The sequence below is a fragment of the Dasypus novemcinctus genome, chromosome 16, assembly GCF_030445035.2.
Source record: "Dasypus novemcinctus isolate mDasNov1 chromosome 16, mDasNov1.1.hap2, whole genome shotgun sequence".
NCBI classification, from domain to species: Eukaryota; Metazoa; Chordata; class Mammalia; order Cingulata; family Dasypodidae; genus Dasypus; species Dasypus novemcinctus.
This window is the reverse complement of record NC_080688.1, coordinates 32,044,904-32,189,082: the sequence shown is the minus strand read 5'-3', so window position 1 is coordinate 32,189,082 and position 144,179 is coordinate 32,044,904. Positions and strand designations below refer to the sequence as shown.

Genomic DNA, 144,179 nt, shown 5'->3' with positions numbered 1-144,179 from the left:
TCTCTTAAATCAATTCAAAGAATTGAAGGAAAATATGACTGAAGAGATAAAGGATATTAAGAAGACACTGTGTGAGCATAAAAATAATTTGAAATCCTGCAAAGGAAGGTAATAGAGCTTACAAGAATGAAAAGCACAATGGATGAGATTAAAAAATATATTAGAGGCACATAAGAACAGATTTTAATGGATCAAAGACAGAATTAGTGATTTGAAGATAGACTATCCAAAGTGGAAAAGACAGGAATACAAAAAGAGAAAAGAATAGAAAAGAATGGAAAATAATGGAAGAGGGTTTCAGAGATTTGAATGACAATGTGAGCTACACAAAGATACATGTTATTGGGGACCCAGAAGGAGAAGAGAATGGAAAAGGGGCAGAAAGAATATTTGAGGAAATAATGATCAAAAACATCCCAACTCTTATGAAAGATATAAATATCAATATTCAAGAAGGACACTGCACCCCAAACAGAATAAATCTAAATAGAACTACTCCGAGATACCTACTATTCAGAATGACAAATAGCAGAGATAAAGAGAGGACTCTGAAAGCAGCAAGAGAAAAACAAAGCATCAGCATCACATACAAGGTAAACTTGCTAAGATTAAGGATTGACCTTTCATTAAACCATGGAGGCAACAAGAAAGTGGTATGATGTATTTAAGGTACTGAAAAAGAAAAATTGCCAGCCAAAAATTCTTTATCCAGCAAAACAGACCTTCAAAAATGAGGGTGAGTTTAAAGTTTCCACAGATAAATAAAAACTGAGAGAGTAGGTTACTAAAAGACCAGAATTACAAGAGATACTAAAGAGAATGCTGCAGTCTGAGAGGAAAAAAACAAGGGTAAGAGACTTAGAGAAGAGTGTAGAAATGAAGATTATTAGGAAGGGTAAATTAAAAGGTAAAAAGACAGATAATATTAATAGTAAGATATGAAAATGGAAAGCCAAAGGACAAAATGGTTGAAAAGTAATGCCTTTACTGTAATAACAATGAATATTTTTTTACCTTTTTTTAAAGATTTATTTTTGTTTATTTCTCTCCCCTCCCCTCCCCCACCCCACTTGTCTGTTCTCTGTGTCCATTCGCTATGTATTCTTCTGTGTCCACTTCTATTCTTGTCAGTGGCACCGGGAATCTGTGTCTCTTTTTGTTGCGTCATCTTGCTGCATCAGCTCTCCATGTGTGCAGTGCCATTCTTGGGCAGGCTGAACTTTCTTTCACACTGGGCTGCTCTCCTTACGGGGCACAACGGGGCGCACTCCTTGCATGTGGGGCTCCCCTACGCGGGGGACAGCCCTGTGTGGCACGGCACTCCTTGCACACATCAGCACTGCGCGTGGCCCAGCTCCACATGTGTTAAGGAGGCCCTGGGTTTGAACCATGGGCCTACCAAGTGGTAGACAGATGCTGTAACCATTGAGCCAGTCTGCTTCCCATAACAATGAATGTTAATGGCTTAAACTCCCCAATTGAAAGACATAGACTGATAGGATGGTTATAAAAAATACGAGTCATCTTTATACTGTCTATCAGAGGCTTACCTCAGAAATAAGGAAACAACCAGGTTGAAAGTGAAAGATTGGAAAAAGATGTTCCATGCAAATAAATAGTAACCAAAAGAGCTGGAGTAGCAAAATTAATCTTGGGCAAAATAGATTTTAAATGCAAAACTGGGGAAATGGATGTGGCTCAACCAATTGGGCTTCCATCTACCATACAGGAGGTCCAGGGTTTGATGCCCAGGGCCTCCTGGTGAGGGCAAGCTGGCTCACATGGCAGGTTGGCCCAGGCAGAGTGCTGGCCCATGCAAGAATGCAGCCCCATGCAGGAGAGCCACCCTGCATGGGAACGCCGGCCAGCACAGGAAAGTTGCCCCACACAGGAGTACTGGCTGACGCAGAAAATTGGCACAGCAAGATGATGCAACAAGAGACACAGAGGAGAGAAAATAAGAAGACATAGCAGAACAGAGGAGCTGAGGTGGCACAAGAAAGTAATCGCCTCTTTCCTACTCTGGAAGTTCCCAGGATCGGTTCCCAGAGCCGCCTAATGAGAATACAAGCAGACACAGAAGAACACACAGCAAATGGACACAGAGAGTAGACAACAGGGGAACAAATAAATAAATATAAATTAATGCAAAATGGTTATAAGGGATGAAAAAGGTCATTATATATTAATAAAAGGGAAAACTCACCCAGAAGAAATAACTATAATAAATATCTATGCACCCAATCTGGGTGCCCCAAGATACATGAGGCACACACTGGCAAAATTAAAGGGAGAAATAGATATGTCTACAATAATAGTTGGAGACTTCAATACACCACTCTCAGTATTGGATAGAACATCTGGACAGAGGATAAACAGTGAGCTTGAATAATATGATAAATGAACTAGACCTAACATACATTTATACAGCACTGCACCCCAAACAGTGGTTATACATTTTTTTCAAGCCCTCATGGATCCTTCTTCAAGATAGACCATATGTTGATTCACAAGACAGATCTCAATAAATTTAAAAAGATTAATTTTATACAAAACACTATCTCTGATCTTAATGGAATGAAGCTGCAAATCAATAAGGATGGAAAAAGGGAAAACTCATAAACATATGGAGATGAAGCAACATATTCTTAAATAATCAGTAGGTCAAAGAAGAAATTGCAAGAGAATTCAGTAAATATCTTGAAATGAATGAAAATGAGAGCACAACATATCAAAACATATTGGACACCACAAAGGCAGTTCTGAGATGAAAACTTATAGCCTTCAATGCTTACATTAAAAAAGAAGAAAAAGTTAAAATTGAAGATCTAAAGCACACACAGAGGAACTAGAGAAAAAATAGCAAATTAATCCCAAACCAAGCTGAAGGAAAGAAATAACAAAGATCAGAGCAGAAATAAATGAAACCGAGAACAAAAAACAAACAAACAATAGAATCAACAAAACCAAAAGTTGGTTCTTTGAGAAGATCAACAAAATCAACAAACCCTTAGCTAGACTGACAAAGAAAAAAAGCAGCAGCAAATAATTAAAATCAGAAATGAGAGGGAGAACATTACTACTGACCCCACAGAATTAAGAAATATCATAGAGGATACTAAGAACAACTGTATGCCAAAAAAACTAGACAATGTAGATGAGATGGACAAATTCCTAGAAACACATGAACAATCTACACTGACACTAGAAGAAATAGAAGACCTCAATAAACCAATGACAAGTGAAGAGATTGAAACAGTTATCAAAAACCTCCCAAAGATGAGTAGCCCAGGACCGGATAGCTTCACAGGTGAATTCTACCAATCATTCAAAGATGATCTAATACCAATCTTGCTCAAGATCTTCCAAAAAAATTGAACAGGAAAGAACACTACCAAAGTCATTCTATGAAGTCAACATGACCCTGGTACCAAAACCAGATAAAGATACTATGAAAAAAGCCAGTAGAACTCATAGATAAGTTTAGCAGTGGCAAGATACAAGATTAATAAGGAAAAATCAATAGCATTTCTATACACTACTGATGAGCAATCTGAGGAAGAAATCAGAAAAAAAATTTCCTTTATAATAGCAACTAAAATAATCAAATATTTAGGAATAAACTTAACAAGTACACAAAGGACCTATATTCAGAAAACTACAAAACATTGCTAAAAGACACTGAAGATGACTTAAATAAATGGAAGGACATTCTGTGTTCATGACTGGAAACTAAATATTGTTAAGATATCAATTCTACCCAATCTGATTTACAGATTGAATGCAATCCCAATAAAAATCCCAACAGCCTTTTTTGCAGAAATTGAAAAGCCAATTATCAAATTAATTTGGAAAGGTAAAGAACCCTAAATAGCCAACAATGTCTTAAAAAAGAAGAACCAAGTTGGAGGACTCTCACTTCCTGACTTTAAAGCATATTATTTAGGGAAGCATATGTGGCTCAAGCATATGTAGATCACTGAGTGATCCTTGGGAGGTCCAAGGTTCAATTCCCAGGACCTGCTGCTGAAGGAGAGATAGCCCAAGCGGAGAGCTAGTCCAAGCAGAGAGCTGGCCCATGTGATGAGCTGGCTGGCACAGGAGTGCTGGCCTGCACAGGAGTGCTGGTGCAGCAAGATGACGCAACAAAAAGAGACACAGAGGAGAGGTAATAAGAGATGCAGCTAAGTATGGAAAAATAAAAGTTAAAAAAAATTTAAAAAAAGAGATGCAGCAGACCAGGGAACTGAGGTGGCAAAAGAGATTGCGCACCTCTGTCCCACTCCAGAAGGTCCTAGGTTCCCGGTGCCACCTAAAGAGAAGACGAGCAGACACAGAAGAATGCACAGCAAATGAACAAAAAAATCAGACAATGGGGACAGGGGGAAAATAAATAAATCTTTTTTTAAAAAGACATATAACTGGCATAAAGACAGACAGCTTGAACAATAGAACTGAATTGAGAACTCAAAAATAGACCTTCACATTTACAGTCAAGTGATTCTTTTTTTTTTTTCGGTAGGTACCAGAGATTGAACTTGGGACCTCACACATGGGAGGCAAGCACTTGACCACCAAGCTCCTCTCAAGTGATTTTTGACAAGACTGTCAAGCCCTCCCAGGTGGGCAGAAACAGTCTATTCAACAAATGATACTGGGAGAAATGGATTGCCATTTCCAAAAGAAAAGACAAGACCCCTATCTCACCCCTTATAAAAAAATTAACTCAAAATGGATCAAGGACCTAAATATGAAAGTGATAACCATAAAAGTCCTAGAAGAAAATGTTGGGAAACATCTTCATGATCTTTTGGTAGTTTCCTAAACCTTACACCCAAAGGATGAGCAACAAAAGAAAAATAGATAAATGGGGCCTCCTCAAAATGAAATACTTTTGCACCTCAAAGGACTTTGTCAAAAGGCTAAAAAGGCAGCTGACTCAATGGGAGAAAATATTGGGAAATTACATATCTGAAAAGGGTTTAATATCCATGCTATATAAAGAGATACAACGCAACAATAAAAAGACAAATGAGGGAACAGATGTAGGTCAAGCAATTGGGCACCCATCTTCCACATGCGAGGTCCTGAGTTTGGTTCTAATGCCTCCTGAGGAAACAAAAACAAACAACAAGCAAGACAAATGATAAAACTAAAACTCAGAGAAGTGATGTGGCCTGGTGGTTGAGCACCAGCTTCCCACATATGAGGTCCTAGGTTCAATCCCTGGCCCCAGGGACCTTAAAAAAAAAAAAAAAAAGACAACCCAATTAAAAAATGGGCAAAAGACAGTTGTCCAAAGAAGAAATACAAATGGCAAAAGAACACATGAAAAAATGTTCAACATCACTAGCGATTAGGGAAATGTAAATCAAAGTTTCAAGGTATCATTTTATACTTACTGGAATGGCCAATATTAAAAAGACAGAAAACTACAAGTTAAGGAGAGGGTGTGGAGAGATAGAAATGCTAATTCCCTGTTGGTGGGAATGTAGACTGTTACAGGCACTGGGGAGGACTGTTTGGCAGTTCCTAAGGAAGTTGAATATAGACTTGCCATGTAACCCAGCAATACCATTACTAGGTATATACCCAGAAAGACTGAGAACAGTGACTTGAACAGATATCTCCACACCAATGTTCACAATGCCATTATTCACAATTGCCAAAAGCCGGAAACAACCAGGTGTCTATCAATGGTGAATGGATAAACGAACTCTGGTATATATACATGATGGAATTTTATGTAGCTAGAAGAAGAAATGAAGTCATGGAGCATATGACACTGTAGCAGTTTGATAGGGTTATGAATTCCAAAAATAGATACTGGATTATGTTTGTAATCTGGTATGTACCTGGGCATGATTGAGTTATGATTAGGGCTTTAATTGGGCCATGTCATTAGGACACTGAGTCCCCGTCCCATGGTGGATGGGGACTCACAGATAAAAGGCATGGCAAAGGACAGAGTTGGGGGTTCTTAAAGTTGGAGTTTTGATGTTGGAGTTTGATGCTGAAGCCTTAAGTTGGAGCCCTGGGAAGTAAGCTCATAGTAGAAACAGAAGTAAGCCCCAGGAAGAGAGGAACCCAGGAAGCCTGAACCCTTGCAGACATCGGCAGACATCTTGCTCCAGCACGTGAAAATAGACTTTGGTGAGGGTAGTAACTTATGCTTTATGGCCTGGTGTCTGTAAGCTCCTACCCAAATAAATATCCTTTATAAAAACCAACCCATTTCTGATATTTTGCATTAGCATCCCTTTAGCGACTAATACAGACACCATGGATGAACCTGGAGGACATTATGTTGAGTGAAGCAAGTCGGACACAAAAGGATAAATACTATATGATTGCGCTATGATGAACTAAACATATTGTATAAACTCATAGAGTTAATAAACTAGAATACAGGTCACCAGAAAATAGAAAAAGGGTAGAGAATGGAAAGCTGGGGGTTACTCTGTAAATCTTTGGAAATGAATAGAAATGGTGAAAGCACATCATAGTGTTTGTGACTAACAGAGCTATTATATGAGTATGGCTGTGGTAGAAAAAGGAAAGGCTAACGTCATGCATGTTACTAGAAGGAAAGTAAAAAATGTAACATAGGACTGTATAACATAATGAAACCTCGTGTGAAATACGAATATGGGTGATATTGAATATATAAGACAGCTTTTACAAAATATATATACAAATAAACTGGAAAGATGAAAACAGAAGAGCAGTTATGTACAGTAGGGGAAGCATAGAGGGCTTGAGAAAGGATGAGTTTTTTGGTCTGTTTTTTGTTTATTATTATTATTGGAATAATGAAAATGCTGTAAGAATTACTGAAGTGATGAATGCACAAGTATGATTATTCCAAATACCATTGATTTTATACTTTGGATGGATTTACATTTTATTAATATGTATCAATAAGGTTGATTTGTTAAATTTTAAAAACCCAGGTCTGCTCTATATGAAGCCCACCTTTTCACATATCATACTATGCTGCCCCTCAACTATTTTGTGTACATGTATATAAACAAATAGATGAAAGAAATAGTTCCATTTGCCAATAATGTCCATTGGAAGGAAATATTGTTACTGACGAAGAGTTTTGTTTTTATTTCCTATGTAACAGACAACTGTTTATTAGGTCAAGATCCTATATTGGCTACAAGTGTCAAAATATTAAAATATTTATTGAACTCTGATCCCTGTTAAGAATGCAAAATAAGAAAAGTACAAACACACTTGTGGAAAAAGTAAAATATTTGACACCAAGGATACCTGTTTAAGCCAAAGAGTTAATTCCAAACAAAAACACAGTAAGATTTGACAAAAGGAGAAAGTAGACCCAGACTCACCTAAGTGATCTTTCTGCTGTAGCATCATCTAGATTCAGCCTTTTCAAATAGCATAGTTATCCAAACTATAACTCTCTAGAGTAATAGACTGTATACAGTAGAGTTCTGCATAACAAAACTAAAATCAAAGAAGAAAAATTTAGTTGGGTTCATACAAATTAATTACTGTGATTTAAGCATGATTCCTTTATAAATGTGCAATTATTCTGAAACCTTAATAGAATGCCAATCAACTAATAATTTCAAATTTCCTGGAAAACTATCTAGTGCAAAATACTTTTAAAGATGTATGTAGCAGTTTGATAATTTTTATGAATTCCAAAAGAGAAAGATCATGTTTGTAAACTGGTCTGTTCCTCTGGGTGTGACCCCCTTTGATCGTATTATATTCATCTGAAATGTCTTTGATTAAATTATGTTAAAATTAAGACTTTGATGGGGAAACAATAAATTGGAGAACTCATATAAATCCAAAAGAGTAATGGGGACTTACTGGAAGCATTTGCTTTAGAATCAGAAATAAGAATCTCTTTCTTAAACCACACACTCAGTATTTACACCGAGGCACTAATTAAGACAATTAGACAAGAAAAATTTTAAAAGATATCTTTTCTGTTGTAAAAAATAATTTAGGATTTGAAAAACTAAAACCAAGATAATTATCTCCCTGTTAAGTTAGTAAAATTTCAAAATCACATTGGTACATTCATCATCCTTTCTGATACACTACGGTTTTTGTGAAACAGCATACACAGGACACTAACACAGGTGGATACAGTGACTTATAAAGGATTAGAAGAGCGAGTGCAGTGTCCATGGGGCTCACATTCTTTCTCCTGGACAAAGGTGGTCATACGATCTTCTTGGGAGTGTAGATTGCATGATAGTTCCCAAATTTTGTACACTTTATGTTGTCACAATTCCTTACATGCCTTTATATGAAGCTACTTTCACTCTTTAAAAAGGATAAATTCATGTATTAAATGAAATATTCATTGAAAATTTAACTTAATTTTCAGCAATGCTAGTATTTTTATACGGTTTATAATTTATTTTGGTTTTGTTCTAGTTAGCAGTTGCATAGTTTCCTCATAATCTCTGTAAATTTTATGTACTTGATTTTGTTAAATCAAGTTTCGTGGTGTTATAGCAAAAAAAACCCTGTAATTCGTTCTACTTAAAGTACAAAGATTTTATCTCTTCTACGTATTGCTAAAGAAGGTGAATATGTAAACAAGAACTCAAAGTTGCATTGACTAATTGGTCAGGTTGAAATGAACACACGAAAAAAATTTAAATTTCACCATGCTGTTGTCAAATTATTTTATTACAGAGCTTATTTTTACCAACTTAAATGCAAATCTGTATGTTTTTAAAGATATTAAGGTTTTTGAAATATATTTTAGAATGGGACCTCATATTTTTTGAATGTAATATTTTTTTAAAAAATAAAATAAAATAAAAAATAAAAAAAAGAAATATATTTTAGGTAATTATGTTGCCAAAAATGAGGTTACACAGAAGAAAGAGAAGTCCATAATTTGTATTTTTAATCACTTAAGATAAGTTGTTGCTTACTTGAACCTTTCATCCCTGGACCCACAGCCTTTTGTTCTCCAACCTTCTAGTAGTTTTACTGTAATTTCTGGTATTTGAAATATGTCTGGTACATTTCTTATCCTCTACAGTGATCAAAAAGATAAATGATTCTGATTTAATTTAAATAGTTCGGGGATTATTTCTTCCTCAAAATTTAAGAAATTTACTTATAAAACAGTTTCATTCCAGAGCCTATTTTGGGATTAATTCTTTTTTTTTTTTTTTTTTAAGATTTATGTATTTATTTTATTTCTTTCTTTCCCCTTCCCCCTCCCCCAGTTGTCTGCTCTCTGTGTCCATTCACTGTGTGTTCTTCTGTGACTGCTTCTATCCTTATCAGCAGCACCGGGAATCTGTATTTCTTTTTGGTGGGTCATCTTGCTGTGTCAGCTCTCCGTCTGTGTGGTGCCATTCCTGGGCAGGCTGCACTTTCTTTCGCTCTGGGCAGCTCTCTCTTTGGGGCGCACTCCTTGCACGTGGGACTCCCCTATGCAGGGGACACCCCTGTGTGGCACAGCACTCCTTGCACACATCAGCACTGCACATGCGCTAGTTCCACACAGGTGAAGGAGGCCGGGGGCTTGAACCGCAGACCTCCCATGTGGTAGGCGGACGCCCTGGCATTAATTCTTTAACAACATCATGTATAGCAATATATAAATTGAAATTTTGATATCCTCAAATGCCCCAATTCAAGTTTAAATCTTGAGTATCAAAGACCAATATCTTTGTATATTATCAAATAAACAGAAAGCTGCATTAAAATTAACATTATATATGACCCCAAAGGTCTGTTAGAAATAACAAGATAGCACCTAGCTAAATTTCTGTTAAGAAACATAGTAATTATACAATAATTTGGGGAAGACTTAAAGATTCCAAACAATATTTACTGCCTTAAACTATGTGCTATTTAATTATTTTTTTGTAAAGATTTTCTTTACAATGTCAGACCATTTCTTGCAAATAGATCAGAGACTTTTAAAGATGCAGTTCTTGCTGTGTATGCCAAGATTCTAGGTTTTAGAAAAATTTTGTATACTTTAACTTGAACAAATAAAAGGTGGGTGATTGGGAGATATTGGGCAAAATGACAAGAAAATGAAGCTGAATAATGTGACAAGTACCCGGTCATTAGGACCCTGTAAGCCATTCTGAAGATTTAGATTCTGAAATAAAGGTTGTTGAATATCATTGAAATATTTTAATTAAATGATTCAATGTTGCATTAAAAAGCAATACCCTGCTTAGAATTAAAAATGAATTTGAGAAGATAGACTGGACTGAGGTGGACCAATTTTCAGGCTATTTTAGCAGCTGTGGCAGTGATGATCATGTCTTTGAAATAAAGGAGAGAATATTGAGAATGGAAAAGTGATGAAAAATTCCAGAGGTAATTAGAAAGTAGATGAGTAAGTTTTGAATATTTTGTAGTAAAAAGGTGGAAGAACAAATACTAGGATTCTACCTTGTGTAAGTGGATGAAAGTTGTTTCATTTTCTAAGAGAGGAAACAGTGGAGCGGGGGGAGTAAGTTTGGGAAGAGAGTAGAGTTACTAAATTCAATATTGGAGATATTGACTATCGTATATCCTCTGACACATCTTTCTAGACATGTTTAGTAGATATTCAGCCACATTGTGCTGGAACTCAGTTTGGGGGCCTGAAATGGAAATATATGATTGAGAGAATGTAGGCATAAAATTTGGATTGAAATCATGGGTGTCCATGATACTAATAAGAAGAGAGACTAAGAGAAGAAGAAAAGGGACTAGGACAAAATGCTGCAGAGTTCAAAATATGAATTTCACCATTATGCACGGTGTATATTAACATCTTTTCATTTTTACATGGAGGAAACTGGACATCTTTAGGCTAAAATGTATGGAAAGCACACCATTACATATTTGAAGGCTTTAAAAAAACAATTTTACTTTGTTAAATGTATATACAGTCAGAAGTTTTCTTTTACTTTTCCTTGGTGGACAAATAAATTAGTAAATCACTGAAGTATGGTATGAAATTAATGAGGCTGAGCTTAGTAATGCCAAAAGTAACGGGATCTTTCTAAATGTCAACAAATAATTTTGAAAATTTGTACTGTAGTAAATAGTTCAATATAAAGAACGCATAGGGTATGACCTACTGATATTACATTTCATCTAGTATCTTCAAGAAGGAGAAAATGTTTCAACAATTGATTGACTATTATTGGATTTTCATTATTTTATTTTAAGGGAAAGTAATAATACTTTTTTAACTCAGAAGAAACTGAATAGGAGTAAAGGGAAAGAAAATAAGAAATGAAATAAAAAATATTGACAGAAAATTTAAGGATACATTTACTTCTCCATTTTTGATGTTGCTGTTGACAAGAAGTACAGTGAAAAGGAGACTTGAGTGAGAATGGGCATGTCAGAATCATTGCTCTGCCAGTAGGATATAGCGTTGTTTTAGACAGATTTCTTAAGTTCTCTGAGGTCTAATTTTTTCATCTTTGAAATGGGTCTACTAATAACTTTTCTGGCTCTTTGTGAAAATAAAATCCCTGAAGCACAGTTGTTCACTGAGTGTTTGGTATGTGGTAAGTCATCTCAGGAAATGGTAATTCTCTGTGGATGGGAATCCTCTATAAAATAAGTACATTGATGCTGAGACCTGCTCAGCAATAGGTTGGCTTGAATGGAAGGCGAGGCAGAACATAAGAAATAAAGAGACAGGAAGACACAAGAGAGAAAATAAAGATGCAACCAGGGGACTCACAACTTCTGGAACTGAGAGCCTTGACCCTAGTTTCCACATCGTGTTTATTAGAAATTGCAAAGCAGTAGCTATCTATGTTTCCTTTCAAGGCTGTTTGTCATTAGAACTACAACATCTACAAATAATAGGGTACAGGCCTTACAAAGTTCAAATGCCTCTTCATGCAAACAATTTTCATGCTGACAAGACTGTTCCATCTAGTCAAGACCCAGTGTTCCTAAACACACACTTCCTATCTGCGTTATGGAAATATTTCAACTCCAAGCCAGGTTCCCACATTCAAATTCAAGATATTTTCCCACACATTGATATCCAAATGTCATTGGACGCTAAAGTTCTGGGGTTCAGTGGAAATAGGGAGTAAAATCTTTGGTCTAGGCAATCAGTATGAAATTATTATCATTATAATATGTTTTATTGCCTACTCATCCAGGATATTTTATAGGAATTATATAAAAGGAACAAGAAAGACACTGAGCCAATCTCTGTTTAGTATCCTCCAGAGCAAAGCAGACGAGACCAGGCGGAGTCTCACAGAGCATCCATACAAGAGGAGGTGAACTATGTGAAGATGATGGGAACAGTTAAATGCCATGATATGTTAGACACTTGCGTGATAACTGAATTACAGATAAGCTTATTTGGGGAGTGGAGAAAAATGTCTAATAAGATGAGGCTAGCAAAGAGTAGCCCTAATAATTCCAGGCTTGTATATAATGGAGTGAGAGCTAATCTTTTTTCTTTTTTTTTCTGTTCAGTCTGCAAAGACATGAGAAAATAAAATTTTAATAGTTTTTTTAATGATTTGATGAAAATGTATTTGGTTCTTTTTTTAAGCAAATTTTAAAAATTGTCTTTCTGTTTAAAGAAACATAGATCACTAAAAATGTTACATTAAAAAATACAAGAGGTTCCCATATACCCTACACCCCACTGACCCCATTCCTCTCACATCAACAACCTCCATCATCATTGTGGCACATTCATTGCATTTGGTGAATACATTTCGTAGCACTGCTACGCCACACAGATTATAGTTTACATTGTGGTTGACACTCTCCCTCAGGACATTCAATGGGTTATGGCAGGATAAATAATGTCCTGCATCTGTCCCTGCATTATTATTCAGGACAACTCCAAGTCCCCAAAATGGCACCATATCACACCTCTTTTCCCCTCTTCCTGCCCTCAGCAACTCCCGTGGCCACTGTCTCCACATCAGTGATATAATTTCTTCCATTGCTAGAGTCACTGTAGTTCTATAGTAGAATACCAGTAAGTCCACTCCTCTACTCCATAATTTATTCCTCCATCCTGTGGACCCTGAGATGGTGATGTCCACTCCACCTCTAAATCGAGACGGGACTTAAATCACACATGACTGATAGATGCGATTCTCCTGCTTGCAGCTGTAGATCTTCTCGCTTCCCTGGTGTGGTGGTTGAGCATCCTCACCTCTCTGTTAGCTGACCTGGTTAGTAGCTCTGTTTCAATATCTGTACATCATCTGTAGCAAATATAACATCTGCATGTAAAATCATTGCTGAGGAAGGGGGGAAACTGTTTAATGTTGATTCTTTTTTAATCATAGGAGAGGGTGAGATGCATCATTCATGGGAAAATTATGGTCAAAGTGTTTTGTTATCTGTAGGTAGTATTTTTTCTTTTATTGTAGGAAGCTGTTTATATTGAGTCATTCTGTTAAACATTGAATGGGTTAGTTTTGAATACTCTTTACAAGATAGTAAATGATATTCATATGCATTTTGATAAATATTTTAGGCTAGCAAATTAATCCTAAGAGATCAAGAAAATATTTATAGAAATTAATTTTAGGATTAAAGTGAATCTCAGAATCTAATTTTCTTACACTTCAAAAAGTATACTTGATTATTATTTTATTACATCCATTATGAAAGCTTTGTATATTAAATTGTATTACTGTTTTTTGAACACCAAATACCTTTTATTTTATAAAAATCTTTAGTCTTGGAAAAGATCAAAAAGATACACATTGGATATCAAGAATATTAGAAAATAAGCCTTCTGATCTATTGCAGTGGGAGTATAAATTGCTAAAACCTCTATGAAAAGAATAGGGTAATCAAAAATTTAAAGGCACAAGCATTTGAACCCATCAATTTTACTTGTAAATATCCCATGGTTATATTTATTCATGTAACTGTGTGTAAGAACATTCATGGCAACATTTTTCTTAATAGGTGGACACTAGAAACAATGAAAAGGTATCCAAATAGGGACTGGTTAAAAAAATGATTGCACAGCCATACAATGTACGGTTGACATATTGTTTGTATATAACTGTCATACAATGACAGTTAACTGTCAACTCTGTGACAGTTCAAAGTAGTAAGGTGCCTCTTCATGTAGTTATATGGAAGATCTCCAAGACATAAACGAAAAATTCAGGGCACATAATGTTTGATTGAACACTATATTTTAAGAAAAGTATGTATGAGGGGGTAAATATATACACACACACAGATCATATACATACTTATTTACACGTACATCTGTATGGGCACAGACCATCTCTGGAAAGAAACATGGGGAAACTGATAAATTGCTTCTTTTTTACTTTTCAAATCAAATAATTTAAATCCACTTGGTGCTTATAAGAGAATTTTTACATTCAATTTTGACTCCTGCATCATTTTGCTTATAGCAGAAATTTTACTTAAAACAATCATGCCAACTTAATACTGAGCAAATAAATTTTTAACATTTTTTCTGCACTCCAAAGTAAATCTATCTCTTACCTATTTATTTACTAGGTAGTAAGTATATGAAAGTAGCAACTCCCCTGAGAAGTTAATATAATTTATAAGCCCGTAAGTGATTTCTGAGTGAATTAATTTCTTGGCAATTGAAATGTTCTTTTGTTTCATGCTCCTATCTCTGTTGCTTGCTTGTTTAGCTCTCTTTTAACTTTTAAAAAGTTCTTAATCGATCAGTTGAAGTAAACATTATGCAGAAAGAACAGAGTTCCCATATACCAACTTCTTACACACACAGGTTTCCCTATTAATATTTTTCATTAGTGTGGTACCTTTGTTACTATTCATCAAACCATTTTACTATAATTTTTGCTATTATCTTTAGCTGTTTCCATTATGTTGTACAGTTCTATAGGTTTATGTGTGTAGTAATTATATAACATAAAGTGTCCATTTTTTCACTTTCAAATATATAATTCAAGGGTGTTAATTACACACACAGAGGTAGGCCTCCATCCTCATCACCAAAACTTTTTATCATAATTTTGCTTTTAATTATCAATTTTCCATTTTAAACATGATAGGAGTATCAAGAAAGCTTGTGGAAAACCCCAATGGTGTGACTGAAGTTTTATCACAAGCCCTTGTTTCCATGTTTTTCCCTGAATTGAACAGTATTTGAATACCTTGGGAGTCTATGGCATAGCTCTGTGGATGATGGGTACAGTTCTCTGAATATATTCTTCTTTAGTCTGGTGATCTGATGGATTTCATTACCTGTTTTTCAATGTTGTACCAGCCTTGCATACCTGGAAGAAATCTTATTTGGTTGTATGTATAATTCTATTTATCCATATTTGGCTTTGATATGCTTATATCTTTTGAGAATTTTTGCACATTTTTGTTCATGTGAGGTATTGATCTGCAATTTTTATTTTTCCAGTTGGATTAATATCTGCTATATATGACTGTTTTCTATTCATTTGCCATGTTCCTTGTTTCTTTTTTTTTTTTTTTTGTCTTGTTTTTTTCTGCCTTCTCTGGTTTTAAATTGAACATTTTATAAAATTCCATTTTCTCTCCTGTTTCAGCATATCAATTATATTTATTATTAACATTTTTTTAGGTGTTGCCGTGAGTTTGCAATATACATTTGCAGCTAATGTAAGTCACATTCAAATATCACTATATCACTTCACAGTAGGGCCGGTGCCTTATAAGAGAGGGTTCCCAGCTCCTCCCTCCTGCCACTTTTAACATTGCTGACTTTTACTTATTTAAAAGAAACAACAATATTTCTAAAATACAGATATCTTGGCATATACTGCAAAAAATGCATCTTAAATGTCTCTGACCTATTTGCAAAGAATATTGTTCTACATGGAGTCTACTATACACATTTTCTTTAAAACATTTCACCATCTCTGAAATCAGGATACATTGTAAAACTGATGCATTGGATGGTGCATCATTGTTTAATTGGGAGTATTTTTCTTTCTTAAGTAGATCATAAACTGATGAGTGCTATAAGTTGGTGGTGTCTTAGATTTAATGAAATATGGTATACCAGGGTTGCCTTGAAGAATAGATAGAATTGATTTTGATGATAAACATGAGGGAAATGTGATAATCAAAAATGTGACTTTGAAAGAGATAATGTATTTTCCCTTCTGTCTTTCCTTTTAATCTGACAGGGTAATGACACAAACTAAAGCTCTAGTTCAATTAGCCACCATTATCTGTCACATTCCTAAAATGAGTATGAAGATAAGAATATGCCCTGAGTTTCTGAAAGGCAGAAATAGCATTCTACCTAGATAATTTTACCAAAGTTTAACTAACATGTAAGCTCGTAGAGGGCAAGGACAGGGTATAACTCATGTTTACAGTTCCTGCCCACCCATCTTTTAAATATAATTTCTTAACATAGTACTTCATAAATGCCTGTAGAATAGAACCCAAGGCATACAGAGTGAGGATTAAGAATGAGTCTTCTGTCACTCAGTTCAAATCTGTATGTGAGATAAATGGCTGTCAGAAAACTTTGGTAGGTTTCTGATTATGATGTTATTTTGTCTGTAAACTCAATAGATTAAATTTTGTATTCCGTTACTTGTAAGGTATTATTTCATATAAAACTTTCATGTCACTTCCTCATCAGATTAAAAGTGAAATAAATAATTTGGCATATTCTTTCATCAAGTAAAATTATGAATTTCTAACCATTCTGCTTAGCATTAATTATATGTTATCCTTAAAAAATACTTTTAAGGTTATAAGCTCCCTTCATAACTGTGCAGCTGGGACCAGTTTCATTTTTAAGAGGAGTGAAATGAGGAGCATTTATTTAATAGATTAGAATGGAATGAAAGATTCAGTAGTAAACTACAGTGGTATTATTGCTCATCATGATAAAGGTTTTATTGTATGTTTCTGTAATGGCTAATGGTGTTTAACTTCTTTTTGTATATTTATCCCTAGCCTTTTAAATAGAAATGAATTTGCCTTTCTATTTACTCTCCTTTCATGTTACCTTGATCACCATATCTAAACTAGATCAGCCATCCAATTCCTAAATTTGGCTCCTGGGAGGCTGTGTAAGTGTCTCTCTGTTTCTTCTGCTTTCCATCTTAAGAGGCTGAGGCTCAGGTCCTCTCTACTCTTGGTCTCATAGCTTTCAGGCTTGCAGTTGCCAAAGCAGAGTTAACTCCTAGGGAGAGAGAAAATATTTTTCCTGACTCCAAACCTGTACTGAATACTGCAATTATGCCTTGAATAAACACTGTTTGTACACATGTATCTCACTCATGTGTCTCCTCATTAAAACAAACTCTTCATTTACTGCTCATAACCGCATCAACAAGAATATCAGAATAAGTAATCAGCCTGTGCATTAGTACATTGCATGAAAAAGTTATTATTTGAAGGTATTTTAGTTGCCTTGGCTGCTGAAGCAATTGCTATGCAATGAACTGGTTTAAACAATGGGAATTCATTGCTCATGGTTTTGAGGTAGGAATGAAGTCCAAATGAAGGTGTCATCCAAGTGTTGCTTTCTTCCAGAAGACTGGCATTATTCCAGGGCTGCCTGCTGGTGCTCCTGATTCCTTGGCTTCTCTGTCACAAGGCCATGTGCATGCCAGCCTCTCCTGGCCTCTCAGCTGTCTCACAGATTCCACTGAATTTCAGCTTCCCACTTCCTGTGGTGTTCTCTATTTGCCTGAATTTCATTCTGCTTATAAAAGACTCCAGTAATACAATTAAGTCCCGTCCCGATTGAGGTAGGCCACACCTTAATTAAAGCAACCTCATCAAAAGGCCTTCTTCAAATGGGTTCATGCTCACAACAATGGGTGAAGTTTAAGAATATGTTTTTATTGGAAACATACAGCTCTAAATCAGCACTTAAAGCAAATATAATGTATAAAGAGGCATTTCTGCCTTCAATTAAATAACCCTTTACATTTCCCCTAGTGCCATTTTAGTTTTTTAAAGCATGGATTGTATAATGCCTCTTAATTGGATTCTGGATTCTTTGGTGACTCTCAACACACCAAAATACCACCAAAAAAATGGGGATTGAGGTAAGCTAAGATTATTAGGCTTAAAGCATTAAGGAAGAACGCTTTTGACAAAGTCTTAATAGAGTCTCAAAAAAGGGAAGTCAGATTTTTATAGTGTTTTCTGGCCTGGGGTAGATGCTTTTTAGGTGGGATTTGCCAAGCAGGGAACTTGGTTGTAATTGACAGACTTTTCTCACATGATTGTCATGGTGTTGGTTGGGAAAGAATGGGATCCTGCAACTTGGAATGGGGAACTAGGATCTGACCCACATGAAACTGATTGCCTTGAATCCTTAGGTCACTCTGAATTTCCTTTGTCAGTGAAAGTATCTGGCCCTCTTGTGTGGGAGGAGACTACCCTATCTTTGCTTGAAAGTTTTGTGATAACCTTCCCTGGGGCAAATGCTTTGAAAGTTGTTGCTCATATTCCTTGAGATCCACTGTACCAATCATGGTTACCTCTAGATAAAGCTAGGGTGAAGAATCTCATCACACTCCAAGGGGCAGGAACACACTCTTCTTAGGAGTAAATATCTTCCATTAAAAATGTGCACGACTTTCCTATCACATATATGCTTAACTCTGGGGGACATTTCCAAGAGTGAAACTGAGTGTCTTATGCCAAAAAGACAGACTGTAGTGTTAAATTAGTCTGAATTCACTTAATACGAGTGCACTGAATTGAGATTCCAGATTTGATATGATAGCTTGTGCAACTTGAGATAGATCCAGCAGCTTACTTAGTTGGTTTTTGAAAATTGTACTCAGTTGTGGCCAATCTCTGATGAATTTGAGACGCCAAAGCTTTCCTGGCATGAATTGAAGGTGGGGGATAGGGAAGTTGGAGTAGCTTATCATGTGATAGCTATACATCTCTCCCCTACCTTGTTCCTTGATATGGCCCAAAAGACAGTTTTTTACAAATAAAATTTTATTGAAGTTTATCATTCATACATCAACATACATAACCAATAAGTGTATACTAAAATGTATGAATTTACCAAAACAAAAAAGCATATCATCTTACAAATAGAGAAAGATTGTTTGTAAACTTATCTATTTCTCAGGTGAGATATTCTTTGAATTAAATTCAGTTGAGATGCCTTAGATTAGATTACCTGCTAAAATTAATGTAGAGCTGATAGAGGAAGCCCTAAGAGACAAGACCTGTGCCAGCTTGGTGGCAAAATCAGAATGAAAGCAGAGCACATGATCCTGATAGTGGAAGCACAGAGATGAAGGAAAGACCAGGCAGAGATTGACCACTAACTTATGTCAACATATGGCAGTCAACGTTGGTGAGAAAACACCTCCTGAACTGCCTTGAATTGAACTTTTCACAGCCTTGGAACCATAATCATTTACCCTAAATATACCCCCTTTATAAAAGCCAAAACATTTCTGGTACTCTGTGTCAGCAGCCCTTTGATAAACTGACACACCCCTTTATACCCCTCATTTTCATCCCTTAGTATTGAAATAATACTTTCTTGCCATTGCTGCAAAATAGTACAATATTATTATCATCCACAAATTGTATTAGTTACAATTTTCCCGTGTGTCTCCATATATTTAACACTTTGTAAAAGAAGAGTGTTCTTGTATTTCTACTTTGACAACAATTTTCACCCACCACTGAAACACTGTTATATATTCCCTGAAATATTCCCTAGTTTCCTTTCAATGACACTTGTCTACAGTCTAGCCCTTTCGCCACAATCACATTTATAAGTCAGCAGCGTTAATTATACTCATTATAATATGTAACTCTCAACTCTTATTTCCGAACTTGTACTATTGACCTTATTAATAATGCTACGTACTTTAATCATTGGCCCTCATTCCCAACCAACATTCCATTTTTTAGTCACCTATACTCCAGAATTTACCTCTGTGAGTTTACTCAATGTGTTTATTCATGTCAGTTAGACAATAGAGAATTTTCCTTCTGTGTTTGACTTATTTCTCTCAACATAATATCCACTAGGCTCATCTGTGTTGTCTTATGCATCACATTTCATTTCTTCTTATATTTGAATAGTATTCCTTTGTGTGTATGTATCACATTTTGTTAACCATGCACTGCATGATGGACACTTTGCTGGTTCCATATTTTAGCAATTTGTTGCTAATGCTGCTAAGAACACTGATGTTCCAATGTTAGTTCACTTCCTTATTTTCTGTTCTTCTGAATACTTTCTTAGTAACAGGATAAATGGCTCAGAGGACAGTTCTGTATTCGGTTTCTTGAGGTATTGCCAATGTCTCCCAAAAGACACTCTTGTCAATAAGATATTAGTGAGAATTTTACTGCCTCCTTCAAAAGTCCTGTTTTTAATTCTTTGTCCTCCAGTTCATGAGGAATACCATGTTAGTGATAGAATCCTGATTTCAGTGGTGATTTTGGGAATCCCACAGCAGTCAAGGCCAATTAACAAAACTTTACTACAAAAGACTAAGTAGGCACATTTATTATAAAAGGAAGCAGAGACATACCACTATTCATATTAAACATAGTGTCCATTAGAACAAATAGGTAAACCACTACCTGGACTATTAATTGGTCTATACAAAAAATTGTCAGTTCAGAAGCCCAGGGCACTTTGATTATAGAATAGGCTGTGTCCCTTGAGGAAGTACCCTGCAACATTGCTTCATGCATATACCTTACTTCCTTTTCCAAGTCTTCCAGAAAGGAATATATGGCTATTTACTGGATGGACTGGGCACTGTGGATAAGAAAATACCCAGAAATTTTGAGAATTGCTAGATACTATCTCTGAACTGTCACTAATTTCTAGGAGCAAAAGTCTGTGGACCAGCAATCAAAGTAGCGGTTTCTAGTGATCAGGCGATAGAAGGAGCTTTAAGAGCAAGTCTGACTCACAGCAGATACATTCGATCCATAGATGCACATTATGATAAATTCCCAGTGCCTGCATATTTAATTTGAATACAAATGCTAGCAGAATCACCCAGTGGCACTTGCACTTTGACCCATGTGATAAGGTACATTATGACGTGAATGGCTAAACAGAAGCCCCTGAACTTTTCCTTTCTACCATGATAAAAAATCTGAAGCAAAACTATATTTTGGGGGGAATGGAAGAATTAATGCTACCATCAAAACCTTAAAAGAAATAGAAGTGTTGTTCTGGTTAGGTTAATGTGTGAACTTGTAGATTACATAAGGAAGTGACCTTAATGACCCTGGTCACCGCTCCTGCCACGTTACCATTTCTTTCTGAGCCCTCAGCTATTGCCTCTTGGGGAGTTCCTTATGTTGAGTTGAGTAAGAGAAAACTTGGGTCTGGTTTAAAGATGGTTCTGCACAACATGCAAGTACCACCCAAAAGTGGACAACTGCAGCACTGCAGCCTCATTCTGGGGTGTCCCTGAAGGACAGTGGTGAAGGCAAAGCCTCCCATGGGCAGAAGTTTGAGAAGTACCCTTGGCTGTTTATATTGCTCAGCAGGAGAAATAGCTAGCAACGTGACTGTACACTGATTCATGGACTGTTGCCAATGATTGGTCTGGGTTGTCAGGGAGTTGGAGGGAACATAATTAGAAAATTGGTGACAAAGAGGTATGGGGAAGAGGTATGTGGATAGACCTTGCTGAGTGGGTAGAAAACCATGAAAATATTTGTGTTCTACATGACTGCTCACCAGAGAGTGATTTCAACAGAGGGATATTTTAATAATCAAGTGGATGAGATGACCCACTCTTTGGTTAGCAGTCAGCCTCTTACTCCAGCCACTCCTGTTGTGATGTCATGATGTCCATGCCTAATGGGATTATGGACAAAATGGCCATGGTAGTAAGTGTGGAGGTTATAGGCTCAGCATCATGGACTTCCCCACATCAAGACAGGCTTGGCTAAAACAGCAACTGCTGGAAGCCCAATCTGCCAGCGGCAGAGACCCACATTCAGCAACCAATATGACCATTCCACAATGGGTTCAGCCTGCTACTTGGAGGCAGGATGATTACATTGGACCACTTCCATCATGGACGGGACAGTAGTTGTTCTATCTGGAAATGACACATTATCTGGCTATTGGGTCCCGGCCATCTTGCTGGAGTCTTTATAAATGGGAGAAACATAAAGACAGACAAAAAAAAGTCTGTAGAAACAGAGAAACCCAGAGAGGCTGAGCAAAAGTCCCCAGAGGAGAGAGAAGTGATGAGCCATGTGCTTTATCTCTCACAGCTGAGTTTGGGAAGAAAGTAAGCCTGGAAGAAAAGGTAGAGACCTTGGCAGAGCCCCCATTTGCCTTCCTATGTGGCAGGAGTCCATGACCACCAGCAGGTCACGTTTGGTAAGACAGCATGTCTGATGATGCCTTGATGTGGAGTAAGCTTTTAACCCAATAAATTCACGTTATAAAAGCCAACCAATTTTGTGTACATTGCTCCTATCAGCCTTTAGCAAACTAAAACAGAAACTCATACCAGGAAATTGAAGTGCTGCTAATGTGCAAATATCAAAAATGTTGGGATGGTTTTATAAATGGGTAAGGGGTTTTTGGAAGGATTGAGATATGCTGGATAGAAAAGTCCTAGATTGATTTGATGATACTCTGGGTAAAAATATGGATTCTAAAGATACTTCTGGGAAGTGGATTTGGCCCAACAGATAGGGCATCCGCCTACCACATGGGAAGTCTGTGGTTCAAACCCTGGGCCTTCTGACCCGTGTGGAGCTGGGCCATGCTCAGTGCTGACTCGTGTAAGGAGTGTTGTGCCACGCAGGGGTGTCCCCCAAGTAGGGGAGCCCCACGCACAAGAAGGGAGCCCAGTAACAGAGCCGCTCTGCATGAAAAAAAGTGCAGCCTGCCCAGGGTGGTGCCCCACACAGAGAGAGTTGATGCTGCAAGATGATGCAACGAAAAGAGACACAGATTGCCAGTGCCACTGACAAGAATACAAGCAAACACAGAAAGAACACACAGAGAGCAGACAACTGGGGGAGGGGGTTAGGGGAGAGAAATAAAATTTAAAAAAATAATAAATAAATGTATTTTGATGAGGCCTTTGATAAAAATCATGAAAATGACATTGAAATAGGAAAGAAGGTGATCCTTGCTCTCAAGTGGAAGAGGAACTGGCAAAATTTACTCCAGATGTTAGATGGGAGGCAGAAATTGATAGAGACAAGCTTTGCAAACTAAATGTTGAGAGTGCAGTCTGGCTCTGCCTTGCAGCTTATAGCAAAATGGAGAAGCTGAGAACTGAACTCCTGGGCACAAAGAAACCGGAAATTGATGATTTGTGAAATAAGCTTTTGGAAAACGTGTCCCCAGACATTCAAGTCTCAGGTGAGGATATGAATGTTTGACAGAACATGGAACCATGGCAGTCTTCTCAGTATGAGGACTGGAAATGCAGTTATCCAAGAAAGGTTTGTGGAAAACCTTCCTGTCTAATGTTTGGATCCCTGTGAGCTAAACCACCAACTATTTTTTGAGATCTGTAAGAAGCAAACTACTGTCAGTCTGAACTAAAAGAAGTAAAGGGAGCGGTTAAAGGAAAAATACTTCAAGGTCAAAGCAGTGGAAGCAGAAGTCTGGACTTAAAACATCTTCTTGAGCCAAGAGAGGGGCCCCATCCCTGTTTCAGGAAATGGTCAGTTTGACCTGGCATTTGAGTAGCGTGGGGCTTCACCTCCATTGGTCAGGGAGAGTGCTGCTGCCTCAGGCCTTAGAGAGGGTGGAGCACATTCCCTGGGCAGTGCACCTGTGCCCCTGAGATTAGGATTTTGGGAAGAGTGCGGCCATCACACCAGTGGCTATCTTGTGCCTGATAAGGGTGGAACCAAGAAGATGGTCACTGGCAAGACCGATGGAGGGGTAGGGACCCTAGCACTGTGGCCCTGAGGAGAATGAACCATCTCTCTCTATCTGACTGTCAGACCTTGAAATAGGAGTATGTCCTGCTGCAGGTTTTCAGGACTGTTTCTGACCTGTGATCCCTGTTTCATTCCAGTTTATCCTTATAGTAATGCAAATGTGTAGACCAAACGGTCCCGCTTTTGTATGCAGGAATCAGATAACTTATTTTCCAAGTTTCACAGGCTACAGCAGAAGGGGAATGTTGCCCCAAGACAGACTTCATGACTACAACTGATTTTGATGAGATTTTGTGCTTAGCATTGCTACTAAAATGACTTCAAGCTTTTTGAGTTAGTGAAGTGGAATGAATGTATTTTGTATTTGGAAAGAACATGTGTTTTTGGCATCCAGAGGGTGGAGTGTGACAGTTCGATGCCATTTGTGACTCCAAGAAAAGATCACATTTTTAAACCTAATCCATTCCATTGAGTGTGGGACCCTTGGATTGGACTGCATTCAGGTGATAGGGCCTTTGAGTGGATTACTTCAGAGAGGCATGACCCAGGGTGGGTCTTGGTCATCTTGCTAGTGTCCTTTATAAACAGGCTAAACATAGAGACATGTAGGAAAAAGCTGCAGAGATGGAGAAACCCCAGGAGGCTGAGAGAGGGGTCCCAGAACCTGGAGGCTGGGATAATCAGAGCTTTGAGGCATGAAAGAGGCCCTGATACACTGAGAGCAAGTCCTGGAAGAGAGGAGAGACAGTCCATATGCCTGATCACTCGCAGCTGTGCTGGGAGAGAAAGTCAGCCTGGAGGGGAAGGTAGAGACCTGGAAAGAGCCTCCCTTGTGCCTTACCCTGTGTCAGGAGTCCAGGATCGCCAGCAGCCGACCTTTGGTGAGACAGCATGGCTGATGATGCCTTGATTTGGACATTTTCACAACCACATAACTGTAAGCTTTTAAACTAACAGTCCCATTATAAAATCCAACCCACTTCTTCTATATTGCTCCCAAGAGCTTTGAGCCATCTAAAATAGCAAGTATTTTTGTTGCTCAAGAAACAAGGATGAATAAGACAGTGTCGTTCCATGAGATCATGAGGCCTAAGTGGTCTAAAACATGTTGTCTGTATATGAGCATGTTAATGTGCTTGATGTATGACTTCTGGAGTCCTTTTTAAGAAATGCAGACATATAGAAACATAATAAATAAGAAAGAAAACCACATGATCAATTACTGATAGAAAACATAGGCTACTCTAAGGAGTAAAGATGGATTAAGTTGTAAATTATTGATAAACATATCCCATGTTCTGACATTTAATTAAAACAGCACACAGAAGCAATGTGAAGAAAATTTTAATTATGAAAATTTTATGTGAAATTACATTAATGATATAACAGGAGGGTATCGACACCTTGATAAATAGAAATAAACCTTCTCTTGTGAAACTTTATTAGAGTTGAAGTTACAGATGACATGCTACATGTAACCTATAAATATCATTAAAATTAAATAGAAGAAATACACAGATTAGACCACTAAATGGAATAAATAAATAGGATAAATTAACTTATAAGACTTTTATAAACTAGAGGTATGAAATATCATTAAAATTAAACACAAAAAATAAACAGAGTAGAGAACAAATGGAATAAATAAATAGGATAAATTAACTTATAAGACTTTTATTTTATAAACTAGAGGTATGAAATATCATTAAAATTAAATACAAGAAATAAACAGATTAGAGAACAAACGGAATAAATAAATAGGATAAATTAACTTATAAGACTTTTATTTTATAAACTAGAGGTATGAAATATCATTAAAATTAAATACAAGAAATAGATTAGAGAACAAATGGAATAAAGAAATAGGATAAATTAATTTATAAGACTTTTATTTTATAAACTAGAGTATGAAATATCATTAAAATTAAATACTAGAAATAAACAGATTAGAGAACTAAATGGAATAAATAAATGGGGTAAATTAACTTATAAAACTCATTCTATAAACTAGAGGTATGAAATACACTAAGAGTTGTAATTTATCAAATATCTAATTGTGCTTTTTTATAATCTCTTAATACTATAAGACTAAAAGAGAATAAATAAAATATATCAGTTGAGACTAAAAGACTTGGCTGTTGTTTGGGATCTTCAAAGTAGACTCACTGCAAGGAGGAGCCACACAGCAGGTGCTGCATTTGTTTCCAGGTAATAAACAGAAGCTGGAGTCAAGAGTTTGGTGTTGGTACATTCTTGTTACCAGTGGAGATTACTGCAGGGCCACAGAAGTCTCTTAGCAAAGGGACTCTTGGGGAGCTTCCTCCTCACTTTCCAGAATAGGGGGAAGCATAGGATGGCCTGTTCTCAGGACATTCCTCCTGGGACTCCTTCTTAACATCTGCTTTTTAACGGGAGGGCAATGTGCAGGACCAGCCCCTGGGCTGGCTGCTCCTCTATCAGGTGAGAGGGTGGACTGAGAAGAGGCTATTGAGGTGCTTCTGCTCATGCAAGGACCTCCAAGACCAGCTCTGTGTTGATCTGGGGTCCCTGCTGACTCTGGATGGGGTTGGCTCGACTGGATGGACCCTAGGTTGTGGCAACTGGTTGCTTCAGGGCATGGCTTTACCATTTCAGCCTGATTCTCCTCTGCCTTCCTTGGGGACCAGCTAGCCTGAAGGGTTCCTGGTGGTGTGTTCAGGACTCCACTGAATGCTCCATTTGGAAGATGAGGAATGGCATGATAAGTTCCAAAAACGTTCTGTTCTTCCTCAGTTAGTTTTTGTGCCATGTGTATGTTTTCTTTTCTCAATTCAAATAGGTTTCTTTCAGCTATCTGAGCTCTTATCTCCATGTCTTGAGCTTTATGCCTCTGGGAAATAAGAAGGCCCTCATAATACTCAGTGATTCTTTCAACTTTTCCTGAGAGAATTTCTGCTTGAATTTTATAAGTTTTCAGCTTTTCACATCCATTGCTGCTGTCTTTATTTGCTTTGGAAAAATCCTCCTCCATCATTAAAGGGTAAATTCTCTCTAAATGGACCATTGGATGAAAACTTGTTTTTTTTGCTGGGTGAAGTTTGGCCCAGACTTGATGTTTCTGCTGGAGCTTTTTCCTCTCCCTTTCCAGTTGGCTGATTTCTAACTGGAGAAAATCATTTTCAGTTTGGAATCTATGCACCTGATTTTCAAGTTCATTGATTATTTTAGTTTCTTCTTCTAATTTTGTGTACATTTCTTTTCTTTTTTCTTTGAGACTTTGTAAGTAAGCATTTAACTCCACCCCATCAATCAGCCCTTCTTTGGATTCTTCATCTACAAGCTTTACATTTTCTGATGTCTTCAGTATTTTCAATGCCATGTTCCCAAGATCTTTCTTGTGTTCCTCAGGAGCAGCAGCTGAATTATTGATCTTAAGCAAGGCCTCACCTGGAGGCTTGATCTGACCCACTTTATTGGGAAGAACTTGCTCCATAGGCAGTTTAGTGTTTTCTGAGATTTCTCTCACTTTAGTAAATTGACCCAGTTTTCCCTTCTGTTTTTGAGATTCCTCTGAAGGCAGGTTTATGCTTCTTTCAAGCCCGGGCATGACCTCCAAAGTCACTGTTATTGCTGGGTGAAGCTGTTCTGTCTTTTCCTGAGAGATGTTGAGAGATGATTTGGTTGGTGCTACTTGATGTTGCATTTGCCTTGTTGAGTCTTCTAAGGTTGGAGTATTGCTTTCAGTGTCAGCCATCAGGGGAACTTCTTGGAAACATTGACATCTCTCTCTTTTCCATGAATTTTTAGTCTCATCTCCTTTAAGTCCAGGAAAAGAGTCGTTGATTTCCAATTCTTTCTTCCTGGTCTTCACATTGACAATTTCTGAAACTTTGCCTTCGCGTTTGGCTTCAGTTAGAGTTGACTGAAGGTCTCCATATTCTTTTTCCATGTGGCATAACTTATCAGTGAGTTGTTGGGTTCCCTCAAGAAGAGCAGAAAGGCCAGTGGCCAATTGTTTGTGTATCCTTCCATCATAATAAGATTTAATAATAAAAATCCCCACTATAGCTATACAAGCCACCATTTTCCACAGCATTCCTTGGGGATCTGGGCTTGGTATAAAGTCCTCTGGCAAAGCTGCCAATACCTGGCTGAAGGTCACCACGATCAGGAATGCACAGAGCATCGTGGCTATCAGCAGACCCTGTGAGGCTCTCCAGGCCTCTGCTGAGTCACCTCAGGTTGCCAGGGGCCTGTTGCCACAACACAGAATAGAACCCAGGGGTGAGCATCCTGCCCGGAACCTCCCACCGCCTGGCCACCAAGGCAGGCCTCAGTGGGGGTGGGGGAGGGGTGGAGAAATACTGTGCCTCCATTCTTCCCACATCTTGCCCCAGAAACCAGTGATCACATCAAACGTCCAAGCATATATTGTCTGTGCTTTGTAGACCAGTAAGTCTGGCCTGTGGGTTTGGCCACACTAGGTATTTCCTGGCTGCCTTAGGGATGGAGTTAAATCTCTTTCCATATCTGTAACCATCTGGATCACTTGTTGGGAGGCTTCATAGTAGAGGATTTGCTGACCTCCAATGCCGGGCACTTATTCCCTTTCTTTTCAATAAATGTTTCATTCCTTGGCCTGGGAGGCTAAGGCAGCCCCTGGTGATCAGCAAAGAAAATAAGTTCCCGGCTTTCTGTCTGACAGAGCTTGAATGTGTTTTATGAGAATGATATGGGTTATGATGGGCCCTGCTTGGGGTTTCAACTCACTTCACTAATTTCACCTTTAAAAACTGAGGGAGAAACTTTGGAATTTTTACTCCTCAGATTTCAAGCATATGCAGTCTACCTTTGATCTCTGGATTCACATTTGTTTCGTTCTTCTGACAATTTACATAATGGCTGCATCGATCACCAGTTTTGCTGGCGTCCATGTTACACTTCAGCAACTGTATTATTTTGCGTTTTTACTTTGAAATAATTTAAAATCTCGTAGACAGTTGCAGAAATAATACAAACTCCAATCTGGGAATTATAATATAATACCACACCCCAGATACCCAGATCCACCACTTTCACCATTTTGCCATCTTTGTAATATCATTCTCTCCCTCCCTTTCTCCCTTTCTTCCTTCCATCCTTCCTTTCTCTTTCTTTCTTTCATTTATCTATCTTTCTCTCTTTCTTTCTCTCTTTCTCTTCTCTTTCTTTCATTTATCTATCTTTCACAGGTTGTATACATTATCCTTGAACACAATACTTCTATGTATATTTTCCACAAATGAGGATATTAAGTTATATAACAGCCTTAATTACTGTTATCAAATTCAAGAAATTTAACTTGGATGAAAACCTGACACCCCGTTTCATATTTTATTTATATATCACATAATGTCTGTATGAGCCTTTTCTTCCCCATTCTTAGTTCGCATTCAGTGTCATGCATTGGATTTAATTACCATTATCTCTTTAGTTCCTCTTTCTTTTTTTAAATTGTGAAAATGTATATGAGGGTGTATACATCTTCCTACCCCAAACATAGTATTCAGTGTAATTAATCACATTCACAATGTTGTAATACCTTTATCAACATGCATTCCCAGAACTTTTCCTTCACCCCAAACTGAAAATCTACACTCATTTTGCATTCTCTCTCATTGCACCTGCCTTATGTCCTGGGTATCCTGTACTCTATTTTCTGTCTCTATAACTTTGCACGTTCCCTGAAATTTTTGTGGTTACCGTGGAGCTTAAATTTAATATCCTTCATCTTAACAAATTTTTTTGTTCGGTATGAGTTTAACACCCTCTATAGTATACGTAAACTATGTTACTGCACTGCTCCATCTTGCCACTTTTAGGTAGTTTCTCTCACAAAGTATTTATATATTATGGGTCAAAAACCATTAATTTATCATTATCTTTTTTTTTATTTGCCTTTTCCATTCCTTTGGGAGTCAAAAATAGAAGTAGCGTTACAGAAATATAATAATAGTGGTATTTATATTTGTGCATGTCGTTATTACTATGGGAGGTTTTATAACTTCCTGTGGCTTCAGTCAGTTGTCCAGTGTCCTTTCTTTTCAGCCTTCACAATTCCCATTTGCACTTCTGGTTGGGGAAGTCTAGTGGTGTTAAAGACCCTCAGGTTTTGTTTATCTGGGAATATCTCTATTTTTATTTTATAATATTTATTTTTTTCTTTCTTTATTTTTTTAATGTCACATTAAAAAAATATGAGGTCCCCATATACCGCCCCCTCACTGCACTCCTCCCTCCATAGCAACAACCTCCTCCATCATCATGAGACATTCATTGCATTTGGTGACTACATCTCTGAGCACCACTGCACCTCATGGTCAATGGTCCACATCATAGCCCACACTCTCCCACAGTACACCCAGTGGGCCATGGGAGGACATAAAATGTCCAGTAACTGTCCCTGCAGCACCACCCAGGACAACTCCAACCCCCCAAAATGCCCCCACATCACATCTCTTCCTCCCACTCTCTACCCCCAGCAGCTACCATGGACACTTTCTCCACACCAATGCCACATTTTCTTTGATTACTAATCACAATAGTTCATAGTGAATCACATAGTGAATCACAATAGTTCAATAGTGGACAATAGTCCACTCTAATCCATACTCTATTCCTCCATCCTGTGGACCCTGGAATGGTTGTGTCCACTCCACATCTATATCAAGAGGGGGCTTAGATTCGACATGGATGCTGGATGCAATTCTCCTGCTTTCAGTTGTAGGCACTCTTGGTTCCCTGGTGTGGTGGTTGACCTTCTTCACCTCCCTGTTAGCTGAGTGGGGTAAGTTATCTGGGAATATCTTAATTCTTCCCTCATTTTGAAAGACAATTTTACCAGATACAAAATTCTTTAAAGTTTTTTTTTCTTTTTGCTTTCAGCCATTTCGTACAGTAATTTTGCAGTGAACAATTTTGCGAAGGCTTAAAGATTCTGAACAATATTAACCACCTTAAACCATGTGCTTTTAAATTATTTTTTTGTAAAGGTTTTCTTTACAATGTCAAGACCATTTCTTACAAATAGGTCAGAGGCTTTTAAAGATTCAGTTCATGCTGTATATGCCAAGATTCTCTGTTTTAGAAATATACTTACATAGTTTAACTTGAACAAATTAAATGTCAGTAGTTGTGAGCAATTGGGTAAAAAGACCAGAAAAATGAAGCTATATAATGTAGACAAGTACCCCATCAATAGTACCCTGCAAGTTATTCTGAAGATTTAGATTCTGAAATAAAGGTTATTGTGGCTGTGATGATTATGGCTTTGCAATTAGGAGGAGAATAGTGAGAATGGAAAGCAGATGAAAATTCCAGAGGTAATTTTGAATATTTTGTAGAGAAAAAGAAGGTAGAATAACAAGTACCATGATTCTACCTTGAGTAACTGGGTGAAAGTTATTTCATTCTCTAAGAGAGGAAACACTGGAGCAAGGAGTAACTTTAACAAGAGAGCAGGGTTATTAAATTCAGTGTTGGAGATACAGAGTGTGATACATCATCTGACACATCTAATTAGAGATGTTTACTAGAAATTCAGCCACATTGTTCTGGAACTCAGATTGGTGACCTGAAATGGAGATACTTCATTGAGAGAGTGTAGGCAGAAATTTTGCATTGAAAAATCCATGGTACTATGAAGAAGAGTCACTAAGATGAGAAGAAAAGGATCCTAGGGCAGAACCCTCAGGGAGTCCAAAATAGGAATAGCATCACTTGCGCAGTCTGATATTAATGTCTTTTTATTTTTACATGGAGGAAATTGGCCATCTTTAGGCTACAGTGGATGGAAACACAGCATTACATATTTGAAGGCTTTAAGAAACAATTTTAACTTGTTATATAGTATATACAGCCAGGAGTTTTCTGTTACTTTTACTTGGTGGACAAATAAATTAGTAAATCACTGAAGCATGGTATGAAATTAATGTTTAAAGGAAACGAAAATATTTCTGAAATACAGATACCTTGGCATATACCACAAAAAAAACCTGCCTCTTAAATGTCTCTGACCTATTTGCAAAGAATATTGTTTTTCATGGTGTCTACTGTGGACCTTTCTTTAAAACATTTTGCCATCTCTGAAATCAGGATACATTATAAAGCTGATGCATTGGATGGATCATCATTTAATTGGCAGCACTTTTCTTAAGTAAATCATAAAATGATGAACATAATAAGTTGATGGTGTCTTATCTTTAATGAAATATGGTATTCTTTGTGTGCCTTGAAGAATAGATATAATTGATTTTGACAATAAACATGAGGGAAATGTGATAATTTCAGTCTTTCTGGGGAAATGGCTTTGAAAGAGATAACTTTTTTCCCTTCTGCCTTTCCTTATCCATTTTTCAGCCTGTGTGTTTTGATTGGGAAGTTGAATCCATTAGCATTCAATATTATTACTTTAAAGTCATTACTTACTTGGACCATTTTATCTTTTGGCTTTCATGTGTTCTATCTTATTTCTGACTACATTTTTACCCATTTGGTTTCCCTTTCTGATATTCTTCATTTCTACACTCTCTTCCAAATATCTCTCTCTTCTCTTTTTTTTCTTCTGGCTGCTGAAGTCCCATGCCTGTTTCTTGCAGAGCTGGATTCTTGTGTATAAACTCTCTTAGGTTCTGTTTATCTGTGAATATTTTAAATTCTCCAACATATTTGAAGGATAGTTTTGCCAGATAAGGAATTAATGCCTGTCAGTTTTTTTTTTTTTTCTTTTGGTACCTTAATTATATCATACCACTGCCTTCTCACTTCCATGGTTTCTGAGGAGAAATCTGCACTAATTCTTATTGGAGTTCCCTTGTATGTGATGTTTCCACTTTCCCTTGCTGATTTCAGAATTTTCTATCCTTGGCATTTGGCATTCTGAATATTATTTCTCTTGGGTTAGGTCTATTTGGATGTATTTTACTTGGAGTATGCTCTGCCTCCTGGACACATATATTCCTGTTCTTCATCAGAGCTGGGAAATTTGGGGCCATTATTTCCTCACATACATTTTCTGTTCCTTTTCCCTTCTCTTCTCCTTCTGCAAATCCCATAGCATGTCTGTTTATAACTTCATGCCATCATTCCATTCCTTGTGCCCCTGCTCAATTTTGTTTTCATTCTTTTCTCTCTCTGTTTTCTCTTTTTAATTTCAGCTATTCTATCCTCTTTGTTGTTCATTTTGTCTTCCATGGTTTCTAATCTGCTGTTTTCCTGTGCCCCAGAGAAGCCTTCCTGACAGTCTCCAACTGTCCTCTAGCTATTCTGGGAGAGAAGTTTCATTATTTATTTATACTTTCAAGCCAGGCAGGACTCCTTTCCTTCACTTGTCTCTCTTCTGGGTGGGGTTTTGCCTTCGTCTGGTGTCCTCAGCCCCAGAGCAGCCCTCCATACAGTCTCTGCCTGTCCTCTAGCTATTTTTTTTTTTTTTCTGGGAGAGAAGGCTCATTCTTTATTTATGCTACTTTGAAATACTGTTTCATGTGCTTTCTTTTCTGTGTGTTGAATTCCCTTTAGCATTGCTTATAGTGCATGTCTAGTGGTGAAATCCCTTAGCCTTTTTCTTCGTAATGTGAGATTGTCTTAATGTCTCCCTCATGTTTGAAAGAAAGTCTCACCACATATAAAATTCTTGACTGATAATTGTCTTCTTTCAATGCTGCCTTCTTGCCTCCATCAATTCTAATGAAATAGCAGCACTTATTCTAATTGGGATTCACTTGTACATAATGTGTTGCTTTTCTCTGACAGCTATCAGAACTCTCTCCTTGTCCTGTGCATTCAATAGTTGGGTCAAAATATGACAGGATGTGTTTTAGTTCATGTTTATTCTGTTTGGGCTGGGCTTCTTGGATGCTATCCTGGGCTTATCCTGGGCTTCTTGGATGCTATGTCTTTTGCTAAATTAGGGAAGTTTTCTGACATTATTTCTTTGAATATTCCTTCTGCCACATTCTCTCTTGCTTCTTCTTCTGAGACTCCAAAGATGCATATATTTACATTCTTGAAGGTGTTGCATAGGGGTCTTAGGCTGTTTTCACTTTTTATAATTCTTTTCCCTTACTTCTCCTAAACCTGACTCATTTCAATTGTCATGTCTTCAGGTTTGCAGATTCTTTCTTATGCCAGCTCCAATCTGTTCTCGAATGCTCCCTCAGAGATTTTCATTTCAGTTATTGCTGTCTTTAACTCCAGTAGTTCTGCTTGGTTCCTTTTGGAAGTTTCTATCACTTTAATAATGTTCTCATATTTCTCATTCATTGTTTTCCTGATACCCTTTAGTTCTTTCTCTGTACTTTTCTTTATCTCTTTGACCATTTCTAAGATCATTTTTTCAAAGTATTATTTGGTATATTCACATTCTAAGCCTCTTCTTTGCTATTTTCTGGGTTTTGATCCTTGTTCCTTGGCCATCATTTCCTATTTCCTTGTTTGACTTATACTCTTGTTGTACATAGTACATTTTAATATTTTAAAGGATACCTCTGTAATTTATTCCTAGAGATGTCTGTTTCTTGATTTTGTAGCCAGCTACAAATTTTGTATAAAATTTTGTAGCCAGGACTGAGATTTTCTTGAGCTTCAGCCCTCCTATGAGGGAAGTCTGCATAAGGTAAATGGGTAAATGCAAGTATAAGGGTCCTTGCTACCATTTTTTTGGCCTGTGTCCTGTCCTGAGCTTGTGCTTGTTAGTTGTTTTTATAATTTGACTAATTACAGGAGTTGAGTATACCCTCTGTTCCCCAGGGGGCAGACCTCTCTCTCCTGGGTATTTAAAGCAGGCAGGACTTTGCTCCCAGCTCTCAGCCTTTATAGTTTCTTTCATTGTCTCAAACTGCCTTTGTCTGCATAGCAAATTATGGGAAGGGGGCTACAGGAGAGGATTTTCCAAGGCCTGTCTTTCTAGTCAAAACAGGGCCAGAGACCCACTGTGGGGCACAGCCTGGCTCCAAAGTGCCCTCGGTAGGGGATCAGGAGGGACACCAAGAGCATCTTCCATGGCTGCCCAAAACGGAGCTTTCTTGACCCTTGGGGGAGGTACCTGTTAGCATCCCTTCAACTAACTGTCCCCACAGTCCTGAGGATGAATACAACCTTCAGGTCTCCTCTATTGCCACCTTTGTCCAGGATAGGTTAGAATAAAGGGCATCCTTTGAGGTAGGCCCCAGCTATCCAAACTTGCTAATCAAAAATCCTGATCAGATCGGATGGGCCTTGTGAAGGGTCTGAATCTGCTGAAGGCCAAGGTGGCAGCCCCTCTGAACTATATTTTCTCTTCTCCTTTAGGTCCATCAGGTGCAATAAGCTCCAGCAGATGCTGGATCCCATCAGAACAGAATTAAATTTCCCAAACCTGCAGGACATTCTTTTTCACACAGACTCAGAAAGTTCTGAATTCCAAGGGAAAAAAGTTTACCTTATTTCAACAATTAGCAGCTGAGGTCTTGATAATAACAAGGATATTCTGATGTAGAGCCTTCCTTTGCCGGCTATTGTGCCATTTCCACATCCAGGCAGCAGCTCTGCATGGACCTCACGCTGGCCTTGCATTAGGGGTGTGTCTAGTCCCTTTTCCCTGACAGAGGCTGGCACGTGGCCAATGTGTGACACATAGCTGCAGAATTGATATCCTGCTCAGTGTGGGGAGATGCTGCAGCCTATCAGGTGTCTTAGAAACGAGGGGAAGATTACTGAGTCCACGGCCAGGCTGACGCTCTCACAGTGGCAATTCTCTAAGGAATGGATGAGGGAAAGGTGGACATGCTTTACAAGTCAGTTCCTAAGTTTCAGGCTGTGGCAGTTTGACATTTTTGTGGAACCCAGAAACGCATGCTCTTAGGGCTAATTCATTCCTGTGTGTATAAACCTATGGTACTGGGGATCTTTTGATTAAATTACTTCAGTTAAGGTCCTTTCATTGGATTATGTGACCCAAGGTGTCCTAAACCTCTTACTAGAGTCCTTTATAAACTGAGGAATAAAAAGTCTTGGACACAGAAAAAGTCTGCAGAGACAGAGGAACTGAGAAGCTGAGAGAAAAGGTCCTAGGAGCCAGAAGCAAAGAGGAAGCCAATTTAGCCAGAAGCTGAAATCAGTGAGGCGCTGAGGAGAGGGGAGACGAGTGGACGCCCTCCTGTGCTTGAATGCCCACTGCAGCCGGGGGAGAAAGCAGCTTCTGAGGACTTGATCTGGAGACTTTCACAGCCTCAGGACTGCAAGCCCATAAGTGTATAAATCCCTATTGTAAAAGCTAACTAATTTCTGGTATATTTTTTGTGGCAGCACTTAGCAACCTAAACAAAGGCCTTCATACCAAATGGAAGAGTTGGAGGTGGAGTTGGAGGTGCAGGTCGAAAAAGGGAAGGTGGAGCTGCAGGTGCAGGTGGTGGTGGAGCTGTAGGTCCAGGTGGAAATGGAGCTGCAGATCAAAAAAGTGAAGGTGGAGCTAAATGTTGAAAAAGAGAAGGTGGAGCTGCAGGTCTAGGTGGAGGTGGAATTGCAGGTGCAGGTAGAAATGTAGCTGCAGGTCGAAAAAGAAAGGTGTTGCTGCAGGTCTAGGTGGAGGTGGAGCTGCATGTGCGGTCGAAATGGAGCTGCAGGTCAAAAAAGGGAAAGTGGAGCTGTAGGTCCAGGTGGAGGTAGAGCTGCATATCCAGTTGGAAGCAGAGGCCTGAGAGGTCACAAGGGTGGAGTGGGTGGCCCATATCTCAGCATCGGTGGCTGATGGCCTCTCATGTGGCAACTCATGAAGGGCAGTCCTGGGAAAGGAGAGGGCCCTCTTGCAGCCATATTGACCTGTAGACAGAAGGAGTTATGTTGCATTATGACAGACCAAACCACAGCACCCCAAAGGTGAAACCCGAGAAAGCAGGCATCGATGCCTGGCACTTCCCATCCACCAGGTGTCAGAAGACAAGCACCAGTGACACATGTCACTGCCCATGTCTACAAGGTGAGGAAAGCCCAGGTGGGGGCTGTTCTCTGGGATGGACTGGGGATTCCAAAGAAGAAAGAGCCTATTCCAGAGAGCAAGGCATCCTTTTCCAGGACCCCCTCCCCACCCCCTTCACTCCACCACAGAAGGTCACTATTTGCATGTTAAGAACATTCAGAATGAGAGGGAATGAAAACTCCATGCTCTGCAGAGGCAGGGGTAGCTGCTTTTCAGAGCCTTCCACCAGCCTTTCCTGTCTCATCTCTGTTTCTCACCTCCTGGCACACTAATCTGACCATCTGTTCCCAGAGCAACTAGGTCAGGGGTTCTTCACCAGATTTCAGGGGGCCCAGGAGCTTCAATTAATTTTGAATAAACCTAAAATTTAATTTAAAAACATGCCAATGTGGAGTGTCATAAAACTATCTGCAACTACATTCTAAGAAGGGGTCTGTGGTTTTCACCTGCCTGGCAAAGGGGTCCATAGAACAAAAGGTTAAGAACCCCTGAATTAGATCATTTGCCCAGAGCCACACAGCTGTAAGAGGCAGGGCCAGGTTCAAAACCAGCTCTGCTTACCAAGTCCCCCCATAGCCCTCTGCTTCCCTGACAGAGAGGTCTTCTACTCTCTGGAAATGCTACCCAAGACCTCTGGAGAGATGGTGTTTCCAGAGTCCTGCAGGGGATCTTGAAAAGTATTTTCTGACAAACAATTAGGCTCACATACAATATTTTAAATCATAAGTGATACTGTTTTTTGAGTATACTATGAGATGCAGATTAATTTTGTCCTATGGAAAAATAAGTTAGGAATTCTAAATAGCAGAATTTAAATAAATGTATTTTTATTTCAAGGTAGAAAAGTGCAATGAGGTATGATCAGAGATCTTACCTGTTACAGTACCTGCAGTAGCATCAAGAGAACACATTGATGTGAGCATAATTCAAGCTAAGGCCTGGGCTAGGAATTAGCCCTGCAGGTAATGATGGACTTTCAGTCTTCAGTGTTTCACTCTAGTATAGCTTTTCTGTTACCAATACATACTTTCTGATAATTCAAAATATTTCTACCTATTGTACAAATGGAGGGATTCTTCAACAGCGTATTTCCGAACAGAGATGAAACAAGGTGAATTATACTATTTACAAGGAATCCACTCTGACTAGGCAAATTCACAGTTGAATGAGGCACAGAAGATAAAGTTGGATTGATTTCTCATGTTTTCAAGTTGCCTAGATTATACCTAACTCCAAACAGGAAAGGGGTAAAAATACCAGCAGCAGAAGCAGCAGCAAAAACCACCTCAGGAGCCCAGCAGCCTTCCCAGGTAAAGGAAATTGTTGGAATCAACTGTATCATGAAATTTACAGCAGCTGAGTTAAGCGTTGTCCTCGTGTTCTTCCCAGAAATACAGCAAAGCCCTTCAGCCCTCCCTAGCCTACAAGCACTTATGGCTCAAGAAGTCCCCAAAGGTGAGAAGCTCGGCCATGAGAAGCCATGCTTGTTGCTTTTGACAATTGATGAGACAGTTAAGATATCACAGAAGAGGCAGGTCCAGGACAGGGTATTACAGAATTGATAAAGGTTTCTTGAGACAGTTACTGTTCAAAATCCCACAGCAGTTGCCGTACCCTCCTCCATGGACTCTGTGGGGAGTGGTCTTCCTGAGCTGATGTTCCTCATGGGTGCTGTGCCAGGTTCTGGGTTGGAGAAAGCAGGAGACCTGGCTGAGGTTGGCCTCGACTTGCATATTCTGTGCAGTAGACTGATTGCCCTCCACCCCTTCCTCCACCATCTTAAACTCTTTAACACACTCAGGCCTCTCACCAGAAGCATGGGTTCCCAGTGGACCCCTGAGGACCAGGGGAGGCCTGCCCTTGACCCCTGAGGAAGGCATTGCAGAGCTCTGCTTGCAAAACCAGGTCTTTCCTAACAAGTCAACCAACCACCTGAAGACAGGTCAGGGTTCAACTCAATCTGAAACTCAACAATGAGACAGGGGTCTCCACACACTTAGGGGAAATGGCTCATAGTTTCGATGTGGGCTATGGGTGGGAGGCTCTTTGTCTCTCCAGAGATAACCTAAGTTGTCTGTGACTTTTGGGTGTGAGACGGTAAGAGGCTGCAATCCTGCCCTTGGTGACCATGGCAATGACTCCAGTCCCAGGAAAGAGTTTAACAATGTAAAGTCTATAAACTTTAAGTATTCAGGGGAAATGCAAACCAAATATGCTAAAAGCTTATCTGGAATGTCTGAAGTCCATGCTAAAAGCTTACCTAAGATGTGGAAGATATATATGCTAATTCAAGCCTATTGAGAACTGAAACAAAAGGACCATTTAACCTTTCCTCTCTGTATAAAAGAAACTTGAAAATCTTGTTCAGGGCTCGGGTTTGCAACAGGAAGCTCCCGAGTCCATCAGGCCATCAATAAACCATTTTTCCTTCTCAAAATCATTCCTGAATCCTGGCCTCTACATACGCAAATAATTGAACATCTCTCAAATTCTACAACATTTATGGGGCTCTCCCAGGATTGCAAATGAAGGTCAGAGACAGTAGCATTTTGCTGCCCCTTCCAATTCCCTGAGGAAGCTGGGAGGACTCGGGTTAACCCCAAACCTGGGTTCCCCTGGATTAAATTTAATCCAGAAAAGATGTGGGCTCCACCGGAATCTTTCTGATGAAAATCAAGGGCAATGGAAGGTCTGAAGAGAAAGATTCTGGGAACAAAAAAGAACTCTCAACATGGAAGATGGTAAGACTCCCTGGGTGAGCGCAGTCTGGAAAGCCCTAGCTCGAATTGCTAGGAAGGGGAGGCTGATCACCTCCTGAGAGAACCCAGTAGCCCCCAAAAAATTGGGGGGAAGCCATTTTCTCTAGGTCTGGAAAAAGGAGAAAAACTGTGAAAAAGCCTGGTGTGTTGGGTTTGTCTAACTGTATGTTAGAATCTGATACTGGTCTTATATCCACTGAGGGAGTGGAGGCTTGATTATAATAGGAAGGGCTATTTATGGGTTCGAGTCCTAACGTCCTGGAAATTGGTCCAGATTTTTTAAAAACTTGGTTACAGGAAAATCGATTGGCTTTTCTAGTGAAGCTTGGTCTGGGTGTAAAGTTAAACAGTGAAAAAGGTCTAGCTGGAATCTTTTCTTATGGTGCTGAATTGTGAATGAATTCGCTTTATACCAAATGTTAATGTTAAGTGTTCTCTCTAAGGTTTGTGATGGCTGCAGGGACAGCCATGCTGAAAATATATATCTAGAACTTGTGGGTCAGATTAGTGACCTTTGTGCTTCTGTCTGTGTCAGTTCAATGCTAATGTTGGAATTGTGTGGGTATGTAAAGTAGAATTTAGTTGAGCTGGAACCCTCCCTTGCCATTGGCAAGGGGGTGAAATGATTGTGGGGCAAAACTGAGGTGTCTGGATGTTTGCGGAGTCTAGATGTTTGTGCATGCTCTGCTGTCTTGTCTCTGGTCTGCCCCGTTGCTGGGGCTTGGAGGCCATCTGTGTCCACGCCATGCACTCAAGTTTGTTGGGGCTGCCCCAGTCAGGGTGGCTGGGTCCCCGGGAGGGATGCCAAATCGGAGTAGGGTCTGTCTGCCCATTTTGGCAGAAAGCTGGAAAGGGGGGATCGGCTTGCCTCTTTCCAGTGAGTCCACACCTTCTGTTCATAAACAGCATTCCTATTTGATTGTTGTGCACCTGACTGCTTGGAAGGGCAGAAGTGAAGGGGTTGAAAAACAGAATCAAAATAAATGCAGTAAAGTTCCCTCCCTAGGGTGTCAAGGCCAAAATCTCTCTCTCTGTAAGACTGTAGAAATATTTTGGAATGTTTTAAAACTGTAAAATCGTCTGAAGAAAGGAGGCTATCACTTGAAACAATAGACCTCTAATCACTTGATAGCTTTTTCAATGGTCTGGCTGGGAACTTCAGGGTTGTGAAACTACAGAGGGAAAAGAAAAAAAAGAATGAAACCCCACTTTAAAATCTATGTTTGGCTTTTGTCAGTGCTGGCTTTTGACAGTTGCTGGCACCTAAGAATTCATGGTAAAAAGGTAAAATGGTACTTTAAAATGAATATTTAAATGCCAAAATACTCTCTTGCTGGTGAATTAAATACATAACTTGCAGATGAGAATTTGTTCCATTACTAAGAAAAGGCAGAACTTCAAAGAATTGTTATTAATAAAATTCTTGTAGCTTAATTAATAAAGGTATCCAATTCACCTTAAGGTTAAAAAAAATTAATAAAAACTGTAACTGAGTTAAGATCATTTATAAATGCATTTATATTATAAAACAGCAGAAAGATAATAACTGAAATTATAGCTGGGTGAATTTAGCCTGAAACTATTATTTAAGTGTAAATTCTAAACTAACCTTACCTTCATTTACGGTTGCTTCAAGCCTAGCCTCACCCCTTGCCTTTGCCTATGGTTGTTTCATAACAGCTCCTGTCCTACCGGTATTAGTAACCCTGGTTTCTCTCATGAATCTAAGTGTGGGCTGGTTTGCTGCCTGGTGGAATTCTTAGCCCTTGGGTTAAAGGACCACTGGAGTTTATTATCTCCAAGGACTGGGGGGAATAAAGGGAGTCTCCTGCCTTGACTGTCAGTGTTCCTTGGAGTGGCAATTCATGAGAGAAACCAGTTTGTCTCCCTGAGACTTCCAATAGCCTCAGTGAATATACATAGAATTAGTCTTGTTGCTTATCAAAATTCTGCTAAATTCAAGGTAAAATATAAAGTTCTGAACCAAAAAAAATGGTGCTAAAGCATTGGGAACATTTTAGTTACAAGCCATTAGTTAAGAAACACAATTCTTGTGTAAAACTGCATGGTCATAGTGTAAAACTGCACAGTCATAGTAAGAAAAGTTTCAGGAGTCTTTGAAATGTTTTGCAGTCACATTTATTTTGTAAAAATGGAAGTTTTAAGTAACTAAAGTTATGTTTTTGTGTCAAACTATTCATGTCTGCCTATTTGCTCAAATTATTGAGGTTAAATATGCAGTTATATAAGTAATATATATTTCTGGACCCCAAATTAAGCTAAACAGTATATAAAATAATGCAAATTATAAGTAACATCAATAAGTTATGTTTCTGTGTCTAACTCTATTTGTGTCTACCGTTTGCTCGGTGTATGTCTTCACATATCAGGATGATAGTATCAAATTAACAAGTGAGAATTCTTTAAAAAAAAACTCTATTCAAATTGTTAAAAATTAAATATACAGTTATATATGTGAATAAATATTCTTGGAGCCCAAATTAGACTAAGCAGGATGAAAAAGTCATATAAAAATCTGATTATAAAAACTATTGGGAAAGGGCCTCCTCATTGCAAGAGCTTTGAAGGCAAACTAAGAGTGGCAGATTAAACCTGTCTAATAGGCTAAGGAATTAAGAATCAGGTTGCCCTGTAATTTCCCCATTCAAACCTTTTGTCAGCCATAAAATAAAAAAAAAAAGATTAGTTTAGTTTTCACATAAAAAAAGAAAATATTGATTAATGTAACCTGGCAGCCTACTGCCTCAGTCTCCCACTCCCGGGTTAAACAGCAACAAAGGAAACCAGCTTAAGCCAGTCCTATAGGCAATAAAAGATGCCCAAGAAAGAGCTATGTCAAAACCAATTCAGCACTAAATTCCATTCCTTATTTGACAAAGGGGAGCAGGTAAAAACTAACATGATTAGAATGTGATGGAGGAAGCAGTTAAATCACAAACTTTTGCGTGGGAAAGTTAGATCTTCTCAGATAAGCTGTAACTTCTGAAGTATCCAATCTATGGAGAAACAGAGGAAGAGCTTGCGTGCTAGGCTTAGGGGTATAAATTTGTTCGGGGCACCAACCATATTTTGTGGTTCTGTGCCCCTTCTTGCAAGATTGAGAATAAATTATTTTCTTCTCCTCAATCGGGTGAGCCTTATTTTCTTCCAGAAGAAAATTTCTTTCCAACAAAAATAAAGGTAATTAGTGACTCTGTTAACAAATTTCAGTAATTAAAAAAAAAAAAAAAAGTCCATAAAAACTTTGGAGAGATCTTTCCTGGACTATGATTAAATGAATTAAGTATTTGTATAATGTGTTTTGAAACCTGGTAGTCAGCATGCTTTTAAAAATTATTCATTTTCATAACTTAAACAAAAGAAAAGTTTTACCTTCCTGTAAAGATAAAAAGAGAACATTCCTTGCATAAACATATAATAGTTTCAATTTTATTTAGCTTGAGTGTAATCTCCCATAGTTAACTTATGAACTAAATTAGCCTTATGTACAAAATCTTTAGAGTAATGAATAAGTTCACGTTAATAAAATTAAGCTAAAAAAAGATTGTAGATATGCTCTCTTAAAGAAATAAAGTAAATTACTTTAGTTAGTAATTATAATTTACTAAGTTTATTTAAATATAAGGTAAATAGTCAATGTGGTTGTAGTCAATTATAAAAAGTTTGTAAAACATCTTCCAAACTGAAAATGTTTAAATAATTCTAGTTCTAAAAGTCATTGTTAACTAAAAACTTAGATTGGTATTAGTTGCAAAAAAATAACTTCGTGATAATAAAACCTGTCTGAAGGCTACTGCAAGGTGCATATTTAAGTAAATGGTAATAAAAAGTTATCTTAATTCTATTAGGAATCTTCTGTTTTCATTTTAACAATGGAAAATAGTTTTTTTCCCTCTATTACTAAAGTAAAGTACCTACTGTTATCTTCGTGGTAAAATTGTGTAAGTAACCAGTCATTTAATATATGATGTGTTGCATTAATTTGTTTAAAATATACATAAAAAGAAAGAACAAACTTTAACATTGTCAAACTCTTTTGTGCATTCAAACCAGGCCTTGAATACATTACAGGTTGCCTCTTCATGTGAGTTATTGGCTAGGCTGATCACTGACCCCTCAATTAAAAATATTTGCTATATCAGCCTCTGATTCTGCTCCTGAAGTCAATGGAAACTACATTGCAGTTTCAAGCTCCTGCAGATGCGAATGATAACTTGGTACAGCCAAGTGTACAATGGATATTGCCTCCAGACTGGCACTGTTCCATAGTGCCAGAGAGCACTATGCACCTGGCTAGTAGAATACTGGAAAATCTCTCTAAGATCAACGATGCTGTGACGTGCTCATTGCATGAAGAACATGCTAAGTGGAGCCATGATACCAGGATACTGTAAGTAAAACTTAAACACAATTGGCATATGGCCTGCTCTCATGGAAAGGTAACATGTAAAGTATTACAAACCTGAAACTTAAAACTAATAACTGCAACTCTGAATCCTTATGCATTAAGTAATACATTAGTTAATATTAAGTGCTGTACTTTTGTCCTGTACTAAATATATGCCTAATAATTATAATGTTATCTTTTTTATTTTGAATCAAGTGCAAAAGTATATTAAACATGTTAGATTCCTAGTAAATTCATTTTCTAAACAGTTAATAAACATGTCTATAGAATAAGGTGGCAGTCTCAGCCACGTTCAGTCAACTTACTATTCTACTGTACTCTACTGTGTAGCAAAAATGAGGCTTGCTTGCTAATAAGAAGTCACCTATTGAACAAGTCAAAATTACCAAAAATTGTACAATTAAAACCAAAATGTAAAAAAACCTTTGTTCTGTAGTTCTAATCACTCCCACAGCTAAAAACTAAAAAAATTTCCAACTTGGTGTGCAAATCCTGAACGAAACCAATTACCCAAAGGGTACCAGTTCACCAGGAGCATCTGACAGAGCACATGAGTGCCAATCATTAAACAGCTTGAAATGTGTCTTCAAACAAAGCTAAGTATCTATTGCTATTTCTCTCTAAAAATAAATAACTTAAAAAATATATATATATATATATACTGTTCCCACATGCTTTTAAAAAGGAGTGCCATTTTTATAAGCACCTAACCTTGTCTACCTCTGTAATCCAATGGCCTCTTTTAAAAACAAGTATTCCAAATTTTTTATTAAGTTTGTTTCTTACAGAGTGATTATCTTGTTAACCATATGAAAACTTCATCCAACTTCGTACAGAAGGCCAGATCCATCTTCCTCCAGTTAAAATAAAATAAGAGTTTTACACCTTGTTAGGCAATGACTACAGCCCATGGCCATCAGGAAGCAGTTACAGAAAAGAGATAATCTCCCTTCAGCATCCCTTTAAGATTAAAGGTGTAAACTCTTCAAGGGTAAAACAAAATTAATAGATGGATCTGGAACCTGACTGAAAATCCACATGGGTGCTGGTGGTCCCAGGATGACTGCAGGGGGGCCCCTGCCCCAGGATTCTGTTGTCCAGAATAAAAACTTCTAAACTTCTAAAATCAAAGTCCTGGATGCTACACTAAAGATTGATAAATAATCGATCAAAACAACAAACAGCCATCCGCCTCATAGCTCCAACAATAATTATGCCAAAGCTTAGCAAGTTAAACTTTGGCAAAGGGGGGAATTGATGTGGGCTATGAGTGTGAAGCTCTTTGTCTCTTCAGAGATAACCTAAGGTGTCTGTGACTTGTGAATGTGAAACGATAAGAGGCTGCGGTCCTGCCCTTGGTAACCATGGCAACAACGCCAGTTTAACAATGCAAAGCCTATAAACTTTAAGTATTCAGGAAAAATGCAAACCAAATATGCTAAGACCTTATCTAAAATGTCTGAAGTCCATGCTAAAAGCTTACCTAAAATGTAAAAAATATATATACTAATTCAAGCCTATTGAAAACTGAAACAAAAGAACCATTTAACCTTTCCTCTCTGTATAAAAAATCTCCAAAGTCTTGTTCAGGGCTCGGGTTTGAAACAGGAAGCTCCCGAGTCCAGCCAGCCATCAATAAACCATTTTTCCTTCTCAAAATCATTCCTCAGTCCTGGCCTCTCTGTACACAAATAATTAAACCTCTCTCAAATTCCATAACAGTTTATGTGCAGAAACAATTAGAATGCATGGACTCATAGGGTCAGATAACCAGGGGACTGGGTGGGGTAAGGAATGGAAAGTTAAGACATAACGTGTACATAACATGGACAGGGTTCCTATTTGGAATGAGGGATGGTGGTGATGGTAGCACAACACTGTGAATTACCTAATATACTCTGCCAAGATGTCTTTGTATGTTTATAACTCCTGCTGTCTCACCTCTGACATTATGTAATGTTTGTTCTATATTTGCCATCTACTAAGTCTGAAACACATGACACCTCCTAAAGCTAAAAAGATTCTTTACAGTGTTTTGAAGATTTTATTCTACTAGAAGCATCTCACATCAGTCACTTTGTTGTGGGAACAGAAAGGATTCAATGATTGTGTATTGAAGGCTAAGACTCAGGAATATTCTGAGAAGGAAGATTTATTACGACCTCCAGGCCCAGTGGACTCCTTCCAAAAAGCCGAGCCCTGAATAGGATTTCTGGGTCCCTTGTATACAAAGGATGTAGGAACAAGGATTCAAATGGTGCTTTTATGCAAAAAAGACTTTTCTTTGTTAGTTTCCTAGAGTTTTAAGTGTTTGTTTGAGTACCAGATAGATTTTGAATTAACATATTCCCACATTCCAGGTAAGCTTGAATTAACATATTGCCCAAGTTCAGTCTGGATGTAACTTTGAATACACATTCAGTCTACATCCTTTCTGAATATTTAAAGCCTATAGGGCCTATATTACTTAATTGGCTTTCTAGAACTAGGCACACTTGGATAAGTGTTCTTAATTTGAATTCATGCACAAGCTATATTACCTCAAGTTTGTTGAGAGCCAGTAGAGCAAGGGGAAGATAAATCCCAATTAGGTAATTGGATTAGTCAGCCAAAGGGGTGCTGATGCAACATACCAGAAATTGTTTGGTTTTTATAAAGGTTATTTATTTGGGGTAGGAGCTTACAGATTCCAGGCAGTAAAGCATGTGTGCTTCCCTCACCAAAGTCTATTTTCATGTGTTGGTGCAAGATGGCTGCCAATGTCTTTGAAGATTCAGGCTTCCTAGGTTCCTCTCTTCCAGGGTCTTGCTTCTGTCTGGGTTCAGGGTTCCTCACTTCCCAGGGCTCCAGCTTCAGCATCAAATGCCAACATCAAAACCCTAACCTTAAGAACCCTTAACTCTGTCCTTTACCATGCCTTTTATCTGTGAAACCCCGCTCTTCAGTGGGTGGGGACTCAATGCCCTACTGGGACAAGAGGTTTACAAAATTACTTAATCAAATAAACCTATGAATCCAATATAATCTAATATGCCCAGAGGAAAAGAGCAGTTTACAAACATAATCCAATATTTCTTTTTGGAATTCATCAATAATGTCAAACTGCTACAGTAACTTGGTCATAGAAAAAGCAAAGTGAATTAGTTTGGTGGAGCACAGAAACAGTATGCATTACCAAAACGACAGAGGTGGCTGAGCAGCAGAAATTCATGGGACCTGAATGTTCTTCCTCAAATAAATCATAGACAATAATCCATGAAAATAGTTAGTATGGAAAGAAAAGTATAAATTGTAGAATCAAAGGAGAAAGAAAGACAATTCCATAGCGTAAATATGGAAATGTATGGCATTACTTTTCCTCAAAAATGACACAGTTCTCTACCCTGGTCCACACGTTCATTCATACAGCACTGTTTGAAGGAGTGAACTCAGGAGTATTTTGCATTTGCATATCCATCTTTTTCTGTCATACATTTCCTAGAGCTCTTCTGTTTTCATCTCAGCATTTTGTTTTCCTGTCCAGCCCACCTTTCCCAGACTACAATGAAACACAGTCATCTTGCAGTTCTTTTATAGATTCTGTAAAGGATAGAACATTTGTGTGCTACATGTGTGGAAATGGACTTGGGAACTTGGTTGGGAGGGTGAGGAGAGGGGCCTGAATCCAGAAACCAGGAATCCACTATTTACTTTTCAATGTCAGAGCATTTTTATTAAGTGAGAATTTCTTCTCAAAAAGCAACCTAGGAAATTGGATGTAGCTTAAGTAATAGAGCTTCCACCTACCATATGGGAGGACTGGGTTTGATCCCTGGGGCCTACTGGTGAAAAAGAAGAAGATAAAGCATGCCCACTCAGCAAGCTAGTGTCTGTGCGAGGGCCTGCATGGTGAGCCAGTGCCCTGTGCAAGTGAGTCATGCAGCAAGATGATGATGCATCAAAACAGAGACAAGGGGAGAGTCAAGGTGAAGCCCAGCAGAAACCAGGAACTGATGTGGTGCAATTGACAGGGAACTTCTTTCCACATTAGAGGTCTCCAGGATCAAATCCTGGTGAATCTTAGAGGAGAGAAGACAACACAAGAAAAACTTTAAATCTTAAAAAAAAACAAAAAACAACCTACTTCCAGGTCATAATTATTGGGCATTGGGCTACTCAGTTCACATTGTAATGTTGATAATTCAGGATTCGCCTAAAAATTGAAAAAGAGAAATAATGTACCCAATGTACAAAAGAAGTCAAAAGCCAAATCATGGCAACAGTTAGAAACAAAACTTTTACCTAGTATTAATCCTTGCTATCCTGACTTTCCTCCAATTCCAGTGGAACTTATATACTTTGAATTGTATATATCAGGATTTTGTTCATTCTGCTGAGTGTTTTATTGTTATCCTACACAAAGCATATTGAGGTCAGTAATGATCAATCATTAGTTTTACTTCTATTTTTAAGATGTCATCCAGGATAGAGATGGCATTTTCCCTTAAACTTATTCACTTTATCTGAGAGAGTCTTATTTAGTTTGTTGACTTCTTCAACATGGTTCTTTACTTCATTGAGCTACACAAAAACGTTTTAAGGATTTTGGAGTTCAAAATATAAATTACAGTGTTATTCAAACCTAGATCCAAGTGGCTAAGCCCCAACAAAACTAAGGAACATATACACATATGATACTAGCTTCAGATTTAGACAGTTTATAGAAAATTGTGATCTAACATACTCTAATGAAAGAAATTATACAAGAATAATGGAATCAGAAGACACATGGAAAGAATTCAAGATGAAACCTGGAAAAATTAAAAATTATTCATACCTTCTCTTTATGCTCTGATACTTTTTAAAATGAGTATTTTGTTTTCCTCCATGCAATACCTAAAGTCACAGATATTTTGTCTTCTTGACATGGACTTGCCCATAAGAAAATTATGAGAAATGAATAAAATAGAACTACCCTAATAATTAGCAGGAAAGGCACATGATCTGGTATCTACAACAGTCCATAGGATTTCAGACTTCCCTGACTGGCACCGAATTCTCTCATCTGACCCTAATGTATAATGTATTGAAACCATGGATCTCAAGAGACACTATTACTTTTTTTTTTATTAATTTTTAAAAAAATATTACATTCAAAAAATATGAAGTCCTATTCAACCCCACCACCCCATCCCCCATGCCCCCCACATTTCTTAATTGCCCCACCTATGATGCATGTATGGAATTCATTTTCCCCATTTTACAACACACTTATTTCTACTCATTCTCCTCTGGAATTAATGGCTCCTTCCACTAAACCTTCACAACATCTGGCTTAAATGCCTATTAGGCACTTAATTTGCCCATCAATATTTGGAGTCTTCTCTAAGCCTTATTTTTCTGGATACACACCAACAATGCCCCATTTTCAGTTTCTCTGTAGAGCCAGGTTGTGCCAGTATCACTGACCCCAAACCTCAGAGTATCATCAATGCTCTCTAAAAATTTCTACACTTAATTGAACTCCCCTTCTCCCTAATCCCACTGTCTGTTCCTCCTCTCGGTCTCCTTTCTTAGTTGGTAGTATCAATATCTACTCCTTTATTCAGGCTGACCAGTCATTAATTCTAAAATTTTCCAAGTTATAAGGACACCAGGCATCAGAAATCACTGAATCTTCTGCTTCAGAATTAGAACACACATCAAGCACCAACACTGAGAAAACACTACATTGACAAACATAAACTAAAATCTTACCTGGATAAAATCTATGCTCCACCTAAAAGAAAGTAAACAAAATTAAATTTAATGTCAAAACATTTTATTGATAAAAATTTTCTAAATCCTGATAAGCCTTCAAAATCATAACCAAGAGATATTTTAATGTTGGATTGGCTTAGAATAATGAATCCTGTATTAGTCAGTATTCTCTAAGGAAATAGCTGTCTGGAGATATCTGTGAAAAAATAAGAGAAGCTTTTTTAAAAACAACTTTTCATTTAAGTGGCAATAATTTAATATTAGTTTCTGGTACAAGCACTAAGGCAAATAAAATACCTTATTTTGGAATTAAAGTCTGTCTACACCTTTCTTAAACATGTACAAATCTACTTGTTTTTAATAATGGGAATGACAGACACTTTTATAATAAATATGATATCATTATCCTCAAATTACTTATTTGTCAATCCCTAAACGGAAACACAAGTTTCAGAATCAGGAGTTGTTTTAAAAGCCCATGAGCAAACAAAATTAGAGGCAAAATCTTTGGACTGAGAAACACCTCTTAAAAAACATTAGATAACCTACTAAGAGTTGGATATTTGGTAGAATTCACAATTGCAATAAGCCGGGTCATATGATTGTCCCAGACAAATTCAGCTAGGGTCAAATCAGGAAGAGAGTGGGAACTGCTGGAGGAAATGCACAAGGAACAGAAATGCCAGCTAACGTCTGCCACAGAGGGCAGAATGTTCTTTCAAAACACCACTCATTTCCACATGACATCACTGAATTATAGTATAATAAAATCCAGGTAGGAACCTATTGAAACACTAGGTGTTGCAGCAGCTCTTTATCACCTACAACATATTTCCCCATTCCAATATTATAAGTGATAATTAGGTGCTAAGGCCAGCCCCAAAAACTTGTAATAATGGAATCTTATTGTAGCATGGAAACACTAGAATGTTAATGAAAAATACATCCAGAAATGTCAAACTTGGAAAATCATGGAATTCTTCATGTGAAGAATTCCCCAGTGGAAGCAAGGGGGAGATTTGGGCATGTACAAAAAGCAGGTGGAAAGAAGATATTTCTTTGGCCTAGAATCAGAAATCACTTTACTACCTAAGTGGGAATTATGAATATCAATTAAATGTGCCTTAGTGTTGATCTCAGATGAAGCAGAACTTCAGGTTTCATCCTGTTGTATTTGTGAAATAATGCTACAAATGTTTTGGCATATAAAAAGAATTCTTGGAAGGCGGGGCAAGATGGTGTCTGAGTGAGTGTACCTTATAGTCTCTCCTGCAAAGAAGCAGCTGGGCAGCGTTGGAAATTTTTCCGGACCAGGCTTTTTCAGGGTTTTGCAGGGCAGGAGGTATCTGGACATTGATTTGGTGGGACGGTGACAGAGAAGATTCATGTAAAAGGTAGAATTTAGGGTCTCTTTCACGGAGATAGGGGCTGCACACAGGACGCTTCCCCCTGAGGCAGGCAGCATGGTGGCGGCAATTCCTGGAGGCTCTGCTGTGCTGGGGAATTCATAAGCCCTGAGTGAGCTATTTGGGGGCTTGCAGGGCAGGAGGTGTTTGGAAACCAGTTTGGTGAGGCAGAGATGAAGGAGTTTTCTGCGAGATGTGGAAATTTGGGTCTGACATGGAGATCAGCACTTCCGGCTAGAGCCCCACCACCTAGGGCTGGCTGCCGATCTGCAGTGGTCCTTAAATTATTTGCAATACAGAGGCACCCTCAGCAGGCTGTTTCGGCAGCTTGCAGGGCAGGAGGTGTCCTGAAGTCGACTTGGTGAGACAGTGACAGAAGAGACTCTTGTGAGAGGGGAAATTTTGGGTTTCTGACACAGAGGTCAGAGTTTGCGAATGTGACCCCCCCCCCCCATAGGGCTGGCACCCAGCTGTGGGGACCCCTGAAGGCTGTGTTGCACTGTGGTGCTCCCAGGCTCCCTGTTAACTGGATTCGAGGTTCCCAGGTCTGTGTCCCCTAAACCCTGGTGGCCCACACCCAAGAGACTCACACATCTTGAGTCTGCAATATCACAGACTTCGCATTCATGAATCCACCATGCCCTGAGGACCATCTGAGGTCCTTGATTGTCCTAGCCCTTGGCTTTTGCATTTTTCTTTTATTTTCTTTCCTTTTTCTCTTTTCTCTCTTTTTTTTTAATTGTCTTGGTTGCTAATATTGCATTATCTCCTAGTCTTTTCTCCCACTGTATCCCCCAAGGTCTTTTTTCATTTATTTAGGGTTTTTTTTCTTTCTTCTTTTCTTTTTCTTGCTTGTTTCCCTGCCTTTTCTTTGCCCATCCCCCTTTTTTTCCTTCTCTTTTTTTCTTTTCCCTCTTTCTCTTATTTTATTTTATCTTAATTATACAGTAGGTGCTGCAGGGAACAGCTCACATTTGCTGGGTTTCCTCATCCTCCATTTCCTCGTTTCTGTGTGAATTGATTTTGGCCACCTACACTATCCCCTTTCCCCCACATCTTGATATCCTCCATCATCTACTGTCTCTCCTATATTCCACCTCCCTTTCTTTGGTCCACAAATTGTCTAACTTTTAATTTCTAATAACTTTGTTTTGTTTTCTGTCTTTTATCCACTCTTGAAACTATTGCCTTTATTTTCTCTTTCCCTCTTTCATGAACACACTAGCTTTTTAATTCATACAATATTCCTCCCATATTCAGTCGACTACCTCATTGTAGGTACTCTACCTACTGCTATAACTCTACACAACTTACGTGAATCTAATATCCATTCTCCCAGATCTCATATTGTTGCTCTGTTAACATTTATTACCAATGCTACTTTACACATTTTCCTTTTTTACACAATTGCCTTTCCATGGCCCTAATATTTTCCTTCAATGTGAACTCAGCCAGCAACAAGAAATTAGAATAAGAAGAACAAAGTGACAAAGAGAAGATATAACACTTACACAAGAACAACAGCTAATTAATCCCCAAGACTAGACAAAGAAGCTAAGGAACTGATTAAACCCATCAAGATAAAATGATGACCAGACAGCAACAAAAAAACTGCAAACCAAACCAGTAATCAGGAAAACATGGCTGAATCCAATGAACAAACTAAAAACCAGGAAGGGGAGCAGAACTTTGGACAAGTAATTAAAGATCTCACAACATATATTAGAGAGAAACTTAATGAAGTAAAGGAAGAGTTTAACAATATGAAGAAAACACTTGGAGAGGAAATTGCAGACATACGCAAAAAGATAACAGATATGATGGGAATGAAGACCACAGGTCAAGAAGTCAAAAATACACTCACAGCAAATAGCAGATTAGAAGAGGAAGAGGAGAGAATTAGGAACGTGGAAGACAGTACATCAGAAATCAAACAGATAGTAGAATTGATTGATAAAAAGAGAAAAAATCCAGCTAGGACTTAGGGACCTGAATGACAATGCAAAACACACAAACATACATATTATAGGCATCCCAGAAGGAGAAAAGAAGGGAAAGGGGTCAGAAGGGGTGTTGCAGGAAATAATGGCTGAAAACTTCCCAAATCTACTGAGAGAGACAGATGTACATATCCAGGAAGCACAGCACGCTCCAAACATCATAAACCCCAACAGGCCCACAACAAGACATATACTTGTCAAATTATCCAATGCTCAAGACAAAGAGAAAATTCTAAAAGCAGCAAGAGAAAAGAAAACCATCACATACAAGGGAGGCTCCATAAGATTAAGTGCTGATTTCTCTTCTGAAACCATGGAGGCAAGAAGACAGTGGTATGATATAGTCAAGGTACTAAAAGAAAAAAATTTCCATCCAAGAATACTTTACCCAGCTAAACTAGCATTCACAAATGATGGAGAGTTCAAAATATTCACAGATAAACAGAAATTGAAAGAGTATGCCAACAAGAAGCCTCCCCTTCAAGAAATGCTGAAGTTCTGCAGGAAGAAAGGAAAAAATAGGACAAGTAGAGTTGGAGGAGAGTGTAAGAGCAACAAAAAAGACAAAAAGAGAAGGAAAAAACAAACAAAATATGACAAACACAAGTCCAATCAAAATATGGCTAACATAAATAATTCCTTGAAAGTAATAACACTGAATGTCAATGGATTAAACTCACGTATCAAAAGATTCAGACTGGGACATTGGATAAGAAAATATGACCTATCTATATGCTGTCTACAAGAGACATATCTTAGACCCAGAGATTCATGGAGGCTGAAAGTGAATGGTTGGAAAATAATCTTACAAGCAAACAATAACCAAAAAAAGGTAGGAGTAGCTATATTAATATCAGACAAAATAGACTTTAAATGAGAAACAATTGTGAGAGATAAAGAAGGATACTACATATTAGTGAAAGGGACAATCTCTCAAGAAGAACGAACAATCATAAATATTTATGCTCCTAACAAGGGCGCCTCTAAAAACATGAGGCAAACGCTGGAAAAACTAAGTGAAAGAATAGATGCATCTACAATTACAGTGGGGGATTTTAATACATCACTATCAACTCTGGACAGAACATCTCAAAAGAGAATCACTAAACAAACAAAATATTTGAACAGTATATTAGAGGAGCTGGATCTAATAGACATATACAGATCATTACATCCAAACACAGCAGGATATACATTTTTCTCAAGTGCACATGGATCATTCTCCAAGATAGACCATATGCTAGGCCACAAAGAAAGGCTTAATGAATTCAGAAAGATCAAAATCATACAAAATAATATCTCTGACCACAGTGGAGTGAACCTGGAAATCTGCAAGGGCCAGAGGCCCAGATTTCACACCAAGATATGGAAATTAAACAGCACACTCTTAGAACAGTGGGTCAAAGAGGAAATCTCAAAAGAAATCAATGACTACCTTGAAACAAATGATAATGAGAACACAACATACCAAAATTTATGGGATGCAGCAAAAGCAGTACTGAAAGGGAAATTTATAGCCATAAATTCCTACATCAAAAAAGAAGAGCAAAAATTGAAGAACTAACTGCACATTGGAGGAATTAGAAAAAAACAACAACAATGTAATCCAACAGGAAGAAGAAGGAAGGAAACAACAAAGATAAGAGCAGAACTAAATGAAATAGAAAATAAGAAAGGATTTGAAAAGATAAACAAGATCAAGAGCTGGTTTTTTGAGAAGATCAATAAAATTGACAAACCGTTAGTGACACTAACAAAGAAAAAAAGAGAGAAGATGCAAATACACAAAATAAGAAATGAGAAAGGAGATATCACCACTGACCCCACAGAAATAAAGACTATCATAAGAGGGTACTTTGAAAAACTATAGTCCAACAAAAATGACAATTCAGAGGAAATGGACAAATTCCTAGAAACACATAAGCAGCCCATATTGACAAAAGAAGAAATTGATGATCTCAACAAACCAATCACAAGTAAAGAGATAGAATCAGTTATTAAAAACCTCCCAACTAAGAGCCCAGGGCCAGATGGCTTCACAGGTGAATTCTACAAAACATTCCAGAAAGAACTAATACCAATCCTGCTGAAACTCTTCCAAAAAATTGAAACAGAAGGAATATTGCCTAACTCCTTCTATGATGTCAACATGACCGTAGTACCAAAGCCAAACAAAGACACCACAATAAAGGAAAATTACAGACCAATTTCTCTAATGAAACTAGACGCAAAAATACTTAACAAAATACTTACTAATCGTATGCAACAACACATTAAATGAATTATACACCACGACCAAGTGGGATTCATTCCAGGTATGCAAGGATGGTTCAACATAAGAAAATCAATCAATGTAATAAACCATATAAACAGATTGAAGGAAAAAAAGTACTTGCTTGAGCACTGAGGCAAGAACCAGTTATAAAAGGCATTCAAATTGGAAAGGAAGAAGTCAAAATTTCATTATTTGCAGATGACATGTTCCTATACATAGAAAACCCTGAGAGGTCTACAACAAAGCTTCTAGAACTCATAAATGAGTTTAGTAAAGTCACAGGTTATAAGATCAATGCGCAAAAATCAGTAGCATTTCTGTACACCAATAATGAGCAAGATCAGGAGGAAATCAAGAAACAAACACCATTCACAATAGTAAATTTAAAAATCAAATATTTAGGAATAAATTTAACTAAAGATGTAAAAAACTTATACTCTGAGAACTATACAAGACTGTTCAAGGAAATCAAAGAAGACCTAAATAAATGGAAGAATATTCCCTGTTCATGGATAGGAAGACTAAATATTATTAAGATGTCTATCCTACCAAAACTGATCTACACATTCAATGCAATCCCAATAAAAATCAACACAGCCTTCTTTAAGGAACTAGAAAAACTAACTATGAAATTTATTTGGAAAGGAAAGAGGCCCCGAATAGCCAAAGACATATTGAAAAAGAAAAACGAAATTGGAGGACTCACACTACCTGACTTCAAAACATACTACAAAGTTACAGTAGTGAAAACAGCATGGTATTGGCATAAGGAGAGACACACAGACCAATGGAATCGAATTGAAAGTTCTGATATAGAACCTCATATATATAGCCATATAATATTCGATAAAGCCACCAGACCCTCTCAACTGGGAGAGAATGGCCTATTCAACAAATGGTGCCTTGAGAACTGGATATCCATATGTAAAAGAATGAAAGAGGATTACCATCTCACACCTTATACAAAGATCAACTCAAGATGGATCAAAGACCTAAATATAAGAGCCAAGACTATAAAGACCTTGGAAAGCTGTGTAGGGAAACATCTACAAGACCTTGTAATAGGAAATGGCTTCATGAACATCACACCAAAAGCACGAGCAGCAAAAGAACAAATAGATAAATGGGACTTCCTCAAAATTAAAGCTTTCTGCACCTCAAAGGAGTTTGTCAAGAAAATAAAAAGGGAACTTACACAATGGGAGAAAATATTTGGTAACCATATATCCAATAAGAGACTTAAAACTTGCATATATAAAGAACTCCTATATCTTGAAAATAAAAAGATAAACAACCCATTTAAAAAATGAGGAAAAGATTTAAACAGACACTTCTCCAAAGAAGAAATACAAATGGCTAAAAAGCACATGAAAAAATGCTCCAAATCTTTACCTATCAGGGAAATGCAAATCAAAACTACAATGAGATACCATCTTACTCCCAGAAGATTGGCAGCTATGAAAAAAAACAGACGAATACAAATGCTGGAGAGGATGTCAAGAAATGGGAACACTCATCCACTGCTATTGGGAATGCAGAAGGATCCAACCATTCTGGAGGACAGTTTGGTGGTTTCTCAAAAAACTAACCATAGATTTGCCATATGACCCAGCAATACCACTGCTGGGTATATACCCAGCAGAACTGAAAACAAGGACACAAACCAATATATGCATACCAATATTCATAGCAGCATTGTTCACTATCGCCAAAAGTTGGAACCAACCCAAATGCCCATCAACAGATGAGTGGATCAATAAAATGTAGTATATACATACAATGGAATACTACTCAGCTTTAAGAACAAATACACTACAAACACACGTGATAACATGGATGAATCTTGAGAACCTTATGTTGAGTGAAGCAACCCAGGCATTGAAGGACAAATACTACATGACCTCAATGATATGAAATAAGCAAGCTGCCTCAGAGAGCTAGACTGGAAGATAGGCTTACAGGAAATCGGGGCATAGAGGAAGGATGTAAGCTGACATCTACATGGGTGAAATCTATGATAAGCTGGCGGTAAGTATTGCACAAGGAGGAGATAAAATAGGGGCATAGGGTTACTTTGGGTGGGGTTTTGCAGGTTTGAGAGGGGCTAGGGATGGGCAGATGGATAATATTGCCCAAGAAATTGGGGGGAGGGAGGGGCAACATATGAACATAGGAGATTGTCAGGTGTTGGTTGAAAGTAAAATGCTGAAAGATACTCAAAGGGGATAATCTGACACAGGACAGACTCCTAGGGAATATCTGAATGCTCATTTTGCCAGAGTGGGTTATACCATTGGGTAGAGACCCATATAATGAGAGTGAAGGTAGATCCACATCCTGGGGAGGACTAATGCCATCAAATAGAGGGAACTGTATCTCTCAAGAGAAAGGGTGGCTCCCAGGGCATTAGGGCAGTTGAGCAAGTCAAGCCCTCAACACTGTTGCAAGTATTTCTGAACATGACTCCTCAAGAAATGAAGATTGACTGTCACTGTGGGCCCCAAGGGGAGGGGGAAATAGATAATGAATAGATGGAACCAAAGTAAATGTGAGGGCAAAAGAAGTGTTTCACAAGTGTACACAAGGATGGATATAAAACATGTAATATTACACCAAAAACATATAGGGGATGACAGATTAATAATGTAAACCATAATGTAAAATAAAGGATAACTAAAAAGTTTAGAAAACTGTATAGCCTAAAGTATAAACCACAATGTAAACACAAATGTTACCTTGTTTGAAAGCTATTGTCTCAGTATCTGTACATCAGTTTCAGTAAATATGATATGAATAAGTTAAAAGATTATGTGGAAGGGAAAAGGTTTTATAATGGAGATGTGGGAGTACTGTATATTGTATATATGAATTACTGTGATCTAGAGCTCTTGTGAAGAGAAGCTCAATAATTAGGGAAAAAAGAAAAGAAAAAGATAGGATGTAGAATTTTTCCAAATCAATATGTATTCTATATCTAACCTTTAAACTCATCGCTATATTCCATTTTACTATTAAGGGAACCTGGCATTATATTGGGCTTCACTTTTCAGGAAGTTTTGTATCACAGAGTGGTTCAACAATGGCAGCAGAGGAATACTGGTATGGGATGTTATTGCCAGGGGACATACGGTTGATAGGGAGTTATACAGGGCATGTGTCCAGGGTGCATGGAAATGTTTGGATATACTCATAGTGGAAACAATTAAAAACAACAGCTGGGGGGGTACTGGGTTCCTGGCCGGGGGGGGGGGCTCTGTCGTGGTCCCTAGGGGAGCAGCGGCAGTTCCCCGGGTGCAACAGCAAGGACCAGGAAGGAATGAGGGTCCAACAGTGACCCCCTGATACTAATGACTATGCTTGTGAGCCTATACACCTGAAATAAGAACAAGGCCTAGAGCAGCACTGTGCCTAAGAGTTCCCTCCTGACAGCCTCCATGTTACTCAAATGTGGCCAGTCTCAAAGACAAACTCAGCATGTAAATGCAATGCCTTCCCCCCAGCGTGGGACATGACTCCCGGGGATGAGCCTCCCTGGCACCGAGGGATCACTACCAAGTACCAGCTGATGACATAACTAGAAAATGACCTTGAATTAAAGGTTCAACGTGGACCAGCAGAATATCCCTGCCTACATATAATAACAGGAGTTAAAAATGCTGTTTGACCTAAAGTAAGGGGGAAATGGAAAGGACAAATGAGTTTATATGGCTATGAGTCTCTAAAAAAGAGTCTGGAGGTTGTCAGAAGGATTGCCCTTATGCACACCTGAGCAGAGTCTCAAAGACAGATAAAGTAGATACAACCCCAGGTATTGGTTCTTTTGAGGGCTAAAGAGACCCACAGGTTCTATGATCATGGCAGATGGAGTTCACTGCCATGTCAGTTGGCCCTTCTTTGGAGCTGGTGTTTCTGTGTGATGGAGCTGGACTCAGATGGGATCTTGTTTCACAAGACTTTCATGCTACTTTACTGGAATTGTAGTTGGTGCTGGGGTTTAAGATATATCTAGGGGATTTGAATCTCTGGACTGACAATATGATAGCCAGGCCCTGAGCCTCAACAGACTTCAGCTCCTACACTCTGATTTATTGGACATGGAGTTGAAGAATGTCAACCACCACATCATGGAGCCTAGAGTGCCTACAACTGAAAGCAGGAGGACTGCATCCAGTATCCATGTGGAGTCTAAGCCCCCTCTTGACACAGGTGTGGAATGGACACAACCAAGCCAAGTTCCACAGGAAGGAGGAATACAGTAAGGATCAGAGTGGACTATTGATGAACTATTGTAGTTAATAATCGAGAAAATGTGGCATTGGTGTGGAAACAGTGGCCACGGTGGCTGCTGGGTGTGGGGAATGGGACGAAGAGATGAGATGTGGAGGCATTTTCAGGACTTGGAGTTGTCCTGGGTGGTGCTCCAGGGACAACTGCCAGACATTGTGTGTCCTCCCATGGTCCACTGGATGGAACGTGGGAGAGTGTGGGCTATGGTGTGGACCACAAGCCATGGGGTACAGCGATGTCCAGTGATGTACTCACCAGATGCAATGGATGTGTCATGATGATAGGGGAGAGTGTTACTGTGGGGGGAGTGGTGGGGTGGGGGCAGTGGGGGTGAATGGGGACCTCATATTTTTTTAATGTAATATTTTTTAAAAAATGAATAAATTGAGTAGAATTTGGGGAAAAAAAAAATTCTTACCTATACAGGCCATTATATATCGTGCCACAACCTACAGAATTGAGTGCAGGAGAGTGTAAACTACAATATAAACTATAACCCTTGCTTAGTGGCAATGCTCCAAAATGTGCTCATCAATTGCAATGAATGTACCATACTAATGAAAGAAGTTATTAATGTGGGGAAAAGTGGGAGGTGTGGGGAATGGGGAAAATGGAAATCCCTTATAATTTTTATGTAATACTTTATATAATCTAAGTATCTTTTTAAAAGAAATTAAAAATATTTTTAAAAAGCCAAAATAAATGTATAAAGTATATTTATACACCTAACAATTTCCCTGCTCATTTTCATTTTACAGTAGTTATAGTAAATCAATTATTGCATGCATGAGAAAATAAAGAACTATTCTCTAGAAAAGAAATGCAAACAAAACAAACAAAACTATTTTCCTACTGATATCAAGAATTTTTTTTTAAGCTGCTGGTTTCAGTTAATAAAACTCAAGCCTCAATATGAGGAAAAGGAAGAACTGCCTTTATTCAGCTAAGTATATAAAGGCTTTATTGAACACCTATTAATGTACCAGGTACTGTGCTATGCTCTAGTATACAGATGTGACTAACTCATGCTTTCAATGTAGCTATCATGTAGTTGGGGGAGGGGAACAAAATATTTAATATAATTACATTACAATGTGGTAAGTGAAATAATGAAATGAACAGCCTAAAAGAAGATGTGATTTATTGTTAGGCCTGTGCAAAGCACAACCAAAAAGAGTCCCTCTCCTTTAAAAGATATAACTTAAAGGAGCAAACCTAATGCTATTATAATAGATTTATTTCCAAAATCTAAGCAATATTTTTCAAACACAGATGCTTTCAACAGAAGGAAAAGCTTAAATTATTCAATGAGCTTCTTTTAAGTTGTAAATTTGTTGTATCTTTCCTATCTCAGAGTTGCTTAATTAACAAATTATATTGGGCATTTGGCATCTGGTCCTGTTGTTTATTGAGCATTTTGAAAAAAATCATTTTGCCTCTCTGAAGCTCCATTTTCTCATCTATAAATTAAAGGATTTGAACTAGATAGTCTCCAAGGTGCTTTCCAGCTCTAATATCTTGTGTTGTCAATTCAAAAACTGTCTGTTCTATTCTTGCCTTGCTTATAAACTGATTACTAGCATCTCATGTAGAGCAGTTTCGGAGGGAATAAAATAAAATAAAGTGTGTTTGTACCTGCTAGCTCAGTCCTGAAATGCTCCTTCCTAAGAGTGTCATAAGATTTTGATCTGTATTATACTGAAAATAATGCAGAAAAATGTTACATTTCCAAATGTTATCAATTCTTTAAATCTACATATGAAAGGTCGGAGTATGGGGTTTGTTATGACTAGAAGAGGGTGGAGGACAGGAGAGGAAGTGATGGTAGGAAAGGGCCAAAAATGGGACCAAAAAGTCTTATCAGAAGTCAAATTTCATCTAGTTATTAAGTGAACTAGATCTAATTCTAACTGCCTGCATCTGGGCAATGGCAGAATTAAGCTAACGCAGTCAGTGTGCTGCATCAGGACGTGCAGGCTGTGAGGGCCCCAGGTTGGGGACAGGGGAAAAATTGCTGGGGAAAGCTGGCAAGAGTGCAACAGCGGCAAAAAAGCCCATGGAATCAGGCCCTACTCTCTGCTCAGAGCCCTGTCTGCCATCCTGTCTTCCAGACTAGATGCTGAGTCACAGGAAAGCATGGGTATAATTCCACAGCTGCCTTGACTTCCTGTGGAATGCTGCTCTCTTGCCTACAGACAAGGAATGACTGTTCTTTACTAGGTGTCCTAGCTCTTCCTCTTTTCAATTCCCTAGCCAATACAACAACCTACTCCTTGCTCTGTTCACAAGAAGAGGGAGGGAAACCCTTAGATGGTAAGGTGAACCAGGCCCTAGGATTGTTGGGTAATTGGGCAGAGGCTGATAAAGCACTGACAGGACTTCCCTTCAAGCAGACAGAGAAGGAGAGCAAGCAGCTCCTGTTGAAGCACTCATTGAGGCTGGAGTGGGGGGAGGGTGACCTTGGCCACCCCCAAATCACAGAACCAAAGCTTATCATCCCTCTTCCTAGGCTACGGCCTTCTGGGGATGAAGAAGGGCAGAAGCCAGCATGAATGAGCAAGCAGAGTTCCAAATATCAAGCATGTCCTGAGTCCCAGCTGAGCCTTAAACATCTTTAATATATCCCAGGATAATGGGAAGTTGACTGTGGTTATGGTTAACCTTGAGCCATACTCTCCTCTCACCATGCCCCCTCTTGACCCCTATTCTGGTTAATGAAGTATAATCTGCATATTATATTATGACCAAAGACCAAAGCACAGATAACCAGCAGGCAGCCAAGTCTGCTCAATTTCTTTATCTTCCTGTGGTCTGCTAGAATCTTTGTTTAACTTGGACTGAAGTACTTTCCTTTCATTGTTCACTAATGCTTGTCAGTAAATGATGCATTTGAATTTCTAGAAACATGATAATATTTCAAAAGGTTGCTTTATGAGAAGAGGCGTGGTTCAGACAGTACTTTTACTCAATGACAGTAGTAACCAGAACAAGAGACACAGCTAGAACCAAAATGCCAATTCATGAATACGTGGAATTTTTTACTCTAATAGATATGATATATATGATTTGCCAAAGACCTATTGAAAATCATGATTCATTTATTAATTAGCACTAAGAGTGCACTATGTCTGAGAAAACCTAGAGGAAGATCAAGTTTTACTACAGCAAACAGGCACAAGTACTGAGGACCAGAATAAGGGCTATAGCTATGGAACAAGAGAACGTTTTCAAGCAGAGCTCATGTACTCTCCCACTTAAAACCTTAATAATGCCTCATCACCTGTTCTTTACTAGTTGCCCTCCTTGGCATGGTGTAATGTGACCTTTACCTGACCCTGTGTGAATCTCTAGTTCAACTTCTCTCCATGGCCCTTCTTGCTTCCTGAGTTCCAACTGATGTGGGCTATGGATGGGAGGCTCTTTGTCTCTTTGGAGATAACCTTAACCTAAACTGTCTGTCCTGACTTGTGGGTGTGGGATGGTGAGAGGTTGCAGCCCTGCTCTTGATAACCATGGCAACGATGCCAGTCCCAGGAAACAGTTTATCAATGCAAACTCTATAAACTTTAAATATTCAGGTTAAATGCAAACCAAATGTGCTAAAAGCTTATCTAGAATGTATGAAGTCCATGCTAAAAGCTTGCCTAGGATGTGGAAGATATATGCTAATTCAAGCTTATTGAGAACTGAAACAAAAGGACCATTTGGCCTTTCCTCTCTGTATAAAAGGAACTCAAAAATCTTGTTCAGGGCTTGGGTTTGAAACATAAAGCTCCTGAGACTGGCCGGCCATCAATAAATCATTTTTCCTTCTCAAAATCATTCCTGAGTCCTGGCCTTTCTATACATAAATAATTGAAACTCTCTCAAATTCTACAACATTTTTGGGGGCTCATCTGGAATTGCAAATGAAGGCCAGAGACGGTAGCATTTTGCTGCCCCTTCCAAGTCCCTGAGGAAGCCAGGAGGACTCAGGTGAACCCCAAATCTGGGCACCCCTGGATTAAGTTTAATCCAGAAAAGATGTGGGCTCCACCAGAATCTTCCCAATGAAAATTGAGGGCAATGGAAGGTCTGAAGAGAAAGATTCTGGGAATGAAAAAGAACTCCAAATGTGGAAGAAGGTAAGACTCCCTGGGTGAGCACAGTCTGGAGAACCCTAGCTTTAACTGCTAGGGAGGGAGGCTGATCACTTCCCATGAGAACCCTAGTAGCCCCAGAAAACTGGGGGGAAGCCGTTCTCTCTAGGTCTGGAAAAAGGAGAAAAACTGGGAAAAAGCCTGGTGTTTTGGGTTTGTCTGACTACATGTTAGAATCTGGTACTGGTCTTATATCCACTAAAGGAGTGGAGGCTTGATTTTAATAGGAAGGGTTGTTTATAGGTTCGAGTCCTAATGTCCTGGAAATTGGTCTGGATTTTTAAAGAACTTGGTTACAGGAAAATAGATCAGCTTTTCTAGTGAAGTGTGGTCTGAGTGTAAAGTTAAACAGTGAAAAAGGTCTAGCTGGAATCTTTTTTTATGGTGCTGAATTGTGAATAAATTGTCTTTATACCAGATGTTAATGTTAAGTGTTCTCTCTAAGGTTGTGATGGCTGCGGGGGCACCATGCTGAAAAACATACATAAAGAATTTGTGGGTCAGATTAGTAACCTTTGTGCTTCTGTCTGTGTCAGCTCAATGCTGATGTTGGAGTTGCGTGGTTATGTAAAGTGGTGGAATTTAGTTGAGCTGGAACCCTCCCTTGCCATTGGCAAGGGGGTGAATTGATTATAGGGCAAAACTGCAGAGTCTGGATGTTTGTGTATGCTCTGCTGTCTCATCTGAGTCCACACCTTTGCCAGGGCTTGGGGGCCATCTGTGTCTGTGCCATGCACCCGGGTCTGTTGTGGCTGCCCCAGTCAGGATGGCTGGGTCCCAGGGAGGGGTGCCGAATTTGAGTAGGTTCTGTCTGCCCATTTTATTTTGGCAGAAAGCTGGAAAGAGGGAGCGGCTTGCCCCTTTCCAGTGAGTCCACACCGTCTATTCATAAGCCACATTCCTATTTGATTGTTGTGCACCTGACTGCCTGGAAAGGGGGGAAGTGAAGGGAATGAAAAGAAGAATCAAAATAAATGCAGTAAAGTTCCCTCCCTAGGGTGTCAAGGCCAAAATACATTTGCATTCTGCCTAGGTTCTTTACTTTTCCGAATCTCTCTCTGTAAGGCTGTAGAAATACTTTGGAATGTTTTAGTACTGTAAACTCATCTGAAGAAAGAAGGCTATCACTTGAAACAATAGACTTCTAATCACTTGATAGCCTTTCAATGGTCTGGCTGGGAACTTCAGGGTTGTGAGACTACAGAGGAAAAAGAAAAAAAAGGAATGAAATGCCACTTTGAAATCTATGTTTGGCTTTTGTCAGTTGCTGGCACCTAAGAATTCATGGTAAAAAGGTAAAAACATAGTTTAAAATGAATCTTTAAATGCCAATACTCTCTTGCTGGTGAATTAAATGCATAACTTGCAGATGAAAATTTGTTCCATTACTAGGAAAAGGCAGGACTTCACAGAATTGTTACTAATAAAAATCTTGTAGCTTAATTAATAAAGGTATCCAATTCACATTAAGGTTAAAAAAATAATAAAAACTGTAACTAAGAGTTAAGATCGTTTATAGATGCATTTATATTATAAAACAGTGGAAAGATAATAACTGAAATTATAACTGGGTGAATTTAGCCTGAAACTATTATTGTAAGTGTAAATTCTAAACTAACCTTACCTTCACTTATGGTTACTTCAAGCCTAGCCTCACCCCTTGCCTTTTCCTATGGTTATTTCATAACAGCTCCTGTCCTACTGGTATTAGTAACCCTGCTTTCTCTCATGAATCCAAGTGTAAACAAAATTGCTGCCTGGTGGAATTCTTAGCCCTTGGGGTTAAATGACCACTGGAGTTTTATTATCTCCCAAGGACTGGAGGAAAAAAAGAAGTCTCCTGCCTTGACTGTCAGTGTTCCTAAAAGTAGCAGTTCATGAGAAAAACCAATCTCCCTGAGGTTTCAAATAGCCTCAATAAATATACATAGAATTAATCTTGTTGCTTATCAAAATTCTGCTAAATTCAAGGTAAACTATAAGGTTCTGAAACAAAAGAAAATGGTGCTAAAGCATTGGGAACATTTTGATTATACAAGCCATTAGCTAAGAAACAAAATTCTTGTGCAAAACTGCATAGTCATGGTGCAAATTAAGAAAAGTTTCAGGAGTCTTTGAAATGTTTTGCAGTCACATTTATTTTGTAAAAAATGGAAGTTTTAAGTAACTAAAGTTATGTTTTTGTGTCAAACTATTCATGTCTGCCTATTTTCTCAAATTGTTGAGGTTAAATATGCAGTTATATAAGTAATATATATTTCTAGACCCCAAATTAAGCTAAACAGTATATAAAATAATGCAAGTTATAAGGAACATCAATGAGTTGTGTTTCTGTGTCTATTTGTGCCTACTTATTTGCTCAGTGTGTGTCTTCGTATATCAGGATAATATCAAATTAACAAGTGAAAATTCCTAAAAGAGCTCTATTCAAATTGTTAAAAATTAAATATGCAGTTATATTTGTGAATATTCTTGGAGCCCAAATTAGACTAAGCAGGATGAAAAAGTCATATAAAAATCTGATTATAGGAACTATTGGGAAAGGGCCTCCTCTTTGCAAGAGCTTTTAAGGCAAGACTAGGTGTGGCAGATTAAACCTATCTACTAGGCTGGGGAATAAGAATCAGTTTGCCCTGTAATTTCCCAGTTTAAACCTTCCGACTGTCATAAAATAAAGGTAATTAGTGGCTCTGTTGACAAATTTCAGTAAGTAAAGAAAAGTCCATAAAAACTATGGAGAAATCTTTCCTGGATTATGATTAAACAAATTAGGTAATTGTATAATGTGTTTTGAAACCTGGTAGTCAATGTGCTTTTAAAAACTATTCATTTTCATAACTTAAACAAAAAAAAGTTTTAGCTTCCTGTAAGGATAAAAAGAGAACATTCCTTGCATAAACTATAATGGTTTCAATTTTTATTTAGCTTGGGTGTAATCTCCCTTAGTTTATAAAATACCCATTAAATAAATTAACATTATAAGTACAAAATCTTTAGAGTAATGAAAATTGTAAGTCCATGTTAATGAAATTAAGCTAAAGAAGAAAAAATGTAGATATGCTCTCTTAAATAAATTTCTTTGGTTAGTAATTATAATTTAATAAGTTTATTTAAGCATAAGGTAACTAGTCAATGTGGTTGTAGTCAACTATAAAGAGTTTGTAAAACATCTTCCAAACTGAAAACATTTAAATGGTTCTAGTTCTAGAAGTCATTGTTAACTAAAAACTTAGATTGGGATTGGTGGCCAAAAAAAAACAACTTTGTGATAATAAAACCTGTCTGAAGGCCACCACAAGGTGCATATTTAAGTAAATAGTAATAAAGAGTTATCTTGATTCTATTGGGAATCTTCTGTTTTCAAATTAACAATGAAATATAGTTTTTTCCCTCTATTACTAAAGTAAAATACCTTCTATTATCTTAATGGTAAAATTGTGTAAGTAAACAGTCATTTGATATATGATGTGCTGCATTAAATTGTTTAAAATATATATAAAAACAAGGAATAAACTTTAACATTGTCAAACTCTTTTGTGCATTCAAACCAGGCCTTGAAGACATTAGAGGTTGCCTCTCCATGTGAGTTATTGGCAGGCTAGTCACTGACCCCTCAATTAGAAATATTTGCTATATTAGCCTCTGGTTCTGCCCCTGAAGTCGATGGAAACTATGTTGCAGTTTCAAGCTCCTGCAGCAGCCAACGATGACTCGGTACAGCCAAGTGTACAATGAATATTGCCTCCAGACTGGCACTGTTCCATAGTGCCAGAGAGCATGATGCACCAGGCTGGTAGAATACTGGAAACTCTCTCTAGGATCAATGATGCTGCAACTTGCTCACTGTGAAGAACATGCTAAGTGGAGCCATGATAGCAGGATACTGTAAGTAAAACTTAAACACAATTGGCATTATGGCCTGCTCCCATGGAGGGATAACATGTAAAGTATTACAATCCTGAAATTTAAAACTATTAATTGCAACTCAGAATCCTAAAACATTAATATTAAAGTGCTATACTTTTATCCTGTACTAAATATATGCCTAATAATTATAACATTATCATTTCTATTCTGGATCAGGTACAAAAGTATATTAGACATGTTAAATTCCTGGTAACTTTATTTTCTAAATAATCAATAAACATGTCTATAAAATAAGGCAATGGTCTTAGCCAGGCTCAGCCAACTTACTATTATAGTATACCCTACTGTGTAGCAACAATGAGGCTTGCTTGCTAATAATGGGTCACCTATTAAACAGTCAAAATTACCAGAAATTGTACAATTAAAACTGAAATGTAGAAAAAAAAAAACTTTATTCTGTAGTTCTGATCCACTCCCACAGCTAAAAATTAAGATAATTTCCATCTTAGTACACTAATCCTGAATGAAACCAACTGTCCAAAACACGAGTGCCAATTATTAAACAACCTGAAATGCGTCTTCAAAACAAAGCTAAGTATCTATTGCAATTTCTCTTTAAAAATACCTTAGAGAAAAATATATATATACTGTTCCCACCAGCTTTTAAAAAGGGGTGCCATCTTTATAAGCACCTAACCTTGTCTACCTCTGTAATCCAATGGCCTCTTTTAAAAACAGGTATTCCAAATTTTTAATTAAGTTTGTTTCTTTCAGAGTGAACATCTTATTAACCATATGAAAACTTCATCCAACTTCATACAGAATGTCAGATCCATCTTCCTCCTGTTAAAATAAAATAGGAGTTTTACACCTTGTTAGGCAAAGACTACAGCCCATGGCCATCAGGAAGCAGTTACAGAAAAGAGATAATCTCCCTTCAGCATCCCTTTAAGATTAAAGGTGTAAACTCTTTAAGGGTAAAACAAAATTAATTGATGGATCTGAAGCCTAACTGGAAATCCACGTGAGCTCCGGTGGCTCTAAAAACAAAGTCCTGGATGCTACTCTAAAAATTGATAAGTAAAGTAATCGATCAAAACAACACACAGCCATCCACCTCATTGCTCCAACAATAATTATGCCAAAGCTTAGCAAGTTAATCTTCGGCATAAGGGGGGAATGATATGGGCTATTGGTGGAAGGCTCTTTGTCTCTTTGGAGATAACCTTAACCTAGGCTTTCTGTCCTGACCTGTGGGTGTGGGATGGTGAGAGGCTGCAGCCCTGCTCTTGGTAACCATGGCAACGATGCCAGTCCCAGGAAACAGTTTATCAATGCAAACTCTATAAATTTTAAATATTCAGGTTAAATGCAAACCAAATGTGCTAAAAGCTTATCTAGAATGTATGAAGTCCATGCTAAAAGCTTACCTAGGATGTGGAAGATATATGCTAATTCAAGCCTATTGAGAACTGAAACAAAAGGACCATTTGGCCTTTCCTCTCTGTATAAAAGGAACTCAAAAATCTTGTTCGGGGCTCAGGTTTGAAACAGAAAGCTCCCGAGTCTGGCTGGCTGTCAATAAATCATTTTTCCTTCTCAAAATCATCCTGAGTCCTGGCCTTTCTATACGCAAATATTTGAACCTCTCTCAAATTCTACAACATGACCACAAGAAACTCCTTGTATTTACTCCAATGCCAATTCTCTAATGTCTCCAATTTCTTCTCATTATTCCTTTCCAGTCTGATCTGTCCTTGCCCCTGCCCAGTACTACATATTCCTTCACTTTCTTCTTTTTTTCCCTAAAGGTTTATTTATTTATTTAATCCCGCCCCCCTCCCCTGGTTGTCTGTTCTCTGTGTCTATTTGCTGCATCTTGTTTCTTTGTCCGCTTCTGTTGTCGTCAGCAGCACGGGAAACATGGGCAGCGCCATTCCTGGGCAGGCTGCACTATCTTTTGTGCTGGGCGGCTCTCCTTACGGGGCGCACTCCTTGCGCGTGGGGCTCCCCTACACGGGGAACAACCTTGCAAAGCAGGGCACTCCTTGCACGCATCAGCACTGCGCATGGGCCAGCTCCACACGGGTCAAGGAGGCCTGGGGTTTGAACCTCGGACCTCCCATGTGGTAGACGGACACCCTAACCACTGGGCCAAGTCCGTTTCCCTCCTTCACTTTCTTAAGTCCCACTCCTTTAAGCCTCCATGTCATCCTCTCCTTCTAGAAGACTTCACTAATTATCTAGGATAGAAAATTTATCATACTATATTCAAATTACATATCTACTTTTCTTTCTCCCTCTGTACTGTCAGTTACTTGAGGGCAGGGATTGAATCCTTTGTCTAAGTACTCCCAGAACCTAGCATAGCTCCTGACACATTACATGCATTTAATAAATATGTGCTTGTTTTGTTGTTTCCTTTGCTGCCTAAGCAAATACCATGCAATGAGTTGGCTTAAACAATGGGAATTTATTAACTCATGGTTAAACAAACCCCTAAACCCTAAAAAATAATAACAACAAGAAAGTCTTTTTGAACCCTAAACCTCTCCTGGCCCCACCCCATATGTCTCTTGTATAAAAATAACTTAAAGGCCCTACTCTGGGCTTGACTTTTTGGACAGGAGTCCACCGTGCCTGGCTGGTCATTATAAATCTTCTTTCTCAGAGAAATCCTGAGTCGTAGCCTTTAATGCGCGATCACTGACTGACCCGACCCGCAGATCAGTCGAACCGAGACCTGAGGGAGGGAGTGGGAATGAAAAAGGGACAAGAGACACAAAGAATGGAGGCAAGACAGGATTCTGATCAAGCCTCGTTTATTGGGGGTAAATCAGGGGTTCTTATAGCCAGGGATGAATGAGGCGGTAAATACTGACAACACATGTGTCCGTAAATGCTTGGTTAACTAGATTTTGATTCTCGTGCCACACATACGTGCAGATGGTTATTTGGCAAAGTCCGGGAAAGACTTTCGGGCTCTTTAGGGAGTGCCTAATTGGAGCCCCAGGGAGTGGCGTAAGAATAGAAACTTAATTGCTTCAGCGAGGGTAGGGGAACAGAAACTTAACTGGGTTAGTATCTAAAAATAGCGCTTAGCAACAAGATGGCCAATACAACACCTGTGCCAGAGGCAGCTTCCCACAACTGACTCCTCTCTGCCTCCACCACATTTCCTGAGGGCTCATCTGAGATTGCAATGAAGGCCAGAGAATGCAGCATTTCATTGCCCCCTTCTGATGCCTCTGAAGAAGCCAGGAGGGCTCAGGCGAACCCCAGCCTAGGGTGCCCCTTGACCCCTTTTAGTTCAGAAAGAGGTTGTCGGCTCCACCGGATCCCCCCTCCAGCCCTGGGGGAAAAAAACAAAAAGGGAGACACCGAAGGGCCTAAAGGAAATCCTGAGAACGAAAAAGGAGGTCCCATGCCACATGGGTAAGACCCCCAGGGGCATAGTGTAAGAAAAGTCTAAATATGAGCGTTAGAAGGCGAGCCTGATCAACTCCCAAGAGGACCCCAGTACTCTGAAAAGACAAAAAAAGTCTGATGTTTGGTTTTAGCTGACTGCAGGTTGGCATCTGGTTTGCTTTCACTAAGACAGTGAAGGTTTGGTTATAGTGGGAGAGGCGTTGCTCCCTTGCTTCCTTTAAGAAAAAGGCCTGCTGCCTCTTGTGCCATTATTTTCGCTGCTCTCTCTCTTTCTGCTGCCATAGGAAATGAGGCGTCAGTATCTCAGTGCTTTTCACTGGGATGCATCCTGAAGAATTGGTCTAAATTTGAAAGATCTTGGTTACAGAAAAACGAATTGGTTTCTGTGATAAATCTTAGTCTGAAAATGAATTGAGCAATGGAGAAGTTTAGCCAGAAATATCTTTTAATTTTAATGCTGGACTGCAATTGAGCTTCTTTTATAAACAGCAAGGGTAGGCAAAGAGTCCTGTTAGAAGTTCCCCCTCGCTAAGGTTGCAATAACTAACTGTAACTCAGTTCCCCCTGATATGCACTAAAGAAAGATAGGCCCCCTTCCCCCATAACCTACAACAGCACTTCCCAAAAGTTAAACAAAGAAACCTCTTAAAATAAAAGTGAAAAATAGCCCAGAAACAACAATACTGGAGAAACGGAAATTATGAGTCAAACTGATGGGCTTTGTGTTTCCGTCTGTGTGCCGTGGCTCTTCAGGTTTGTCCATTTATTCAATGCCAGTGTATGTTTTCATGCCTCTGGATGGTGGTATTGAATTGTGTGAAATGGTGAACTTTGGTTGGGCTGGAACTCTGGGAAGCCAGGTCAGTCGACTGAAAAGGAGTCTCTTCATTCTTTCTAGAATGATAAGCATGGCTTCTGGCATGCCTGTGGAATTGGGAGGTTCTGCCTGCTGCTGATCCACGTGGCCAAAGAGCAGCCACTGTGTGGAACCCTGAACTCCAGTTAAACTGGCATAAAAAAAAGAAACAGATAGATCTGAGACTAGAAACCTCATGTCTCCTTAAAGAAATGAGGAAATAAACCTCAAACTTCTCAGTTTAACCTCAGTCATGCCTATAAAAGGTATAGTGATCAAAATAAAGAAACCTCATGTGCCATCAATTAAAGTCAAAGAGTTCCTAGTGTTGTGGAATTTAAGAGAAGTTCAATTATTTGAGTATAGAGAGGCCAGGACTCAGGAATGATTTTGAGAAGGAAAAATGGTTTATTGACGGCCGGTCGGACTCGGGAGCTTTCAGTTTGAATCCCGAGCCCTGAACAAGATTTTCAAACGTCTTTTATACAGAGAGGAAAGGCCAAATGGTCCCTTTGTTTCAGTTCTCAATAGGCTTCAATTAGCATATATCTTCCACATCTTAGGTAAGCTTTTAGCATGGACTCCAGACATTCTAGATAAGCCTTTAGCGTATTTGGTTTTTGCATTTCCCCTAAATACTTAAAGTTTATAGCCCTTGCATTGTTAAACATTTCCTGGGACTGGAGCCGCTGCCAGTCCCTAAGGGCAGGACTGCAGCCTCTTACCATTCCACACCCACAAGTCAAACAACTTAGTTATCTCTGAAGAGACAAAGAGCCTTCCACCCATAGCCCACATCATTCCCCCCCCTTTTGCCAAAGTTTACTTGCTAAGCTTTGGCATAATTATTGTTGGAGCTATGAGGTGGATGGCTGTTTGTTGTCTTGATTGATTATTTATCAGTCTTTAGTACAGCATCCAGGACTGTTTTTAGAAGTTTAGAACTTTTCATTCTGGACAGCAGAATCTTGGGCAGGGGCCTCCCGCAGTTATTCTGCTGCCACTGGCACTCAGGTGGATTTCCAGTCAGGTTCCAGATCCATCTATTACTTTTATTTTACTCTTAAAGAGTTTACACCTTTAATTTAAAAGGGGTGCTGAAGGGAGACGATCTCTTTTCTGTAACTGCTTCCTGCTGGCCATGGGCTGTAGTCATTGCCTAATAAGGTATAAAACTCTTTAATTTATTCTAACTGGAGGAAGATGGATCTGGCATTCTGTACGAAGTTGGATGAAGTTTTCATATGGTTAATAAGATGTTCACTCTGAAAGAAACAAACTTAATTAAAAATTTGGAATACCTGTTTTTAAAAGAGGACACATTGGATTACAGAGGTAGACAAGGTTAGGTGCCTATAAAGATGGCATTCCTTAAAAGCTGGTGGAAACAGCATATATATTCTTTTTTAAGTTATCCATCTTTAGAGAGAAATTGCAACAGACACTTAGCTTTGTCTGAAGACACATTCCAAGCTGTTCAATGATTGACACTCATTCGCTCTGTCAGATGCTCCTGGTGAACTGGCACTCCTTGGGCAACTGGCTTCACTCAGGATTAGAACACTAATTTGGAAATACTCTTAGTTTTCACCTGTGGGAGTGATCAGAACTACAGAATAAAGATTTTTACACCTTGGTTTTCATTGTACAATTTCTAGCAATTTTGACTTGTTCAATAGGAGACTCACCATCAGCAAGCAAGCCTCACTTTTGCTACACAGCAGAATACAGCGGAATATAGAAGTTGACTGAGACTGGCTGAGACTGCCACCTTATTCTATAGACATGTTATTAACTGTTTAGAAAATGATTTTACCAGGAATTTAACATGTCTAATATACTTCTGTACTTGATCCAAAATAGAAAAGATAACATTACAATTATTAGGCATATATTTAGTACAGGATAAAAGTGCAGCACTTAATATTAACTAATGTATTACTTAATGCATAAGGATTCAGAGTTGCAATTATTAGTTTTGAGTTTCAGGTTTGTAATACTTTACATGTTATCTCTCCATGAGAGCAGGCCATAATGCCAATTGTGTTTAAGTTTTACTTACAGTATCCTGGTATCATGGCTCCACTTAGCATGTTCTTCAACGCAGTGAGCAAGTTGCAGCATCCTTCATCTTAGAGAGATTTTCCAGTACTCTACTAGCCTGGTGCATAGTGCTCTCTGGCACGATGGAACAGTGCCAGTCTGGAAGCGATATCCATTGTACACTTGGCTGTACCAAGTCATTATTGGCTGCAGGAGCTTGAAACTGCAATATAGTTTCCATCAACTTCAGGAGCAGAACCAGAGACTGATATAGCACATATTTTTAATTGAGGGGTCAGTGACCAGCCTAGCCAATAACTCACATGGAGAGGCCACCTGTAATGTATACAAGGCCTGGTTCGAATGCACAAGAGTTTGACAGTGTTAAAGTTTAGTCCTTGTTTTATATATATTTTAAACAACTTAACGCAATACATATATCAAATGACTATTTACTTACACAATTTTACTATGAAGATAACAGTAGGTACTTTACTTTAGTAATAGAGATAAAATATTATTTTTCATTGTTAGAATGAAAACAAAATATTTCCAATAGAATCAAGACAACTTTTTATTACCATTTACTTAAATGTGTATTTTGCAGTGGCCTTCAGACAGGTTTATTATCATGAAGTTATTTCTGCTACCAATACCAATCTAAGTTTCTTTAGTTAACAATGACTTCTACAACTAGAACTATTTAAACATTTTCAGTTTGGAAGATGTTTTACAAACTCTTTATAATTGACTATAACCACATTGACTAGCCACCTCATGTTTAAATAAACTTACTAAATTACAATTACCAATGAAAGAAATTTACTCTTTATTTAAGAGAGCATATCTACAATCTTTTTCCTTTAGCCTAATTTCACCAATGTGAACTTACAATTTTCATTACTGTAAAGATTTTGTACATATAATGTTAATTTAGTTTATAAATTAACTATGGGAGATTACACTCAAGTTAAATAAAATTGAAACCATAATAGTTTATGCAAGGAATGTTCTCTTTTTCCCTTACAGGAAGCTAAAAACTTCTTTTCTTTAAGTTATGAAAATTATTAAATTAAAAGCATACTGACTACCAGGTTTTAAAACACATGCATACTGACTACCAGGTTTTAAAACACATTACACAATTACTTAATTTTTTTAAAATCATAACCCAGGAAAGATCTCTCCATAGTTTTTATGGACTTTCCTTTACTTACTGAAATTTGTTAATAGAGCCACTAATTACCTTTATTTCATTGGAAAGAAATCTTCTGGAAGAAATTAAGGCTCACCAGATTGTGGAGAAGAAAATAATTTATTCTCAATCTTGCAAGAAGGGGTGCAGAGCCAGATATGGCTGGTGCCACGAACAAAGAAAAATGACACAATTTATACCCCTAAGCCTAGCATGCAAGCTCTTCCTGTTTTTCCATAGATTGGATACTTCAGAAGTTACAGCTTATCTGAGATTTAACTTTCCCATGCAAAAGTTTGATTTAACTGCTTCTTCTATCACATTCCAACCATATTAGTTTTTACCTGCTCCCCCCTTTGTCAAATAAGGAATAGAATTTAGTGCTGAAATGGCACCGACTTAGTTAGCTCCTTCTTGGGCATCCTTCCACTGCCCATAGGACTGGCCTAAACTGGTCTCCTCCACTGCTGTCCAACCCGGGAGTGGGAGACTGAGGCAGCAGGCCGCCGGGTTACATCAACATTTTTCTTATGTGAAAATTAACCTAATCTTTGTTTTTTGTGTGTGTGTGTGTTTTTTTTTGCAATTTATGGCTGACAAAGGTTTAAACTGGGAAATTACCAGGCAAACTGATTCTTAATTCCCTAGCCTAGTAGATAGGTTTAATCTGCCACACCTAGTCTTGCCTTAAAAGCTCTTGCAAAGAGGAGGCCCTTTTCCAATTGTTTCCATAATCAGATTTCTATGACTTTTTCATCCTGCTTAGTTTAATTTGGGCTTTAAGAATATTTATAAATATAACTGCATATTTAATTTTTAACAATTTGAATAGACCTCTTTTAAGAATTTTTATTTGTTAATTTGATATTATTCTGATGTATGAAGACATACATTGAACCTTTTTTTTTTAATGGGCAGACACAAAGAGTTAGACACAAACACAACTCATTGATATTACTTATAATTTGCATTATTTTATATACTGTTTAGCTTAATTAATTAGGGGTCCAGAAATGCATATTACTTATATAACTGCATATTTAACCTCAACAATTTGAGCAAATAGGCAGACATGAATAGTTTGACACAACAACATGACTTTAGTTACTTTAAACTTTTCAAAGACTTTTGAAACTCTTAATTTGTACTATGACCATGCAGTTTACCACAAGAATTTTCTTTCTTACTTAATGGATTGTAATAACCAAAATGTTCTCAATGCCTTAGCACCATTTTGTTTTAGAACTTTATATTTTACTTTGAAATTAGCAGAATTTTGGATAAGCAACAAGATTAATTTTATATATATTTACTGAGGCTATTTGAAGCCTCAGGGAGACAGACTGCTTTCTCTCATGAATTGCCACTCTTAGGAACACTGACCGTCAAGGCAGGAGACTTCTCCCCCTCCACCCCCCTTTTTGATTTTGGAGATAATAAAACTCCAGTGGCCATTTAACCTTATTCTATCAGGCAGCAATTTATTTAGTTTACATTTGAATTCATGAGAAAAAGGGTTACTAATACCAGGAGAGGAGACAGTGATGTCCCAGCTCTTCTCAATTATGAAATAACCATAGGCAAAGGCAAAGGGTGAGGTTAGGCTTGAAGTAACCATAAACAAAGTTAAGGTTAGTGTAGAATTTACACTTAAATAATAGTTTCAGGCTAAATTCACCCAGCTATAATCTCAGTTATTGTCTTTCCACTGTTTTATAATATAAATGCATTTATAAATGATTTTAACTCTTAGTTACAGTTTTTATTAATTTTTTTAAAACCTATTAATTTTATAACACCTTTAAATACCTTTCATTCAACTTATAACATATTAAATGAACTTAACCATTAATTTTTCCTTTAAAGTAAAAGAATAAATCTCTTGCAGTTAGTTTGAAATAAAAGGCTACTTTTCAGGATTTGATTTCTAGAACATAAAATGTTCTTTTAAAAGAGGTAAGACTCTTCTTCAAACATTGAAGATATGATGAGGTTAAAGCACAAGAAGCTATTGATAAAAGATTTTCTTTGTATATTGATCTTACTCAATTTAATCATAAAAATTTTCCTTCCACAAACCTTCTACACTTTCAGTATTCATTCAGGTTCTGTCCCACACTCTACTCTTTCCAATAATCAATCATTTTATCTTAGGACAAAATCATCTTCTGTTTCCTTAACAATAAGAACACACTCCATATATCCCACATACTAAATTACCAGGCAAACTTCTTACAACATATAATTGCCATTAATACTAAACAAGTTTGTTAAAATAATGAACTTTTCTTCACTTTAAATACTTAGTAGCATGTAATACCAGAAACAGTTTTTTTGGAAGCAAGTTGGCAGGGGAGATTGGCTGCCGAATAAGTTTGTTATAAAATTGCCTTTTATTATTATTATTATCAATTCAGTTTTGTTAAATAATGACTTTCTGCAATTAGCCACTTAAATACCTTAAACAATGCTTTGTAAAACTTTTATATTTATACCCTTAAGACAAATTTTACCTTCAGAGAACACATTCTCTTACTTAAGGTTACTACAATACCTTCTAAGAACCTGAGCAGAATGCAAACGTATTTTGGCTTTGACACCCTAAGGAGGGAACTTTACTGCATTTATTCTGATTCTGCTTTTCACCCTCTTCACTTCCCCCCCCTTCCAGGCAGTCAGGCACACAACAAACAGGAATGCGGTTTATGAATAGAAGGGTGGACTCACTGGAAAGGGGCAAGCCGCTCCCCCCTTTCCAGCTTTCAGCCAAAATGGGCAGACAGAACCTACTCAAATTTGGCAACTCTCCCAGGGACCCAGCCACCCTGACTGGGACATCCCCAACAAACTTGGGTGCGTGGCGCGGACACAGATGGCCTCCAAGCCCCGGCAAAGGGCCAGACCAGAGACAAGACAGCAGAGCATGCACAAACATCTAGACTCCGCAAACATCCAGACTCCTCAGCTTTTGCCCCAGAATCATTTCACTCCCTTGTCAACAACGGCAAGGGAGGGCTCCAGCTTAGCTGTAATTCCACTTTACATAAGGACACAACTCCAACACTAGCCTTGAGCTGACACAGACAGAAGCACAAAGGTCACTAATCTGACCCACAAGTTTATATATTTATTTTCACCATGGCTGCCCCCACAGCCATCACAAACCTCAGAACACTTAACATTTGGTATAAAGCGAATTCATTCACAAATTAGCACCATAACAAAAGATTTCAGCTAGACTTTTCCACTGTTTAAACTTTAAACCAAGACCAAGCTCCACCAGAAAAGCCGATCCATTTTCCTGTAACCAAGTTTGTTTCCCTTAATCTAGACCAATTTCCAGGACATTAGGACTTGAACCTATAAATAGCCCTTCCTATTAAAATCGAGACTCCACTCCTTTAGTGGATATAAGACCAGTACCAGATTCTAACATGCAGTTAGACAAACCCAAAACACCAGGGCTTTTCCCCGGTTTTCCTCCTTTTCCCAAGCCTAGAGAGAACGGCTTCCCCCCAGCCTTCTGGGGCTACTAGGGTTCTCTCGGGAGGTGATCAGCCTCCCCTTCCTAGCAATTAAAGCTAGGGCCTTCCAGACTGTGCTCACCCGGGGAGTCTTACCTTCTTCCATGTTCGGAGTTCTTTTTCATTGCCAGAATCTTTCTCTTCAGACCTTCCATTGCCCTCGATTTTTGTCGGGAAGATTCTGGTGGAGCCCACATCTTTTCTGGATTAAATTTAATCCAGGGGCGCCCAGATTTGGGGTTCACCCGAGTCCTCCCGGCTTCCTCGGGGATTTGGAAGGGGCAGCAAAATGCTACCGTCTCTGGCCTTCATTTGTAGTCCCACCAGAGTCGCCAAAAATGTTGTGGAATTTAAGAGAAGTTCAATTATTTGAGTATAGAGAGGCCAGGACTCAGGAATGATTTTGAGAAGGAAAAATGGTTTATTGATGGCCGGCTGGACTCGGGAGCTTTCAGTTTGAATCCCGAGCCCTGAACAAGATTTTCAAACGTCTTTTATACAGAGAGGAAAGGCCAAATGGTCCCTTTGTTTCAGTTCTCAATAGGCTTCAATTAGCATATATCTTCCACATCTTAGGTAAGCTTTTAGCATGGACTCCAGACATTCTAGATAAGCCTTTAGCATATTTGGTTTTTGCATTTCCCCTAAATACTTAAAGTTTATAGCCCTTGCATTGTTAAACATTTCCTGGGACTGGAGCCGCTGCCAGTCCCTAAGGGCAGGACTGCAGCCTCTTACCCATTCCACACCCACAAGTCAAACAACTTAGTTATCTCTGAAGAGACAAAGAGCCTTCCACCCATAGCCCACATCACTAGAAATGCTAAAGGTACAAAATTCTTCTGTTTTAAACTGTGCATAATCTTGTGTTCACCTTTGAAGTCTGTGATTTACTTTGTCAATTTGCTTGTGCATAGGAAATCAGATTTGGGGTTCACCTGTTACAAGCTGGATAACAGTGAAAGGTAACCTAAAAATGAATCTTTAAGTGCCAGTACTGTCATGCTAGTGGATTTAATGCAGAAATCACGAGTGAAATTTATTTAATTGCTGGAAAAACAGAAAAACTACACAAAGTTGTCACTAATCAAATTGTTTTAATTGCTCAGTTAATAAAGGTGCCGAAATTGATTTTAAGTAAAAACTTTCTAGAAACTAAGAATTGAACTCATTGTATAACTGCCTATATATATATAAAAAACAGTAAAAAAAAAAATTACTAACTGAAATTATTACGACGAGTACATTGCCTAGATTTCCGCTATTGTAATGGTAATCTTAAACTAATTTACCTTTGTTTATGGCTACTTCAAGTCTACCTAGTGCTTACTATAGTAATGGTAATCATAACTTAAACTTACCTTGAATTATGGTTATTTTATAACTAACTTCACCTAGCCCCTAGACTTCAACTATTGTGATGGTAATTATAAACTGAGTTTGCCTTTGTTTATGGTTACTGCAAGTCTGACCACATACCTTGCCTCTGCTTAGGGTTTGAAGCAAAGAAATATTGTATCATAGCATTGAAAACATTTTGGTTATAAGCCATTAATTAAGAAAGCCACAAAGCCAGGAAACCGTGAACCCCTAGTCTGGAGAAGCCCACAGTGGAAAGCCTTCAGGGAGATCTTTCAAATGTTGTTTTACAGTTGAACTTGTTTTGTGAAGAAAAAAAAAAAGGAAAGTTTTACATAACTAAGTTGTGTTTCCATGTCAAACTATTCATGTCTGTCTATTTGCTCAGTGTATATCTTTACATATAAGGATAATAATATCAAATTAGCAAATAATTCCTAAAAGAGCTCTATTCAAATTGTTAAAAATTAAACATACAGTTATATATAAATGAATATTCCTAGAGCCCAAATTAAGCTAAAGAAAAACTAGATGTAACAAATTAAAACTCTTCTAAGCAGAAAAAATTAAGAATCAGTCTATATTAAAAAGATTTTAGGGAAACGGACTTGGCCCAGTGGTTAGGGCGTCCGTCTACCACATGGGAGGTCCGTGATTCAAACCCTCCTTGATCCGTGTGGAGCTGGCCCATGCGCAGTGCTGATGCGTGCAAGGAGTGCCCCTCCACACAGGGGTGTCCCCCGCGTAGGGGAGCCCCACGTGCAAGGAGTGCGCCCATAAGGAGAGCCGCCCAGCGCGAAAGAAAGTGCAGCCTGCCCAAGAATGGCGCCGCCCACACTTCCCGTGCAGCTGACGACAACAGAAGCGGACAAAGAAACAAGACGCAGCAAAAAGACACAGAGAACAGACAACCGGGGGAGGGGAGGGGAATTATATAAATAAATAAATCTTAAAAAAAAAAAAAAAAGATTTTAGTCCCCTTTAAAAAAAACTGAAAAAAATTCTTTGTATAAACTATAACAGTTACAATTTATTTAGCTTGGGTGTTATCTCTTTGGTTTATAAAATAGCAAGTTAATAAATTAACAGTATATGTATTAAGTCTTTAATGTGATAAAAATTCTAAGTTCATATCTAATGAAATTAAGTTGAAGAAATGTAGATCCACCCCCTCCTAAATGCATAAAGTAAAATCCATCAGTTGCTAATTGTAATCTAAGGTAAATTAACCAGTCTGTATAGTTGTGGTTAATTATAAAGAATCTGTAAAAGCATCTTCTAAACTGAAGCATTTAAATAGCTAGTTCTAAAAAGTCATTATTAACTAAAAACCTAAATTGATGTTAACGGTAAAAACTAACTTCATAGCAATAAAACCTGTCTGGAAGTCACCTCAATGTGCATATTCAAGTAGTGGTAATAAAAAGTTACATTAATTCCACTGGAAATCTTCTGTTTTCATTTTAAAAATAGAAAAAGTAGTTTTTCCTCTACTGATATACCTGTAAAATAGTAAAATACCTGTGTAATTAACATCTTCATGGTAAAAGTACTAAAAGTTCATTTAATATATAACACATTGCATTAAAAATGTTTAAAAGATATATGAAAATCAAGAGATAGACTTCAGCATTGTCAAACTCTCTTATGCATTCAAACCAGGCATCCAATACACTGCAGGGTACTTCTCCATATGAGTTATTGGCTAGGTTGGTCACTGACCCCTAAAACAATAAAAGTATCTACTACATCACTGGTCATGCTCCTGAAATGGATGGGAACTACTTTCCAGTTTCAAACTCCTGCAGCAGCCAACAATGGCTCGGTATAGCCAAGTGTACAATGGATATAACCTCCAGACTGGCACTGTTTCATAGTGCCAAAGAGCACTATGCACCAAGCTGGTAAAATACTGGAACCTACTTTCCTAGCTTCTCTCTACAGTCAATGGTGCTGCAGCTTCTGTGAAGAACATATGAAGTGGAGCAATGAATACCAGAGTACTGTGAGTAGAACTGAAACACAATTGGCACTATAGCTTGCTCCCATGGAGAGATAACCTGAATGGTACCGCGAACCTGAAACTTAAATTATTAATTGCGGCTCAAGGAGAAACTTAGGCATTGAGTAGTACATTAATTAGTATGAAATACTGCACCTATAGCCTATTATAAATATATGTCTGATGATTATGGTCATACTTCTAATAAATCATATGCAGAAGGACATTGAACATGTTAAAAGTCCTGGTAAACTTCATTTTCTAAGTAATTAATAAACATGTCTGTGAAATTTTAAAAATGGCCACCTTGCCTGAAAATAGTGGGGCCAAAAGCCCTTTTAATTAAAAAACCACCAAATTAACTTGGGGGCAACCTCTTAACAATCTTCACCCCACACCAGGTAAAGGATGTGCAGGGCCACCACTGGCTTACAGGTAGCCGGTTAATTAATACCAGGCTCAATTACTAAAAACCCCTGAAGTGCAAATAAGGGTGTGTCAAACTCCACGCAGCCACCCTACCACTGGTAGAGGGCCCAAAATCAGATCCTGAAGAACCCCTTCTCCACTCCTGCCTTAAAAGTCTTAACCAATACTACTCATCTAAACAATGAGACTCTTGTGAACCCAAACATTAAATGTTTCATAGATGAAAGCAGTTTTATTAAGAGAGGAATTTAAAAGGCAGGCTATGTGGTGGTTTCTCAATTTGAAACCATAGAGGCCAAAGCTCTTTCCCCTGAAACTTCAGCCTAGAAAGAGGAGCTAATTGCCCTTACCTGAAATTTAAAGTCTGCACCTGGGAAACGGGCTAATATTTACACAGACTCTAAGTATGCTTTCCTTGTCCTTCATGCTCATTCTGCTGTGTAACAAGAACAAGGCTTGCTTACTAACAGTGGGTCACCTATTAAACACAGGCAAAAATCCTAGATTTACTTAGAAGTCATATTGTTACCTCAGAAAATAGCAGTTATGTATTATCCAGGGCATCAGAAAACAAACACTGCTATAGCAAAAAGAAATTATCAAGCTAATGCAGCTGCTAAAGTAGCAGCACAAACCAGGTTTCCCTTCTACCCCTTATTCCAGCACCTGTACCAGTACTTGAAGTTCTACAATATATCCAGGGTGAACAAACCAGGGCAGCTAGCCTGGGGTTCACCCTGGAAACTGATGGGTGGCTTGCTAAAAATACTCACGTCTACCTGCCAGGAGCAGTGCAGTGGAAAGCCCTTCATGAACTTCACCAAGGCACTCATTTGGGGAGGGATGCCCTAACCAGCTTAACCAAATGGGTTTTCAAAAGACAAAGCCCGGTAAAACCAGTCAAAGAAATTACCAGGAGATGCTCAATTAGAGCCGAATATTTTTTTAAAATTTACTCTGTACTTCTGGTCACTCCCACAGCTATTAAAGTTAAAGGAATGTTCAGCTCTGTGCACTAATCTTGAATAAAGCCAGCTGCCCAAGAGAGTGCCAGTTCACCAGAAGCACCTGACGGAACACACGAGTGCCAGTCATTGGACCGCCTGAGATACCTCTTCAAAAAACAAAGCTAAATAGTGTCTACGTCAAAATCATCTGTTCCCTCTAACTCTAGCCCACATGCCTATTGCTAGGGGAAAGGCAAACCAGACTTCCCTTTAAAAAAACCTTGTCTCTTTTCATCTCCTTTAGCTTACAGAAAAGAAAAATGCCTCTTCTTATTCCTCTCCTTTACGATAGGAACTGGTATTGACAATTTATACCTAACCCCGTTGTCTATTGCAATTTCTCTCTGAAGCTAACCAACAGCATAAAATAATTCAAAAATACTGTTTCCCCCCACCGTTAGGAAAATGCAGCCTTTGCAGGCAAACTGACCTTTTCTATTTCTGTGGTCCAGTGTCCTCTTAGTGGGACCATATATTCTCAAAATTCTAATTAAGTTTATTTCTTCCAGAATCAATATCTTGTTAGCCATATGAAAACTTCATCCAGCTTTGCCCAGGATGCCAGATCCATCTTCCTCCAACCAAGATAAAATAGCAAGAGAGTTTCACAACTTGTCAGGTAAGGCTGATTGTTCCTGACCAGCAGGATGTAGCTACAGAAAAAAGATGGTCTCTCCTCAGCACCCCCTTTAAGATCAAAGGTGTAAACTCTCTAAAGGAAAAAATAGGACAGGCTAGTAAGATAGGAAATCAGTAGACAGATCTGGAACCTAGCAAAAAATCTCAAGATTCCACCCCTTGAAAGAAGACTTCCTCCAGAACCCAAGAGAAGCCCCCAGTGTTCCCAGAAACTTTATCATTAGGCCCTCCTGAAAAATGGGAAAAAATAAGCAGTTGAGGTGTTCAACAGCTGAAACTCCTCCCATGTTCTCATCATACTTCTCTGCTTCCTCCCCTTAATAATAACTGAAGTGTGCACTCTAATAAATAATGCAGTAAGAACACACACAGCCACCCACCCCATAACTCCAAAAATAGTGATGCCAAAGCTTAACAAATTTAAGCAGGCATCAAAGTGGGGAGATAATATAGCCTATGCATGAATTCAAACCTATCTAATTCTGTATCTAAGTTTGCCTAGTTTCTGAAAAGCCAATTAAGTGATATAGTCCCTATAGGCTTTGAATATTCAGAAAGAATGTAGACTGAATGCATATTCAAATTTACACACAGACAGAATGTGGGCAATATGTTAATTCAAGCTTAGCTGGTATTCAAACAAATCCCTAAACCCTAAAAATAAACTAACAAAGAAAGTCTTTTTGAACCCTAAACCTCTTGTGGCCCTACCCCATGTGTCTCTTGTATAAAAATAGCCTAAAGGCCCTACTCTGGGCTCAGCTTTTTGGACAGGAGTCCACGGGGCCTGGCCAGTCTTAATAAATCTTCCTTCTTAGATAATTCCTGCATCCTAGCCTTCAGTACGCAATCACCAACTTCTCTCTGATGCCACAACAATATGGCAATGTACATGGTGGCCTCTTCTGGCTTCTTCCTTCTCTTCCAGGTTCTGTTGATTTCAGCTTCTGACTGCTCCCTCTGTGGCTTTCTTACTGTGTGTCTTAATTTCATTCTACTTATAAATGACTCAAGTAATAGGATTAAGACCCTAACTACTTGGGTTGACCCACACCTTAACTGAAGTAAGCTCATCAAAAGGTCCTACTTATAACAGGTTCCCACCCACAGGAATGGATTAAGTTTAGGAACAAGTTTTACTGGGGTACATACAATTCCATACTACCACAGTGCTGAATGAAGAAACTGGGAAATATGGTGAAGGAAGACTCTTCAGGACTTACGGACTGCTTAGAGATGAGAAAAAGTAACAGCTAGGAGCCAGTGTGGCCAAGGACCAACTGATCAACTGAGGGGAGGGGAGGGAAGGAGGTACCTTGAAACTGCTGCAAGTTACTTCTTAACAGGTATGTGTACTTTCTGGGATTAGATGGATTCTGGAAGTGGGCCAAGTCTCTAAACCCACAAACCCATAAGCCCACCTGTATCTGTAGTCCAGCCAAGGGAGTCTTAGGTGAGTACTGGACAGAAGGCCCCAAATCCCATTTTCTAAAATTATTTCTATCTATTTTTCTATCTGCCTACTCATAAATAGATGACTGGAATGATGCTCACCCAATGTGGATGATGATTACTTCTAAACAGTAGAATGTTTTTCTTTCTTTTATTTTTCCTTTCTTATTTCTATTTTGCTTTATTGCTTGATTTTTAAAAAATAGCATCAAGAATTGTGAAGAGACAGAGGTTTTAACCCTACTTGCATGCTAACAAAGTAGCCTACTACAGTTTCATGGATGCTGGCAGAAGACACCAGACACATGGGTCAGAGTCAAAGGACTTTATTACCTTCAGCAGTAGCCAGACTATCAGAATATTCTTCACTGGTTCAACAACCTTCAATTTTGCAGGGCAACATAAAAAGGCAAATTGACACCTGCATGTACAATGGATTACATACAGAAGAGGCTCCTTATGCTTAGAGAACCCGAATCTTTTATGAGCATTAAGCATGACTTCCCTTTGCTCTGAAGGAGACAGTATTCTGATGTTCAAAGATAGTTCATTAGATTAATGTCTCTGAAAAGACAGCCTGGAACAAAGGGTAGCCAGTGCCTCACTTACAAGATGTGGAGAAACACTAGAGACTCACAGAGAATTATCTCCTAACAATGAGCATGTGTTGTTTTTACAAACACCAACTTTTTTTTTCTTATTTTAAATGAGAATCAGACAGACTAAAGATCAGCAGATCTGAGTTTCTAGTTTCAATTTATTTTGAATTTCTTTTAACCATTTATATAAGTATAATTTACATGGAATAAAATTAATCCATTTTAAGAGTAAAACTTATGAGTTTTAGTGAACTTAGACAGTTGAGTATCTTCAAAACTAGTTTTAAAACATTTTCACCACCCCAAAAAGTTACCTCATGCTTGTTTGTAGTTAATTCCCAGTCCCATCCACAGCCCAGGTAACTACCAACCAGCTTTCTGACTCTTTGTTTTGCCTTTTCTAGAAATTTCATATAAATGGAATCATACAATCTTTTGTGTCTGGCTTCTCCCTCTTAGCAAGATGTTTTTTGAAATTCATCCTTGTTGTGTGTATCAGTAGCTTGTTTCTTTTTATTGCTGAGAAGTAATTCCTTGAAAGATACACCTCATTTAGTGTACCCATTCATCAATTTATAAATGTTTTCTTCAGGTCTAGTTTGGGGCTATTATGAATAATGATAATTTGAGCTTTTAATCTATTTTTCCTTGTATTTTTAACCAAATTTAGTGTGACAGATAAACAGAAGCATCCAAACACTGATATCCAACACTTACATAGTACTTAATATGTGCCACAATATTTCTCACAATAACCTATAAGCTAAATACTATTATTGTCCTTTACACTGATGAGAAAACTGAGGTATAGAGAAGTTCAGAAAATTGCTCTAGGATACACAGCTGAAAGTGATAGAGCTAGTATTCAAATGGAGAAAACTGATATCCAGAGTTCATATACTCAACCAGTATGCAATATTCCCTCATAAATTAAACCACTTCTGATAAAATTGTAGAACTTCCTCAACTCTTTTAATAATTTAGATACCATTTTTACATTTGAGTATTAATTTGCTTATGTTCTATGTATTTCCTTCCTTCTTCCCACCCCCTCATAACCTCAGAGCCTTCTTTTCATCCCTAGTCTACAATGAAGCAGAACAAAAATGTAAAAAACCAAACAACCCTTTAGAGTTAGGAGTTTCTGATGCATGCTTGCAGAGCTAGCTTTTCCTCTCCTACTCACAAGGTAACACTTGACCTTATAAGGGAAAATAGAGTCCAAAAAAATGGACTCTTGCTGATTCAGCAGGAACAGCCCATCTGGACTGCAACCCTGGACACTGATGACCCACTCTCTACAGCAGAGGTGAGAGACTTGGCTACCCAGTGAGGAGAATAGCTTAAAGGGAGAGCTGTGCCCTGACCATAGGGTACCTCAGTAGTCCCAGACGGGAATCTCTCTCTGAGGAGCAGGAGTGGAGACACCATGTCCCACTGGTTCTCAGCAATGTGTACACACTACTTTCTATACCTCCACCTATTCCATCAAGATCCTTTCAATAGCAATTAAAGAACGCAGTGTTCCACCATAACTTGTTACCTAGTCTTTTATGTTGGGCACGTGGATATTTCCAGCTATTTGCCAAGATGAGAAGTTGTAAGTAGGAATTGGAGTGTCTTCATTTTCAACCTAGCTCTCTTCCCACCTCTATATGTGATTCCTTGAGAGGGCTTTTAATCTCATCTGGCTCCATTTTTCACAGTTCCCCTAATGGAGTAGGACTGGAAGAGTGGTTCTCATTCTTGGCTACACATTAGAATTACTTGAGGAGCTTTTAGAAATGTACTTAGGCTCAGTCCATATTCCAGGACAATTAAATCAGAACCTCTGGGAGTGGCAAGAGTGTTCTTAAAAGCCACTAAATGATTCCAATGTGCAGTTAGAGGATAAATAACCACTCAGGCCTCTTTCTAAAATGATGAGAGCCTCTGAATTAAAGACAGAGATATGATATTTTGTACAAATATGGAGTTTTCCTTCTCAAGTTACTTCCTTAGGAAGTATTTTCCAAGAATGGGACTATGAATTGAAAGGTATGTTTTATGAGATTGCTATTTGGAATAATTAGGCTACCACCAACCACACATTAATGTACTATAGTCTTTCCTCAGTGCCCCCCCAATATTGAAATATATCATTTTAATTTATTTTCACAAGTTTACAGATGTATTTCATAGCTATTTTTTAAATTATTTGCAAGGCTGAACATTTCCTTAAGGGTTCACTATTTGGTTTTCCTCTCATATGAGCTACTTTTTAACCTTCGTTCATGGATTGTTATTAATAATTTAATATAATAATAAATTTGCTACCACTGAGACCTACTGAACACTAGCTCCTATACTAATGCTTTAGATATTTTAATTTATTAAAAACTCTACAAGGCAGTTATCATTCCTAAGTTATAAATGAGAAGACTAAGATTTAGAGGTCAAGCAACTTATCCTACATCCTAAATAATGGAGCTGGGATTTGAACACAGTCCATCTGCTCTAAAGTTTCATTCTCTTTAACTAGGCAGATAAGCATTCAATGCCTGCTCTGTTCCCACTCCTTTCTGAGAAAAGCTGCCCTGCTCACAGCTCCAGTTGATATTTTGTTCCATGTGATACCTACTCTCTGAACACAGGTGATGGATTGTTTCAGGTCCAAAGGTAATTTATATTCTGGCCAGTAACCTACAGTGTAAGGTCTGGACCAAAAAGGTGAGCCAATCCAATCACATTCCTCCACTGAGAATTTAAATATGGAAATACCAAGTTTTGATACATTTACTAGAAGAACAAAAGTCAAACGGCTGAAACAAGAGATGCCAAAAGTAGATTTGGAGTCAGAAGCCATGGCAAGCTGACATTATGAGGGTCCAGAGACTAAGGGGTAGGCAGAGAGAAGCAGTTGGGAGAGAGAAACAAAGTAGATATGCTTAAAGAAGCAAAGATGCACTCAGAGAACAACCATTTGGCCCATAACAGAAAAACCAATGAACCAGTCCTGGAGCGACCTCTGTTTTCGGCATCTTCAATTTCTATTCCGTTGATGTGTATCTCTAAAGTACGCATCCTGTGAAGCAGACATGGCTCAACTGATAGAGCATTCGTCTACCATATGGAGGGCCCAGGGTTTGATCCCCAGGACCTCCTGACCCATGTGGTAAGCTGGCCCACGTACAGTGCTGCTGTGCTCAAGGAGTGCTGTGCCACACAGGGCGCCCCTGCATTGGAGTGCCTCATGTGCCAGGAGTGAACCCCGTAAGGAGAGTTGCCCTGTGTGAAAAACGTGCAGCCTGCTCAGGAGTGGTGCCGCGCATGGAGAGCTGGCGCAGCAAGATGATGCAACAAAAAAGAGACGCAGTTTCCCAGTGCTGCCAGATAATGCAAGTGGACGCAGAAGAACACACAAGAATGGACATAGAGAGCAGATGATGGGGGGGGAAAGGAGAGAAAAAAATAAATCTTTAAAAAGATTTAAAAATTTAAAAAATAAAGTATGTATCCTTTTTTTTTTTAAGATTTAATCCCCCCCGCCCCCCCCGGGTTGTCTGTTCTCTGTGTCTATTTGCTGCGTCTTGTTTCTTTGTCCGCTTCTGTTGTCGTCAGCGGCACGGGAAGTGTGGGCGGCGCCATTCCTGGGCAGGCTGCACTTTCTTTCGTGCTGGGCGGCTCTCCTTACGGGGTGCACTCCTTGCGCACCGTGGACGGGGGACACCCCTGCGTGGCAGGGCACTCCTTGCGCGCATCAGCACTGCGCATGGGCCAGCTCCACACAGGTCAAGGAGGCCCGGGGTTTGAACCGTGAACCTCCCATTTGGTAGACGGACACCCTAACCACTGGGCCAAGTCCACTTCCCTGTATCCTTTTTCTTGAGTTAACTTGAACTTGCTCTGAAATATACCAAAGAAAAATACTCTTTATACTTTTTATATTCTGCAATTAAGTTTTATTTGTCATATTTATCACAAAAAGTTTCCATTTCAATTCTTTCCTTTCTATTTTCCCATTACAGTGTGACTTTTACAAAAGTGGAACCTTAGAACATTTGGGGACATATGAAAAAATTGGGATATAGACTAAGTTTTAGAACAATGTTAGATTTCTTGACCTTAATATTCACATAAGTGAATATTTTTGTTCTTAGGAAAGATACCTGGCAGTATTATGTTCAAGGAATATGATGTTTACGATCTACACTAAAGTGTTCAGAATATGGGTAGACAGATGGATAGATGGAAAAGATAGATGATGGAAAAGATGAATAGACAAATGATGGAAAGGACAGACAGAAGATGGAGAAGGTAGATGGAAAAGATAGACCGATGGACAAGATAGATATGGCAAATGTGGCAAAATATTAAACTGTATTCCCGCTACAAAGAGCTAGATGCCACCTTCCACTGCAATGAGCTAGACTCTGTCCCCGCCACAACAAGCAGATGCCACAAGCTAGCAGATGCTGCAGCCCACAGGGAGCAGATGTGGCTCAGGCCATTGGGTATTCTTCACTTATGCGGAAGGTCCCAGATTTGTTCCCAGTGCCTCCTGGAGAAAGCAAATAAACAATGAGCATACAGACAAGCAAACCATCTGGGAGAAGGGGGGATAAATGAAGGAAAATAAATAAATCTGTAAAAAAAAAAAAAAAAAGGATGGATCTGCGTATCTGAAGGGATAGTGGTATTTGGAGTTGTCTGTATGGGATTTGTATTATTTTTATAATATTCCCCCCACCCCCCCAGATTGTTCCCTCGTCAGTTTGTTCATTGTTTGTGTTTGTTGTGTGCATTCATTGTTTTTGCTCATTATCTTCTTGTTCTTTCTTTAGGTGGTACCAGGAAACAAACCTGGGACCTCCCATGGGGGAGGCAGGCACTCAACTGCTTACGCCACATCTGCTCCCTGCTCATTTGTTTTTATCCACCCCTCCCCCCTTGTGGCTTGCTTGCTGTCTGCTCTCTATGTCTATTCGCTGTGCACTTTTTTGTGTCTGTATTTTTTATCCCCCCCGCCTTTGTGGCTTGCTTGGTGTCTGCTCTCTGTGTCCATTCACTCCACACTCTTCTGTTGTTGTTTTTTCACTTGTCTCCCTTTTTTGTTGCGTCACCTTGCTGAGTCGGCTCTCCACAGTGCTTGAGAGCCGGAGGCCTCCCATATGGTAGATGGGAGCCCAACTGATTGAGCCACCACTGCTTCCCTGCTCATTTGTTTTTCCTTGTTGTCTGGTCATTGATGTTTTTGCTCACTGTCTGGAACCAAAGCCAGGACCAACCATGTGGGAGGCAGGCACTCAACTGATTGAGCCACAGCTGCTCCCATTTTTCCAATACTTCTGAAAGTATTTCAAAATAAAAAGTTTAAGAATGAAAAAAAAAGGAGAACCAACCTTCTAATCATTAGCATTTCAACAGTCAAAACTTATATTCTTGCCAGCTACAGTGACAGAAAGCAGATCAGTGGTTGCCTGCAGGTATAGGAGGGGAAGAAGTAGGAGGAAATGAGAGGGAGGAATTGGGGGTGATAGATATGTTCATTATCTTGATTATGATTGTGGTTTCACAAGTATACCCATATGTCAAAACTCATCACATTGTACACTCAAAATATGTATAGTTTATTGTATAACAATTACACCCCAGTTAAAACCATTTAAAATTTTTATATTCTTCTCCCAACTAAGAAATTTATATAATTCTTTATTATTTTTATACTTCATGCTTAAAAATAACCCACCTACAATTTATCATGGTATATGTTATGAGATTGATCTCCATTTTAATATTTTATTTTCAGCTGCATTTCATAAAGAGTTCTTTCATCATTGTTTATTGCATTTGGAAAGTCATACTTTGATCATTATAGTTTTAAATCAAATTTTATTAATATTTTTCATTCCTTGGCTAATTTTCCTGTTTTTAAACCTAATACCCTATAGTTTGGAGGTTTGGATTTTTGTTCCTTTGTAATGTTTTAAAGTCATATAAGGCAAGAACCCTAAGGTTAGTACATACACACATACACTATTTTTCTTGCTGACTTATAAAATGTAAATTTCACCTATTGCATACATTATTTTAATTAACATCTGAGGCATTTTATATGAAAACAGAATAAAATAGGAAGAATTGACTGAGCTAATATTAAAGATTTTATTCATTGTTCTCCATTGCCCTGGATAATCATTTTTATCAGGCCTATACATATAAACTCTAACCTGTCTATGGCTAATTAAGCCCCCTCAACTACCTATATATCAAGAAAAATTTCATTCTGGACCTTGCAGGCCATACGCAAGTTTGATAACATCCATCTGGTTGCATTTCAACATAGGACTACTTTCATCATTTAACCACTTCCTAAATCTCCCTTGTTTCCTACTGCCTTTGCCCCAGAGATCTTAAACCAAGCTTACTGTTTTACCTGAGGTTGTACTGAGCACACATGGGGTGCCTGGCACTATGTTAGCACTATGTGCTGGGACTGCAAACAGGAATGAGACGCTCTTGGGAAACACCTCTACCTTCATATCAGTGTTCTTTCTTCTTCCTGAAGCAAGTTGTGAATTGTGGAGCACACAGTAAGACATGGAGGAATACTGATATTGGTGAGGCTCTTCAGATGGAACCTCTGGTTCCTTTAGCCTTTCAGGGATGGCTGGGTAGCGCGGCCAGATCTCGGCTTCAATGCAATCCATGGGGCAATGCAAAACAAGGTATCTGCTAAATGATGAAAAGTGTTATGAAATGGAAACTCCCCACGGAAGTTACTTTTGCCTACCTATTTTCTCAGGAGAAAAAAAAGAATCAATCAAAAGTTATAATATACTTACCTGTGGTTGGCAAAGCAGGTATTTTCCCCAAGGCACCAATTTCAGGGGAATTAAGTCTTGCTGGAAAGTCTGCAAGAGACCATAGAGTTTCCTTTCCTGGGAAGAATAGAGAAATAAGTCAACATTTTGGATAAATATTCCCACTCCAAAATATTAAGTTATTATTTATCAGTAATTAGCATGCTTCACTAATTAATATAGCATAGAGATTGAAAGATTGGGCTTTGAAGTCATACCTACCTGAATCAGATTCCTGACTATTCTTACCTATCTTGGGCAGGCTACTTACCTCTCTAAGCTTCTGGTTCCTTATTTGTAAAATGGAGGTGATAGTAACTACTTGCAGGGTAATGGCTGAGAGGTAATTAATAAAGCCCTTAGCCAAGTGCCGAGCTCAGAGTAAGTGCTCGATTAATAATAATTCATTGCTATATTATTGTGAAAAGTATACATGGAAAAACATCTACTTAGCTAATATAAAATATATGTTTACAAGCTAGTTGGTAAATAAGTCAAACATACATGAAAAACTAAAGAACAATCCCAAATGGGTAATAAAATGTTAAATGTGACATTTCTCTTATCTCAGAATATTGGTGAGTGAGTCAAATATATCCTGAGTCAAATTCAGGATATATTTTGAAGGGTTTGACCAAATAGGCTGGTGCTAATTACTGTTCTAGGCCCTGGAAGAAATTTCACAGCTAAGTAGGAAAACATTCTTTCAGTTACTTTCATGAACTAAACTGAAAAAAAAAAAAAAAAAAAAATTCCACCAGGATTGACTGAAAGGCTAGGTGAGGAACATGAAAGAGAGGTGGCAAAGATGAGTTAGATTTCTGACCTGAGTGACTGAAAGGATGGAATTGCCATTAACCTAGATGGGTAAGACAGCAGGAAGAGCAGGTTTTGGAGGTTAGATTAGGAGATCAGATCTGGATGTGCTAAGGTTTAGATGCCTATTTGATTTCCTCATGGAGATGCCAAGTGAGTACTGATAAATGAGTCTGGGGTTCCTGGCTAGAAATACACATTTGGGGGTAATCAGCAATTGAAAACATGAGAGTAGATGAAATAAGCAAGGGAAGGCATGTAGACAGAAAAGAGAGATCCAACCACTGAATCCAGGGATACTACAGGTGAAGCAGGTTAGTGTAGGAAAAGGGAGGAATAAATAATAGCTTAATAAAGATAACCCCACAAGCCCAAAACACTCTCTGCCTAGAGGAGCCCACATCAATATCTCAGTGCATAATCCTGTTCTTTTCTCCCAGTTCTCAATAAATTCGTTTTACTGGCCTAACTAAACTGGCCTGTTCTTAAATTCTTTTATGTAACATAGCCAAGAACCAGAGGAATCCATCATACCCCTACTTCCCCTGACTTCAGAGAGATTGGGAATATTAGCAGAAACTGGTAAATGTGACTGAAGAGTAGCCATAAGGAAAGAGAAAAAAAAAAAAATCAAGGTACGGTGGTATCTGGAAGCCTGCAAAGGAAGTGTTTCAAAGGTGAAGGAGCGATTGCCCTGTTGAATGAGGTCTGAGAAATGGTCATGATAACACAAAGGTTACTAGTGGCCTTGAGAAGCACATGTTCAGTGGAGTGGTTGGGGGGGGGGGGGTGAAAGCCTTATTACATTGGATTTCAAAGAGGAATTGAAACAAGTGCGTGAAGGTGACTCTTTCAAGGAGTTTTATAAAAAGGAATGAAGAAATAGGACAATAGCTGGAAAAGAAAAGTACATACAAAAAATTTTTTGTTTGTAATATGGTGTACTGATTTCCTATTGCTTCTGTAATAAATTACCAGGCATTTAGAGGCTTAAAAGAACAAAATGTAATTACCTTACATTTCTGGAGGGCTGGGGTCTGAAATGCGTCTTATTGATCTAAGACATTGGCAGGGCTGTGTTCCTTCCCGGGTTCTAAGGGAGAATCTCTTTCCTTGCTTTATCCAGAGCCTACAGGCTACTCGCATTCCTTGGTCCGTATGGCCTTCCTCCCTCTTTAAATTCACCAACCCTGCATTGCTCTGACTCTTCTTCCATAGTCACACTTCCCTCTAACTCTTCTTCTGCCTCCTTCTGCTTTTAAGAACGCTTGTGGTTGCATTGGGCCCACCTGAATGACCCAGCACACTCTCTGATTTTAAGGTAGACTCATTAGCAGCCTTAATTCCATCTGCAACTTTAATTCTCCTTTGCCATACACCCTAACATATCCACAGGTTCTGGGGATTAGGATGTGGCCATCTTTGAGGGGCCCTCATTCTGCCTACCAAATATGGAATACACGATAGCATACTTGTTGATGGGAATAACCCAACAGAGAGGAAGAACTTGATGATGCAGGAGACGGGAGAATTGTTGTAGTGACATGAGTGAGCAAATGGAGAGACTGGCTTTCTAGAGGAGCAAAAAGGTTAACAGGAGAGAAGGGAGAGGACAATATTGCCAAATGAGGATAGATGCTGGCAGGTGGGTAGATGTGGTGGTGGGAGCTTGTGGAAGTCATCATTTAAAACATTCATTATCAAACTATTATTAGTATCAACTATGTTGGCCTATATATTTCAGAACAGTTTATAATATTAGGAATCTTTGTCTTCCAATAGGTGGAGCAGCATTTCTTCAATTAATTATCAGGGCCAGGTAACTTATTTTCTAGGTAATTCTTATTTCTACTCATACTCTCTTCCTTGCATCTCATTTAATATTTTCATTTTTGTAAGTATTTCTCCATTTAACTAACTCTTTCAAATTTATTTTGTATGAATATAATAAGTATACCCAAATATCCTTCATCCAATTCCACATAATTTCTTTTTTCTTGTTTATCATTTCTGAAATTAATATTAATTTTGATTAAAATTTTAAAACAAGCAATTCTTTAGCTATGTAAAATTTGTAATACACTTTTAATACACTGTAGTTGTGCTCTAAAACTAAATCCTATACAGATAAACATTAAACAACTTTTTTTCATTTAAAAGAAAGGAGCGCCTCCTACTGTTTCCCCAGATTAATGCTAATTGTTACACTACATTTCATAAATAATTAGCACTCCATTTCTGTAGGCAAAACTAATTTTTGTTTTAAGCTATATCTCTCAACATTCAAAAGTTATTTATATGCAACAAAAATTGCAAATGATCAATACAAAATCATTGACTGAGGTGGTAAATACCAAGGATCAGTTCTGCTATGTTTCCTTGTTGTTTGGGTAAGGAGTTTCCCTCCTTAAACCAAAAGAGATACCATAGGTTAGTAAAAGTGTGGGCTTTGGGTTGGGTCACATACTACATACATGCACTTAAACAAGTAGCCTGTTACTGAATACTTACTGGACACCCACGGATAATTAGCCACTGCATTAGGAGTTAGAGATACATGAACCAATATTAGTCCCTGTCCTCTTTCTTATCCCATCAGAGGATAGAGATGGTTCTTTCTATAATCCTGGTTCTTTCACTGCTGTTTGTATAAGCAAGGCAAGTCACTAAAGTTTCCTAATCTGAGTTTCCTAAACCTACCACACAGGATTGTTGTAAAAATTAAACAACAGAAATGCTTAGCACATAATAGTCACATTTTGTCAGTTTCTTTTATTTCTCTTTCGATCTGATCTTGGGGCAAGGGGTCAAAGTGTCACTCCAAGGAAGGAGCAATAAAAAGAGAGTCCTTTTTCGTACTTACAGTACCCTAAAATAATTCATTACTGTACATTTTGAGTCTCTAATCTATTAGCACAGGGGTTTCTCAGTCTCGGCACTACTGATATTTGTGCACAATACTGCTTTGTTGTGGGGGGCCAGCAACATCCCTAGTTTCTAGCCACTAGATAGTAGCAGTAGCCAATGAGTTATGAGAGTCAAACATGTCTGCAGACATTGCCAAATGGCCCCTCAGGGGCAAAATCTCTGTATTGAGAACTAGGGATCATAAACTCTCATTTTGTGCGTCTTTGGGAGTATATTTCAGAAATTAAATAGCAAAGTTCTGAAAAGAATAGAAAATATTAGAAAGCATCATAAGTAGTCAAATATTGCTTAATGATATAAAATAAATTTCTTACTGCAAGTTTCAAAACTTTCAAAGCCAATAGTCTATACTGAACAAAAACCTTTCATATAAAGGAGCTCATCTAATTTGGAAACCATATAAGGTAGGCAGGACATATGTTAACCTCGTTTTCCTAATTGGAAAACTGAATCTCAGATCTGCTGAGTGACTTACTCCAGTTACCCCAGCAGGGGAAAGAAGGGATTTGGAGCAAAACACAAGTCTCCAAACTTCTAGTGAAAAGGTGGAAAGGAGGTTATCACCTGAGGGCAAAGATCTGCTGCAGGGTCCAGAAGGATAGAGATATCAGAAAGAAGCTTTTACTGGTGAGTCCAATCATTAAAACTTAATATCTCAACATAAGATGGAAATTTGGAGAACATTTTAAGATTTTATTTTTCCACACCAGCTTGCTAACCTTTGTAATCCCACCCAGCATTCAATAAATCCTGTGCCAAGCATTCAATAAATTATTTGTGGACGGAATAAACAAATGAATCTGGGCCACACAAGCGCTATCCATACTCAGTTAGCAAGGCCCTCTGATCCCCTGGAGACAATCAGGCATGCTGTTCTCTCTACCTGGGATCTCTCGTCTCCTTCCCTACTGACTTCCAGAACCAGCTTTTCAATAATTCTCTGAGGCACCTTCCACAAGTCTCCAGAGAAGCTTATTTCGGCCTCTGTGCTGCTTCTACAGGCTTCACTAATTATACTCTATCTGTTCCACATTTGTTCCCTGGCACCCCCCGTGCCTCTGCACCCCTCCTACTTCCCCTTCCCAGAGTTAGCAACTATGTTCTCTTTCAAAAAGCATAAACCACAGCAAGAGCACCCATCACAGTGCCTGGCAATGCAGGTGCTGGTTAATACAGCTGATTGATAGCGCAAAAAGAAAGAAGGCAGGCAAACAAAGCAGTTATCTGCCTTGCTACAGAAGCAAACAAGAGTATCGCTGCTCCATTTCAAGTTAAAGGGAAAACTAAATGGTCCATTTCATCAGTGGGCTCTAAAGCTTCTTTCGGAACGATAGTACGCGGGAGGCAGCCTCTTGCTGTCCGCGGCGTAGACCACCACTCTGTGGAGGTGATGTGCACTGCAGGGCGCGCTCGCTGCTGCCCGAGCCGGACCAGGAGTGCGCGGCAGTCAGCTCTCACCACCTCCGCCTTCGGCCTTGAGCTGTCTAGCTTTGCGTCCCCACCTCGCCGAAGACTCGTTTTAAACCCATGCATTCCCAGGGCCAGCTCTCAAAGATTCTGAATCGGTGGACTGGAGAGGGGCACCAGGATTTGTACTTTTGACTAGTAACCCCAGGTGATTCTTACTCTCGGGGAACTTTGAGGAAACTACCCACCTTCGTTTCAGTCATCCTTCAATTAGGGCAGCTATTTTTTCCCCAGGGACTTTACTGCTAAGCTAACGGTTAATAGAAGAAACACTCCTGAGTCCCTAGAAGGAAGAAGCTATACCTTTTATTAATACTAAGAGTATATTGTTTTGCAGCTTTTAGAGTAAGAACGTCCTTTTCCAGAGGGTGATTTAAGGGAGAAGCTGGCTTCTAAGGCAAGGACCCCAAGACAACTCCACCCCTCAGAACTGTTCTGACCACCTGGGCCAAACTAATCATCAAATCTTAGTGGCGGGAGCAGGACTAAGCACCATCGCGGCCAGCTCGCTCCTTTCGTGGATGAGGTCGGACTGGCACGAATGGCCACTCCAGACCAGGGTGCTGACCTCTTCCCCACCAGACTGGATGGAAAAATGAAAGAATCGGGGAGGGCTTTCTCCTTCCCTGGAACCACACGCAGTTAGAAGCTGTCCCAGGCGAGGGAAACGGAGGGAAAAATAGACCCAATTTTTTAAAAAATCCGTTTTCAGTAGCCGCAAGCCATCACCACAGTGAGAGGTGGGGCAAGATTAAGTAAACCCTCGTGGTTAGCAGCCTTTCCTCCTAGTCGGGTCCAAGTCAGGCTCTCCTGATTAATCCGGGTGGAAAACAACAGTAAACGTTTCTGAAGAGAGGACGCCTTCAGCCACTCGCGACCTTATAGAATCCATCTGGGCCCCAAAGTTAGGTAGGCTTTGGCGAAGGTCCCTGAGACTTCTGTGGGGAAAGGGTCGGACTTTTCATGAAGTAACACCGTAGGCAGAGATGAAGTTCACACAAACTCCCCTCATGGGGCTGCGCGACCCGCTCCATCAGACCCCGACCTCACGGACCCGTGCCACGCACATGCGCACGAGCGCCCCGGACACACGCCCGCCGCTCCGGGGCGGGGCGAAGGCCGAGTCACGTGACTCCGCAGCCCTCTCCGCGATTTCCCTACAAGGACCGGTACGCACCGGCCCCGCCCCGGTCGTGCCCTGGAATGTGCGGTGAGGCCGCCCAAAAGGCAGGCTCAACCATCTGCCGACCAAGAAGGGGGAAAGAAGAATTCCACTGCAAGAACATGCACAAAAAAGTCGCAAATTCAGTCGGATCCACGCCCCATTACGCATCCCCTCTTGTTTTCTGTCGTCTGCCTTATACTTCTTTCGCGTTCGCTTAGACAGTATTGCGCCCGCTGGCCATACTGGCAACTTCCCTCCCTCTTGCCTTCCCACTAGGTTAGGCCCACTAATTTTGCAGATAATGGTGACGGGCTTCCTTCCGGCTGGCGAAGCGGATGCCGGAAGTGTTGCTGTTTCGCCGACTCTTGGGTTGGAAGGGTGGTGAAAGCTGCAGCAAAGTGCTCGGATCTTCCCGGCTGCGTAGGGTGAGTGGTGTTCGCGGCCTGGCGCGCGAGGCCATCGGGGCGGAGTGGCCGGGAGGGCGACGGCGCTGGGCAGCTGGCAGCCCGCGCTGGGGGCGCAACTCGGGCAAGTGCTCCAGCCGGGTCCGAGCTTTCGAGCCCGGCTCTGGGGTGGAGGGCCACGGCCGGAAATGGCCCAAGACGCCAACTTCGCTTGTTTGCCCAAACTTAGAGCTCGGGGCGTATAGCTAAGCTTGCTGGTGCCCCGAGCTTGGGTGGGAGCCGGGCGCGCGAAACCCGAGCCCCTCGTCGCTGACTCTGCGTCTATGTTTAGTTTCTAATGTAAACTTGTCCGATTCAAGAGTTTGCGCACAACAAAAAAACCAAAAACGTAGCCCACTGTTCCTCCCTGCTGCAGCTGTTGTTGCAGCTGTGTGCTTACGTTTAGTAGGAAAAACTAACTCAAATTAGGAACTTTCCTCAGCTCCGAATCTGCTTCTGTAATTAGAGCATTTTTTATTAAGTGATGTTTGGACGAAGAAAAGTTTAGGTTTAGTTTTGCGGCTTAAGAGAAATTCAAACACAACACCTTGTCCCTTTTGGGTGGGGGCTTTGGGCTGTCAGTTCGCCAAAGTTTCCGTTTAAAGTAATTCAGTAGGTATATGAAAGGATGTATCAGCTCTTAGCAAAAGTTGAAACAAGTATAGGTTCAGTTGGGGTTTTAACTTAAGTGCAAAAAAGTGAACAAAGAGTATTTCTTAAAATTACTAGCATTTGCTTAATGTTTTGGAAAGCATTTGATAAAACTTAACCGTTAAAGCTTTTTATTAAGAGTCTTTACTGACGGACAATTCCTTTGTCAAGTGGTAAGAATTTTTTGGGTGTGGCAGTCTGAAACTAACTCTACCTCCCACCGGAAGTTTTTGTGGGAAGTTAAAACTTGGCTTAGTTTGAACCAACAGCGTTCCAAACTGTGGTTAGCACCAAAATAATTCAGCTTAGCTTGGGGGGGAAAAATGCACTGAATAAATGAGATGGTAAATTTTGTCAGGATTTGGAAAACAGACCTAATACTAAGTGTCATCATAGTATGTAGGCTGTTTCCTAATGGGTATTTTTCATTAAAAATATATATATTTCCCAGAATAGTATCACTTTGAGTGGGTGTTTTGTAGAAAAATTCTCTAGATTATTTTACATTTCCTACCACTTTATAACTGCTTGACTCTAGGGTTTAACTAGAGCATTCTAATGTATATATTAATATGGCTCTATCCTATTATTTATAAATGAAAACATAGTGTTTAGATACTCTGAAAAAAATCTTTTAATTGTCCTTGGTGGGACGCGAAAGCCTCTTTGACCATTTCTGTTTCTTCTCCTGCTTAATTTAGTCTCATATCTTCCTTTTGTCATAACCTTTAATATTCTCTTATCACATCATGCTAAAAAAAAAAAAAACCACAAAGTCACTGCCATCAGCACCCTACTCCTGACTTAAAGAGTTAAGATTCTCAGGGCTCCCTTGTGCCCACTGCATTGACATTGGCTATCTCGCTGTTGCCACACGCTTAGCCCAAAGTACAAAAAAACGAAAAACCCAAAACCCAAAATTGTGTTCTTTAGATCTGTAAACTGAATCTCCTTTGACCACCCTTGACTGGGATTCAGAAACCTCATGCATCTGAAATCCTCACATGTGAAGCCTGCTCTACACGTCTCCCAGCTTTCAAGTGAAACTGTTCAACATTCTAGCTCTCATTCCTATTCACACAACAAATATCCCTTCATACCATCTTTCTTTAAGTGCTTCAAAAATAAAGACTTGGAATGAGGAGTGAGGATCTTCATAACTTCATATCTTTGGTGTTTGTATGGTGATCTTCCCATCCTAAATAAGTAATTGCATTGATGTATAGAATTAAATTTTATCTTACCTAAAAATTTATGAGAGTTGTGCATTTGCTGAAGGCCTGTTACATGAAGAAAGTGCCTCACTTATGTGGAGAACATAAAAATGGACAGCAAATTAGAAGCATAGTAAAGAGGACAATGATGATATCAACAATTATCTGCTCTTTGGGAGCATAGCACTGTTCCTGATTTGAATCCTTTTCCACTAGTGTTTACTGGCAGATAAAAATAAGCCACAGCTTCCTTGTGGAACCCACTGAAGCTGAACTGCTTGTCACAGAAAAGGGTCAGGTTTCTGGTGGGAGATAAACACATAGATCTAAACTCAACCTCCTTGAAGAAGTAAAGGCACCCACAGTAATATGTCCAGCGTTATGCTGTCAGTTTTTGATAGAACTGAAACGAATCTTTTATAGGATCATTGTGCAGGTAGGATCTTTCAAAGCACTCCGCCCCCCTCCCCCCCCCACCCGGCCCCAGCCTCGAATCTTTCAGAAGCTCAGAAATATCCTTTTTGAACTCACAGTATTTGATAGTCATGTACCACCTTACAAGTTATTTTTCATTACTGTCACACAATGTTTTAGCTTCAGCGTCAGACCTCTGGAATGAAAACTATGTGACTGGTCTCATAAGCTGAACCAATCATCTCCTTTCTTTATAGTTGCCTCCCCAAATAAATATTAAGCTCCTTGAAGATAGAATCCATGTCTTCCATTTCTTAACTCTTACATAGTATTAGACAATAATGAAATTTGATGCACTTTAGTGTAATTAACTAATCGTACAAACAGTTGAGCTAAAGAAAATTTGAGACTGTTCATGCTGACCAAAAAAATTACATACCTTATCAAAACATTAATAACACATGCATGAATAAAATAGGTTAAAAGGAAATACATCAAATATTGGAACTACATATTTTACAACCAAAACTAAGAATTTTTAAAAGATATCTAGATAACCTCCACCAAATTTAGCATGAGATTTTAGATTAATCAGTTGTGCCAATCATTTGACCTATAATTCTTGTCTGTTTCTTTGTTCTTAAAATAACTGACATTTCTGCATGATTAGGAGAGGACAGTGTTGTCAAACAAAGCAGGCTATTTTTAAAGACATCCTTTGGTTTGCAAAGATAGGGCATGCCTAAAAATAGTAAAGAGATATGGAATGGTAAATATCACTCATCTGGTTTCAACCACTTACCTCAAGTCTTTGAGTATATATAAAAGATGGGAAAATAGTACATCTTAAAATTTTCTTAACTATGTTTAGACTAGAAGGGAAGAAATAACTCTGCATAGTTTACATAGGTAGTAATGGGATTTACTCCCCCCACCAAAGTGTCAGAGACTGAAAATTTACATTTAAGAATTATTTAGGTAAGTTCATGAATGTCACCCTTCTAAAGAATAATTAAGGAAGCCAGAACCATAGAGAGATATATATTGTGACTACCGAGGCCTACAGGGTACACCTTCCCAGCAGCATATTCCAGAGCATCCAAAGATGGACTAGGATCTATGACTGCCTTTTGTGGAATTTCTCACTAAAATCTGGGTAATGTGGTATAAGCAAGGAAAGAATGCTAGAAATAACTTTTTAAAGTCAAAAGCATTATAATTTAAGGGATACTTAGTAGGACTCAAATCTAGGTAGTGGTTCATTCTTTGAAGTCCACAGACTTATTTTTACACCAAGGGCATAGTGTCTTGCTACGTCATAGCTGAATGTTGTTTTCAGAACGTAAGTTTTAAAATTGTTATCCTGGTCAGAGAGTGAAATCAGTGGTGCCTATTTTAGACATGCCTGGAAGAATATAACTGAATACAGTGTTTCACTCTTGCTGGTTAGAGGTTTAGCAGACTACCATCTCCATCTCAACTCACAGGATGGTATGGTAAAATTTTATTATCTGATGACTATGGGCTTCTTAACTTCAAACAAATTTCTCATATACTCTTTTAGAGATTTTGAGTGTTGAAAGGAAAATCTCTTTTCATCTTAGGTATTATTAGTCTCTTTATTTTTAACTTAAAATTTACAGGAAAAATTTAGATTATCAGAGAACAAAGGTACTTTTATAGTTCTTGTGGCGTTTTCTAAAAAATTTTTTTCAGCTAAATTGCTTTAAATAACTTTTGCTGTCATTTCTGTATAGTGGATTTACTTCAAGTGATTTACCTTGGTTCTGTGCTAGAAATTGGTTTGAATAGAATAGAAATGTCTGTAGTTACTCAGATGAATTAACTGCTGCACAGTTTTCTATACTTTTCAGTTGACCTTTCAACAAATATTTATCTTTAATTCCAGAAGTGAGGATACAATTAGGTATATTAGCTAAAAGTAGAACAACAATGTTTGACCATAGAGATAAGGAGATGAAGACCTGTTTGCTCAGTCTCGCCTTCTTCCTTTACCTTCTGTCCATCATAGAATGGAACAGCTTCTTTAGGCTGGGGCTGCAGAGGTGTGGACCTATTGAAGATGAATTAGTATTTTTTTTTCTTTTTGTATTTTTTTTTTTTTTAAAGATTTATTTATTTCTCTCCCCTTCCCCTCCACCCCGGTTGTCTGTTCTCTGTGTCTATTTGCTGCATCTTCTTTGTCTGCTTCTGTTGTTGTCAGCGGCACGGGAATCTGTGTTTCTTTTTTGTCGTGATCTAGTGCGTCAGCTCTCCGTGTGTGTGGGCGCCATTCCTGAACAGGCTGAACTTTCGCGCCAGGCGGCTCTCCTTATGGGGCGCACTCCTTGCACATGGGGCTCCCCTACGCGGGGGACACCCCTGCGTGGCAGAGCACTCCTTGTGCGCATCAGCACTGCGCATGGGCCAGCTCCACACAGGTCTAGGAGGCCCAGGGTTTGAGTCGCGGACCTCCCATGTGGCTACGCCCTAACCACTGGGCCAAGTCTGCCGCCATATTAGTTTTTTTTTTAAGCCCTGTAATGCTGAAGTATAGAAGTGGCACTGTTTCCCTGGGTACCTAATTTTGTTTCTTGTTTTTTTTATTGTTGTTAAGTCAGTAGGTTTGGTTATCAGGTGTTATTAGGCTATATATAGCAGTGCTGGGGATATGTCATGTTGTTGATACGCTGTGAACTTTTGAGTTGACTTACTGGTAGTTGGGAATTTGAAAGTAGTGATGGACCATTTATAAAATGTCTCAACTTCTAAGGGTAAGTGAACCCAAAGCATGAGTCTGACTTTTCTCTTTAGTAGTCTGCTACTATGAGTAATGGGTTTTGTTGATTTTGTTTTTTGTTTTTGAGGTACCAGGGCCAGGGATTGAACCCAGGACCTCGTATGTGGGAGGCCAGTGCTCAACTACTGAGCTACACTGACCCCCAGTGAGTAATGGTTTTGATTAGTTGAGAGGTTTTTGTCAAGCAGTAGTCCTGCTGAATAGTTTTTAGACATATTGCACTCTAAGCAGGTCAAACACATCAGTTGGTTCCACTTTTGTCATTGTTTTTGATTCAAACTTATCTTAAATGTTGGATTTGCTTTTCTTGTATTTCCCTTCCTAATTAGGATATAACCACCACCATGTCGAGCAAAAGGGCAAAGACCAAGACCACCAAGAAGCGCCCTCAGCGCGCAACATCCAATGTCTTTGCCATGTTTGACCAGTCACAAATTCAGGAGTTCAAAGAGGCCTTCAACATGATCGATCAGAACAGAGATGGTTTTATCGACAAGGAAGATTTGCACGATATGCTTGCCTCTCTGGGTAAGGTACAGTTTTAATATTTATATGTTAGTACTTATGTAGTGCTTTTTGTGTTTATTTCATAAGCCTTAAACTCTGCAAGCTAGTCTAATGATGTTGTGGTCTACTAAGATTCAAATAGGATCTGAAACAGGATTTCCCAGAGAATGGTCCTCAGACTATCTGCAGATTCCTGGCCCTTTCTCAGGATTGGTCTGGGAGCCATGTATGTGTTGAAAACACTGGTCTTGATTATGAAAGCAGCATTTTTCCTTCTGGCATCGAATCTTCAAGCTCAGAAATCTGCATTAAGAAGATGTTTTTCCCAAATAGTTCTGTTCTCATGAATACGAACAGCAGACTGTCTAAGTGATATTTTCTTATCAAAGTGTTTACTATAATAGTTAATGCTATTTGTGTTGTAATTAAATGCCCCTTTTTTCATTTAGGGAAAAATCCAACTGATGAGTATCTGGATGCCATGATGAATGAGGCTCCAGGACCCATAAATTTTACCATGTTTCTTACAATGTTTGGTGAAAAGTTAAATGGAACGGACCCAGAAGATGTCATCAGAAATGCTTTTGCTTGCTTTGATGAAGAAGCAACAGGTCAGATATAACCTGGAGTTACAAACTGACTTAATTGTTAGTTATGGTAATTACAGTATACAATAACTTGAAATATGGTATATTTCAGATATATACCTGAGGTATATACCACCCCTATTAACTCTTGGGCAGAGTTCTCTTTCACCCTGCTAATCACTCACTGTACTGCCTCTGCCTTTACATATTTAGTAGTTTATAATTCAGCAAGTTGTATTTAAAACCTGTTTGGAAATGTTAGGTTCTTCACTAGAATGTTAGCTCTACAAGGATATTAGGCTCTCAGTGATATGTGTTAAATCGAATAACTTTCACCAGCACAATCTTGCATAATGTGTAAATTGCTTAGTTGGTGATATCAGTACAATCCTGAACTTGCTTACCAGGTATCTCTCAGCTCTAAAATTGTTTAAATCTGATATCTAACCTCTGAAAATAAACAAAGCAGAGTTTGAGTTCTGAAATTAGACTTCCTGGTTTCACATTCCTGTCTGCCTCACAATAGCTATAACTGAGCAAGATACTTTTTATTCGAACCTTTATGCCCTTATTAGTAAAATGGGCAGTAATATTACCTATCTCATAGAGTTGTGGGGATTAAATGAGGAAAGAGATTATATGTATTATATAAGGTGCTTAGCATACTATATGGCATAGAGTTAATTCTTTAAAAACAAAAAGCAAAACAAAAAACAACCCCAAACTACCTGGTCCTTTGGCAGAAATACAAGAGGATATCTATAAGGTGGAATTTTCTAAGACTCCCAACTCAGAAGTTTAGAGAAGGAAGGCACACTCTTTGGTTACTTTGCCTTATTTGGACTAGTTTAAATACTAGGTCTGCTGATGGAAGCCTAGTCTCCTCACTCTAGCTTTCCAGCCTCCTCACAATACGTCTCCATATTGTCTTTTCAAATACACCACTCTCGTATAATCTCCCTAACCTCCTCCTAAGAGCCATTATGCATTGCTGTCATAGGTTACCTCCACCATTTCTGCCTCTGTGCCTTTCTTCATTCCACCTTCTCTTCCCTCCTTTTAAAATCCAAACTATTAACAATTATTTCTGGAAAGATGTAGGGGTAGACAGAAGAGATTTATTCCCCAGCCCCCATTCACTTCTGCTTTGCTTAAGTTTTTTACTATGAGCAGGTGTTACTATTTTATTGGAAGGGACTAAAACCATAAAAGAGTAAAATGTCTTATATCTTCAAACTCCACTCAGTGGCCACATCTTATAGAGCCTTACCTGAGTTTTCATTCTGTTTTCTTGTCTTCCCAGGAAAGCCACAATCCCTTTCCTGTCCATTCCAATATGTTTTTAATTTTATCATCTCTCCTCGCTTATATACTATTTGTCCTTAAATTTTAGTTGTGTGCTTATTCCCAATCATCACAACCACACCCCCAGGGGGTAATTAATCTGTGTGTGTCAGATTAATATGTTGCCATATTTTTGCCCCTTGCACATAGATGATTATTATATGCATTGGGGATGAGGATTTATTTCTACAAGTAATAGAGCATTCTATAGCATTTGAGGAAAACATTTTTTAAACGTAGGATTTAATTAGCAAAAAAGTACAAATCTAGGCTTTTGTGAACTGACCTTGTGCTCTAAACTTGTTTTATAGAAAATATATTATCATGTATTAGCATAATTGTATTATTCATAATTAAATAAATTCAGATTTTCCTTTTTTACTTTATGAATTTCAAAATCCTTTGTACTTGGATTGTCATTTACCACTTTTGATATAGTACATTAATGGTTGTTGTTCATTAGAATTAAATTACTCAAGGTGCCTTTTAAAAATACCAATACCAGGTAGTCAGATACGACACCTGGGCATTTTTTTTCAAGCTCCCTAGATGATTCTGATATGTAGCCAGGTTTTAGGGAGAACTCCAGTATCAAAAATCCAGAATAAAAAGTACACCTTTCAGCTCACCACTCCATATCCCAAGTGCTTAGCAACATAGTTGGTATTCAGGTATTCATTCAGTGATTTTGCATATCCTGAAACTAACCATATTTGTTATTAAATCTGAATTGAGTTTGTAAAGAGCATTAAAAACCTCATTTTACAAATGAGAAAACCAAAGTCAAAGGAAAAAGGAAATGCCTAAAGTAATGTAACTTGTTAAAACTGGACCTCAAGACACCAGTATTCTTTCTCCTGCAGGACTTTTCTTGATGTTTATGATATGGCACATTGGTTTTAGTATGGCAGAGAACTGCTATTTGCTTGTAGAATAGGTGTGCATTGTTCATGCCTCTATAAAGAACTATGTTTCAATTGTTTAGATACAGGTTTGGCCCCTATTATGAAAAGATCAGAAGGCGCATATGGAGGCAGGTGGACAGAGCCAAATAATGTTGCTAAGTAGCTGGGCAGTTTTCTAGGCAACTGGCTTAATCCTGAGGAAAGCCTGTGTTTCACATATTTGCATGTTTATAGTTCTTAATATACACAGTGTGCTTAGTCAAGTATAGCTATTCCTTGTCCATACTCTGTGAGCAGTATAATTTCTGATCCCCAATTCTCTCTTTCTTTAGGCACCATCCAGGAGGATTACCTGAGAGAGCTGCTGACAACCATGGGGGATCGGTTTACCGACGAGGAGGTGGACGAGCTGTACAGAGAAGCACCTATCGACAAAAAGGGGAACTTCAACTACATTGAGTTCACACGCATCCTTAAACATGGCGCAAAGGACAAGGATGACTGAAAGAACTGCAAATTCTGGCCAAATGTTTTTTGTTGCCACTTTTGGTATTTCTGAGACTTACTTTTAGAAACTATTGCATCCCCTTAGCTTTACACCTTTTGCCTTTCTTGTATTTATTCTCAGCCATTTGGGGGCACGTGCATCTCAATAATCAGACTGGAAATGGGACTTTTAAGTTGAAGTAAAATAGAACTGGGGGAAAGATCTTTGCCTTATAAAAGCTTAAGGAAAATATTCTCAGATTTTTCATATTTACTGGATTTTTACATTTTTTGGTAATAAAAACTTAAATATAAACATTGTGACCCAAGTATTTCCAAACAAATGTTAACTTTTTTTTGGTCATTTTCAAAATAGAGAAATAGGGTAATTTAACTTACCAAGCCCCACCCCCAAATAACTGCAGCTTACACAGAAATATATTTTCTCAGAGAAAGTTACACAGCTTTTTCTTAAGGATGATTAAACGTTTTGATGAAATATTTACTTGTTTAAAACTTATTTACCAGAATTGGTTATTAGTTTTAATCACATCTTTCAAAGAAAGGTGAATAAGATGAATCCTAGAAAATGATCTGATTACTAGCCACCTCTCCCTTATTCCTTCTGGTGTTCTAAGGGTCCTATCTTCCTTACTCGTATTCATCTCTTCCCCTCCTAACTGCCCTAATTAATTTTCCTCTGCCTTGCCTTCCAATTGTTTAAATGATTTTCTGAAGAATTTGCACGTATATGACAGCTTTGGTAGCTTTAAATTCTTAAGTTTGACAGACCTGCCAATATCCCCCCCTTATCTGTTCCAAGCTTTTGTACTTTATTTTATGTCATTTAAAATTAGACCAGGCCACTGATTATAATTTTCATTTGCTCTAATTCTAAAAACTAATTTGGCCCCAAGGGTTCAGTGAAATTCTTCTACCAAAGAGACCGATTTTTTAATTCAAAGTGTTAGAAATGCAATCAAGTATTTTATTTTACTTTTTTTGCATTTGTTTTTCTTTACCACAATAATCCCTGTTGAAATTCTGTGCTTGTTTACGCAGAGATTTCACCATGAGTCTATGTATGAATTTTGGACATTGCTAACCTGCCCACAATCAAAACAGCTGAAGCTACATGCTTGAAGAAGTGAGGTCATTTTTTCAATCCTAAAAATAACTTGCTATTTGCAGAAACACAGGACTCTTTCAGAGTTATTCAGGGAATGTTAGACAATTTCCTTCTCTTTGGACTTCAAAAACCTGATGCTCAGAAATAAATTCATGAGCTTAAGAAAGATCTGGGAATACTGGAAAAAAAGAGTTGAAAGAGAGTTGAAAATTAGCCTACAAAGATGAGTAATAATTGACAATTACAATAATTTCAAATTTTATGCTACTATTAACAAGACTATCCTTGGACAAAACCATTACCTCACTCAGCAAACAATTACTGAAAGCCTGGGCAGGCGGCCTTTAGCCTGGTAAGGCCAATTTCATAGGACAGAAGTAAGAGGACTGGTTTAACATGACTGCTCTTACCCTTTGTGAGTAGAATCTTGGCACCTGCCTTCTTGGCCTTTTTATGTACTAAAGAATTTTCATTCAGTAGTTTTAAACAAAGTACTTTTTCCAGGCTAAGGCCGGGTTACTAAAATCTCATTTGTTGAATCTGAATTTCCATTTCACCAGAAAAAATGATCACCTCTGCTTTCTTAACAAATCTTCAGGGGGAGCCAATCATAATATTGCTTCTACCACAGGAAAAAATGGTTTCAACTACTAGTTCTCCCCATTTTCCCTTTGCATTTCAGATAACTGCTCAAAGAACCTGCTCAAAGAACCAGCTTCCTTTAGGAACAGTGGATGTCTCCCTGAATGAAATGTCTCCTAGTTCAGTAATAACAGTCTCTGCTTAGAAACTTGGCTTTGCTTAAACTATGACACTCAAAAAAAAGCCAATAACATTTACTTCAACAGTGGGTTTCACTGTAAAACCAATCTCTGAAAATGGTCTCTGTGATGAAAGTCATACTTGAAACAAACCATTTCAAAAGTTCTGATGAAATTAACCCAATGAGGGCAGCATCCTTATCTACCTGCTTGTTGTCATTTGCACTCTTGGGCCTGAGTTTTATTTGAGCAAGTGTCTCATGACTCAGCAAGAATCAATGAATGCTCATGGGAGGAGAGGAAGACCAGACTGAGAGACCAGTAAAAACTGTCTGAAAAGGAAAGGCAACCTTTTTACACAAAGTATGAAGAGAGAAAGGACTGTCGGAGTTGTAGCACCTAGACTGTGAGATGAGGGGGCAAGTTGAAAGAAGGATCAGGTAGAGAGTGATAAAAGGGGGGATTGGAATGGTAACCAGCACAAAAAGTGTTAAGGAAACCAAGTGAATAAATTCAAGGGTGAGGAGGATAGTAGTTTAATCCCAGAAAGATCAAATTGGAGGAAAATTTAAGTGAAGCCAGTAAATTGGACAAATCACTGGTGACTACCTCTAAGAATTCTAGGAAGAATTTTAATTGCAGACGCCAAAATGCAACAAGGGATAGTGGACAATGCAGGGGTTTGGGGGTCAGGTGAACTACATATAAGTCCCATTTTTGCTATATCATGGCTTTATAATCTTAAGTAATTTAACCTCCCTTGACCTATTTGTAAAATGGAAGGAATGCTATTGATTTATAATAGGAATGTAACTTAATAATGTGTAAAGCAGCATTTTTTGTAATTAAGAGTAGCATTGGTTTTTTTGAGCCAAGCTTGGTTGAGCTTCTATTCCCCTTCATTTATTTGACTTGCTATGTGTCCTTGGGCAAGTCCCTCTTGTGTTTCCTTCCCTGTAAAACGGAGACAATATCCTAAAACTTCTAAACTTCACAATATCCTAAAACTTCTAAACTTCCTTGCAAAAATTAGAAACACAAAAGTAAAGGGTCTGGCACATAACAGATATTCAAGTAATAGTTAATCAGTGGGGGTTGTGAAGTTTGGCACTAAAGCTTTAAAGGAAGTCAGGATCAAAAGGCATGACTTATACAAGTAAATTTAAATGCGATTGCAGACGGGAAGGTAAACTAGAAAACGGGAATAATGAATCACGGCTAGGTGATAGGAAAGGATAGAACCTAGAAACCTAGATCACATGTTGGATTATCTTTAGGAAAATAAAGATGTATTCCTCTCCCTCTAAAAGGGAGGTAGGTGAAGGAAGGTATTAGTTTAGTAGTAGTTGGAGATTAAAAGGCTGAGGTTTGGAGAAAAACCCATAGCTGATGGTAAATTATTTCAGCCCTGAATTTTATGTTAAAGGGTTGTTAGGATTTAAAAACAATATACAGGGGAATGGATATGACTCAACCAGCTGGGATCTCGCCTACCAGGATTCGGTGCCCAGGGCCTCCTGGTGAGGGCAAGCTGGCCCATGGCGGAGTGCCGTCCCACACAGTAATTCCGCCCAGCATAGGAGAGCTGGCCAACACGGAGAGCTAGTGCAGCAAAATGACAACAAGAGGCACAGAGGAGAGAAAAGACGTAGCAGAACAGGGAGCTGAAGTGGCGTGAGAGAGTGATTGCCTCTCCCACTCTAGAAGGTCCCAGGATCAGTTTCCCGAGCCACCTAAATGAGCATACAAGCAGATACAGAAGAACACACAGCAGACAAGGGGGGGGGGGGGGAAGGACACGGAAGGACGGACGACGGACGGACACACACACATATCTACAATGATATCTCAACAGTATCTAGAACAAAACCCCAATCAGTAGATTCCTGGTTTCTTTTATTTTGACCTAGAGCATTATATATATGTGTATATGTCTATATGTGTGAATGTATGTGTGTATGTAATTCTGTCACCTTTTTAATGACTCAAAGGGAGGCAAATAATTTGAATAGAAGTTCCTGCACTTGAAAGGGGAATGAAATAGCATATACAGCAGTGAGTTCATGAGCTTGAACCGAAAAAAAATCATTTTGCCTGACCTCCGATGTTGGGTATCACGAAACTATCTGCCACTACATTCTAAGAAGGGGGTCTGTGGCTTTCACCAAACTGGCAAACGGATCGGTGGAATAAAAAAAGTTAAGACCTCCCGACATACAGACTGTGGAAGTGGCCTGATATGGATCTGTAAGCCTTACCATTTGAAGGTGAGAAGGAAGGAGTACGGATAAACGATGTTACTCTGGCTGGAGTGAGAATTAAAAAGATAAAGGTTTTCCACAGCAGGAAGTCCGCTGGAGGGCCACCCTCTCACCTTCGCAAATATTGCAGGGGACATACCGTAGAAAACCGTCGCTGGGCAAGCTGTACTTTCATGTGCCACATCTGGCAATCCTAGGCGACCCGCTTTCACAGCCTGCGACCTCGAAACTCAAAAGGGCCGGCCCCGCCCGCCCAGGTCAAATTCCGCCGCCGCCCCACCCGCCGGTGCAGGAACGCGGAAGGGTCGCGGCATTCGCCGCCGGAACAAACACCGGAGGCGAGGAGGGGGGAAGGGACCGGGTTGCAACCGATGGGGAAAATAAAACTCCTAAAACCCACACTTGGTTCGCTCGGCCCACGAAGCCCCGGTTCTCGGTGTCCACAGCGGGTTCCGCTTCCTCCGGGGCGAGAAAACTAGCTGCACCCCCCTCGTTCCCAGTTGGATCCTCCGCACCTTCCGGCCCGCCCCCCCAGGCCGGAAGTGCTGGGCGTCCCTCTCGATCTTCGCCGCTGCGGGTGGAATTTCGCAGGACTACCTGGTTCCGGAGTCTGAGACCGGTGAGTGGGCTTGTCCCCGCGCGGACCCCCTCGGGCCGCCACACCTCCCAGCGCTCCCGCCTGGCTTGCAGCTGGACACGCCCAGCGCGCAGGTGCCAACGGGTCGGCTGCGGGGTCCTGGCAGCCCTGCCTGCGGCCTGGGAGTGGCCGCGCGGCCCGAGTGGAGGGAAAGGGGCGCCTGTATACAGGGTATTAGGGGCTGGAAGTTGGGGCCGGGAACCTCCTGGGTGGATGGGTCCAGCCTGCGTGGCCTGGTGACTCCGCGCACCCGGAGCCTCGTTCCCTGGCCCCACGGCGGTCCAGTCAGCGGATTAGGGCCGACGGGGTGGGTGCGTGTTGGTCGCTTGCGCGGCGCCCCGCACGGTGCTAGCTGCGTTGGGGGCTCCTGGAGGCTACGTAGTATATGGCTCTTTCCTTAGGTGAAGCGTCAAAGAAACGCTCAGACGACCGGTACAGGGGTGCATGGGTGGTAGGGGCTGAAATGCAAGGGTTTCCTTCCATGAAAAGTGTAACCTTCACTCTTATTTTGCATCTTGTAGAGATTTAGCTCATTCGTAGAGGGGAAAAGGACAAATAGCAGAAATTAGAAAAGGCCTTCTGAAAAAGAATCGTGGCCTCATGGAAGGTCTTGGATTCAGATGTGAGAACGAGGATTGAGGATATGGCTTTCTTGCTGGATCTGTGGGAGGAGGTAACGAGGAAAAGCTCCAAAGGTGGGAATCGTGTCGCATAAATAGGAGACAGTGGGGAGACCGCTGAATGGAACAGAATTCTAATGAATAATAATTGGAAATAAGGATAGATAGGTAGGTAAGGGCCTGCCCACTATGAATGGTCTTGAAAATTTGGCGAGAAATAAAAGATTATGTAAGAGGTTTTAGGGAGTTATTTTTAATTTTTTACTAAGGGAATAATATGAAGAAAGGGGTGTTCAGAGAATTAGTTTGGTAGGCTTTGTGTAAGATAGATTTGGGATAGTCTTGGTAAGAGAAGAATCTTGGACTTAAAAAGGACTTTACAGATTATCTTGTGAAACCCTTTCATTTTACAGGTGAGGAAACTGAAACCCAGAGAGGTAAGGTAATTTGCTCAAGGTCACTTGAGGAATTCATACAGTGCCACCCATTTATTTTAGGTGGTCCCTCCTGGACCTCATAAAGAATTGCACAGCGTTTTGTTCAGATTTCTTTTGAAAGAAACGACTTTTGTGATGGCTGATTCTATCTTCATTTATGCTTTATAATGAGACAGTTGGCGTAGGTTAAACTGCATCTTCATCAGACAGATTTCCAGGTGGAGATTACTGGGATTTGGAAAGATAAGAGGATTTAGAGCCCCTGGATGGGACTATTTGTTCTTCTCACTCGAAGTTCTAGACATCTAGGACGATTTTTGTTGTACCCTGTTTACTAGCATCTCCCTTCCTCTTTCTGCACATTAACTGTGTGCTTATTGCCCTCAGCCAATTATCTTTATTTTCATGGTAAAAAATTTCAGCTGCCTTTATACAGGGTATTAGGGGCTGTGTTACAAGCTCCAGAGTTAGACTCTGAGTAGATCCTGGCTCTGAACTCCACCATTTTCTAGATATGTGGCTGTAGCTAACCATTTATTCTCATTTCCCTAATTTTCTTATTTGAGAAATGGGAATAACAGCAGTATCCATATTATACGTTGTTGTGAGGATTAAATGTGTTAATACATGTAAAATACTTAGACCGGTGCCTGACACATATGTAACACTCAGTACGTATTGTGACCATTATCAGTACTATTTCTCCCACATAGAGAACAAGGGGTAACTGATACGTTTTGTTAAGGATGTTTTGGGGAAGAGAACTAGTCCAATGAAGTTTATGTTCTACTATGGGTAGTGCATAGAGAGTGGCCTTATTTTGGGAGTCAGATCTAGGACTTGCCTTGTACTGAATATATATATACACATGTAATTCTTGATGTGATAGGAAGGAAACATGTTTGTATATTTGTCCAAAAAATATTTATTGTACCTGCCATGTGCAAAGCACTCAAATCATCTCTGCTATAAAAAATGTGTATATAAAATGGCATGGTGGGAAGTGGATTTGGCTCAAATGATAGAGCATCCGCCTACCATATGGGAGGTCCAGGGTTCAAACCCAGGGCCTCCTTGACCCATGTGGGGCTGGCCCACATGCAGTGCTGATGTGCGCAAGGAGTGCCGTGCTACACAGGGGTGTCCCCCACGTAGGAGAGCCCCACGCACAAGGAGTACGCCCTGCAAGGAGGGCCGCCCTGGGTGAAAAAGGACAGCCTGCCCAGGAGTGGCACTGCATACACAGAAAGCTGACGCAGCAAGATGATGCAACAAAAAGAGACAGATTCCCAGGGCTACTGACAAGAATACAAGCGGACACAGAAGAAACACAGTGAATGGACACAGAGAGCAGACAACAGCGGGGGAGGAGGGGGAGAGAAATAAATAAAAAATAAATATTAAAAAAAAAATGGTGTGGTGGTAGAATATTGCCTGGTGGTTAAAAAACAGCTAAACTAGATAGATGAATGTCGAAAACATTATATTAAGTGAAAGAAGTTGGTCACATAGGAGTACAGACCATTTAATTCCATTTATAAAAAGTTCAAAGACAGACAAAACTGTGGTGACAGAAATCTGAACAATGGTTGCCTATGAGAGGGTTTGATTGTCTTTGAGGGAACTTTCTGGAGAGATGTTAACACTTATAACTTAATTGGGGTAGTGATTAAACAGGTTATACATTTACAAACACTTTGTTAAGATCTATGTATTTCACTGTATATAAATTTCACTGCAGTAAAATGATAAGGGGGGAAGTGGATGTGGCTCAAGCAATTGGGCGCCCACCTGCCACATAGGAGGTCCTGGGTGTGGTTTCCAGTGCCTCCTAAAGAAGACTATCAGGACAGCGAGCTGATGCAAGATGATGCAAAAAGAGACACAAGGAGGAAAACACAATGAGAGAATAACAAGCAGGGAGGGGAGGTGACTCAAGCAATTAGGCACCTCCCTTCCACATGGGAGGTCCTGGGTTTGGTTCCCAGTGCCTCATAAAGAACAAAATAAGATGAGCACACAATGAACAGTCACAGAAAGCAGACAGTGAGTGTAAACAACGGGGGGTGGGGGGGATAAATGAAAATCTTAAAAAAAGGGATATGAGGGATATGGGAGTTTATAAGATAGAAAATTTACTCCTAACAGGAATAAAGACAGAAGGGAAGTGGATGTGGCTCAATCAGTTGGGTGCCCACTTATCACATGGGAGTTCTGAGGTTCAGATTCTGGTGCCTCCTAAAAGAAGATGAGCAGACACTGCCCCTGCCACAACAAGCAAATGCCACAAGCCAGCAGATGGCACAGGCTGTGGGGAGTGAATGTGGCTCAGGCCATTGGGCACGTGCCTCTATGTAGAAGGTCCTGGGTTTGGTTCCTGGTGCCTCCTAAAGAAGGCGAGCAAACAGAGCAGGCAGATGAGAGAGCCATCTAGGGGACTAGGGGGATAAATAAAAATAAAGTAAATAAAGAAATCTTAAAAAAAAATGACAGCATTATAATGTATGTGGTATAAGTTGCTGGGGAAATGCGTAACTGGTATTAAAAAGAGAAGACCATAAAAATTGAGATTGGCTCTGTAAAAGAAATGCTAGATACAATAATTTCTGAAACTGATTACTTCTCAGCCTAAATATGCAGCATAGAAACAATAGCATGTCTTTAAGTATATGGGGTTAATTTTGTGGGCTGTTTTAACTTGATTACATACCAAATTCTCTTTGTAATTACTGTTTTTTTTCCCTCCAAGATTCTGATAGATCTGGGTGAAGATGAGAATTTGAGCCAGAAGAGACCTTTGGTTTAGCCTAAGAACAACTCTCTGAGTTCATTTTGTGTGTCTGAGTTCATCTCCTCTCAGGGCCTCATGTTCATGCCTCTGCTCACAAATCTGCCTCCCTAAACAATGCCTCCTAAGCATCGTGCTCCCTGGACCCCTCTACTGCAGCTTGACTAAAATGTGAACTCATTCTCATCCCTTTGCTCCTGAAACCAACTCTCTGCCTCGTCCCTATCCTTTACCTCGTTTTTAAGTGGTAGCTTCATGCTGCCAGTTTTTTAACCAGTACTATAAGAAAGCACAGTCATTCTAGCACAGAGCTTTGAAGGAAACTTCATTTAGGAAGCAAGAGGAATTAACACGTAGCAGAGGAGTATCGGCCAGAAGAATAGTACGGTAGTCATAGGAATATTGAGGAAGGGGTAAATCTGTTGCATTTGAAATTAAGTAGAAGGAGTTACAATTTTCTAGCCAGAAATAGAAAAACCCCCTGCCTAGTACAAACTTGACTGTGACCCCCATCGAACTTTATAAAATTCCGAGACTGATTCTAAAACAAAGGTATTGACCCTATTTTAACATTAAAGACTGTTTAAAACTAGATACTACATTCTTCAGAAAGTCAAGGAAACACAGTAGCTTTATTCGTTTTCTGTTGCTACCTAAAAAATTACCCCAAAATTTAGGAGCTTAAAAAAATAAAATAAGTGGATTTTGAGGGGCAAGAATTCCAGAGCAGCGTAGCTGGGTACTTTGGGCTGAGGGTCTCATAGGTTGCAGCAGATGTCCCCAGGGCTGCAGCCATCTTAAGGGGGACCAGCCTCCAGATGGCTGACTCACATGGCCATCAGGAGGTCTCAGTTGCCTGCCACAAGGACCCCTCTGTATGGCTTCTTGAGAGTCCTCAAGACCTAGTGGATAGCTTCCTTCAGAGCCAATAGCCCAAGAAGGAGCATCACAGATCCGCAATGTCTGTTATGACCTAGCCTCAGAAGTCACACACTATTGTATTCATGGTATCCTAGTGGTTGCACATGTCAACCCTTTTCATTGTTGGAGAGGCCTGCACAAGGGCGTGAAGACAAGGAGTGATGTTCATTGACGGCCATCTTGGAGTCTAGCTGCCACCCAGGCCACGGAACAGGCACAGATGCTCCCAGAGGCCAAGTAGGGAACATAATTAAATTAAGTCCAGCTATCTTAGGGAGCTGTAGGGACTGGTGGAGGTTGCTCACTAATGCTCATTATCCACAGAACTTGGGAATGCTGGGCCAGTGATTCCTTTTCTTACAGTTATGCAATATATCTGAAATCTAGTTTTTTTAATGTTGCCAAACTCATTTTAAAGAGGCAGTTTGAAGGTCATCTGTTGGGCGGCACTAAACAAACCTCCACACAGACTGCATATAGTTTGGTAGCTCCCAATTTGTGACTTCTCATCTTCCGAACCTTTTTATTTTATGGATGGGGAAAAAGAGATTCAGGAGAGCTAAAATCATACAACTTGTGAATAACAGAATTGGAAGTAGAAACCAGGTCTCCAGCATTTCCATTAAACCATAATGACCAACATTGAAATACTAAGGGGGACTAAATACATAAAACCATTAATATGTTCTAAATAGTTGGTTCAGTGGTTCTCAACCTTCACTGTACATTGGAATAATCTGGTACATTTTTTTAAATAAAGATTTATTTATTTTCCCCTCCCCCTCCCCCACCCTGCTGTCTTTGCTGTCTGTGTCCATTCACTGTGTGACTGTCTGTATCTATTTCTCTTTTTTGTCTTCTCATCTTTCTCCTCTAGGATTCAGAGGGATTCGATCCTGGAGACCTCTGATGTGGAAAGAAGTTCCCCTTTCAATTGCGCCTCCTCAGTTCCTGGTCTCTGGTGCACTTCACTTTGACTCTCCCCTTTGTGTCTCTTTTGTTGCGTCATCTTGCTGCATGACTCACATGCATAGGCACTGGCTTACCACGTGCCTATGCAGGCACTCGCGGGCACTGTGGGCTCTTGGCTCACCGTGTAGGCACTGGTTCACTGCGCAGGCACGCTGCTTTCTCTTCTTTTTCTCCAGGAGGTCCCAGGGCTCAAACCTGGGTAGGCGAAAGCCTTATCACTTGAGCCACATCTGCTTCCCATCTGGTACATTTTTAAAAATACAGATGCCTGGGCCTCACCTCCAGACTTTATGTTTTGGTTAGGCTAGAACCCAGGCATCAGTCAGTTTTTGGAAATTTCCAAGGTGATTATAATGTGTAACCAAGATCAAAATCAGAAGGTTAACTGCTGTGGGAACCATGTTTACTTGCTATATGGGGATAGCACTTAGCTGACTTCAGATGCTTAGAAAGAAGCCTCAAAGGAAGGTGAAGGAAGTCATAGATAGCTGACAGAATATGCTCTATGGGCATCTTTCCCAGGCTTCCAATAAAGCCATATTGGCTGGATGAAGTTGACAGGCAATTTCTGCGTATAAACAAGTAGGGTAGTAAAATTCCTTCTTTAATGCCACAACCACCTGTAATGGCAGTCTTCGTACATCCCTGCCCTTGTAACCTCTAGGAACACTACATATATCCTTTTGTATATTTTAAATAAACATTTTGAAGAGGATGTGAGAAGTATTCTTACTGCTTTTGAGCGTTATTCATTACATCATGTGCTCTATTCTATTATATATCGATATTTTGTCTAACTATAGTTTAAGGGTAGGGTGATGGATTTTTTAAATTAACATTTATAGATTAAATAATTTAACCATCCTAAATAAAGGTTTCAAAACAAGACCATGACTAATAGAAAAGGTTGCCACTGGAATAAATCCACACCAGAGTTGCCACATTGCACAATTCCAGAAAATGCCTTTCACTTTTTATTCTTTTCTCATGTACATTATGCAGTTCGGTTCTGCACATTGGTTTCTCTAGTGTCTTTTTTTATTAATATTTTTTGTTAGAAAGGTTGTAGGTTTACAGAAATATTCAACATAAAATATATAAAATAACAGTTCTCATATACCTCCCTATTAATATCACCCTGCATTAGTGAGATACATTTGTTATAATTCATGAAAGAACATTATTATAATTGTACTATTAATTATAGTCCTTTGTTTACAGTAGGGTTCATTGTATTGCTCAGTCCTATTTTTCTTTTAATTTTTATACTAGTCACATATATACTACCTAAACTTTCCCCTTTAACCACATTCACATATATAATTCAGTGCTTATTAGTTACCCTCACAATGTTGTGCTACCATCACCACCATCCATTCAGTATCATTTGAATATATCTAAAAACTCAATCTGTCGAGGATTTGAACTTAGAGGAGAGTAGCTGCTCAGAAATAGGTGTTGCATTATTGCATTATCAATAATTATAAAGAACATTTAGTACAAAGTGTATAGGTAGAGCTAGCCAATAGCAAGTTGGAATTCCTAACTCTGCCCCCAGGTACCTTGGGCAAGTCATGTAATATCTTTGATCTTCAGTTTCTTCATTGGTAAAGCAGATGTACTCAGCAGAGGGCCTGGTACATAAGTCATTCAATAAATGGTGATAGCTGTATGTTGAGTAGACCTTTAATTGTCTGTCTGGTCCTAAGGCATAAAAGTGGGCCAGAGCATTTTTGGCTAGAAAGATAGCAAGAATAAAAATATACAAGAAACTGCATGGTACTTTGGGGAAGCTCGGTGTTGCCCAAGGTAAAGAGCAAGGCAGAGAATGGTTAAACTTGAGGCTGAAAAGAGTCACTCTAAGCAGGGAAAGGAGGCCCTTGATTGCCAAGCTTAAGAAGTTGTACTTTACCCTAGAGGCAGTAAAAAGCTGAAGATTTTTTAAAGGGGAATGGTAAGGTCATACTCATGTTTTAGACATACCTGGAAAGAATGTGAAGGATGGTTTTGAGGAGACCAAGTAGCAAGGGCACTGATGAGCAGGCATAGAAATAGGATGACAAGGGCCTAGACCAGGGTGGTGGCAGAAGCAACCAAGAAGATGAGGAAATCTGAAATATATTTAAGAGGGAGGGCTTGATTCATCAGCCGGAGGAATGAGTCAAGGATGACACCTAACCTTTCTGGCTTGCTGATGGGTGCCATTAACTGAGAGAAAATAGAAAGATGAGAAAGTTTAGGAGGCGGAAGATGATGAATTCCATTTTCAGCATGTTGATTATGAAGTGTCTACAGGATTTCTGTACGGTTGCCTTTCATAGGTAATTGGATATTTTGAGTCCAAACCTCAAGGGAAAGATCAGGCCAAAGGAAAGATTCAGGACTTGGGAATCATAGGTGTTGTCAGAACAGTGAGTTAGTGAGATCATCCACAAAGAACAAAGAGTGAAAAGAACTTTTGCCATTGGTAACGCGAATATTTAAGTGAGTGGAGAAAATGGAGGTGGAGACCCAGGAAAGTGTAAGTTGGTGTCACCAAGTGGATTACGGCATTTTACATAAACCAATCTTTCCAGTACAATGGTAAGCAGTCTCCTTTGTTAAGTGTACAGCCTTAAAGTTTGAGAACCATGTGCTCTCTTTCTGTCTGGGACAGTTCATGTCTATTACTGAGCACCAAGTCCAGAGTTGCTAAATCTCAGAAGCGGGACAAAACTGTCAAATATTGCAGAAAGTCCAGGAAGATTTGGGCTGGATTTGGCAGTTTTAAAAGCAGTTGCAGTAAAGAAGTGAAAGTCAGATTGTGGTGAGTTGAAAAATGAGTGGAAAGTCAGAAAGTGGAGAAAGCCAAAATACTTAATAGTTTCTTTTAGGACCAGAGTTCCTTCAAATTGATTGTTTTGCTACAACTTTGTCTCTCTCAGCGGATATTTTATATGTGTGGAGTTTTTATAGCATTTATATGGAGATACCGCATACATATACAACCCAGTGTGTACTGTTTTTAAATGAAGTATGCAGAAAAAAGACTTTCTTTTCTTTCTCTCTTTTTTTTTTTATTATTAATTACCATGTTGTTAACATTGCGTCTCTATCCGCTCCATAACATATTTTCATAGAGACAGTTAGTGAATTGCTCTGGTTCCTGTCCAACAACCTTCCTTCCTGGCTCCTTCCCTAGGAGCTCAGATGTGCCTCATCAGGCTCCCTCCCATTTTGTCTCACAGGCATTTCCCCTAATAAAATCCTTACCCGTTTAATCCCAGGTTGGCATTGGCTTCTTGGAGAATTCAGGCTAAGCTTGAAAATTTTTGAAATATATTAGGTTTTTTTAAGAAGTAGAATTAGCATGATACTATTAACTGATTTTTTAAAATAAAGATATACTCAGAATGTTAAAAAATGACTCTATTACAAACATAATTTGCTGATACAAAGTAATAAAAATAACTCCTATTGTCTTCTATTACTATCCCCCCCCCCAAGGCTCTCTCATCTTTTTGCTCATTTTTGCTCGTTGTTTATACTCATTGTCTACTTATTCTTTGGCTTGTTGTTTTTGTTCTTTCGTCTGTTTTTTCTTTAGGTGGCACCAGGAACCAAACCCAGGACCTCCCCTGTGGGAGGCAGGCACTCAACTGCTTGAATTACTTCCACTCCCTGCTCATTTTTTGGTTTTGCTCATTGTTTTTACTTGTCTGTTCCTTGTTTGTTTGTCTTCTTTAGGAGGTACAGGGATCCAAACCCAGGGCCTCCCATGTGGGAGGTAGGCGGCCAACTGCTTGAGTCACATCCGCTCTCTTCTATAATTATTACATCTTGAAAAATAGTATCATAGAATGTTTAGTATGAGGAAGAGCCTTCCTCCAACAATTTCAGTGCGTGAAGAAAAACTAAAACATATATGCCTTGCTAGTGGACCACATTCTGTCTCTGATTTAATGTTCAGTATAACTAAGATCAGATAATAAGCTAAGTAACAGGAAGAAGAAAATTAGCATTTATTAAGAATAGGCATGTGAGGAGGGAAAGGAGTTGGATAGAGACTCATAAATGTTACAGTAATGACCCTAAGGTCGATGTACTTCAAAAGGACTCTGAATCCCTGTGGGTGTTTTTTAGTTAGGAGAAGGAAAAGTAGACAATGTAAGTATTAAAATGTCCAGGACCAGAAGTTCTAGAGACCCGGTGTAATCTGTTATAGATTGAATAAGCTGTTGCATCAGAAAATTACTCCAGTATATGTGGTTTCAGAGGTCATACGTAGCTACAATAATCTGGCTGAAATGCTAACTCAGTATTTCCTAACTCCAAAACCAATAAATAGTATTTTTGTGTTTTACTTATATTTTTATATAACTTAAAACTACCAATAAAAAAGCATCCATTTGATTTGACATTAAAAGTATTGGTGACTTTCAGTAGAGTACTGAAGGCACTACTAATGCGGTATTACAGAGAATCAAGGAGTAACTGGGAAGATGAGGAAGTGGAGACAGTGGGGTATGAGACTGCTCTTCTAAAACTTTTGTCAAGGAAAAGGGAAAATGGGGGTGTAGCTAGAAGGGGTACAAGACTGGGGGGTAAGGGTTTTTTTTTTGAGGTACCAGACTGGAGATTGAATCTAGGACCTCGTGGGAAGCCAGTGCTCAACCACTAAGTAACATCAGCTCCCCTGAGTTGATTTTTTCATTCATTTGCTTGTTGCTTGTTTTTCGTTTGTTTGTTTTTAGGAGGCACCAGGAACCAAACCCAGAATCTCCCATGTGGAAAACAGGCGCTCAACTGTTTGCGCCACATCCGCTCCCTGATGAGACCCTTTTAAATATGTACCCTACACTGATCATACATTAATCTATTTTCATACGTTATCTCATTTAATTCCCACCTTGTCTTGAAATAGGTAACATATTTTACTTATGAAAAGACTGAGGCTCAGAGAAGTTATATTTTATTGGTAGTAAATGGAGATAGAGTAGCTGCTGAACAGGATTGTTATGAGGATCAAATGGGACAAATTTTTAAGGAGTCACTCTAATATTGATTGAAGTAGTGAATGCACAACCCTGTGATTATACCAGATGCCACTGATTGTACATGCTAGATAAACTATCGTTCATGAATAAAATAATAATAGGGTGGGTTGGAGGAAAAATACATCAAATGTAAGCTGTGGACTATAGTTAGTAATATTTTGAAGCTCTTTCATAGTTTGTAACATGTTTTACAACAGTGCAAGGTGTTGGTTGTGGGGTGATGTATGGGAGCCCTGTGTGAGGTTATGTATATTTGTTTTGTAAGTTCACAACTTTTACTATACACTTATTTATGAATTATATACTTCAATAAAAAAATTTTAATGGGAAAAAAAAAAGTAAGGGGCCAACTTTGGAACCTTTCTCTTTTGGAGATCCCTGCCCCTTCATAACAGTGCTTGGCACTCAGTAAATGCTAGCTATTGTTATAGATTTAAATTACTTCCCACTTAAGAAAAATTGATCCCATGAAATCTAGGGGCAGAGTACATCGATAATTTCTATTGTTTCTTAATTCTTTCAAATCTTTGTGTTTTAGCCATTGTATTGTCATGTTGAAAACAGTTTAGATGTGTATTTATTCCTATCCAACTGAAGTAATAATTCTACATTAATGTTGTTTTACTCACTAATTTTAGGTGCTTTGTGTTCTTTTTTGCTTTATATTTCATGTGTTCTTTTTTGCTTTGTGTTTCTTTTTCACACCAGAATTAAGCAGTCACCATGTCGAGCAAAAAGGCAAAGACCAAGACCACCAAGAAGCGCCCTCAGCGCGCAACATCCAATGTCTTTGCCATGTTTGACCAGTCACAGATTCAGGAGTTCAAAGAGGCCTTCAACATGATCGATCAGAACAGAGATGGTTTCATTGACAAGGAAGATTTGCATGATATGCTCGCCTCTCTGGGTAGGCTTTTATATTCTTTTTATGCCGGCTTCCCCAAAATAATTCAGCTCTTTATGAATCATGTTTTGTATGCAATACAGGTATTCCTTTCCTTAGCCCAAATGACCTATTGAGAGAGTTCCGGGAGGTGCCATATTGGGGCATGGCTAGTTAAAAGAGAGGATAAGCCTGTGGGGGTGGAGCTGCCTGGTAGTATGATCAGGTTGGCTTACATTCCTACTAGGTAGAAAGCGAGGGAGTGTCTAAGGAGCAAACTCTCAGATTTTCAAACAAAAAGGAGAGTTGATAATATAGTATCATTAATAATTAAGGTTGAGGACAAATTATAGACAAGAGGTGATAGTAATGAGTGATAATGATTGTCTCTGGGAGAGGTGATAGTAATGAGTGATAATAATTGTCTCTGGGAGAGGTGATAGTAATGAGTGATAATGATTGTCTCTGGGAAAGGATGGCAGTGCTACTTGGAAAAGGGAACATGGGGAGGGTACTTCCCCAGTTTCATTTAGAATTAAAGAAAAGAAAATATAAAGATACAAGAGTTAAAGCAAATGTAAATTGCCATTTGTTATTTTGGGTACACGGGTGTTAATTTATGATTCCTTGTATGATTTGTTGTTTGTTTTGTTTTTCTTTTTTTTATTTTTTTTTATTTTTTATTGTTGTTTGTGTTGATTTTAGAAAGAAGGAAGGGAGGGAGGGAGGGAGGAACTCAGAAGGTCCTGCATCTGCTCAGAATCAGCACTGATTTTACAGTTGGGAATAAAAGAATGGCAAGCAGATTAGTTCTTGATCAACTAAGGTAACTGGGGGTGGCAGGCCAGGGAGGCCGCTCAGAGAGGACCCACACTCTGCATTCTGGGGTTGTGCTCCTGCTTGGATAATTACTAAGAAAGGGCAACTAAAGGCGTGGTGAACACCAGTACATCTTTACCTAGATTCACCATGTGTTAGCAGTTTGCATCATTTACTTTAATCATTGTGAGGGTAGAGTCAAGATACTGGTCTGATTTGTTGACTTGCATATATTTGCTTCCCAGTGTTTTTCACATTCAGAATTGCTAGCCAGTGCTCTTTTGGGCAAATCATCACTGAAGGTGACTACTGAAGAAAATTGAGAGATTTAGCTGTATTCCAAAGACTGACCACTCAAACCTATAACATGCTCTTGGTAGATGCTCAATAAATATTTGTTGGATGAATGAGTGCTGGTATAAAGAGGCCAACTTCGGGGGCTTTCTGTTTTGGGGAACCCCCATACCCTTAAAGATATGTATTTACCTTTCATATTGGATACCTTAAATGGGTCCATAGGTACCTAGCCTAATCCTATTCATTTTAAACCCCTGTGTCTTTTTTGTACCCCAGGGTTTTCATGAAACCTTTGAGTTATATACTGTACCTACCCCCCCCTTCCCCCCACCCCCCAAAAGAAAAAGCTGCTTAAGGGTCAGGTTAAATCTGAAGGTAGAAAAGTATATTTGTTTAGCTATTTTCACTTATTCAGTGACTCTTGAGATTCATTTTGGGCCAATTTTCTGTTGATGTCTTGAGTAGATGTAATGAAGTAGGATTATAATATGTTGCCTTCAAGTTTCATCCAAATTCCCAGGATTAAAACTTACATATGAACCATAATTTTAGATTTGGTTATCACTAATAATTGAATGTAACATTTAGTACTTCCTTAGATATGAATATCTAAGAGATGTTCTTTTCATGTGGAATCATTCAAGCTTCCTTTTGGAAGGGACCATAGATATACCAAGTTCATCCAATCCATTGACAGATAAAAGAGAGTCTCCGCCACCTCCCTCAGGTTATACCGCCAGGGGCAGAAATGGGATTCCAGCCCAGTTCCAGACCCTTAGAGCTGCTTTTCCCATACCCGGGGGCCTTGTAGTGGCCTGGATAAAGAAAAGCCCTTCAGGATGACCACCACATCCTGTTGTCCCTGAGGATTTCTCCCACCCTCTAGGGAAGGACCAGGGGAGTTCCCCTAACCACAGTATTCTAAGAGGAAGACGTGTTCTCACTGGGGCTGAGATTAAAATTTCCCATTGCAAACATAACTAAATAAGGTTACAGTTCAGTGACATGAGTAAACAGCATTTTGGAATATGTCTGGCAGTGTAATAGTATATAACAGTATCTGAAATAAGCTCTCAATTCTAAACTAACCTAACAGCTTAACTTAAATGGCCAACTTAAAAAATTTTTGAAGCCAACCAATTTATAGGCTAATATACTGCTATCAGAAATAAGAATATGTTGATTTTATTAATAACTTCTATTGAAATGACCCCTGTGATGAAACTTTAGTTTTGTTATCAGCATTCAAGATGTAATCTGCAGAGTGGGTATAGCTCAGTGGTTGAGTGTCTGCGTCCCATATATGAGGTCCTGGGTTAATCCCCAGTACCTCCTTCAAAAAACTTTTTTTAAAAAAAGATGTAGTGATAGAGTATTGCTTGGTTCAAAGTTTCAGGTATTTGTTTTGTGTTTTTTTTAATGAGAAATAGCAAAGGGAAAGGTGACAGAAAGTATGAATGAATGAACATTTGACCTGAGCCCAGAATGCAGTTTTGTTTCATTTTGTTTTTAATTGGAGGTACCAGAGATTGAACCCGGGACCTCACATATGTGAAGGCAGGCACTCAACCACTGCGCTATACCTGCTCCCCAGAATGTGTTTTTATAATGATGTATCAAAGATATTTTGTTGTTAAAAGTTCTTTTTCCAATGTTCTTAATCCAAATCAGTTGAAAAATGTTTCAAATGATGGTGATGTTACTTTTAAAAATACGTTGGTGAAATAAATCCTTATTAAAATCAGTTCATTGTTGTTAACGTGAATTCTTACAGGGAAGAATCCAACAGATGCATACCTTGATGCCATGATGAACGAGGCTCCAGGTCCCATAAATTTCACCATGTTCCTCACAATGTTTGGTGAAAAGTTAAATGGCACTGACCCAGAGGATGTCATCAGAAATGCTTTTGCTTGCTTTGATGAAGAAGCAACAGGTAAATGCTGTTTTTTTAGGAAATGAGTAAAGAGAAATCATTATTTACAATAGTACCTTATGACCTAGGGACAGGTAGGACACGGGTGTGAGGTTATACAGCTACACAGTTTGTATTATTAATCTTTGAATTGGTTCTGAGCTTCCTGAAAGCCAAAGGGAGAATTATTACCTGTAAAATGGTATTTCTTAAACAATAAAAACCTTCAGAGATAGTCGATCTCACTAAAAAGTACAGTTCACTAACATGAAAAATTAAAATCAGATTTTTTTTTCCGTTTTAATGCATCCATAGAGAAATTGTTTTTAGTTTGTTAGTTTTGTTTTTTGAGGTACCAGGGGTCTGGGATTGAATCTGGGACCTCATATGTAGGAAGCTAGCACTCAACCACTGAGCCACATGGGATTCCCTGAGGTGGTTTTTTCATTTGCTTGGTTTTTTGTTTTTGTTTTTTTTTTTGTTTCAGTTTTTTGTTTTTGTTTTTGTTTTTAGGAGGCACGAGAAACTGAACCCAGGTCCTCCCATGTGGGAAGCAGGTGCTCAACTGTTTGAGCCACATCTGCTTCCCGAAATTGTTTTTTAAAAGTGTGCTAAGCCTAAGTATTCATTTTTCTTACTCCCCTCATCTTTGTTTCTTCAGCCTTATTTCCTCACTTCTTCCCCATTAACCCTCTCCTCAGCCATACACCCCCTTGCTGAGCTATCCCTTGCACCTGCCTTTCTGCTCTCCCTTCCTTCCCTCTCAGAGCTGCTCCTCCCTTCATGTACATTTGCCCTTGGCATCATGGTGCAGTGTAAAGATTACTAGCTCTGCAGTATCTGCGTCCTGCCTTCTTATCAGGCTCTGTCACTGACACGTCGCAGGACCTGAGGGACTATGTGCAGTGTTGCTTCTCTCCCTTCAGGTACCCTGAGTGCTCGCTCTGTCCCGAGCAGTCTGCTGAACACTTTTCATGGATAATCTTGTAGCATCTTCACAGCAACCCTGGAAAGCAGGTCCCATTATTTCATTTTACAAATAGGGAAACAGAGGCTTGAAATGTTGAGTTGCACTGAACAACCTGGTTATTAAGTGGTGGAACCAGGATTCATTGCCAGGCAGACTTGACTGTAGAGCCAATCCTCTAACACTAAGCCTGCCTCTGGGAACAGTGCCTGGTGTGTTGTAAGTGCTCAGTTAATTCCTCAGCCACTCTCTTCCTCAGCCCTTTTCCTTAGTGAGTTTTCCTCTGATGAGAATGCCTTGGCCTCTGTTTGCACACCACTGATTATTCTTATTGGAGTTTAGGCACATGTCTGATCTCCCTTTCTAGGCTAGACATTTCTAAAGAGCAGAAGCCTCTGGACACAACTTTTGTTCCTCATACTGCCTAGCACACTGTATTAGTCAGCCAAAAGGGTGCTCATGCAAAATATCAGAAATCTATTGGCTTTTTTAAAGGGTATTTATTTGGGGTAGAAGCTTACAGTTACCAGGCCACAAAACATAAGTTACTTCCTTCACCAAAGTCTATTGCCATTTGTTGGAGCAAGATGGCTGCCAGTGTCTACAAGGGTTCAGGCTTCCTGGGTTCCTTTCTTTCCAGGGCTCCATTTCTGTCCGGGCTCAGCTGCTTTGCTCACTCCACAAGGCCAGCTGTAGGCTATCAGGTGAACGGTTCTGTCTTTCTCCCCAGGGTTCCTGCTGTGTCTAAGGAACCATCTCTGTTCCTTTGTTTCCTGTGTGTTCACTTCCTGGGCTTCAGCTCAGAACTCCCAACTCTGCCCTTTGCCATGCCTTTTCTCTGTGAATCCCTACCCACCCAGTGGTGGGGACTCAATGCCCTACTGATGTGGCCCAATCAAACTCCTAGTCCTAATTTAATCAATTAAAAGTGATACCTCTGACAGACCAGTTTACAAACATAATCCAATAACTATTTTTGGAATTCATAAACAATGCCAAATTGCTACACACATTCTCTGATAGTGTACCTCCAAGAAATATTTATTAGATAAATGAATATTCTCAAAAGGCATTTTGAGGATAGCTGTACCAAAGTATTCAAGTAATCATATTTAAATTTACCATGTATTTTTAAAATGACATTAGGAATAACATTCTAATAAAAATATAAATAAAATATGTTGTATATACTTGTTTTTCCTATGCTATTTTATGGACTAAGAGTTCATATATTTTTTAAAGGATTTGTATGTAAAACTTGAAAGAAATACCCTAAAGCTTGAGGAAGCTGAAAGCCCAGAGATCTCCACTCTCTTAGGGATGGAATTGAGAGTAGAACCCATGTCACTTAAAGTTGAAAATATTTCCCTTCTTTACCTAATCTTGTATGATCTTCTCTCTTCAGTCTCCTAGTGACAGCTTCTTTGAATATTCATTATTCCCTATTGAAACTAAATTTTAGTGGGTCTTCTCTCATAAAAGGGAAAAAGATAGCTCGTAGACATTAACAGCACCTCCACTTTGTCTGGACTTTTTATATATTATGTGGTAAACAATATTTACATTGATAGGTACTTGTAAACTTGCTGCAAGCCACATTTTAACATGCAGATATTTCGACTAAGGGCAGTAGTAATAAGTATTACTAGAAAAAGGGTTCTATGATAAGTAAGTTTGAGAAACTCTGGGTTCAGCAAAGTTTAAAAGGTTTCTTTACCATAAAACTCCTCAGAGCCCTTAAGGCATTTGAATTGTGAAAAGTACTGCTTCATTCATACCCGGGGGCATATTAATAAACTACATCTTCCAAACTAGGAACAGGACTTTAGAGGAGTATCTCTCTAATCCACTATTCCTTGAAACACATTAGAAGTTACCATTCTAGTTTGGAGTTGGAAGAAACCACTGAGCTCAGTTAGGCTCAGAGAATTTGAATGGTTTACCCACAATCATGTAGCTACTTTCTGGGTAGCTAAGCAGAGTCTAGAACCCAGATCCTTTTTATTTCATCAGGTGATGGTTATACATTTACGTTGTTACAAGAGGCAGAGTAATATATTAGAAAGATGGCTTAGGGTTTTAAGTTAGGCCCAGGTTTGTACATTCCTTTAACCCTTACATGCTGTATCATTTTTCAACAAGTTAACATCTCTGAGCCTGTTTCCCCTGTGTAATACTCAGTAAAAAAATGTTAGTAATTTAAGGAAAGGTCATTTCAACAAAAGAAATTTGTATCCAATTTGTATTGGTGAAACAAATTATATTAAATTATAAATTCAATGTAGAATTTGGCATTGCTCACTAAAGTGTGCCATAATTATCAGGTCTGGTTTCTGGACAATTCTGCCTTATAGCCTCATGGTTGAGGTGGGGTCCTCCCTCCTCCTCGGGCACATCTCACGTCTCCTATGCAGTGGACAGCTGGCCCTAATCCAGCCCATGACTTTTTCGCTGACTTTCAACTTAATCTTTTTTATTTTACAGGGAAATCTTTCTAAATATTAATATTTACATTACCCTCTCCTCAGTGATTTGGGAGTGGAAGGAGGTACTTTTGTTTTAATCTAAGTGTCATCAAGCAAATAAAATAAAAGCTATTTAAAATATTAACTTTTTTGTATACAGATAAGGTATAAATCACTATTTACTATCCAATATGAGTTTTCAGTTTTTTTAAAGCAGTCTAAAAACCACTTTGAAAATCAGCTGACCGCTTTAAAAATGTTTTTTTTCAGAGAAAATCATTACATTTCCAAATTGCTCCAAATAATACAGAAGTAAATATAGTCCAGATCACTCTATTGTGGAAAAAGAGTGCTAAAATCTGTGTATAGTAGGGAAGCAAATATGGCTCAAGCAGTTGGGCTCCCATCTACCTTATAGGAGGTCCAGGGCTCAATACCCAGGGCCTCCAGGTGAAGGCGAGCTGGCCTGTGTGGTGAACTGGCCCATGCAGAAGTGCTCAGAAGTGCTTCCCCGCACGGAGAACTGGCACAGCAAGATGGTGCAACAAAAAGAGACACAGAGGAGAGATAATAAGAGATGCAGAAGACCAGGGAGCTGAGGTGATACAAGAGAATGATCGCCTCTCTCCCACTCCAGAAGGTCCCAGGATCAGTTCCTGGAGCCGCCTAATGAGAATACAAGCAGACACAGAAGAACACAAAGTGAATGGACACAGAGCAGACAATGGAGGGAGGGGGGGAGATATTAGATAGATAGATAGATAGATAGATAGATAGATAGATAGATAGATAGATAGATAGATAGATAGATAATCTATGTATAGTAATTTCCAAAAAGTTATTTTAGTTTTCTATAATATGTGTTAAAGTTTTTAAAAGACATTATGCTTTATACACATACAAGACTCTACAGAAACTTTAGAGTGACTGAGAATCTCCTAAGGAAATATAAGAAATCTCATCCCTCTGTACCATAATAGACTAAATGGTTGAGTTCCCTGAGTATATGAAAATGAGTAGGATACAGACCATGCCCTTTGTATAATAATTAGGAAATCCTTTTTGTAATTAGGAAAGTGCTTTCATCTGAATGGATACGTATCAAACTGAATGTTGGTTACATTCAAGAATGGAATTGAAAGAATCTTCACTTTTTACTTTATACACTTGTATATTGTTAATACATTGTTTTTTTTTTTTTTAAAAAAAAGGCTGCGGGCTTTAAAAGGTTTGGATATTTCAAGTGGAAATGGCAGAATATAAAATTATATGATATGATTCAATTATGTAAAAAAGAGAAATATACATCTGTACAAGGTCTAGAAGAATAAACTCAGAAGTAAAAGTAGTAATGTGTCAATTTCATGACGTCAAGTACCATATCTGTCTTGGAACCTGGCATATAATAAGCTATCTATAAATGTCTGATGAATAAGTGAAGGTTAAGACTTCAAGACTGGTTTGGTTTTTCTAATTGTTCAAAAACAACACTTTTTTAAAAAGTTGAGAGTAAAGGGTTTAAAATTGAATCATTTTGCTCCTTTAAATGCAAATTTAGCCACTTTTTATCTTCATATCTAAAAATACAGAGGTTTTTTTTCTCTTCTAGAAAATACTTCAGATTAATTTTGTAAACAATCTATTACTGTACTTTTTAAATGATTTAATCTAATATTAATAAAGGACTCAAAGTAATTGGAAAACATAATGATATAGTCATATTGCCTTAGTTTGTTAATTTATTCACATAGATATGGATATTCTGAAATATTTTTTTAAGACCAACTTGGTTTAGAAATGAACTATTAAAGTGCCAGGCAAGGATTTATTACTCCCTTCTTTCTGTTACCTTCCAGGCACCATCCAGGAGGATTACCTGAGAGAGCTGCTGACAACCATGGGGGATCGGTTTACCGACGAGGAGGTGGACGAGCTGTACAGAGAAGCACCTATCGACAAAAAGGGGAACTTCAACTACATTGAGTTCACACGCATCCTTAAACATGGCGCAAAGGACAAGGATGACTGAAAGAACTTTAGCTAAAACCTTTCAGTTACCTCGTCTTACTCTATTTTATTTCCAAGACACATTCCTCCACCTTCATAGAACCTTTTGCATGCATTTAGCTTCACAGCTTTTATCTTTTTTCTTTTGGTGTATTTATTCCAGACCTTTCTGCCACTTAGCACATGTATAATCAGACTGGAAACAGGGATGAGGTTGTAAATTGTGTTGAAAAAGAGATTGCGAATAAAAATCAACAAATGTGAAAGCCCAGGAAAATATATCCATATTTCTGGTTTTGCTGGATTTTTACATTTTTATATAATAAAAATGCTATTTTGAAATAAAGATTATGCTGACTCAAATGGAATATAATGGCAAGTTAAACAAATGAGCAGTAGTTGGGGGTAGTTCTTTTTTTAGGTCTTCAACTTAATATTATTCAGATTTCATGGTGAAATTGATTTTTTGCATATATAGAACAGTGTTCCTCAGAACTGTTTAGTACAATTTAACATCAGTATACAAAAAACTAGTTATGCCTTCATTTTTTTTCACACTTCCAGTCAATCATATAGTTGAACTATTGAGTGGAAAATAAATAATATATTGGGGAAAACATGAAACATTTTATTGATAAAAGATTGTAAGGAGATGAAGCAAGATCTGAAGAGCAGTTACCATTGAAATTTTGTATATGTGAAGCATTGCATGTGTATTATTTTCATTAAATCCTCCCATTAACCTTGTGAGATAGATTTTCATTCGCCCTGTATTTTCACTGAGGGAACTAAGTTCAGAGTGGTTGTAGTAATTAAGCAAAGTCAGCATTAGTGAGTGAAAGAGTTGGACTTCCAACCAAGGACGCCTACCCCCAGAGCTCGTGCTTCCACCACTCTGCTGGCACTGAAAAGCCCCAAACAGCTAAAAGAGTCATGCATTTCCATTATATTATAAAAACAATTCTGTAGCCATTATTGAAATTTAAGATAATCTTTGTGTAATTGATTATTTGAACAGAATATTAGAAAATTCTATCCCAGGTAAAAAGTAGAAAATAAAAGATTATAGCCATTTCTGTTGTTACAGTTGTCGGATATTTGAAGGTGTTTCATGGTATGTAGACTTGACTATAGGGAAGGACTGAAAAACAATGTTCAGACAAGACTGCTGTGGGCTCATTAAAAGACCAAGCACTGTGAGAAGTGCGAGAGAGACTGCAAAAGGAAAAGACCCATTAAAAAGCAAGTATCCCAATGTTGTCCAACACATATTCCCGCCCCCTGCTAAAAGTGTACTTGGTATCTTCCTGAGTTAAAACCAATGCATTTACATATGGTTTTTTTTTTTTTTAAAGATTTATTCATTTCTCTCCCCCTTCCCTACCCGGTTGTCTGTTCTCTGTCTATTTGCTGCGTCTTGTTTCTTTGTCCGCTTCTGTTGTCAGCGGCACGGGAATCTTCTGTGTGTGTGGCACCATTCCTGGGCAGGCTGCACTTTCTTTCGCGCTGGGCGGCTCTCCTTACAGGGCACACTCCTTGCACGTGGGGCTCCCCTACGCAGGGGACACCCCAGCATGGCAGGGCACTCCTTGCGTGCATCAGCACTGCGCATGGGCCAGCTGCACACGGGTCAAGGAGGCCTGGGGTTTGAACCGCGGACCTCCCATGTGGTAGGCGGACGCCCTAACCACTGGGCCAAGTCCGTTTCCCTACGTATGGTTTAATATTTGTGCTTTATAGCTTAGTGTAGTGGACAAATTATCTGTTTGTTTGCTATCACTTAATTTTGGGGGGCCTCTGTCTTTAAAGTGAGGGAGCATTTCAGCTGTAGTCTATTACAGTGCTTTATAGTTCATAAGAGCTTTCACACTTATTAATCCCCACAGTCCATGAGGTAAGTAGGGCAGGTATTATTCTTACTGTTTGTAGATGAGAGCTGAAGTTCAGAAAAGCTGAAGCACCTGGCCAAGGTCCCACAAGTCCAAGAATCCAAAGCTGCCTCCCTTTTCCACTCATCAGTTTAATGTCACCATAGTGTCACAAAGCCAGCTTGAGAATCAGTATATATTTAGGAAAAGGGAAAAACATAGTGGGCTAATCTTGATCATCATTAAACCAATATTTATCAATCTGCTATTATGTGCTAGGCACTGTTCTAGTGTTGGGGGTAAGTGGAGGGTGGGATAGACAAGGACACTGCCCTCCTTGGTCTGATGTTCTCGAAGTTGAAAGATGATCAGTAAGCAATGTCAAGAGAAGTACTGTGCAGAGAATTGAGCAAATGTAGCAGAGCGTGGTCTGGAAGGCTCCCTGGAGGAGGTGATGTTCTTGAGTGACAGGAAGGAAGCCAGCATGGGAAGATCAGGGCAAGGCTTTCCAGTCAGAGGGAGGAGCCCCTCCAAAGACGTGTGGCAGGAGCATTGAAAGCAAAGAGAATGATCCAAGGGATGGTATTTGTTGCGTGGTCTGAGTGGGAAATTGGGATTTTAGGCAGGGGAGAAACAAGATTTTTGTGCTCTGTGTGTAGAGGGGCAAGCAGACCAGTTAGGGGGTTATTGCCACCACCCGGGACTCCAGAAATGGTAGAAGCCAGTAGTAACGCCTCTCCTTGGCTCAACTACTCCCTCCCTTCCCTTCTGCATTGTTACCATCTCTCTGGCATAATTTTAACCACATTTATTCTATTGCTCTGCTTAAAGTTAGATCTGAAGAAAAAAGGATTTCAAGATAAACTATGGTGGTTTCTTGACGGCTTTATGTTTAGCTGACATGTACTGTTCTGTTGCATGTACATGGATCTTTAAAGAATATGGTAGAATTCAGGAGACTAAAGCCACCTGGGGCCCTCTTCCTTCTTCAGTGTCCAAAAATATTTTTAGTGAAGGTGAAAACTGTCCACTTAGTACCTTTCTTTTTGAGAACCACACAGTAATAATAGAACTTCTAAGTAGACAACTGACCCCCTTCCATCCCAGCAGGAGTGTGTGTTATCACATGGTTTGAAATGTGCTGTGCATTGACATGCTAAGCATGTTGCCCTACTGCCCTTTGAGGTAGATTATTTTTATTATCCCTGTTCTACGGATGAAGCACTGAGGAGTAGAGAAGTTACTTCCCAAAGTCACACAATTAGTAAGTTAGCAGCGGGGCCATAATTTGAGCCCAAACAGTCTAGCACCAGAACCCGTCTTTCCCAGGAAAATTATTATTAGAAATATTAATAGCACCACTAATTTCTTACCATTTTAGAGCAGTTTTAAAAGTGCCCACTACCATGTTTGATCCTCAGAACTTAAAGAGGGCAGCGGACTTGGCCCAGTGGTTAGGGCGTCCGTCTACCACATGGGAGGTCCGCGGTTCAAACCCCAGGCCTCCTAGACCCGTTTGGAGCTGGCCCGTGCGCAGTGCTGATGCGCGCAAGGAGTGCCCTGCCACGCAGGGGTATCCCCCACGTAGGGGAGCCCCACGCGCAAGGAGTGCACCCTGTAAGGAGAGCCGCCCAGCGCGAAAGAAAGTGCAGCCTGCCCAGAAATGGCACCACATACACGGAGAGCTGACACAACAAGATAACACAACAAAAAGAAACACAGATGGAACAAAAAGAAACACAGATTCCCGTGCCACTGACAACAGAAAGCGGACAAATAAGACGCAGCGAATAAACACATAGAACAGACAACCAGGGTTGGGGGAAGGGGAGAGAAATAAATCTTAAAAAAAAACAAAGAGGTGGGTAAGATGGGCATCATTATCCCATTTTACAGATTAAGAGTACCAAATTACCGAAGGGAAGCTCAAGTGATAGGGCCTCTGCCTACTATAAGGTAAGACCCAGATTCAACCCCTGGGGCCTCCTGGTGAAAAAGAAGAGAAAGTGTGCCTGCACGGTGATCCAGGGCCCGCATGGAGAGCTGAGTGCCCACACGGGGGGCCAAGTGCTCATGTGGTGAGCCAGTGCCCACACAATGAGTCATGCAACAAGATGATGATGCAACAAAAGAGAGACAAAGGGGAGAGTTAAGGTGAAGTGCAGCAGAGACCAGGAACTGAGGTGGTGCAGTTGACAGGGAACTTCTCTCCATATCAGAGGTCCCCAGGATCCAATCCCAGTGAATCCCAGAGGAGAAAGATGAGAAGAGAAGACAAAAAGAGAAATATAGATACAGAAGGTCACACAGCAAATGGACAGACAGCAAAAACAGCAGGGTGGGGGAGGGGATGAGGGAGGGGAGGGGAGGGGGGGGAAGAAAGAATATTTACCAAATAATGTGAAGCGAGAAAAGCAGGGGGAAAAAAATTGAGTATCCATAACAACTACAGTTATATAAAAAGTTGCATATGTTTGAATAAAGATGGGACGAGGATAAGGAGAGCTAAAAATAATTAAAAAAAAAAAAAAGAAATTACCTGACTTGCTCAACTTTACATAACTAGGTAATTTCTGACTCAGGATTAGCTTCCAAGCTTTCTGAGCAAGATAGGATGTGTCTCATTAAACCTCAATTACCAAATTAAATAATCAGGATTTTTTCCTATCTGTGAATTTATATACACTATATATGATATATATGAAAGTCACAAACACTTATAAAAATGAAATATCTAATTATACATTTGATGAATTATATTTTCTGATGATATAATGCCATAAATTAATTTCAAACTTCAGCAATATAAATAAATATTCAATATGACTTTTCTTGACTGTAAATTGCTTTTTTTTGCTTTTTATATTTTAATGTATTTGACATCAGGATGACTTACAACCAATGTGTATATCTAATATTGTTTGTTTATACTAAAAAGTCATTATTAAATCAATGTTGCATCTCAAAATTAATGGTTTTAAAATGATTAGAAACATGGTCCTTGAAATAGAAGCAAACTATTGAAAAATCTGTGAATGGGACTGTAAATACATCATCTTCTTATCTGGGAATTCTGAATTAGGGTGTGAAGGTTTATCATACACTGAAATTTTGAGTCAAGTTTTCTTAGAGTAAAATAGTGAGCTCACATTGCTCAGTTGCACTCTAGTTAATCTCTAAGAGGTGAATCTGTAGTAACAGGAAATGTCATGCTATTGTTAGAGATAACTAAAACTGTCAGTAGGTGGCGCTGTTATTCTTAGTGCTGTAGTAACCAGTTCCTTAACGAACTTGAGAACTTGGTATGTAGTTACCCAATACAGCCGTAACTTTGTCAACGTAGTTTCTTAAATTACAGCGAAAGAATTGATGATGAGGCCTCTAACAAAGAAATCCACACTATTCCATTAAAGAAAAAAATTTTAATACCAAAGGCAAATGCTGTATTCATTCACTCATTCATTAATTCAATCAATCATTCATTGACAGATGAACAAGTGCCTGGAAAGTGCCAGAATCTCAGCTAGTCTCTGGTTGCTTTCACACTGAAGCAATGACTTTTTTGAAAGTAAGGTCATGGGCTTTGCACTCATAAGACTGTAGTCCATTTACTTCTGGGATCATCTTGAGCAAGTCTGTATTATTATTAGCATTTCTATTTTAGAGATTAGAAGACTAAGGCACAGGGCCAGTGTATGTTAGATATTATTACTATCTCAGAAATGGTGAGAACTATTTCTGTAAGAGCCTCTATTCAGTCACACCATCTAAGCTTATTAAGATCAGCCCCAACTCATTTGACCTGTGAGACAACTTTTTAGTGTTGCTCTTGAAAACTTCTACCTGGAAGTACTGTCAGAGTAGAATATACAGTCTATCTGAAGAGCCTGGGTAGAAGGGTACTAGAAGTATTTCGTGGTGTGTAAGTGGGTGTGTTTAAATATAAAACACTGTTTCAACACATCTTGCAGGAAGCTGACCTAACCTTGTACGAGTCCCACTTCTATTGCCGTTGATTTTGTTCCCAGAACACAACAATGCTTCCTTTCAGACACTCATGCTGAATGAACGTGATGATGATGCATATTTCCTTGTGGAAACTGGTAGCTAGCATAGCAAAACTAAAGCCAACTACTTCAGTCTATTCATATTTTTGTAATCATCTGAGGGAAAAATGACAATCACTAACATACAAGTTTATGCTTTTTGTACCTTCTCGAGTTATCGTCTTATAAATGATCTACTTATTCAGGTTTTACTTATTGAAGTGTATCGTATGTCTAAGTGTTAGGGGTGCTAAACAGACACTGATCCTGTTCTCTGGGCATGTTATAATGTCGAGCACACTGGATATACTTAATAAATGTTAGTTCCCCTTCCTTTACCAAAATCCCAGAGCTGTGCTGGACCTACAGCTGATGTTGTAAACAGCTCTCTCAAGAGGTCAAAAATGATTTTTTAAAAATGTGTGCTCTAGGGAAGTGGATGTGACTCAAGTGATTGAGTTTCTGCCTACCACATGGGAGGTCCCAGATTTGGTTCCCGATGCCTCCTAAAGACTAGCAAGTCAGTGAGCTGATGTGACTGGCTGGCACAGCAAGATGACTTAACGAGATGACAGAATGAAGAGACACAACTAGAAAACACAATGAGAGACACAACCAGTAGGAAGCGGAGGTGGCTCTAGTGATGAGGTGCTTCTCTCCCACACGGGAGATCCCGGGTTCGGTTCCCAGTGCCTCTTGAAAAGAAGGTGAGTACACAATGGACACGATGAATGCAAACAATGAGAGGGTAGAGAGAAATAAATAAATAAAATAAATCTTTAAAAAAAAAAGCTTGCTCCAGGCATTATTCAGAATTGTTTAAAGATGGAAACAACCCCAGTGTCTATTAACCAATGAATGTATAAACAAAATGTGGTGTATACATGTGATGGAATACTATTCAGCCGTAAGAAGAAATGAACTTGGGATGCATATGACAACATGGACATTCTATGTTGAGGACATTCTATTGAGTGAATTAAGCAAGATGCAAAAGAACAAATATTGTATGACCTCACTGATATGAAATAATTAAAATAAGCAAACTCATAGAGTCAGAGTCTAGAATACAGGTTAACAGGGCATGTGGTGGGGGTAGGTTAAGGGCAGGTACTCCTTAATTGAAGCAGAGTTTCTGTTTGGGGTGATGGAAAGTTTTGGTAATGAATAGTAGTGATGGTACCACAACACTGGATGTAACAACGCTGAATTATATTTGAATTTGGTTAAAAAGGAAACTTTAACACATTCCTACTATAAAAACTTTTTTTAAAAAACCATAGGACTAAATAATACAGTGAATCCTAAGGTAAATTATGGGCTATAGTTAATAGTAATTCAGAAAAATTGGGGGGAAAATGCTTGCTCTGACAATGATGCCTGTTTTTCTCAGCACTTCCATTGTTTGCTTTCATATAAGCAAGGTATAGTTAAGAACTCAAGCAAACACATGAAAAACAATTTTAGAGAGTTACATAGAACACACGTGCAATTTTCTGCTTATTTCAGAGACACAAAGAAATTCAGTATGTTGTCCATGTTACGTCCCCACAGGTGAGTAACTGTTTAGAGTTGGGTCCACTCGAGGTCTAGAGTAAGAGCTGAAAGACATTTTGAGAGAGAAACTTCCACTTTTCAGGCAAAAAGATGAAGGCCCCAAAGTCTCGTGAATATCCCTTGAGTGATCAGAGCCAGTTGTAGCAGAATAGCCTCCTAAACCAGCTCTTTCTTAGCTTCTCGTCTCCTTCATGCCACCCAATTTATCAGGCAGTAAATGCACAGTAGGTCCTAAACACCCATCAACATCAGAACCCAAGTGGGACTGGCCCATCCACCAGAATTTGAGCATTTTCAGCATTGTTTTAAATTGCCTTTGGCTTCAGCACCTTTCCTGCCCCCTTTACCCCATGAACCTTTAGATTCAAGGACCCACACCCGGAAGGGAAATAAGAAAGGTCAAGGATCCATGAAAGGAAAAGTAAAATGGTGAAAAATGTGTACCTTCACGTGAACAAAGAGCAATCTCAGAAAACAACTGTAATGGCAAAGCTTAACGGGTAATTGTGAGAAACTCTTCCCAAGCAAAGAGTTTGGTCTCTGAACCTCTTCCACTCCCCATTTCAGGTGTTAGTTTCCAGCTAGGTAGTTTTCACAACACAATCTTTCTTGAACTATATGATACTTATATAACTTTTTTCCTCCCTTTTTTGTGAGTCTGGTTGTTTCTTGCCCTGTTATAAGACAAAAGAATCTAAACCCCAACCTCTTCACATAGCATCTATTCCCCAGGCTCAGAAACCACCCCTTTACCGACGGAGCTTGCTCTTCAGCAGGCGATCTGTAAATATGAGCAAGTCTGGGGAAGTGGATGTGGCTCAAACGATCGGGCTCCCGTCTACCATATAGGAGACCCAGGGTTCAATTCCTGGGGCCTCCTGGTGAAGACAAGCAGATGAGGGGAGAGGGGGAGAAAAAACATTGCCCATCCAAGATGGTCACCTTGGAAAACGTACAAATTCAGGTTGGCCCTTTGAGTTGGAGGCTTCCTCTGGGAGCTGCATGAAAAAGGTGAAATGGAAGGCAAATGGGTGCAATCAAATTATTACAAAGAGGAAGCAGGCAAGCTAATTTTAAAGAGATGAAAAATAACTGTCTGTACTCTCGACAATCATGGGGACTGAAAATGTTAGTATTGCTTATCGTTTCTTTTCAGGGCAGATCCGTTCGCTTGTGCATATGGTTTTTGTTGTGATTTTCTTCTTCACTGCCTGTGTTCCAGATGTCTTAACCACCATCACCCCTTTGCCGCCCTGCTTGAATATTTCAAAACAGACCTCAATTTTGAAAACTCTTCCATGGCACATTTTTCTTCTGGTTGAAAATAGGAGTTTGATTTAGGAAATACAAAGAAGTCATCCCGATTTCTTTGCATCTGGGATAAATTGGAAATAGGCAGCAGGAGCAAAATGGGCTACCTCCTGACCAGTGAAAGAGATGCTGGTCAAAAGACAGAGACCCGGGGAAGCAGACTTGGCTCAGTGGTTAGGGCGTCCGTCTACCACATGGGAGGTCCGCGGTTCAAACCCCAGGCCTCCTTGACCCGTGTGCAGCTGGCCCATGCGCAGTGCTGATGCACGCAAGGAGTGCCCTGCCATGCAGGGGTGTCCCCCGCGTAGGGGAGCCCCACGCGCAAGGAGTGCACCCTATAAGGAGAGCCGCCCAGCGCAAAAGAACATGCAGCCTGCCCAGAAATGGTGCCGCACACATGGAGAGCTGACACACAAGATGATGTAACAAAAAAAAACACAGATTCTGATGCCTCTGACAACAACAGAAGCGGACAAAGAACACACAGCAAATGAACACAAAGAACAGACAACTGGGGCAGGAGGGGTGGGGGAGATAAATAAATAAAAAATAAATCTTGAAAAAAAAAAAAGACAGAAACCCATAGGGGAGGGGTTGAGGATCAGACCCCATGTGTTTCCCCAGCTTTTGTGCTTCATTGTGTCCTAGAGTCTAGGAGTTAGGAGTTAGAAATATGTGGCCTTGGTTAAAAAATAAGAGTCCATGGAGAGTCCATACTGTATTTGGAAATCTATTCTTACAAAATGCATATGTTCTGCATAGGTATTTGTGCAGACAAAAAATGCACAAAACATCTCTGGAAAGAAGCTGGTTGCTGTTGAGTGAGGAATTTCATAGCTGTGGGACAGGGCTGAGAGGGAGACTTAATTTCACCGTAAACACATTTTTAAATTTTGGAATGTGAGCTTGCTGCTCGCATTAAAAATTTAAACCTTTGATAATCACAGTAACAAAAGAACGTATTCCACAAGACGGGGCAAGTCTCAAAGTAGTGCCCTGAAGCAATTTCTCCCCTGCGTAAGAGGCATAAAATCCTACTTGCTGCCTCAGTTTGCAGGAAGATTAACGTGGCATGTCTCTACATTATTATTTATCTGCAAGGATGTTTAAGTGCCAAGCCCATGTTGCCAGGTAAGCAAACGGCGCCATTATGAGCTCGGCCTCCTGCTCACAGAGCCACGGAAAAGGAGGAAGGGCTGTGGGTTCTGTGTCCGTTGGGCCTGGATGTCACCCTCTCTCTGATTGCCAGGATGCCCGTGGTGCTGGGAGGATCTGAAATATGCCCAGAATAGTGGAGACTGAACAAAAATGAGTGGATTGGAAGAAGATCCTGCAGAAGGAGCATCAGTGCACATGCCCCAGGTTGCAGAGAATATAAAATATCACCTTCCTCCTCAGACTGCCGGGGCAGGAGGGATTTTCAGACCCTCCCCACCCTCTGGTTATGCCAGCTAGGGCACTCCTGGCGGTCATCAAGAGAGGAGTGCGGTGCTCAGTTTGCAGAGACCTGAACCAGGACCTTTCTCTAGTTCCTTCCAGATATTCAAGCACAATCCTCCCCTCTCTTTGCACAAGCCCAGAACAAATAGACAGTTGGCAGGGTGGAAAGCATACACTGTCATTTAGTTTACCTTACTCAG

At 39.1% G+C, this 144,179-nt stretch overlaps 3 protein-coding genes across 42 annotated transcripts; 2 read left to right on the top strand and 1 right to left on the bottom strand.

The window, feature by feature from the left end:
* Positions 1-25,846: 25,846 nt before the first annotated feature.
* Positions 25,847-113,321, bottom strand: LOC131273661 (melanoma inhibitory activity protein 2-like). 38 transcript variants are annotated; one of them, XM_058277481.2, is made up of 6 exons: positions 112,991-113,279; positions 93,098-93,193; positions 92,789-92,987; positions 91,655-91,732; positions 49,763-49,784; positions 25,847-36,681 (listed from the first exon to the last, which is right to left on the bottom strand). In XM_058277481.2, exon 6 carries the CDS (start codon positions 28,031-28,033, stop codon positions 26,162-26,164), a length of 1,872 nt encoding a protein of 623 aa, XP_058133464.1. In that variant the 5' UTR covers positions 28,034-36,681; positions 49,763-49,784; positions 91,655-91,732; positions 92,789-92,987; positions 93,098-93,193; positions 112,991-113,279; the 3' UTR covers positions 25,847-26,161. The 38 variants fall into 38 exon arrangements, 21 of the variants coding, with proteins under 21 accessions (XP_058133464.1, XP_071064579.1, XP_071064578.1 ...); XM_071208478.1 differs by having other exon boundaries at positions 91,655-92,987; positions 112,991-113,038; positions 113,133-113,279; XM_071208477.1 differs by having other exon boundaries at positions 92,689-92,987; positions 113,133-113,279.
* LOC101441570 (myosin regulatory light polypeptide 9) lies at positions 99,775-109,343 on the top strand. Of its 2 annotated transcripts, none has more exons than XM_004474396.5 (4): positions 99,775-99,916; positions 105,343-105,541; positions 105,970-106,131; positions 108,689-109,343. In XM_004474396.5, exons 1-4 carry the CDS (start codon positions 99,827-99,829, stop codon positions 108,859-108,861), a joined length of 624 nt encoding a protein of 207 aa, XP_004474453.1. In that variant the 5' UTR covers positions 99,775-99,826; the 3' UTR covers positions 108,862-109,343. The 2 variants fall into 2 exon arrangements, with proteins under 2 accessions (XP_004474453.1, XP_004474454.1); XM_004474397.5 differs by lacking the exon at positions 99,775-99,916 and adding an exon at positions 103,600-103,704.
* A 140-nt stretch (positions 113,322-113,461) lies between the features above and the next one.
* LOC101442307 (myosin regulatory light chain 12B) lies at positions 113,462-134,504 on the top strand. Of its 2 annotated transcripts, XM_071208493.1 has the most exons (5): positions 113,505-113,612; positions 114,664-114,687; positions 125,113-125,311; positions 128,178-128,339; positions 133,607-134,504. In XM_071208493.1, the coding sequence occupies exons 3-5, from the start codon at positions 125,128-125,130 to the stop codon at positions 133,777-133,779; spliced, it is 519 nt and encodes a 172-aa protein (XP_071064594.1). In that variant the 5' UTR covers positions 113,505-113,612; positions 114,664-114,687; positions 125,113-125,127; the 3' UTR covers positions 133,780-134,504. The 2 variants fall into 2 exon arrangements, with proteins under 2 accessions (XP_004474455.1, XP_071064594.1); XM_004474398.5 differs by lacking the exon at positions 114,664-114,687 and having other exon boundaries at positions 113,462-113,612.
* Positions 134,505-144,179: the final 9,675 nt, after the last annotated feature.

Bases quoted from the DNA above. Each gene is read 5' to 3' on its own strand.
- LOC131273661 (XM_058277479.2), bottom strand. From the start codon at position 28,033: ATGCTCTGTGCATTCCTGATCGTGGTGACCTTCAGCCAGGTATTGGCA.
- LOC101441570 (XM_004474396.5), top strand. From the start codon at position 99,827: ATGCCGGAAGTGTTGCTGTTTCGCCGACTCTTGGGTTGGAAGGGTGGT. The intron at 105,542-105,969 runs GTAAGGTACAGT...TTTTTCATTTAG, and splicing joins CGATATGCTTGCCTCTCTGG to GGAAAAATCCAACTGATGAG. The intron at 106,132-108,688 runs GTCAGATATAAC...CTCTTTCTTTAG, and splicing joins CTTTGATGAAGAAGCAACAG to GCACCATCCAGGAGGATTAC.
- LOC101442307 (XM_004474398.5), top strand. From the start codon at position 125,128: ATGTCGAGCAAAAAGGCAAAGACCAAGACCACCAAGAAGCGCCCTCAG. The intron at 125,312-128,177 runs GTAGGCTTTTAT...GAATTCTTACAG, and splicing joins TGATATGCTCGCCTCTCTGG to GGAAGAATCCAACAGATGCA. The intron at 128,340-133,606 runs GTAAATGCTGTT...GTTACCTTCCAG, and splicing joins CTTTGATGAAGAAGCAACAG to GCACCATCCAGGAGGATTAC.